At 48.5% G+C, this 143801-nt stretch overlaps 1 protein-coding gene across 3 annotated transcripts; it reads left to right on the forward strand.

The window, feature by feature from the left end:
• The first annotated feature begins 69827 nt into the window (after positions 1–69827).
• Positions 69828–116602, forward strand: TUNAR (transmembrane neural differentiation associated intracellular calcium regulator). Of its 3 annotated transcripts, XM_070592865.1 has the most exons (4): positions 69828–70302; positions 70578–70895; positions 81927–82045; positions 114181–116602. In XM_070592865.1, the coding sequence occupies exons 2-4, from the start codon at positions 70757–70759 to the stop codon at positions 114364–114366; spliced, it is 444 nt and encodes a 147-aa protein (XP_070448966.1). In that variant the 5' UTR covers positions 69828–70302; positions 70578–70756; the 3' UTR covers positions 114367–116602. The 3 variants fall into 3 exon arrangements, with proteins under 3 accessions (XP_070448966.1, XP_070448968.1, XP_070448967.1); XM_070592867.1 differs by lacking the exon at positions 81927–82045; XM_070592866.1 differs by lacking the exons at positions 69828–70302; positions 70578–70895; positions 81927–82045 and adding an exon at positions 113042–113335.
• The last annotated feature ends 27199 nt before the right edge of the window (positions 116603–143801 follow it).

Consider the following 143801-nt stretch of genomic DNA (forward strand, 5'->3'; position numbering starts at 1 on the left):
AGGAATGGTTTCTGTAGGGGAAGGGAGATGGATGCAAGAGTTCTGTTTTAGACACATTAAATTTGAGAAACCTCGTAAACATCCATGTGGAGACAAAAAGCAGGCAACTGATACATGGGTCTGGCATTCAGAAGAAGTTTACACTAAAACTCATAGGGTTTAGAGTTATTAGCATAGTTCAGAGGTTCACAAACTGCGACCAACGGGCCAAATCTAGCTGCTGCCTGATTTTTGTAAATAAAGTTTTATTGGAACACGGCCATGCTCACCCATTTGCATACTGTCTGTGGCTGCTTCTGCACAATGGCAGGAGTTGCGGCAGATACTGCCTGGCCCAGAAACCCTAAAATATTTGCTATCTGCACCTTTAAGGAAAGTTTGCCAACTCCTGGCAAAAAATAAAGCCGTGTAAGGACTCAGAGGGAGAGTGACAGTTCTAGCAAAGTATTTTGGAGAGATTGGCCAGGAAAGATATCTCTGTAGAGGTGACTTTTGAGCTGAGACAAAGTAATGGAGTGAGTCATAGGAAGAGCAGGCAGAGTGAGGAACAGGTGCAAAGGTCCTGGGGTGGGAATTAGCATGCTGTATTCAAGGAACAGAAAGAAGAGCAACGTGACTAGAGTGGAGGGAATAAGAGGAAAGTCTTGATATTTGATATTTAAAGCCACAGAAGTGGATAATAGTACCTAAGCAGTAAGAGCAGAGAGAAGAAAAAAGGGCAAAGGATTGAGCACTGGAGCATTTCAACACTTAGAGGAGTGGAAGAAAGCAGGGACCATCAAACGAGATCAGAAGGAATGGCCAGCGGGACAGGAAGAAACAAGGAGAGTATGGTGTCCTGGAGTGACTGGCTCTGTCAGATGCTGCTGATCAGCAGAGTGAGCTGAGGTCTGAGATTCAGCCATTGGACTTGGCAAGATGGTAGACATCAGTGACCTTACAAAGGACTATTGCCATGGAGGGGTGGGAATAAAAGTGCAACTCGGATAACATCAGGGAAAAAGAGGGAGGTGAAGGCGTGGAGATAGTGGAAGCAGATTGCTCTTGAGTAATTTTACTATAAATGGGAGCAGAGAAATGGGGATGTGGCTGGAAGGGGTTGTGGGGTCTAGAGCGCTGTCCTTACTTTGGGAGATATTCCAGCATGACAGGGTGCTGATGGGAACGGTCCAGCAGAGGGAGAAAGTGGTGACATAGGAGAGATATGAATGTCGGAAAAAACCAAATCGCCCAGTAGGAAAGTGTTTGGACCCCAGGTGTGGGCTGGAAAAGACAGCCGTAGGTGGGAACCGGGAACAATTCTTTTCTTGTAACAGGATAAATGCACATAGGTTGGTAGATTTTTGAGGTGGGAAGATTTCGTAGTTTTTTCTCATTGCTTCTGTTATTTTCTTGGGGAAAGAGTGGTTGACACTCACGTCCACATATATACCCAAGAGAAATGAAAACATATGTCTACTCAACAATTTGTATGTGAATGTTCAAGTATTATGCATAAGAGCCAAAAAGTGGAAACAACGCCAATGGCCATCAACTGGTGAAAGGAAAAATAATGTGGTATATCCATACAAGGGACTAACATTCTCCAATAAAAAGGAATGAAGTCCTGATACACGCCACGACGTGAAGTAACCTTGAAAACATTGTGCTCGATAAAGGAAGCCGGCCACACCCAAGACCACGTATTGCATGATTCCGCTTACATGAAATGTCCAGCATGGGCAGATCTATACAGACTGAAAGTAGATTTGCAGTTGCCTAAATCTGGGATGGGGTTGTGGGGGTGGAAATGGGAAGTGACTATGAACGGACATGAGGTTTCTTTTGGGGGTGATGAAAATGTTCTAAAATTGATTATGGTGAAGATGGCACAACTCTGTGAATAAACTGAAAGACATTGCATTTTAGACTTTAAATGGGTGGATTATATGGTATGTGAATACATCTCAATAAAGCTGTTAAAAACTAAGAGGAGAAAGCATCAGTTGTTGTCCTAGTCTGCTAGGGCTGTGATAACGAAACGCCATAGACTGGATGACCTGAACAACGGAAACTCATTCTCACAGTTTGGGAGGCTGGGAAGTCCGTCGTCAGGGTGCTGGCTACTTTGGTTCCCGGTGAGGCTCACTTCCTGGCTTGCAGACGGCCACCTCCATGCTACGTCTTCACACAGCCTTTCCTCTGTGCTCACAGAGAGAGAGAGAGAGCAAGCAAGCAAGCTCTCTGGTATCTTCTTAAAGGGTATTAATCCCAACATGAAGACCCCACACTCATGACTTCATCCAGCCCCAATTACTTCCCAAAGGCCCCATCTCCAACTACCATCACGTTGGAGGTCGGGCTTCAACGTGTGGGTTTGGTGGGGAACACGCACATTCAGTCTGTAACAGCAGGACAGGGGTAGGGTGTTAGAGAAGCAGAAGAAGACATGAAATGGTCATCCTGGAAGGGGACCATAAGTAGACACATAGTAGGATTGCTGGACAGTACTGAAGGCAGCCTTGGGGTTTATGATCGAAATTTAAAGAGAGACTGCTCAGCACAGTTAGTGTTTGTTGGGTTATTTTCAGCTACGTTTTCTGAGAGTGTGCCGGTCAGGGGTAGGGAGAGAGGTGAGTTGAAGCAGGGTTGAAGTTTCAGCAGGAGAGTAACAGTGGAGGGAACTGAGTGTATCCAAGGGAATCATTATAGTGAGGAATCTTGGAATCTAAGGTGGGGAAGAAAGAATGGGAGGACAGGAGGAGCACGGACAGTAAAAGATGGCGGGGGCAATGGAATGGGGTCCTAGCGAGGTCAGCGAGGCCCTGGAGTGATGGTAGCACAAGTGAGCTGGAAGAAGGGAGCAGGTGGGTGGTCCAAGCATGGTATGTATTCTCGGTCCTCCAGAGAAACAGAATCAATAGTTTGTATATATTTTTTATAATATAACACATATAAGACATACACCATATCACATCATATGATATTATAGCAAATTAGCTCATCCAAAAAGTCTTAAGGTCAGCAAGCTGGAGACCTAAGAGAGCCGATGGTGTGGTTCTAGTCCAAGTCTGAGTGTGAAGGCAGGAGAAGACTGACACCCCAGCTTGAAGGCAGTCGGGCAGTGAGTGTTCCCACTTACTCTCAGAAGGACCAGCCTTGTGTTCTGTTCAAGCCTTCAGTGGTTGGGTGAGGCCCATCCACGTTGCAGAGGGCCGTCTGCTTTCCTCAATCCACCAGTTCAAACACTCATCTCATCTAAAAACACCCTCGCAGACACACCCAGAGTAATGTTTGACCAAACGTCTAGGCTCTCTGTGGCCCAGTCAAGTTGACGCGTAAAATGAACCATCACACATGGTATGCTCGAAGATGAGATTTGAGAAGTGGAGCATTTATTGGTGCTGACAAGTATGAGTTGGATTTTGTTTCTGTCTCCTGGGAGAGCGCCGTCTGACAGAGAGAGAAGAGATAAGCATGCAGATGGCGCTAACTTGAGGCTGAGGGCTCCAAGAATCACAAATCCATAAAGCGTTATGTTATGGTCTGAACTGTGTTCCCCCAAAATTCATATGTTGCAGCCCAATCCAGGACCTCAGGATGTGACTGCATTTGGAGACAGGCCCTTCAAAGAGGTGACTGAGTTCAAATGAGGCCCTCAGCATGAGCCCTGATCCAATATGAATGGTGTCCTTATAAGAAGAGGGAATTTGGACACCCAAAGAGACACCAGGGACGTGTGTCCGCAGGGGAAGTCCATGTGAGGACACAGGGAGAAGACGGCCGTCTGCAAGTCAAGGGGAGAGGCCCCAGGAGAAGCCAGCCCTGCCCACACCTGGATCTTTGGCTTCCAGCCTCCAGAACGGCGAGAAAGTAAATTCCTGTTGTTTAAGCCCTGCAGTCTGTGGCATTTTACTATGGCAGCCTGAGCTAGCGAACATAAGTTACAAGGAGAAAGCCATTTCACCTGGCTCGGGGCGGGGGAAACAAATTCTTCCTAAGTCTTTCAAAAACTTGGAGCCATGGGAACAGGTGACTATAAATGATGTGACCTCTTCAGTCCTCAAATGATTTGCGACCACTGTGCTGGTTGAGGGCCACGGGCACCAGAAGAGCCTCTGAAACAGAAGTCGGGGATTTCACGGGTGTGTGTGTGTGTGTGTGTGTGTGTGTGTGTGCAAGCATTCGTGGAGCAGTGCATTGTGAGGACAAAGCATGGAGACAGGAGAGCGCGGGGTGGGTTTGGGGGCCGAGGGACGTTGAGTTTGGGAGCAGCACAGGGATGAATGACAGGATTAGGTTGGGGAGGTGAGCCGGGGCCCACTGTGATGAAGATAAGGGGGGGTGAGCGTCACTGTTTCCCCAGAAGTTACTGGGAAGGGAGGATGAGCTGACAGTTGGTCATCTTAGAAGTGACAGTGAGCCTAGAGCCCACGTGTGAGGTACAGACAGGAAAAGTCACTGAAAGCAATTAGGAATGTCAACAAGGCAGGAGCCTGGCACCTCCAAAGAGCCTGGGAAATTTCCGGGAGTTTGGCTCCATGCAAAGAGGACTCGAGTTTGGGGTGGTTCCTTAGGAAAGAGCAGAATGGGGGCGATCAGCTGATGGAACTAATATCTGCTGAGCAGCCTTTGGGTCCTAAACACTCCACTGGGCCCTTGATCTCAGCTTCTTCTCACAATGACCCTGTGAAAAGGGTGCCATTACCCTACCTTGCAGATGAGGAAAGAGGCCCAGAGAGGGGTAGTCCCACACCCAGATGTCACAGGCTGAGCTCTGCACCCAGCTCTCCCTGCCTCGTGCCTCCACCCAGCCCCGCCGCTTGCAGACATTTCTGCAAGGACAGATTGCCCGGCCAGATGGGCCATCTGCACAGATCTGCTTGACAAGCTTCCACTCACCCCTTGGCGTGAACATGCGTTGTTCCCCCAACCAGAGGCGTTCAGATGCCATCGAGGCCTCCCTGGTTTCTTAAAGGCCACAGGACTAGCAATCCAAGATTGCACGGGGGCACTTTGGTCCAGGGAAGACCTCGGTGGGCCCTATAGTGAGATGTGACAAGTGTGCTTATTGTCCTTTTTGGACTCTCAGCAGAGGCTGACCTTCCAGAGCACCACTGATAAACTGGGGGACAATTCTTTTCAGCCAAGACCCTTCCAAGCAGAGATGGACAACAAACTTCTCGTGCCCTTCAGCCTGGAACATTTCACTGCATCCTTCAGCTGCAGAAGGCCTGGGAGAAATGATAACGGCTTTCCTTTAGTGACACCTACTAGGCGCCATGTGCTCTTCACATATAATCTAGAGCTTAGAAAAACAGCATGACCCATTGCCAGTCACTGAGGGCAGCTCAGCAGGAGGGCGAGAGCCCTTGTCGTGTGGGCGAGCACCAGAGCTGTCGTCCCCAGAGGCCAGCGGGCGGACAGAATGGATGGTGGTTCACCCGTGTGCCCCCCATGGCCGTGCTGAGCGTGTCGCCAGGACAGTTTGCAGTCCGAACACCTGGCGAGGGGCAGAACATCTGAGCTTCCCACGTCATCACTGCCCCTGCCAAGCCTCTCGGATAGTTTCTGCTTTTCTGGCAACTTCAAGGCTTCTCCCCAAGGGATCAGCGGCTGCCTGTCTCCATTTGGAGTGCCTTTTGACTGTGAATTCAGCACAACATCAAAGGCTCTTCCTCTCCATGTTCCTCTTTCCTTCGCTGGGGAATTTTCTGTTTCATTAGAGCAGATTTGAGCAATTGGTACTCCTCCCCGGGAAAGATTTTGTGTGCACAATGATGCCACTGCGCCAACCCTCCAGATAGCCCTTATTTTCCGAGCTAGTGGTTCATTGAGTGTAGATTCAAGGAAATTGATTAGCGTGTAACCACATGTATTAGGGTCCCTGTCTCTCAAATCACTTGGCTCCTGTCCTGCTAGTCGAGATCCAGCCCTGTTCACTTCCCTGGACATGGCGACTAATGCTCCCTTCCTGTCACTCACCTGGGAAAGCTCGGTGAGCCCACAGCAGGCAGGACAGGAAAGGCCAGCAGAAATCAGGAGTAAATGTAAGAAGGGGCGGGGGTGCCAGGGAAAAGGGAAGGACAAGCTGGGGACTAAGGGGAGGGGCTGGAAGGTGGCAGACAGACTGATTTTCTGAGAATCTGCTACATGACAGACACTGCCCTGAGCCTGTTAAGCTCAACACCACAGGCAGGGCAATCCTCCTAAAACATAACTCTGATCTCACCACTTGTCTGCCCAAAACCCTTCAAGGGCACTTTGGAACTCACACAATAAAGATCCAAACTGCTTCTTCTGCCATTGAAGATGCCCCAGCTCTGGCTCTGCCTAATCTTGCAGCCTCTTCCTTTCTCACAGCCACGGTCATCCCTGATGGCACATTCAGATGACACTCACAGTTTCCCAAAGATCCTCTCACGCCTCTGAGCCTCTGCACATGCTGATCCCTCTAGCCAGGATGCCCTTCCACATCTTCATCTGTTAGATAACGCCTATTTGTTCTGTAAGTGTCTCCTCCACTGGATGCATCGTCTCTTCTCCCTCAGGCTGGGACAATTATTCTTTGTCTGGGTTCTCACACACTCCATTGAAAGTCTCAGCCTAGACCCATTCCTCCTTATGTTGATCATTTGTCTCCTTCACTGGGAGGTGAGCTCCTTGAGGGCCAGGCCCAGGTCTTTATCCCTGAACCCCCGGCACCCTACATGGTGTTGAGCATGTGGTTGGCCCACGGAAAACGCCTGTTGGGTGAATGAATGTCCCAGCCCATTTGCAGATAGGCTGGCAGGTACCAAACTCCTTTCAAAAGCAAACAGTCTCAGGCAGCTCCTGGTAGCCAGTCTCTTTTCGGTACCCACAGAGGCATCTGGAGCATCTTGGGTCATATGAAGCCAAGAGAGTCATCAGAAGTCTTTAATGGGTGCAGACATGGAGGGCCCCACATCTCCAGCAAATGCAGAAGAGAAAAAAACATCACTGGCAGATCTGGCTTCCGAGCCATTCGTGCCTGGGCAATTCAGAAGGCAGCAGAATGCTCCAGGCCAAGCCAGGACTTTATTTATTTTGCCTCTCTCAAGCCAGCATTTAGACTATAATGGCTTCAGAATGGCCAGCTTGGCCTTCCTCACTCGTGCAAACCCAGGATGTCCAGGACCCCAGCGTATAGACTTTCATTCATTCACTTACCAGCTCATTCATTCATTCAACACATAACTTATTAAGCTCTTTGCTATTGCCTGGAAATTTGCAGGAGGTCAGAGACAATGGACTCTCTGAAGGACGGGGAAAGCAGGTGTCCATCTCGTATGTTGAGTCCCACGGAGGATTTAAATACAGAGGAGAGCTCCTTGGCTGGTCAGGGGTTCAAGGCAGGCTCAGTTCAGTCTCTCCATCTCGACGTGGGGGCTTGAGGTCATTCATCTCTGGGATTCTATGGAATTCAAAGAAAACAAGGGCCTGAAACAGGCCTGGAAAGCCCCAGTTAGGGCCTTCTCGGGGCTCAGAGGGAGAGATGGAGCTGGTCTGGCCAGGGCAGGCCATGTCCCCTCCGCAGAGCACCAGCCTTGCTCATCAGCACCAGCCTGGCCCTTTCTGCCTTGGCTGGTAGAGGCAGCTGCTGGCCTCTGCCTAGCTTCTGGTAAGAGGGTGAAGCAGAAGGAGCCAGGGCTGGGAGGAGCTGTGGCCTTCCTCAGCGGGGCCTTCCTCACACTCACAGCCTGGGCATTGCAAGGTGGCCTTGTCTCTGTCTTATTCCAAACACGGCCAAGGACTGGTTTACCTCTGGAGAGCACTGTGTACTCAGCTGCCATCAGGGCCATTTGTCGCTTTGACACTCTCACTTCCCACCCCCCAAGCCTTTTGCTGTGTGAGTCCACTCTTGCCATTGCTACAGGTCCTGCTCTTCAGATCAGGGACCACCATCTGCAGGGGAAAGCCAGTCCCTCCAGGTTGCTGCATCTCCTGCCTCTGACCCAGGTAAGATCCCTCCATTGGCCTTTCCCTGTGGGAAGGATGCAAGAGTGGTCTTTCCTCACCATAACTAGCACCAGTTGGTGCCAGCTGGACTTTCGAGGTGGGTGAACTCCACCCTGATCCCCACTCAACTCTCCCCCGCCTTCGTTTGGGTTGTCCTGTCTCCTCTTTTCTTTCAGCCAGTCCTCCAGAGCAGGGGGCTGCATTTTCTCCTTCTTTTGCTTTCCTTCCAAATGGGGTGCAAACCAGCAGACATCCAGGCAATACAATGTCACCTCACTGGCCGATGTCAGAAGAGCTGAGAGACCTGAAATCAGAGATGATGGAAACATCTTCAACTTTCCCTTCCAGTGAGGGCTGGAACTTGCCCTACTGCGGTGAGCTTGGGACGAGCCAGGGATAAGCTGTGCAGCCTGGAGGCAGCTGCCTGCAGCATCAGAGAGAGAGGGCATTCGTCAGAGTTCTCCAGAGAAACAGCACCAATAGAAGATAGAAAGATACATAGATAGATAGATAAATAGATTGATAGATATTAGATAGATTGATTGATATTAGATAGGTAGATAGATTAGATAGATGGATAAGTGATAGATGATAGATAGATACATAGATAGGTGATAGATTAGATAGATAGATAGAGAGGTGATAGATTAGATAGGTAGATAGATAGGTGATAAATTAGATAAGTAGATAAGATAGATAATAGATTAGATAGAAAGATAGATGATAGCTAGATAGATAAATAGACTGATAGATATTAGATAGACAGATATTAGATATATAGGTAGATAGATAATAGATTAGATAGATGGATAGGTGATAGATGATAAATAATGGATTAGATAGGTGATAGATGATAGATCAGATAGGTGATAGATGATAGATAGATACATAGATAGGTGATAGATTAGATAGATAGATAGATAGATAGATGGATGATGGATGGATGGATGGATGGATGGATAGATAGATAGATAGATAAATAGATAGATAGATAAATAGATAGATAGATAGACAGATTTGTTATAAGGAATTGGCTTACATGATTATGGAGGCTGACGAGCCCCGAGACTTGCAGCACAAACTGGAGCCCCAGGAGAGCCGACGGTGAAGCTCCGGTCCGAAGGCCAGCAGGCTCAAGCCCCAGGAAGAGCCCATGTTTCAGTTTGAGTCAGAAGGCAGGAAAACCAGTGTCCCAGCTGGAAAGCTGTCAGGAAGGGACACTTCCCTCTACTCAGCCTTCTGTTCTATTCAGGCCCTTAACTGATTGTGTGAGGCCCACCCACATTAGGGAGAGCCATCTGCTTTCCTCAGTCTACTGATTCAAACACCAATCTCATCATAAACACCCTCACAGACACACCCAGAATCAAGTTTGCCCAAATATCTGGGCACCCGTGGCCAAGCTGACACATGAAATTAGCCTTCAGAAGGAGGTTCTCGTGCTGGACTTCTCTGTACCGAGTCTCACCCCCCTGCAGGGCAGGTCGCCGCCTGACTCTGACGGGGAAAGTGTAGCAGAGGGCAGTACTGTCCGCACGCATGCCCCGGATTTGTCACTTCCTCTCTGAGCCAACTTGGACACTTTGTTTAACCTTCTGTGTCTAAGTGATCTCCTCAGTAAAATGGAGCTATTAATAGAAACCACACTGTGAATATTAGAAGAAAGTAACCACGTGAAGCACTTAGCACAGTGTCGGGTGCATAATAAATGCTCAAAAATTGTGGGTTATTATCACTGACGTTATTACAAACCTCTCTCCCTCCCCCGCCCCTCCAGACTGCACGCTCACTCAGTACAGAGAAGAGGGCACGGGGTTAGCTCCAGAGAGACCAAAGCTGGCTCCATCCCTTAGCAGCTGCAAGTGTAGAGCAAGCCGCCTATGTTCTCGGGGCTCGTGCCCCTCATCTGTAGATGGGGATTATGTGACCTCAGTAGATTGGTTCGAGGATGAGAGAAAACGTCCATAGAGTGTCCAGCCCACATGAGCCACTCAACAGCCTCTGGTTCCTTCTCCTCCCCTAATGGCAGAGACCACCTCTGTCTTTCTGTAGCATCCCCAGTGAGCGCCTAGCACACAGTAAGAGCCCATAAGAAAGGCTGAATGCATGGCTTTGCCTTATGAGAAAACATGGCCCTGCTTATCCCCATAAGCCATTTCTAGAGCTTTGGCCCAAAAGACACTGAGTGTCGCATCATATCCACACCGTCTCGGGGGTGGGGGGTCAATGCCATGAGCACTTGTTAAGCTCTCGCTGGTGCCAAGTCTACGTGAGCTGATGGAAAGCAAGAGAGATGGCTGGCGGGAGTAGGGCAAGGCCATCTCTCAACTCCAGGGCAGTTGGGAGTAGACGGAGAACATCAATTGTATTTGGGAGGGATTCAGAACAAAGTGGCAGAACATTCCAGACCCTTGAGCCTCCCTATCTCCTGCTCTGGAGGAGACCGGGTCCTGGGTGGTGGAGAGATGCGTCTGTGCAGTGGGTCTACTGGACTCCATGAGCCATCGGTCCCCTGACCAAGGGCCTTCTTTAGGTCAGCTTGGTGTTTTCAGTCCATAAAGGACCTTGTCACATCCCCGAGAGGCAGGCCAGGCCAATGACTTCCATTTTTCAGAAGAGGAAACTGAGGCTCAGAGAAGTACATGGATTTGTCCAAGGTCACACAGCTAGCAAGGAGCAGCTCTTCTCATTCTCAGGTTAGTGTTTTTCTCTGTGAAGACAACACTCGAGTCCTTTTGGAGCATCCCTGGTGGCTGGCCAGGCGGAAAGTCCAGTCCCACAGCTGCGTCTTGGGCTGGCAAACATCCCCAAGTGACTGGAGACGGAGGATTTCTTCAACAGCAAATTGAACCTAAGTCAATGTGACAGGAGCTGCGCTTCTGACTCCTAAGTCAGCCCGACTTGTCAGGACGCATGTCTTGCTCTCCACGTCGTGTCTTCCCAACACTCGTCAGTGTGTGCCAAAGCCTCTTTCTTTCCTCTCTCCTCTTCTTTCTCCTCCTCCTCTTCTCCCTTATTACCTGCTCCTTCTCGTGCTGCTTCTTCCATAATCCCTTTTCTCAATCAGATTGCAACACGAAGCTTCACATTTTAATGGACTGCCCTTGAGATAAGGTCATCAATATTCTTAAAAACCATTTAAGGGATTTTTTGGTCCCTTTTTAAGTCAGTGGTTCTTAACCTGGTGCCATGGACAGTGATTGGCTCTGAAACATAGAGAATACTTGAAACTGTGTTAAGTAGTTTCATGGTTATGATTTTATGTGAATTGGGGATGGAAGGCATATCACCCATCAAATTCTCCTAATGATATAAACCCAGAAAGGCTAAGGTCTTTATTAAAAACTTACTGACTCTTACTTAACACACAATGATAGCAAAGTGGTATGATGTGGCTTTCTGGTCCGTAGCAAAATGGCAGTAACCAAGCAAGGAGGCAACTGAGCACAGGAGGGTCAAGAGCCAGGTAGGCTGATGTCCTTGAAACATGACAGGTGAAAAGAGTTTTTAAAAAAGATTTTTTAAAGTCATTTGGTTCAAGATGAGTGACTCTTTCCCATTATGGAGAAGCAACATTAAGGAAGAGTCCATCGGCGCACTCAGTCATTTTGCCAGGAGAAGGTTCTAGAGGCTGGAAGTCCAAGATCGAGGTGCCAGCAGGGTTGGTTCCTTCTGAGGCTGTGAGGGAAGGGTCTCATCTAGCTTCTGGCGGTCTGTTAGCAATCTTTGGAGTTTCTTGGCTATAGGAGCGTCACCCTGATCTCTGCCTTGATTTCCCCATGGCCCCTCCCTGTGTGTGTCTGTCTCCAAACTTCGTCCTTTTTGTAAGAAGACAGTCCTAGAGGATGAGGGGCTCTCCCTCCTCCAGCACGACCTTATCTTAACTTCTTACCTCTGTCATGACCCTTTTTCCAAATAAGGTCACATTCTGAGGTCCTTGGGGTTAGAACTTCAGATTATGAATTTGGAGATACTGAGGGTTAGGAAATTTGGGGAGAAAAATTCAACCGTAACAGCCAGAAATCTGGAGTTATTTGTTTTAGGGGCAAACAGCATCTACTTCCTGAAACAAGTACTAGATTCGACCCCAAAACAATAAGTGACACTCGGAATGACTATTTCTTGATGGTTAAGAAGAGATAATTTTGTTCAGTATATGATGCATTTTAGGAAAATTTCTATTAAAAATGACTAATGTGAAAGAAGCTGGGGCTCAAAGCCCAGTCATGTGGACCCACCTCTCACCAGGCATGGGAGGAGCAGAACAAATGCATGCTGCAAACTGCATCCCCGGGGGGATTCCAACCTAAGCAGACAGTGGCCCAGCATGGCAGCGGATCAGCTGTGTGGTGCTAACCTGGTGCTTTAGGAACACCTAGACCGTGTGCCTGAGACCCTGAGGCCCACCGGGTGTCTGCTGAGCCGACTTGCAGGCATTCAGACAGGAGACACGGCAAGCTCTGCTGCTGGGTACAGGTCACCTGGACTAACGGGGGATGCGGACCAGGCTCCAATCAGATGCTGGAAGGAGGATTCTGCCAGGGCACTGGCTTTCAGGAATCGCTCCTCTCCGGGGAGCCTGTTAACATCGCTGGCTAGGAATTGTTGATACTGTGCGGCAGGACTGGAAACAAACAGCACTTGTTGTCTGCATCACCTGATCTGGCATTTACATCTGGGTCAGAGGCAGTCGTGGGCAGAGCACTTGGAGAATCGGCAGGAAAACCTGGGTGTGAGGCCCAGCTCTCCAACTTCCTAGCAGATTGAGCTGGCAAGCACCTCAACTCTGTGTCAGTGTTCTAATCTGCAAAACAGTGATGACTTCCATACGGGATGATTGTAAATATCAGATGGGACAATGGTGCCAAAGTACCTTCAACACTTTAAGGTGTGAAATAGACATGCTGTGTAGAGTTGGTGACCCTACAACCCAGATTTCTTTAAGGCTCTGATGCACCCGTTGCCAGCTGTTGTAGGTGTTGACTGCTAACAGCTCACCCTTGCATCCTGTCCGGGGGATGGCCTTGCCTGGCAGTAGCTGCTTTGCCCAGAAATGCCTGGAAAGTGTGGCCAAACTCCCCAGAAGTGACCCACGGCCAATGACTGACCCACGTGGGGTGTAACCGCCCCGCCCCCTGCCTCTGCCAGGACAGCCTCCCTGGGGCGACTCAAGCTCCAGACCTCCCTGTGGGATGCCGCGGAGGCTAGACTCCTCCAAACCACTTCTTTGTCTAGCTTCTCCCCCTTCCACATGCCACATTCCTCACTGCCTGACAGGTTTCTCCTGAGAATAGCCCCTCTTTAAATTACTCACACAAGGGTCTCCCTCAGGCTCCATTTCTGGGGAACCTGACCTAAGACAAGGTCCTGAGCAAGAGTTTCTGGTTGGTGTTTCCATTTGGCATTATTTTCTCTTTCAGGGACGACATCATATCTGATTTGGCTCCCAGACCTCTGCTCTAATTGTTTACTCTGCCCTGAAAGTTCTTCCCGCAGATCAGCAGCTGGCTGGCTCCTTCTTGTCATTCAGATCTCAGCTTAAATGTCACCTGCGTAGAGAAGCCTTCAGAGCTACACGATGTAAAGTGGCCATTTAAATTCCCTGCACAGCTCTGAGCACACTCTGCTTCTTGTGCATCTCTGGGTTTATTATCTCACTCCTCTCCCTTCCCCCCCCCCATAAGTGAGCTTCAGTTTTCATCTCTGCGACAGCACATTTGGGCTGAACAGTCTCCGAGGGCCCTTCTTGCTTTGGCATTCCACTTTCTACGCAGTGGGATCAAATACGAGGCAGTTAACATTCCAGTAAAAACAGCAGACAAGTGATAGCATGACAACTCCATGGTTACCTGACCACATGACCCAGCAGAGACGCCTTCCCTCTTCGGGTCTGTTTCCTCACCTGTGACCCAGAGGAAGGGCAAGGGGACCCCCTGCTCTCAGTCCCATATTCCTGATGACGTTTAACATCTATTGTTTCTGGTACCCGAGAACGCACCGCTCCTGCAGAATTGCTTGTGTCAAATCTTCTTTGTTTTCTGTGCTCTCTTTAAAGCAGTTGCAGTGGCCTGACACAAGGACACAGAAATGCCTTTTTATTATTTTGGTGAGTACGCCTGGCTTCGTTTTATTACCGTTAGCCTTGCGTCCCTCAAACCTCAGCCCTTCCAGTCACAGATGCTGAAAAGGAACCTGTTTCTCCCTGCCACCCACAGGCTCAGAAGAGACATGTTCCCCATAGCAAGGAGCTCAGTCCACACAGAGACTCAAGTGACTATAACTATAGCGCATTGCACTCATTCACTCACTGCTGCATTAATTTATACATTTATTCTGCAAATATTTAGTGAGTGCCTATTATCTAAACTCTGAGGACACAACAGTCAACAAAAGTGCCTGTCTTCATGGAGCACACATTCTTGTGTCACCTGCTATCACGGGTGCATTTCATGGTGCTCTCAAGCACTGAAGAGAGAGCGAACAGCTCTCTGTCCAGACAGATCTTGGAAGCCTTTCCTGAGGAGGGAACATTTGGGCTGGGTTTTGAGGAATGAATAGGAGTTACCCAGGCAAGGAAGGGGTGGTACGGGATTGTGGTGGCTGGGCTGGAAAGCCAGTGGCAGGGAGGGCTAGGGGAAGTGGCTAGAGAGGTGGGCAGGGCAGACCAGATCTCAAAGGCCTTGTGAATCAGGTCAAATAGTTGCAGTTGATCTGGAAGGTTATGGGGAGCCACTGAAGGGTTTTGTGCAAGAGAGAGAGACATGATTCAAGCTGTGTGTTAGCAGTCTGGCAGCGTGGCTAAGTGTGTTAGTTCCCTAGAGCAGCCGTAACAAATCTCCAGAAACTGGGTGACTTATGACAACAGAAATGCATTCTCTCACAGTTGCGGAGGCTGGAAGTCTGAGATGAAGACGTCAGCAAGGTCGGCTCCTCCTGGAGGGTCTGCTCCCCACTCCTCTCCCAGCTTCTGGAGGCGACGGCGATCATGCACGTTCTGAGGCTCGCGGACCATCACTCCCGGCTCCACCTCAGCTGTCACACGGCCTTCTCCCTGTGCGTCTGTCTTCATGCGCCGTTCCCCTCTACACGCACCTCCTCCTTTCTTATAAGGACACCAGTCACATTGGATTAGGGTCCGCCCAGCGTGACTTCATCTTAACTAATTTCCTCTGCAGGGACCCTATTTCCAAATAAGGTCACACTCGGAGGTCCTGGGGGTTAAGACTTCAGCGTATCTTTCGAGGGACACAGTTCAACCCATAACACTAAACTGCTTGCCTAAGATCACACAGCCAGCACGAGTGTACGCTGCAGGGGGTGGGTGGGACACGGAGACCGAGGCCCCACTTATAACTGCTCCGGAGCGTGAGCCGGTGAGGGGCTGGCCGGCAGGGACGGGGGTTTGGGGTGTTTCCGTCGCGCTTCGTATGGGATTGAAAACCATCAACTGTTCATGACAAGGAATGGAGGAAATGGCTGATGGAGCTATGGGAGGCTAAATCCCACCTTCTGGTCAGCCCTGGGGACCATGCCGCCTCCCCAGTGGACGGCTCCTCCCCTTGGGTAAAGCTTGTCGCCACTGGGAGCAACTAGAAGAGCATCTCTGCACTTTTAGGTTCTAAACTGTTCGGAACGCAGGCGAGGACGGCCACGCCCGCTCGGATGAGCCACGCCGATGGCCACGCCCACTTGGATGGCATCCAGTGGGGCTGCCCGTACCTCATGAACCGCTCCCCCAGCAGAACCCATGCAAACAGCCCTGGGCTCGACTTGAAGATTCTCCTCCGACAACAGAGTGGGGCAACTCAGAGCCTAGGGGCCGCTAGCTACATCTCCAGCGTCCTGAAGATCTGGGTCCACAGCCAGCTCGGTAACTTCAATCCTGCTTGCTCCTCTGTGGATGGAGATGATGCTACTAGACCAACCTCTGGAAGGCTGGTGTGGAGAGGCTAGCAGGAAGGCACAGCTCCTGGTTAGGAAGGCCTAGCCTCCCACTTCGGGAGGGCCTCCCACAGCGCCCCCTGTGAGGGAGGAAGGCCCCCCTGGCCTGCCAGCCAGATTCAACAGATCCAGAGGGCCCTTGCCGCCAAGTGCCTCTGTCCGGCTCCTTGTAGGGAGTGAACAAAACATCAGATACAGGACAGTGTTCTGTAAACCCGAAAGCACTCGCTGGATGTCTGTACTCACGGTGATTGTAGACAGCGCTCAGGTTCTCCCACAGGGAGGGGCCAGCCCAGCAGCCTCAGTGCCCAGGCCAGCTCCTGGAAGCCGCAGCCTTCTGGCTTTGTCGCATCCACAGGGACTCCTGGCACTGGAAAAGAATATTAAACTGGCTTCAGAGTGGCAGGCTTTTAAGAGGCTTTTGCCTTCCTTTTCCAATCTCCTTTTTCATTACCGAGTGCCTCTTCGGCAATGAAATTGCAACCTGCAAATGGTTGTATCAGGAGGTGGCCTGTGGAGAGATGAGATGCTGCCTGAGGCTGAGCCATCCTTGGACCTGGGAAGGAAGGGCTTGTTTAGAGCACAAATATTCTGGTGCCCAGTAGCTCCCAGTTCTGGTAAGCAATCTCTTTCCAGCACCTTCCGTGGCCAGGACTCTGCACCGACATGTCTGCTTGTCTCCCTGTCACTCTGCCTCTTTGAATGGGGGTTTCGTAGAATAGGCTTTCCTTCGAGGGCCTTCTTTGAGGTCCCTAGATCATTCTCTGGGGCCGCTCGCAGCCAACCTTCAGCCATGTGGTTGGGACAATCTTCCCCCAGATGCAACAACCCTGGGAGACAAACAGGGCAAAGTAGGGACCCCCCCTTTAAGGAGGAAGAACTCAAGGGTCTATCTGGGGAAAACTTCGGTCCCAAGGCAGGTTTCCAAGGAGAAAAATTTTCTGAGTCTCTGTGCTCCATGTCGGAAAGCAGAGGGGTCTGGGTCGCCCCCCTCCTCCTGCTCCTCCGTGGGGGACATGGCATCTCCTGTGGTCTGGGCTGGTGCTCTGTGACTTCTGCCTTCCCTCCTCACCCTGGAATATACCGTGGAGCCTGTCTGGAGTTGGTAGGGATTTTTACTGCCAGTATCAGAGGGAACTGTTGTAGATTCTTCTCTTTTCTTCCACCAGTCCCAAATTGGGAGAAAAAATCCTTTCCTCCTCTGAACTCTCACAGCTCGTGATTCTCGTATTCATTCATGCCTTCATTCATTCATGCACTCATTCATTCCATACAGTCAACAAATATGAATGAGCACCTACTCAGCGCCAGGCATGTTCTAGACACTGAAGAGCCTGCTGTAAGCAGAAGAGAGTGAAATTTCTGGCTCACAGAGCTAACAGTTCACAAGTATGTGGTGAGCATCCTCCACATGCTGGGCACGAGGTAGACGCCGGCCCCTTCCTTCTGGCAAGAAGCTTGGCCTGTGGAAGCCAACAGCCAGGTTTCAAATCTACACTCAACTCCTTATAAGCCGGGTGAGCTCTGACCACATGTCAGAACCCCTCAGAGCCTCCGTTTCTCTGAATAAACTGAGGGCAATATCCTCCCTCAGAGGGTTATTATGAGATCAAAAGAAATGAAGCATGAAAAGCACACCAGAGTCATGGGCGCAGAACAAATTCCAACGAACATTCGTCATTATTTCAGTTGCTACTGCTATTGTTAAACATTATAGCTATGAGAGGATGTGGATGCCCTCCCTCCGCCTGATCGGGTGGGCCCATCACTTCATAAATGCGCATCTCCAGAGTCAAGGGAGTTTGCAACAAAAACGTGGGTAAAATAATATGGAAACAATTCAAACAAGGAAAAGAAGAAAAGACACAACTTTAAAAAAACACAATGACATTGTGGGAGAGGAGAGAGGAAAATAATGGAAAGGCTGTTTCTGTAACTGATTATCAACTGGCCTCACCATGACCAGGGTAGAAAGAGACCAGGCAAAGAGCAGGCCAGGCTCTGATGTTCTAAAAGGAAGGAGATGCAGTCTCATGGGTGATAGATGCTACTGACTTTGGGATCAGAGAGGGATGGGTCTCACAACTCTTTCTATGAGACCCGCCCATAACATATGGGATGATGTCTTTCAAAGCATTTGCACCAAAAAAACTCCCTTGGAAAGTTGAGGGAACCCGTTTAACCACCTCTGCTCCCCTGGGTGTGTAACTGATGGAGAATCCACACACAAGGGGCCAGGTGAGGTTCCGACTCACTGTCGTCATTGATGAAGCCATATTGAGAAGGTCCCCCAAGCTACTCTTACCATCATAGATAGTCTGGAGCAAGACAGATCTCTCCCACTCAGGGAATATGGACCTGGGGGTCATCTCAGAGAGGCAGCCTGGGCCTCAAAGACCCCACAGCAGGCAGGACTTGGGCCAGAGTGGCCAGTAGGTTATTGATCCTAGGCCTTACACTCACTGTGACGCTCAAATTTGTACCCTCAAGGTTATACAGTGACAAGGTGTATTAATCAGCTCAGGCTGCCAGGACAAAGTACCACAGTCTAGGGGGCTTGAACAGCAGGAATTTATCTTCTCACAGTCACAGAGGCTGCAAGTTTGAGATCAAGGCGTTGGCAAGGTTGGTTTCTTCCGAGGCCTCGCTCCTTGGCTTGCAGACGGCCGTCTTCCCCCTGTGTCCTCACGTGGTCGTCCCTCTGTGCCTGTTTGTGTCCTCATCGCCTCTTCTTATAAGAACCCCGGTCAGATTGGATTCGGGCCCATCCTGGGGACCTCATTTTGACTTAATTTCCTCTCTAGAGGCCCTCTCTCCAAACACAGTCACATTATGAGGTCCTGAGGTTTGAAGCTTCAAGATACAAATTTGGGGGAGCGTAATTCAGCCCATAACACAGAGATAAGCAGATGGTCACAGAGATATTCTCAGAGAATGTGAAAGATGTTCGTCGTGATGCATCCTTTTTTAAACTAATTGATTTATCCTTTTGAATAGGTGGCACATGCATATGGCACAAATTTTAAGTGGTACAAAAGAATATGGAGAGAAGCATAATTCTCCTTCCTGATCCCAGGGCCCACGGTAACCATGTTATCCGTGTTTTGTGGGTGGCCATCCAGAGATGGTCTGTGTAGACACACACACACACACACACACACACACTTGAACTCTGCTCTGCCTTAGCTCTTTCCAATAAAAATAGATCTTCAGGGGCACCTTCATTTTTGAGAAGAAGGAGCAGACATGCTTTTCCCTATTCATCCTGCTAGGTACAGCTAAAAACCCTAGACATTGTAGATAAAACAAACAGATGAAGACTCTGCAAGGTGGAAAGAAGCAGCCAACTGGCCAGGGAACTTAGGACCCAAGGAATGACATGGCGGTGAGTTCCCTGGTTTTTCATATATCTCAGACTTGGATCAGAAGAAGCTAGCACACTGCCATTGTATCTTTGGCTTTCGAGGCATTGGTTTCTTAAATGTATACATTTAGGACATAGCCTATGTTTGGTGACTATGTGGTTTTTGACTACGTGATTAATTTTTTGAAGTATCTCAATAAATCTAGAGAAGTTTCCCATCCCCGTTATCCTCTGAGATGCCCTGCTGGAAAATGGTATAAGGAGAGAACAGAAAACACAAGGGGCTGAGGCTTAAGAATCGGCCCCTAAATACAAGTCCTGTGCAACTGGAAAAGGTCGTCCAACGAATGGAAGTTCCAACTAACCTCCTGATAGAAGGGACGGCTCCGGACAGCTGGAACTTCCTGTTCTGCGTTAGTCCCTTCTCGGCACCTAGAACTGAATGTGGCACGTGGTCGGTGCTCAGTAAATCTGTGCAGATGAATATGATGCCTCCGGGGGAGAACTGACTCCGGGCTGGGAGACTAAGCGGAGCGCCCCCCAGCACTTCCACAGAGAGGGGACTGCGGGCTGAACTCCCTCCTTGTCTGTGGGAGGCCCTCGTGATAAGTCCTGGTGGGTTCAGGGCAGTTTTCTAGTGTCAAAGGTCAAAGCCAGGATTGGAATAGGTCTGATTACATGGCTGGTTGATGATCTCACTGAGGGGAGATTAAGCTTGGAGGTCACAGGTTTTGGGGAAGTGGTGCATAATGCTGGCAAAAACTCAGCTCTGGACTCAGAGATATCTTCCTAGCTGGGTGACCTTTGCCTCTGTCACTTAACCTCTCTGTGTCTGCATCTGCTCTTTTGGAAAAGAAAAAGAAAGATATCAATTCAATCTGCCTTCTCAGGTTATGGTGAAAATTAATCTCCTTTATGTAAACTTAGTAGTCACTCAATAAATGCTTGTCCAATAATTTAATGAAACAGATGAGGAATATTTTTCATTTAGGTACTGATCTGAAAGGGCGTGGCTGTGGAATCAGATTGACCTCAGTTGATATCATATCTGCCATTTCTTCACTGATCCATTGGGATGATTCGAATGGCATGAAACTGGACTGAAAAATGAGAAAATCGATTAGCTGACCAGACAGAAAGTCCAGAAGGAAGGCAGGCTCAGGGGTGGTTGGCTCAGCAGCCCAACAACGTCACGGGAGACCCAGCCTCTTCCGCCTCTCTGCTCAACACTGGCTCCGCTCTAAGGGGTGCTCCTTCATCCTCAAAAGACGGCTGCCAGCTGAGGCTGGGGCCACAAGCTGGGCAACAGCACCAGCTCTGGAGAATCTGACCTCACACAAGCCACGTGCCCACCTGTGGACCAATGGCTTTGTCCTTGAACACCACACGCTGCCTGGCTTAGAGGTAATGGAACTGAACTCTGGATCCAGGGAAGTGGCCACCTTCCCCCGAGACACGTGGGGACAGAGGGTTACCTGGGTAAAATTGTGGTTCTATCAGGAAGGAGGAAGGTGCAAACGGATGCTGAGTAGATGCCTAAAAGTTTAACCAACTGTCACCGTGAGCAACTTTAATTTCACCTCCCTGAGATTCGGTTTCCCCATTTGTAAAACAGAGAGTGAATCGATCCTACAATCTCTCAAGGCGATTTTGTAATGATTGCATGAGGTCATAATAGAAAGCATTTTTGGCCTGGACCTGGGATGTAGAAGGTGGTGAATAAAAGAATAGATATTTTTGTTATTATTTAGAATACTGAATTATAGCTTCCAGAGCTCTTGGACTTCTTAATTTTCCACATGGAGAAATTGAGACTCAGAGAGACTGAGTAAGTGTATGTAGGCTGCACAGCTGGTAGAATGCAACTGACACCAGTCTTGGACTGGTTCTTGGGGCCATGAGTCATGTCCTCCAGCTCCTGTTCCTTTCAAGGACCCCAGGAGGGGTCCGAAGGGTGGGAGAGGGCTGCTGAAGGAGGCAGGGAAGCCACAAGGATGCCATTTCCTGTTAGGTCGCACAGAAGGTCCAGTGAGCTGGAGGCACTGATGGCCTGGCTCAGCAGCTCCTAGCATCTTGGCGCCAGAAGCGCCAGGCTGCCCAGACCTGCTTACTCAGATTGGCATCCCAGCCCTTCCAACGCCAGCCAGGGAAGAAAAACTCCACACAAGGATCTTGCTGCCGCCCTCGCGTCTGCCGGGAAGTGGCCCCTGGGGAGCAGACTCCAATAAGCCACCTTCGGAAAGTACGCGCTGGCAATGGGGGAGAGGCGCCTGTGCCTTGGGAGGACATGCTGACGCCGGGCTTCCTCTGGCAGCAAGAGCGTCACCAGACACCCCTGCCAGAGGGAGCTGAACTCGGCTAATTCGATTCCCTTCTGGCGGCCGGATGCCCGTTTCGGCCGAGCCTGCAGTTTCAAGGATTTGATCCCTCGCTGATACCTGCAACTTTTCCATCATCCGCGGTAATCTCAGCCTGGGTTTGCCATCAGCAAACGCTGAGCTGTGCCCAGGTGAAAGAAGAACATGGGAACTCGAGTCTCAGACTTGGGTCAAATCCTCGTTCTGCTCCATCCTACTGTGTGACCTCCGACACGTCCCTTAACCTTCCTGAGCCTCAGTTTCCTTATCTCTACAATGAGGATAATAACTACCTACTCTAGGTGTTGCTACAGGCTGAATCGTGTGCCCCCCAAATTCCTAACCTCTGTGGAAACCCTAACCTCTAAGGTAACGGTATTTGGAGGTGGGGCCTTTGGGAGACCACTGGGTTTGGGTGAGGTCATGACAGTGGCCCTCATCATGGGATTAGCGCATCGTAAGAACAGACGTCAGAAAGAAGCTTGCTGTCTCTCTCTCCCTCTGTCGCTGCACCATGTGGGGACAGGCAGGCCTTCACCAGAGCCCGACCGTGCCGGCACCTGCTCTCTGCGCTTCCAGCCTCCAGGACCGTGAGAAATAACTTTCAGGTGTCTAGGCCACGCAGCCTGTGGTGTGTTGTTACGGCAGCAGGAGCAGACTAAGACCGATGCATACAGATGCTCCCTGACTTATAATGGCTTGACTTAGGACTTTTTGACTTTACGGTGATGCCAAAGTGATACACATCCAGTATAAGTCGTACCTGGAATTTTTATCTTTTCCCAGGCTGGCAACATGCAGTCCCATCCCCTCTGGGAATGTTGGGCAGCGGCAGCAAGCGCAGCTGCCAGTCCGCCCCGCAACCTTCTTACAGCGATGGCAGAAGTGCCAGAGAGCAAGCAGTAGGCTGAATGGCTGATCAGATGGGCCGCATCACCAGTGGATGCTTCAAAAGCAAAGGAAGCCAGGCTCTGCCCTCTCTCCCAGCTCCGTGGGCCCTGCCTGTCCTCAGGGGAGCTGTGGCTGGTCTCCCTTCCCATCCTGCCCTCAGGGAGTCCCTGGAACAGACCCTGAGAGCTAAGCCTCCGTTCACCCAGTTCCAGCCATGCCACCTGGGACCCACCAGCTCTCTAATCAGGGACACCTGGGCCTCACAGCTGTCTAGTCTTTGCTGTGTCAACACCAACTTCATGGAAGCAAATGGCCAGGCCAGACCACCTTGTCACTAATGAAGAAAAGTGGCAGAGAAATCAAAGCCACACACTTGGGCAGAGATCCCAGAAGAGTCATCCGTCCACCTGTGCAGCCCCAGGAGTCGTCCCACCATTATTATTAAACACCTCCCGCATGAGGTTAGCAGCAGAGACATGTGTGCAAAGGACTCTGTGCCCTGCCCCAGGAGCTCTCGATCAATAGGGCATCATCCAAGCTTTCGCGCAGTCATTCATCAAACATGCCTGGCCCGTCTCCTCTGTGCTGATGACCCAGCCAGCTGAAGCCAAGCGAGGCAGTAGTTAGGGCAGGCTCTGGGGTCACATGGGCGGGGCCACAGCTCAGTTCTGCCATGACGGCCCTCAGTTTCACATCAGTGAAATGAGGACAGTACAGTGCCTGCCGCTGGAGGTCCTGGTTGGGGTTGGTGGCTTGAACTGCCTATTCAGCCCCTTTCCCTCCAAGACTCCTGCCCGTGGAGTTTGCACACAGGGCACTGAGTCAAAGGAGTCCATCTTCACAAGGCACCAGGCTTCTTGGTAAACTTTGGACGAAAGTAGTTCAGTTCTCAGGTCAAAGTGCAAATCTTCCCGGTGAGCTGGAGATGGCAGGGCCTGGAGGTGGCCCTCCTAGTCCTCCTGCCTGGTTGCTGGTAGAGAAGTCGGGACCAAGAGGGCAGAGCCCTGGATTTCTGCGCCTGGAGCAGGAAAGCAGGTGTTCTTATTTTAGGCAGACTGTGTGGCCTTGAACAAGTTACTTAACCTCTCTGAGCCTCAGCTTTCTCATCACCAAAAGGAAGGTAATTATATGGGCCTCGCTGGTGGTTGTGAAGACAAAAACAAGAGATGCTGTTTGTAGTGGTCCTTTGCCCCGTGCCTCCCGCAGCCAGGTGCTCAGCAATTCCTCCAGCCCTCTCTCTGCGGAGGTGAAGTCAGAGCTGCAGACTCTGCCCCAGGCTGGGGAGGAGGGCTGCTCTCGGAGCTCTCCTCCTCCTGGGCCCCTCCACCTCTCCCGCCATGCCCCAGTTCTGACCCTGTTCTTGCCCCTTCGGGCCTGTTCCCCCTCCTCTGCAGGCTCTGGCTGGGGCCCTTCATCTTGCAAACGCTGCAATGAAGCCCTAATGACCCCGCGGGCTCCCTGGAGAGGGAACATTCACCAAATAAGAACGTGTATTAAGGCTGGGCTGCAGCTCTCATCGCTCACTGGCACCGTCTGCATTTAGCGAATGGGCTTGGGCTCTGCTCACAGCCTTAATCAGAGCTGGGCGGGAAATGCAGCAGGCAGGGCCTTTGGGCAGACGGGCTGGGGCAGGGGGCCAGCTCAGGCAGCTCTCCTACCTGCTGGGTATGTGATTTTGGGAACCTCACCTACGACTCTGCATTTCAGTGTCTTCACTGGGGAATAGGGACACTCACCTCCGCTCTGCTGGGTTGATATGAGGTTTCCACCATATGCCTGATAAACCCTTGAGTTATTCCATTGAAAACCCTCAGCATCCAGCAAGATCCTTCGTCCTGACAGTGACTGAGAGGCTGTGCCAGGCCCCTGGGGTCGTGGAAAGGGCCGGGAGCCAGGAAGCCTGGGTTTGGGCCCCAGTCCTGGGTCTGCAGCCTCTGAGTCAGGATTGAGCTTCTGGGACGGCTCGTCCCTGCCCTTTCCTTCGGGCTGTCTAGTTCTCCAGTCCTCGGGGGAGACCTCTCCCAGGTGCTGTATGCTCCCCAGCCCTACGCAGCCCAGGCCCCAGCACAGCCTGCCTCTGTCTCACCTTTTGTGTGGTCCCCCGGTCCCCGCCCTGTGCGGGAGCAGACATGGGGATGGCCTCTCCCATCCTCTCCCTGTGCTACAGCAAACAGCGGCTCCCCTGATGGAGCACCCCGCCGCCCCGGGGCACCTGCCGGGTAGCTCTTATTTACTTCTCAGCCCTCAGCCATCTTCCCTGTGGGACAGTCAGCAAATGTACTGTAAGTCTAGGGTCACTCAAATGTCCCCAAGTCCCCCAGCCTTCAGGGAATTTATTCCTCTCCCTAATGCCACACTTCCTTAGCCTGAGACCGTGCGGGTCAAGATCAAGGGAAGCCGGTCACCAGCCCGGGGCCTGGGGGATGTGGCTGTCCTGCTGGAAGTCCCCACCTCTCACTCTGGCTCTACTCTGACCTTCTCCCACGACCTCCAGCCAGCTTTGAGCTACTTCTCTGGGGAGCCGCCCCTTCAATTTCTGGTCCAAACATGGCCTGGAAGCACCACAAGCACAGTCAGCTTAAGGCTATTGGATTTCAGACTTTTCTGAGGCTTGAGGACATCCCCCGGGAATTGTTAACAGAGGGACATCTAAGGATCAATCTCCAGTCCTGCTGGAGCCCGTGCTCCTTGGCCTCGCCTCCATCTGGAGGGAAGGAGCAGGGGCATCCTGCCCTCGGCCACCAGATGAGGGTTCACCTGCCTCCTGCAGAATTCCCCACTTCTCTCACTAGATCCCACAGAAGGAGACGTGAGTCCATGGCAGCCGCCTCAGAGGAGTTTAGCACACAGGGTGTTATTGAAAAGCACCCCTGGGACCAACTCCCGTGGAAGGGAGAGGAAGGAAGCAGGAGTGGGCAGGGGGAAGAGGCAGGCTGCGATGCAGGCGCACGGAGCATCCGTGCCCCCTGAGCCAGGCGGCTCTCTGCAGCTGATGCATCCCTGAGGGGGGCTCACAGGGGTGGGCTGTCCGCTGACAGCACATCCAACATTTGGGCAACAAGTCTTTCTGTGAAGCGTTCTGGGTGGTCATCTCCTGGCCCATGAGCCCCCTGCCCACGGCAATGACAGTCTTCAACATTTGTACGTGGAGCACATAACATCTCCATGTAAAGCGCCTACTTTGGGATTGTTCAGGGCTACCACAAAAATACCGGATGAAAAGTGTCCTTCCATCTTCGTGACCGAAAGGGCTGTCCAGTGTGGTGCTTTCGGAACAAAACAAGTTTACCCCGAAGATATGTTCCAGTTCCACTCCCAGAGCCTCCAAGAGCTGGGAGATCAGGGGTGTTTCTCTCCAAACCTTTGGTTACTCAGGCTAGGTGGGAGGACGGCTGTATCCACATGGACCCTCTTAACCTGCATTCCTGTGCAGGCTGTCTTCTCAGGCCAGCTTCCCCCTCATCTCGGCAGCTGCAGGCTTACGCTCTATTCTCTCACCAGGGCAAAGAGAGAGGATCTTTTTGCCAGGAGTCTACACACCTGTTAAATTTCAATGACTCTGATTGGTCTGGCCTGGGTCTTGTGCCCACCCTTGAACCAATCCCTATGACTAGAGGAGCATGCAGTGCTCTCATTGGCCAGCCAAGCAGGTGCTATGCCCACCCCTGGCAGAGAGGACAGAGAATGGAGTCAGATCCAGAAAACTCAATTGTGGGTTAAGAATGGGGAGGGGTAGTTTGCCAAAGACATTTGGGGTGCTGTCACCAAAAAGGCGGGAATGGCAGAATGGCTGAACAGGCGGATACAAGAGGCATCCACTCAGTGGTTGAACGTTCACCCCGTGAAGGCAGCTGACATGGGGTGGATCCTCAGAACTAGGCGCTCTCCTGGGCCACCCATTACCCAGGCGGGTCCTCCAGGGCCTCCTCCAGGCCTGTCTCAGGCTGCTGTGGCTTGGTTTGTCATCTCCACAGGCCTCACTGCTCACTCTGGGCTTCTGGAGGCTCATGCTCCTTCCCGTGAAACCCCAAACCTCAAACCACGGCTCAGTGTTTCTACTGCGTCTGCTAGTTTTGGGTGAGGGGATAGGTCCCTGTTTCTGTGGACCTGAGCCACTTCGGGAGCTGGCATCCATCCATAGCTCAGGAGTGGATTCGAGGACCCCAGTCATGCCCTCAGCAGCAAGGCCCTGTCCCATGCTCAAGCAGGTGCCTTCCCCTCTGAGCCTCGGTGTCCTCATTTGCAAGATTAAGTGAATGGCGCTATGTTCCATCAGCTCTGAGATGCCCTGAGTTGATGTGCCTCCCAGCTGGAGGAGGAGGAAGCTCACATTTAATGAACAGCTACTACGTACCAAGGACTGAGGGTGTTAGCTTTATAGACAGTATCATACGTTTTTCACAGTGACCCTGGGAGAAAGGTATTTTGTCTCCCATTTTGCAGCTGAGAAAACTGAGCCTTAGAACAGTCTAAGCAACCCAGGGCAAGTTATAGAGCCAGCCTTGAACTTGGTGTGTCTGACTCCAGCCAAGTGAGCTTGGGTGGCTCAGAGACGGGGCTCTGTCAACCCTTTACTGACTTCTCTCTCCAGTTCCTCCCACTATCTCCACTAGAGAGAGCTCTTGGAAGAGATGCTAAATGGGAGAGATTTGTGCCTCCCATCCTTACAATTGTCCCCTGTCCCTCTTTAGTGACAGCCACATTCTTGGCTTTTCCATCTTCCTCCTTGGAAGCAGCCTCGTCTTGCACGTTCTCTCACACTTGCTCTCTTGTTGCTAGCTCTCTCTTTCACAGCGACGCTAATCCAATTCCTGGGTGTTGAGAGAAGAGCAGTCAATGCGAGTGCTGGGAGGAGCCTGAGAAATCTGAGAAGTCTGCTACTGCCCGGACCTCCTCTTAGTCTCAGGGCCTGACACTGAAGTGCTGGAGGGAGAGACCTTCATTACCGCACAGCAGGCAAGAGGGAAATGTTTGTTGACTGCTCATTGGCTGAGGACTGGATCCAGGGTGCCTTGAACAACCCTCATCTCTCAATTCAGTGTATGGTGACACAGCTTAATCAGGATCGGTAAGTGACCAGGCCAGGGTCCACACAGCTAGCACGGCAGATAAGGGATGGCGGGAGGTCTTCCAGCTCCTAGCACACAGCAGTATGTCAGAGATTGCCCGTGAGTCAGTGTCATAATCTTCCTCCCCGTCCCCCTGGCCTCTTGGCATTTCAGACACAAGAAAGCCAAAGACAGAGGAAACACAGCCGTAGACTCCTGACTCAGAGAAGCAAAAGTCAACCCCAAGAACACTATAGTCCTTCTTCCTAGCATTCACAGTAATGTTCCTGGATGGACTATTCACCAAGGGTCCGTATAACAGAGGTGCAATCAGTGTGCCTCCCACATCCAACTTTCCCTTCGGACCTAACCTGATTCAGTCACTTTCAACGCAAAAAGAAGTCATGGGAAAGCTTCGCTATATGACTCTAGGATGGCTCGTTTGTGGGCTGGGCCAAGCCAATTAGACCCAATAAGAGGAACTGAGTCACAGAGATCAGATGTGGTCACCATTCAACAAGAGGATTGGCGGGGGGTGCTATGCGGGGGGAAAGCTGGGGGCGGCGATCCTAGATGGAGTTAGCATCTTGCCAAGATGGACGAATGAGGAGCCAGGATCATGAGTGATCGAGGAGGGTGATCCATTGAGAGGAGAAGAGAAGTGGGCTGTAAGAGAAACCAAGCTAGGGGACCATGAAGCCCCAGGGAGAGAGAGCTGGAGGAAGCCAGAGGCTCCACTGTGCTTCCTGTAGCCCTGTCCCATAAACGTGGAAGGAGCTGAGTACATTCAATGACCCTTTGTTGAGGCTGGTTGGCTGGTTTTCATTGTAACCAAGCAGACTCTACATGGGACAGCCTACCATGCATCAGGCCAAGCCAGGCCATAGCAAAGGCTGTGTCCTTGGCCAAACTTTAGCTAGCTCCTCTGAGCCCTCTTCTCAACTAGACCTCGACCTTGGGCTCCTGTGTCCATCCTTGCAGATTCCAGTTTTAGCAAGGATCCTGCTAAGTCGGTTTAGAGAGAATCACTTCCACCAGAGACAGCTACCTGCCAGGGAGGGGAGGATTCTGATTTATGAGGGTTACGGGCTGGGGCAGAAACAGGGGGCCCTACCTAAGCAAAACCTCTCCCCTCCTGGAATACCCCGCCCCTCATTTATTCCACTTGGCAGGCTTCCTCTGCTTCTTGAACACTCAGCTCAGATCTCACCTTCTGCACCAGCCTTCCTCATCCCCCGTTTGGTATGGCTGAATCTTCTGCCTCCCAAAGCCCCATTCATTTCCGTTCATCACAGTCATTTACCAAGTTGTCATAAACGAGCTGCTTACGTGTCTATCTTCCCAACTGTCACCAGCATTAGCTCCAAGCAACCATATGCAGAGAACATTTTGCAAGTTAAAATGACATATTTTTTGTAGTATTTATGCACTTGTTGACCATTTAACATGTGTAAAACTGTTCTATGGTTTTTAATGTATTCCTATCTTTTTTTAAATAGCCCTTTAACTTTAGAATAGTTTTAGACTTACAGAAAAGTTGTGACGATAGTACAGAGAGGTCCTATATACACCTTGCCCAGTTTCCCTGATTATTAGCCTCTTACATAAGTATGAAACATTTGCCACAATTAGCTAATAGGGATGTTGTAATACTAACTCAAGCCCATACTTCATTTTCTTACTTTTCGCTTAATATTCTTTTTCTGTTCCAGGATCCCGTTCAGGACATCCCATCACATTTAGTCGTTATGTCTCTTTAGGTTTCCCTGGTCTGTGACAGTTCCTAGACTTTCCTTGTTTGTTATGATCTTGACAGTTTTGAGGAGTACTGCTCAGGGCTTCTGTACAATGTCCCTCCATTTGGGCTTGTCTGATGTCATGATGAACTGGGAAGATTAGTTTTGGGGAAGATGACCACAGAGGTAAAGAGTCATTCTCATCACATGACATTCACGATTCATGCTATTAACATGACTTATCTGTTTGTCCCCCTGTCCAAACTGTCCTCTTTGCAAGGAGGTCACCACGTCCATCCCACGCTTCAGAGGTGGGGGTGAAGTTCTACTTCCTGGAGGGTGGAAGGTGTATATAAATTATTTGGAATTTTCTATGTGGGAAGGTTTCACTATTCTCTCCCATTTGTTCATTCAATCATACGTTTGTATCAGTATGGGCTCATGGATATTCATTTTATCCTTGATGTTGTAATCCAATGCTACATTATTTAGTCTGTTGCTCAGGTTGTTGCAGCTTTGATCATTGGGAGCTCTTTCAGTTGGCTTCTGTGTCCCTTTGACACACCACCATCTTGGCGGATTTTGTGAGCACTTCCTTACTTTCTGGAACTATAAGATGCTCCAGGCTCATCTTGTGTATGTCCTGCCCTCGTCCTAGCAACAGCCGTTTCTCCAAGGAGCCCTTATTACTTTCATTGGAGGATAGCGTTAGAAACCAAGATCTGGGCGCTAGGTGTGCTTATTGCTACTGGAATATCTCTTGCTTCTTAGACTCTTGTAGCTGATAGAGAAAGGAAGTATATGTGTGTATACTAACCTGTGTATATACTCATATCTATAAACATTTCTACGTGTAACCATCTGCATCTATATTAATCTAAACATGAGTTCATACTGATGTCTCCAACTCTAATCCAGTACCACATGGATCATTCTAGCTTTCTCCCCTTTTTTATCTGTAACCTCCCGCTCCGACCATCAGAAACCTGCCTCCCACCATCCACCATTTATTTACTTCATTGTTTAGTTCCAGTATACTTGCATAGTGGTTTCAGAATTGCTAACACATACACCCGTGGGAAACAGCTTTTTCAACTGGAGTACTGTTTCTTATTCATTCATTTTACAAATGTTAATTGAGTACCTGCTCTGTTCCAGAGATGTTCTAGAAAATGAAGAATCCATGGTGATCAAGGCAACAAATTCCCTGCCCGATGGAACTCACGTTATAATTCAGTGCCTATTTACCAAGGGCAGCCAAAGCCAGGCACATTGTGGTGGCTGACCGAGAGCTGCTGAAGGGTTTTTATAGTGAGAGGTGACAGCAACATTAGAAGGGACTGTGGGCAGGAGCAAGATTGGAAGTGAGGGACCAGCTGGGAGGTATGGCAATCATCTTGGCAGGGGGAGCCAAAGACACAGGATAGACATAAGACACAGACGTGACATAAGACACAGGACAGAGGGATCACAAAAGCAGAACTGATGGCATTGTAACTGATTGTATATGGGGTCTGGGGACTGGCGGGAGGCTGTGGTGATGCTGAGAGAGATGCAGGAGTGGGGTTAGGGTGAGATGAGTGAGGCAGCGTCCTGCAAGACAGGGTCAGATCCTGTCTTCATTGACATTTTTTATATTTTGCTCATCTTGTTTTTTTGCATTATTTTTGAATTTTAAAAATATTGTGTTAAAATGGTATTTATCTTGATTACAAGGGTTTTTGGCACTCCTTCATATTTTGTGCTTGGGACAAGTGGCTCACTTGCCTCCCCCTAGTCCGGGCCCAGGGCCAGGGAGAGAATCAATCAAAATAGCCCCCGTTTGAATCACACCTTGGCATTTCAAGCCATCTCCCCCCCAACACACACACACATTCTTGTTTAAGCTTCATAATCACATTTTAAAGGCCTCGTTTTAGGAAACTGAGGCTGTGAGGAGTTACGTGAATGTGTCAAAGTCACAGGGTTTATTAGTGCAAGAACCCTTACTTGAGCACAGATCCTCCAATTTTGAGTTCAAGGTGCTTTCATAAGAAGAGAAAGGACAGCTTGGGGAGGAAGATAGCGAATTCTGTTAGAGTCTTTGTTTCATGTAAAGTCTGGACATGAGGATAAAGAACACCAAACGAAAGTTGAAGATAAAAATCGTGATCTTGGGAGAGAAGTCAAAACTGATGGAGCTTTGGGTTCCTTCTCTTAGAGACAACCTGACGTGGAATGACAGATTCGTAAGAAGGGAAGGGTAGGCGGAAGAGAGCAGGGTCCCACAGCTGACCCCTGGGGGACTCCGACTTTTAGGACACCAGAAATGATCAGAGAGTCTCAGGGGGCTAGGGGAGTAGAGATTCGTGGAAATCAGGGAAGGAGATGATTTCAAGAAGTTAAAATGAACCCCCAGGTCACCACTGTCAACAGACAAAGAGGAAGAAGATGCAGAAAAGATCTTTGCGTTTCACTGTTCCCATAACGCAGGCGACTCACCAGCACTCAGTTGTTGTAAGATGGCGCATAGCCTACTGCTCCTTAATTACACAACTTCACTAAGTACCTTTTCATCCCTCACCAGTTTGGTTTGGCCATCAGGTGTCCTCCAGGACGCTTGGTTGAAACAACGTGGTGTGCTATGGAAATGCACACTTTGCAGAGCTGTTTCCCACTGCGTCCACCCTAGCGTATTCGCAGCTTCAAAGGCGCGTCAATATTCTCAGCTCAGACACATCTCGCCACTTGACCTAAGGCTGTTGCCTACCCCGAAATTCAGATAGATTACACTCCTCCCCATGTTCCTCCTCCAGTCGGTGTGCTGTACTGGAAACAAAAGAACCATTTCAAAATGCAAGAAACACAACATGCAAATTAGTGCCCGAGTAACTTGTGGGTAATCATTTCAGAACCAATGCTGCTTAGAATACCAATGCCCTGTGTAAGGAGGTTCGCATGAGGAAATTCATCTCCGGCGGCCCTGTCCTGGTTTGGCCAAAAGAGGATGGGTGAGTCAAAGGAAGCCACTAACACGGAGATCTGAGCCTTCCCCTAAAGATTCTCCAAGAAAATACCCCTGGTCTACAGATTTATTTTATGAACTGAGTGGAATTCCCACTTCCCAAGGGCACCAATGAGGTCTCGTCCCATCAATGGTTATGGCGGCCATCTGCTAACCCCCCACTACTTTCCAAGCACTACTCTGGGTATCTTCATAATGTCTGCCTCATTTACCCCTGCATGGAAAATGCCATCTTCTCTGTTTCACAGATGAGTAAACTGAGTCTTCATGCTGTCAAGTGGTATAAAGTTTCAATCTCAAATAGCCCTATTCAGAATTCCTTATCCTTATGCGGCCTTTCTCTGAACAGAGCTTTGCTGTATGCTATTTTGTTAATTTCCTAGGTTTAGAGGGGGCAATTGAGGGGGATGGAAAGCAATTAGACAGGGAGTTGGGACAGTTGGGTTCTGGCACCAATGTGGACTTGCTTACTGGCCCTGAGGGAGTCATTTCATCGCCAGGGCCTCGTTTTCTTCCTTTGTGAAAATGAGAGGATTGGTTCATTGCAATGTGACCCCTCCCTACTTACGACCCTCCCAGGGCTGGCACGATAGAGTTTTAAGTTCCTTGGTAGCCTTGCTGGTTCCCACTTTCCGCCACTCCCCAACACACACTCACCCCTGCTGTAGCTGTGACACAGATGCCAGGTCCCTTGATGCCCCTGTGCCTTTGCATGTGCTGCTGCTTCTGTTAGGGGCCTTCCAGATTTTATAACAGTCAGCTCTTCTTCATCCATTGAACCCCAGATCAAATGTCCCTTCCCTCTGCAGCCTTCTCTGATCCCTCAAGGCAGGTCTAAGACTCCTCCACCCTCTTGTATTGTTAAGAATCCGGACCACAGCTCCCTCTATCTTTCGGAAATGTTGGGTCACTTGGCTCTTCTCCGTGACCCAGTCGAGGAGAGGGGCTGTATCTGGGTCACCTTGACATTCCCAGTCTCAGGCACAGTGCCGAGCACATAGTAAGTGCTTGCTGGATGGTGACGTAACGGATGCTTTTCCAAGGTGAACCTTAGCTCTGGCATCCTAGGATGGTACAAATTTAACTGAGTTCCCAACAGGGCAGAGGATGCTAAAATCAGAGATAATTGGACCTTTCCCATCTATTTCTGTCTCTCGGCATCATTAGTGCTCACTGCTGCACTCCAGCTCCCCGTCAGCTGACAAGCCACCTCAGGAGCTTGAACGCACGTTGGTCGTAGCTGGGATTCCTTTCTGCAACTCCAAGCCCCCCTTAGCCTGTGTTGGAACATGGTAGGGCCTGAAGTCTTTGTGGCTAGGAAGATAATTTTAATTTGGAGCCTCCCACCCCTAAATTCCACCCTATTGGGAATCCATGGTGTCTGAAATCACACCAAGAACACCCTGAGGTGAAGGAATTCTCTGTTAAATGGACGTCGCGTGCAAAAACATCAGAGCCATTAGCTATCCTTCAGAAGTGTTTTGACTCATCTAATCATCTATTTGTTTACTTATTTATTCATCTGTTCATTCGCTGAAGAGTTCCCATAAACTGAGTACCAATCCTTTTAACTTCACTCCTGAAAAGATGCAACTGTTTACTTCCTGTACTGATGGTTAGTAATTCACACACACAAAAATAATAATCATAGTAGTAACAAATATTACATAGTTCTTATTATTTACCAGGCACTGGATTATGAACTTTACTTGTATATGTTAATGTATTTGACCTTCACAATAACCTCACTAGATGGGTATCATTTTTTTATCATCTTTATTTTGCAAATGTGAAAACATGGGCGGGGAAGACTGTTAACTTGCTCAGGGCCATACACGTGGCAAGTGGCAGAACTGGGATAAGACCACGACAGTCTGCTAACACCTCCCCTGGACCCTTAGGATGGGGAGGGACCCCAATGGTCAGTCATTTCCCCAGGGATCTGGGCAGAGTGAAAGGAGCATCAGACGGGGAGACAGGACTCTTGGCTTCTCACTCAGAGCTGTACATCAGGCCGGTGTGTCACCTGGACAAAGCACTCAGCCCTTTGGATACCTGTTTGGTTTCTTTTTAAATTTGTTTTATATTTAAAAAGACAGTTGGATTAGGATATGACTAATGAAGCTGGAAGGGCTCTCCAACCTCTACAATTCTGCAAATTAGATATTTTCTCCCAAAATTATTATCAAGGTGACTGAGGTTTAATGGCTGAAATCAACATCAGCAGAGGATAAACTGTGCTCTGGGCGGGCGATTCTCAGGGGACCTGGCATCTTGTTTCTAGGGCTGTAATGAAGATGTCACCTGTGGCTCTGACCCCCAATTAATGCGTTTCCAGGTGGGTGTTGGGAGCAGAGGCTCGAGGCCACATCCTTGCATGAGCCTGCCGAAGCTGCACATGCTCCATTTTGACATGGTGTTTCCTGCATCCTTGGCCCCCACTTCCAACTGGTGGCACTCATACTGGGTAGAATGCAAGGGTGGCTGGAGAGTCTTGCATGGGGCAGAAGTGATGCTGGCCAGTGGAATTCCCAGAAGCTAATAGGTGCACAGAAGGATAATGAACATTTTGTCATTTTTCGGACCGAGTGGCAAGGTGTCAGGAAATTCAGGGTTGAGTACAGGGTCTTCACCCATCCCAGCGCTGCCCCAGAAAGGCTGTGTGTGAGAGGGAGGAAAAATCACAGGCCTTCAAGACAGACACGTGAGTTTTGCTCCCTCTCATTGGCTGTGTATCCACGGGTCAGTTATCAGCCTCCATGGGCCCCACTTTCCTCATCTGTAAAGTGGAGGATTCTCTCTGCCTGTCTGGGTGGCAACAGTTAGAGGCCATGTTAGTCAAACTCTCAGATAAGTGCACAGATGCTCAATAAAGTGCAATTATATGACAACTGCAGCTGCCAAAAGTCATCCTATTTGGCTGACGTAGAGGTCGTGTGAAGGAGAATTGGAAGATGGGGTTGAAAACAAAGTTGGGGGCACTTCATTCATTTATTCACTCATTTAATACTTACTTTTCAGGTCCTGACCACGTGCCAGGTGCTGTATGGACAGGGGACAGGTCCATGTACATAACAGATACAGTCCTTGCCCTCAGCCACTTTTTTTAAAGAAAACTCTTCATATTAAGGACATCCTCTTCTATTTCTATTTTGCTAAGTTTTTTTCTTTAAATCATAAATAGCTATGAAATTTTATTGAATGCTTTTTATCACCGATTAAGATGAATATATGTTTTCTCCTTTAACATTTTAAACTAAATTCTTAGATATGAAATTATTGGGGTAAAGAGATTAAACGTTATAATGTTGAGACATTTTTCTAGATTGTCCTTTAGAAAGGTTTGGCCAACTTTTATCCCCCCACCCCCATGACAGTACATAAGCATGCCACCTTTAAGACGGTATTAGTCACACAGTTAGTTATTGGGGAAATGGGGAGGGGGCTGGGGAAGCTGGGGAGAGCCACCAGATGCTGATTCAGGGCTGATTCTGTGAAGGAGGAGGGGAAGAAAGCAGAGTTAGGTTGGCAGAAGGTAAGACTGTTCTAAGAAAGTTCTAAGCAAGTTTCAGCCAGGCCAACGGGAGTCCTCAAGTCAAAGTCACCCTCAGAGGAGTTTCCTTCGCTCAGGAAGGGGCTGCAGGAGCACCCCTGTCTGCTCTGTCCTGGGCTGTGAGAGCCCGTGGGAAGCGTGGTCTAGGGGCTAATGAGCTGGTGAATTCGGAGCACAGCTGGGGCCGTCCATCACTTACCCCCCAGTGGGAGAGCCGAGTATGCATTCTCCTGGCTGCCACGGGCTGTTTGTTTCATTATAATAATTTGTTGGAGTTCCTATAGATTATGGATAATAATCGTTGTAAGAATTGCAAGTATTTTCCCCAGTTTATTGCCTATCTTATGGCTTGGTGGAGAGAGAACAGAAGATTGTCATAAAGGAAGGAAATTTTAAGTATTTAGACAGAAAAATCCAAGCATTTTCTAAATGGTTATTGGCTTTTTTTTTTTGGTGTGCTTAGGAGTGCTTTTTTTTGCCCCAAAATTTAAAAGATATTCACTTGTAAGCATGGACTAAACCATATTCAACTGAATTGCACTGCCAGTTTGCAGGAAATGCACTGCATGTTCAGTGACACCACAGCATGCAGTTGGCCGAATCCAGACTGTGGCAAACGGCAGGGCCAGCCACCCGGACTCTTCAACAGAGACGCTGCAAGGATGCAGGAAAGGAGTTGAAGGCCAAACCTATGGGCGAGAAGAGACTTGAGAGCCCAGTCAAACAGCCTTAATCGACGGAGCCCTCCCCGCCCCCCACCCCCCCCAAAAGCAGGACAAACAGGAAAGTTTAAAAACTGATTGAATATTTGCTGAGAAATAATCGTTTTTTAAAGTGCTGATGGAACTGTGGTTATGTTTATGGGAAAGATGTTTACGTCTTTTAGAGCACGTATAGAAATAGTTTCACCTGAACTGATGGGAGATCCGGGATCTGTTTTAAAGCTACCTGAGTGGAGAGAAATGGCCAGGGGTGGGGTGTACAAATGAAGCAGGATTGCCCATGGTGGCTGTTTCAGATGAGTGTTTATGTCCTTGGGGATTCATTGTACTATTCTTCCTACTTTTGTATAGATTTAAAGTTTTTCAGTAATACAAAGTTACAAAATATAATCTATCAGAAGCATACATGGGCTTGCACTTGTGCACATGAGCACACACACACACACACACACACAGAGGAAAAGAAAGCAAGTGAGGACTCTGGAGTCAGAAGTTCAGGATTTGAAAGTCCTCTCCACACTTAATGAGTGGCACTTGGGGAGTCATTGAATCTCTTTGTGCCTCTGTTTCTCATCTGTAAAATGTGGCAACTGTTATTTCCCATGTGACAGCCCTGTTGGAAGGATTAAATGAGATAAGACATGTAATGGAGAACCCGGTACTTAACCAGCATTGCGGAAATCGATTTTACAAGTATTTGCTGGGTGCCTCAAATATGCCAGGCACTGTGCCAGTGCTGGAGGAGGTAGTGGTGTTTCATTATCACTGATATCATCACTGTAGCAATTTTGTGATTGTACTTCTTATATTTCCGTCTTTTCCCATCTAGAATTTATTTTGGTATAACGAAGGATGTAGGGAACTTTTTTCAGGTTTTTTTTTCAATTACCCATCATATTCATTACATAGTCCTTTTTCCTCCACTGATATGAATCATTCTCTTTATCACATAATAAATTCACATGTTTATTTCTAGACTCTTCTAATGATATTTTTGTCTAGTAGCCTTTATGAATCTGTTTTTAGTACTTGGCAAGTTTAGGTAAACAAAAATTGTAATTTTTTAAATGTTTGTTTTTTTCTAATCTAAGAAAGCATAATATTTCCATTTCTGTCTTACCTATCAAGACTTTTGCCTTCTGCCCATCAGGTCCCTCCACAAAGGACGGAGCAGATTATAGAACTATCTGCAGAACTCAGGACAATGAGTGAACAGGAGCTCCATCGTGGGGACCGACCAGTGGGCAAGAGGGGAACGACCTGACTCCCATTGGTGACACCCAAATCAGAAGGCAGTTAGAGTCCCGGCCTTCTGCATCTTTGCACAAGGTCTGTCCCACTTTTTTGTTTTTGAGGAAGATTAGCCCTGAGCTAACATCTGCTGCCCATCCTCCTCTTTTTGCTGAGGAAGACTGGCCCTGAGCTAACATCTATGCCCATTTCCCTCTACTTTATATATGTGGGATGCCAGCCACAGTATGGCTTGCCAAGAGGTTCATAGGTCTGCACTTGGGATCCGAACTGGCGAACCCTCGGCCACTGAAGTTGAACGTGAGAACTTAACTGGTGCACCACCGGGCCGGGCCCCCTTCACACTTTTGGATTAGAATAGTGAGGTCCAAATCTCACATTATTTAAACCATGAGAGCAACATCACTGTGCTGTTTGAACCACTGTTTAAAAACATGTGAGTCTGATTTTTGCATTCCTGGCGCAGAGGATGTGCAGCTTCTGTGCATACCCACGACAAGCATTTTTACCTTTGTGGATAAAACTCTAGGAATGGATAAAGTTGACATGTACTGAGTGCCTATTATAAGCAAGATACTTCCATGTGTCTGCCGCCTTTTCCCTCTCTTCTGCCTCCTCCGGGCAGGCTCCACCTTCCTCGGCTCCTGCGAGGGGCAGGAGAGTCATCGAGGCAGAAGACCACTGCAGTTGCTCAAAACCACGACAACCACACGAGCTCACACGCGCCCCTGAGACAACGAGCGCCGCCTCCCAGCCCAGGATCCACCACGGTGACAGAGGCGGCAGTGGGGGTTTGGGGGCGTGTAGCTTTTTTTTTCAATTTGCAACCATCCCATGGGAGAAGGAACAGCCATGCTCAAGGTCCTTTCAAGCATGCAACCCGACTTTCTCTCTTTCTCTGTGTGTGTCTGCGCCTGTCTGTCTTTCTCTCTTTCACTTTTATGATGCACCCAAACCCTTCCCAACCTAATCTCCCTCTTGTATACAATGTCCTTTCTCATCTTCTATCAAACACTGCTGGACCTCCCCTCCAATGCCTGTTCCTAGGAGGAGCTCCTGAGACCACGTGTTGCTCTGTTCCTGTCACTGTTCACTTCATTTGCAAGAGGAGGGACCCCATCTACATGGCAACCAGAATGGGTGCCCACACCCTTGGTCTGAAGCAGACCCTTGGGGACCCTGGGTGGCCATTCCCCTGAGTTCTGGGCTCACCGCGCTCATGAGGCCACGGGAGCGGGAGCCTCCTCCTCTTGCCTGGAGTTTCTTATGTCTCACTGACCACAACATCGCCTCCTCCCCAACTCAGCACTTGCTCTTCCTGCTGCCGTAACACACAGAGTATTTCTAAGCATATGCATCATGTGCTTTTACAACCCTTGACTCAACACTTCCCACAGACATCTAACAGAGCCCAATGCACCTCTCTCTTCCAATGCAGTAGATTTCGTTCCTGCTCAGAAGGACCTAAAATGTGTGTATTGCTTCATTGAACGCTTATAATCAGCAGTCACTTTGCAGCGTACAGAGGGAAAAATAAGAATCAGAGAGATTAAGTCAATGACAGGGGCACACGTGATGAATAGCAAAGCCAGGATTCAAGCTCACGGACCTCTGACTGCATCTGGTCTTCTTCCACACACAGGCTCTGCGTCTACTTCCCACTGCCCCCACTGCTTCTGGAACATTTCACTGTCACAGAAGGGTGTAAAGGGACCAGTCTCAGGGGCTGAGAATTCAAAAACATGGTTTGGGTTTTCTTCTTCCTTTTTTTTTTTCCTGAGGAAGATTGGCCCTGAGCTAACTGCTGCCAATCCTCCTCTTTTTGCTGAGGAAGACTGGCCCTGAGCTAACATCCGTGCCCATCTCTCTCTACTTTATATGTGGGATGCCTACCACAGCATGGCGTGCCAAGTGGTACCATGTCCGCACCCGGGATCTGAACCGGCGAACCCCGGGCTACTGAATCGGAACATGTGAACTTAACCGCTGTGCCACCGGGCCGGCCCTGGGTTTTATTCTTTACACTGGTGTCATCTGGATCAGGTGTTTTGAGACTTCTGAAAAACTCCAGGGATATTTGATCAAGGGAGCTTATTCTAAATATTACTATGCAGAGAAGTCCTTGAAATACCAAACACTAGCCTGTAGTTGAAAAAAAATTCACTCATTAGAAAAGATTCTGAATTATGAACAAAAAAGTCAGATAACAGGTCTTACATGGAGTTCTGTGTATGACAGGATTTCTTCTTATTTGTTAATTCACTTCTTAAAAAACAGAACTAAAATGCACATTGATTTTCTCCTTATACTCTTCTGATAGCTCTAGCCGAGTAGGGGCTGGGCAATGAATGACAAATGGGATGCACTGACCTGTGTTTGGGCTCATGAGACATAGTCAGGTTTACAGTTTTGAGAATATTCTTAGTATGTGGCCGCAATTCATGAGACAGGTAAGAAGAGCACAGTGATTTGAGAGGAAAGAATGCTGTCCTTTTCTAGAGAACCGGGCATCGACCTCAGCAGCCCATCCCTCTCTTCCGCGCCTCCTTCAGTCCGCAGCTGAGTGAAATGCAGCACGAGAGGTGAACACGTGCTTATGTTCCAGCTGGATGAGAGACCATGACGTCAGATCTGGGTCTACGACTGCGGTTGTGAGAAACTAGCTCCAGGACACGAGGCAAGTCACCCCCTCTCACAGTGTCCCCATCCATACTGGTTTCCTCCAGCTGCCATAACAAATGCCCACAAAGTGGGTCTTAAAACAACAGAAAAACATTCTCTCCCAGTTCAGGAGGCCAGAAGTCAGAAATCAGCGTGTCTGCAGGGTCGGTTCCTTCCGGAGGCTCCAAGGAGAATCTGTTCCACACCTTTGTCTTAGCTTCACGGTGTGGCCTGCAATCCTTGGTGTTTCTTGGTGTGTAGATACATCACTCCAATCCCTGCCTTCCCACATCTTCTCCCCGTGTCCAAATTTCCCTCTTCTTATAAGGACGCTCGCCCTAATCCAGTCTGACCTCGTCTTAAACTGATTGCATCTGCAAAGACCCTATGTCCAAATAAGGTCACGTCCATAGGTACTGGGAATTAGGACTTAAGCGTACCTTTTGGGGGATGCAATTCGATCTTCAACACCACTCTTAACTGAAGGAATTGCAGGAAGTTTTTTTGCAACTGATGAATTCTCTCCTGTCCAGTGGCCCATCCATTTGATCTTCATATTATGGCTCCTGTTTTAAGAAAACATGCTTGGGAACTGTCAGAATTGGAGAACGGGTGGTTGTCAAAAATCTAGCAGTGGGCCCGTTTAGGCATACAATGTCACGGTGAGGCATGGATGCTGGAAAGGGCAGACTTGGAGTAATTATATTTTGACTTGGAGTTTGTTTAGCAGGAAATGTCATATTTGTACTTAAAGTTAGAAGTGATATCCTAGCTGGCTAGCTTGAAATAACAAAGGGTTCATCATTTTGGCTCAAGCACTGATGCTGACCTGATTGTTTAAAAGCATTTTTAAATGACGTAAGTAAAGGTCAAATACCTTGTAACTTCTGCCAAATGGGATTGGAAACATCGGTAACTGCAGCACAGCAGTGAATGCCCAGAATGCTCTAGGCAAGCCCCACCCCCACCCCCACAACCTCCTGAGTCTTGGCTCCTTACCTCCCACATCCCACTCCTGACCCAGCAAGATGCCACCTCATTGCTCGGCCCTCCTGGACATGTCCTCATCTTTGGGCTTTGTTCTTTCAAACAGAACTCCATCCTCTCCCAACGTATTCCTTCCTCCACTGACCACCCTCCGCTCCCTGCCTTCGACAGACTAAATCTTTGTGTCCCCCCGCCCCCCAAATTCATGTGTTGAAACCCTAATCCCAATGCGATGGTGTTAGGAGGTGGGGCTGCTGGGAGGTAATTAGGTCTCAAAGGTGGAGCCCTCGCCAACGGGATTGGCGCTCTGCGAGAAGAGGCCACAGAGCTCTCTTGTCCTCTTTTCACCACGTGAAGATAAAAGGAGAAGTCAGCCATCTGCAACTCGGAAGAGGGACTCACCAGAATCGGGACCATGCTGGCACCCCAACCTCAGACTTCCGGCCTCCAGCACTGTGAGAAATAAATTTCTGCCGTTTATAAGCCAGTCAGTGTGGTATTTTGGTGCAGTAGCCAGATGTGACTACTATGTGACCTTGCCCATCTTTCAAGGAAGGCCAAGCTCAAAGGCTACTGTTTCGGGGAAAAGCTGTCCTGACTGTCGCTGACAGTACAATCATGGACACAACGATGATTCGGTCAACGACGGGCCACTTATGCAACAGTGGTCCCATAAGATTAGTACCGTGTAGCCTGCGTGTGTAGTGGGCTATATCATTTGGGTTTGCATAAGTGCATTCTATGATGTTCACACGTTGATGAAATTGCCTAGGGCCGGCCCTGTGGCCGAGTGGTTAAGGTCGCGCTTCACTTCGGTGGCCCAGGGCTTCACCAGTTCGGATCCTGGGCGGGGACATGGCACTGCTCATCAGGCCATGTTGAGGTGGCATACCACATGCCACAACTAGAAGGACCCACAACTAAAGTGTACAACTATGTACTGGGGGGCTTTGGGGAGAAGAAGAAGAAGAAAAAGAAGACGTTTGGTAACAGATGTTAGCTCAGGTGCCAATCTTAAAAAAAAAAGAAAAGAAAAGAAATTGCCTAATGATGAATTTCTCAGAACACGCCCATGTCGTTAAGCAACGCATGTCTGTAGAATTCTGACAATAGTCTGGGGGGTCTCTCTGCAATCAGTCAGGTAAGATGGAGCCTCAGTTCTGTGGCAGACTCCGTGCTGGTGCAGCAGCCGCCTCAGAACCCGCCCGCATCTCTGCCTGCTGGAGCCAGAAGTCTAGCAAGACTGCATGGGCTCTAACAATACCTAAAAGGGTTCTTTCACCTCTGAATGTTAGAAAGAGACAGGGAGAAAAACCATTGAGCTGCACCCATAGTATGAAATTTATTTAATATAGAATTTACTAGAAAATTCACTTTAGTACGTTCCATATGACAGCTGCTACATTGCACTTCCTCAATTCTAAAATCACGACTTTTCAAATGTTGATGGGCCTGAAATCAGGCTGCAGCTTACAAGTGATTTTAAAAAGAACTTGCCTTCTGTGAAAATGTTGCCACTGCCTGTCAGGTATCGTTACCTAATTGAGTTATTTGACTTGGCAGCACCACGTAGAGTTGGGTTTTATCTTAAATTGAATCCCTAATTGTCAGTTGTGATGTCTTCAAAAAGATTACCTTCTAGTTCAATGTTAAAACAAAAGTTTTTATAGGCAGACGAGCTTGCGCCTGGAGCTGCAGGAGGCAAACTTACTAAGGGTGGGGGTTGAGGGGAGCGCATCTCACACTTCACATTGTCTCTAAAACCAACAACAAAGTGTCTAGTAGGATCAGGGCAGGGAACGCAAATCCACAGACTAAATTGCTACTTTGTGTGTGTACATAATTTTGTGGGATTTTTTCAGCTTTATTGAGCTATAAATGATAGACAAAAGCACTGTGCACTATTTAATGTGTACAATTTGATGAGTTTGGACACATGCACCCACCATGATACCATTACCACGATCAAGGTCATAAACATTCGTCACCTCCAAAAGTTTCTTTGTGTCCTTTTGCTCTTTTTTTTTTTTTAATGTGGTAAGAACACTTAACATGAGATCTACCTTCTTTTTTTTTTATTTTTTTTTAAAGATTTTATTTTTTCCTTTTTCTCCCCAAAGCCCCCCAGTACATAGTTGTATATTCTTCGTTGTGGGTCCTTCTAGTTGTGGCATGTGGGACGCCGCCTCAGCGTGGCTTGATGAGCAGTGCCATGTCCGCGCCCAGGATTCGAACCAACGAAACACTGGGCCGCCTGCAGCGGAGCGCGCGAACCCAACCACTCGGCCACAGGGCCAGCCCCGAGATCTACCTTCTTAACACACTTTTCAGCGTACCATGCCGTATTGCCATCCATAGACACTATGCTGTACAGCAGACCTCTTGAACTTGCATAACTGAAACTTTATACCCATTGCACAAGAACTCCCATTTCCCTTCTTCTCACCCCCGGCAGCCATCACTCTAGTTTTCGCTTCTATAAGTTTGGCTATTTTAGATGCCTCATTCAAGTGGAATCCTGCAATATTTGTTCTTCTGTGACTGGCTTATTTCACTTAGTATTATGTCTCCCAACTCCACGCATTTTGTGGCAAATGGTAGGGTTTTCCTCTTTTTTAAGGCTGTGTAACATTGCGTTGTATTATTCATCTGTCTGCCAATGGACATTCGCATTGTTTCCATGTCTTGGCTGTTGTGAATAACACTGCAGTGAATACAAGAGCACAGATATCTCTTCAAGACCCTGATTTCCATCCTTTTGGATTTATACCCAGGAACGGGATTGATGGATCATATTGTACTTCTATTTTTAAGTATTTGGGGGACCTCCATACTGGGTTCCCCCATTTTATACTCCCACTAACAGAGTACAAGTGTTCTAATTTCTCCACATCAAGCCAACACTCATCTTTCACTTTTTGGATAACAGCCATCCTAACAGGTGTGAGGTGATACCTCACTGTGGTTTTGAGTTGCATTTCCCTGCTGATTAGTGATGTTGAGCATCTCCTCATATACCTGTTGGCCATTTGCATGTCTTCTTTGGAGAAACATCTGTATAGAGCTAGTGTTTGTCTTGTTGCGAGACACATGTCAAATGATGGCACAGGTCAGGCAATGCAGCCAGCTGAGGGCAAGCAAAGTTGACCAATCCATTAGAATAGATTAGTGAGTGCTGATGCTGGCAGAGTTCGTGTGACTGATCAATGCTAATGAAGGAGGGTGACTTAGGAGTCATGAGCTGACTCCCACGAGAAGCTTTCTACCTTCCAGCAACAGGAATTCAATTAAGGAAAACACAAAACGTTGAGTTTAACCAAATAGGAAATTCAGACGGCATGCCAATGTTCTTCAGTATCCCTTGAATTATGCTGTCATTCTCTGGGCACTAAAAAGGCAAGATCATGAACACGAGTTATGGAAAACAGCACGTCTCCATTGGGCTCGGCGACAACTATGTCCCACGGTGAATAAGACTGCAGACTCCGACTAGGGGAAGGGGCCTTGGCTTAAACTTGAATCGTGAAACTGAAGAAGAAAGTGGTACAAATGAGAGTTGGTGTCTTCTAGGTTTTCTTAAAAGCACATTTAACATAATGCTACTTTTTTTCTTCTCAAACAAAGCTGTTACTGAGTTTGTAAATATTTCATAATTGTCGAAACTCATAGAAGCAGAAACTAGAATGGTGGTTGGCAGGGGATGGGAGAGGGGTAGTGGGCGTCGTCGTTCAGAGGGTGTAAATTTGCAGTCACACAAGATGCCTAAGTTCTAGAGATCTTCTGTACGATATCATGCCTAGAGTTAACAACAGTGTATGTGCACTTGAAAACATGTTCAGAGGGTACATCTCACGTTGTGTTCTTGCCAAAATAAATTTCTTACAAAGGGGGCACGGAGACTTTTGGAGGTGATGGGTGCTTATTCCCATGATTGTGGGGATGGATTCACAGGTGTTTTCCTATGTCCAGACTCATCAAGTTTTACTTTTTTTTTTTTTTTTTTTGAGGAAGATTAGCCCTGAGCTAACTGCTGCCAATCCTCCTCTTTTTGCTGAGGAAGATTGGCCCTGAGCTAACATCTGTGCCCATCTTCCTCTACTTTATATGTGGGACACCTACCACAGCATGGCGTGCCAAGCGGGGCCATGTCTGCACCCGGGATCCAAACCGGCGAACCCCAGGCCGCTAAAGCAGAACGTGCGCGCTTGACTGCTGCGCTACTGGGCCAGCCCCCATTAAGTTTCATACATCAGATGTGCACCTCAATAAAGCTGTTAAAACAAACAAACAAAAAGTAAAACAAAATTAAGAGGAATACAAGCCTGTCTGGTTGTATTTATAAGCACCAATCCCCCCTGGTTGGGAGCTGGTACAGTTCTTGGCCTGCGGTGGCTGAGAATCTCAGGTTCTATCCTGACCTCCTTCTTTATTGTTTTGCTTCTTCACTGTGTGTCCATCATCTTCAGTGTCCCACACGGATACACAGTCCCTGCACTTTACATTGGAGCTGACACTTTCTATTATTAGTGTTTATCGCTGAGGGATATGCATTTGGGTCATGTAGCAGAAAACCCAAATAACAATGACATAAATAATATGGGTTTATTGTTCTCACAAAAAGATAAGTTCAGAAGTAGAGAGTGGCTGGTATTCGTTTGGGGTCAGGGACACTGTGACATTTTTAGCCTTTTTAACATGGTTGCAACAGAGTTGCAGCAGCTCCAGCCATCACATCTGTGTTGCTGGTTGGAGCAGCACAGAAGAATAAAGACAATTGGTAGAATAATTCACTGTCTTTGAGAAGCTTTCTTGGAACCCAAACCCAAAACTTTGCTTACATCTCATAGGCTGGAACTGTATGAGGGAATAGGAAACGCAGGATTTTTTTTCAAGCTAGGTCCCTTCCTAGGTTCCACAAACACGATTTTTTAAGTACAGAAGTCAGAGAAAGTAGATATTGATGGGCAACCAGCGGTGTCATAGGACCTTCTTCTGACATTTCCTTCTCTCCATCTGTAATTGCTCAAAGAAGGTCACAATTTAGGATGGAATTTCCCTATCTGTCATTGATAGCCCTGGCTGGCCCCGTCCCTAGTCTGATACTGCACAGATCTACTCAATGAGAAAAGTACGGGTTAGTTTGTTTTCCCAACAGGCAGGCTTTTCCACATGGCACACTCTGTTGTGATGGAAAGTAAATTCATGTACCCCTGGGTGTGGCAGGAAGGGCACAACTTTAAAAGTGCTCTAGCTGAGAAAACTCGTTCTCATTGCACAGAAACCAACAATTGGAAAGCTCTTCCTTGGTTGCGTTATCAAGTCTGTCTCCTGGCTGGGAATCCTGAGGATTCCAGCCTTCAGCCCCTCCGTTTCGGCTGTCCCTGGGACTGAACCGGCACCTCCATCAAAGTGGAAGTCATACCATTTGATCATTAATGTTCCCATGGGGTTCACAGTGGTGCGATCCTCACTGTTGGGATTCACTGTTTCCTCTTACGGGCTTCTTTGTCTATTTGTCTCTAAGGATTTCTTTCTTTCTGCCTTGTGTGATAATTTGCAGGTGTCTGCATCCCCATGGACTGTGGACTCCTTGAGGGCAGTGATTTGGGCTCTCTCATCCCAGAATCCCTTCCGTAGGCATCCTGGGATCTTCATGATAGCAGTTGAATAAAATTGGCTCCTTTTGTGGCACAGGTCCTTATCTAAGGATGTCGAGGGCTACTGAAAGCCTTGCCTCTCTCCATCCCTCAGTGTCTGTCACTTGTGCCCAACGTGATGGTTGGTATGACCATGCCAAGAAAATAATGACCACCAGAGCCTGAGCCATAAACTGGACGTCTTGCCTACATTGTATCAAATCCTCCTTCAAACCTGAGAGGCGGTGATGACAAGAGAGGGAGCTGGAAGAGTTAAGTCTCTTGGCCAAGGTCACAAAGTGAGCAATCGGCAGATCTGGCATTTGAAGCCAGATCTGATTCCAAAGTCGTGTTTGGTTGACCCTAGGTTAGCGCATCTTGCATTTTAGTGGGCTAGATATTGCCTTAGAGAGCGTTGTGGCTGTTGTAGAAAAATGGAGATGTTCAACGTGGACCTAGAGTTGGAAATAATGATGACTTGGAATGAGAGGGTTCATATCTGTTTAAATGTATCCTTTAGCTACAACTTCATACTATTTTCTAGAAAGAAATCTCCTGGATGCTATAAAATCTCATGCAAAGGTTTTCACATGTCTGCAAAGCTTAACAACAAATATTACTGTTGTATTTGATCTACTAATATCATGCCATTTTCTGGCCAATAGACATATCCAACAAAGGAAGGCTGGCACACTCTAGCTCTAAGACCTGATTATGGGCATCCACATGGTACCAGGTGAAAAGTCAGAAAAGATGAGATCCAGCCTGGGCAACGCTATGACTTTTCTGTTCAGTCTTGGGCAAGCTGCTTTCCTTTTGGGGACCTCAGTTTCTTCATTTGTAGAATAAGTGTGGTGAGTTAGATGATTGATAAATTCCCTTCCATCTCCACAACATTCTACATTTTATGGCTTATATCTTTATACCACTTGCTGACCCTCTACTTTGGTAGCATAAAAAACGCACATCCTTACTCCAAAGTCGTGGGAGGGAAATTTCTGTTGTTTTTAAAGACATCACTCCCACCCCAGCCCAGCCCACTTTTTTGCGGGGCTGAGAAGCACAGTGAGACCTGTAGAGTATTCCCACAGTCCCTGGCATATTTCACACTCAGTTTAAGGCAGACGCCTATTTCTAGATAAGGCAGGACTTATTTCTAGATCAAAGGCATTGAACTACAGCCTGGCCCTGGGACTGAGCCCCACCCCCTAGAGTGACATATGGGCCAGCTGTCAAGGCCCCCAGTCTCAGTGGAGCATCCCTCAGAGGAGAAGGGATCATTGGAGTGATGACTGTCTTGGCGGAGGCACATCAATGTACAATTCGGAAAGCACCTTGCCCCCAGTATCTCTCCCTATTTGCTCCTCTTGAAAGGCGGAAAGAGCTCGTGGGTAACAGCAAGGCTACTAGTTCAACAGCCCGTCTGTGGGCACAGAGTGGAGCAGGCAGGATTTGGCTGCACTCGGTTCTGGGACTCCCGCTCTTCCACACCACACTGCCTGTGGCTACAGGAAAACACGTGTGGTCCTGCGCAGCCATCTCATTTCCTCAGTGAGCCACAGATGGTGAGAAAGCATAAAAAGGATTTCACCTTTGAACCTGGACCACCTGGAACCCCCAGGTATAGACTGTCCAGGAGGGGGTCCTGGGCACCTACGTCTGTGTGGCTGACCTGGGCTTAGACTGACCAGTCATCTGCACACCAGCAGAGTCGGGGCAGAGCAGAGCCCAGGGGACCAAGCCTGGAGACTAGACAGGTGGCTTTTTGTCCTGTGTCAGTCGCTAACTCACAGTGTGACCTGGAACAAGCCCTCCCGTCTCTGAGCCTCAGTCTCTTTATCTGTGAAACAAAGGGTTTGGAGACAACGCTGGCCAAGCTCCTTTCAGCTCCGACATGGTCTTGTGACCTAACCCTTAGTGGGCTGTTGTTGGGCAGTGTGATCTTGGTCTTCATGTCTCTGGTGTCGTTTTCCCTCTCCGCCACATGCAGACTGCAGTCACGATGTCTGTTTCTGACCGCCTGTTCAGTCTTCATTCTTCTCTCTGCTCATAGCAGAAACTCTCCATTTTCCATTCTATAATTTGGGGGCCAGTAACAGAAACCTTCACTCAAACCAGTTTTAATAATAAAATTGTATTAGTCTGCATTCTCCAGAGATACAGAACCAACGGGAGTTATATAAGGAGATTTACTTAAGGGATGGGCTCACATGGTTATGGACGCTGAGCAGGCCACGATGTGCAACTGGCATGTTGGAGACCCAGGGAAGCAGTGGTGTGAGTTCCAGGCTGAGTCCAAGTCCAGAGGCAGGAGAAGACTGATACTCAACTTGCAGGTTGATGTCCCGGCTGGAAGAAGGCGGGCAGGAAGAGCAAATTCTCCCTTACTCAGCCTTTTTCTTCCATTCAGGCCTCTGGAGAATTGGATGAGGCCCACCCACATCAGGGAGGGCCATCTGCTTTACTCAGTCTGCTGATTCAAATGTTAATCTCATCCAGAAACCCCCTCACAGACACACCCAGAAATCATATTTAACCAGGTATCTGGACACCTGTGGCCTAGTCAAGCTGATGCATAAATGAACCATCACAGAAATGTAATTGGCTCCTGCATCTGAAAAGTCCAAAAGCTCAGGGGACACAGCCAGGACCACGTACGTGTCTCTTGATGTCTCCAGGTTCCACTTGCTTGGAGTTCCTGTCCTTCTCAGCATGATTCTTCATTCTTGGCTCCAAGATGGCCCCAGGCTCTCTCTGGGGCTATGTGCCTCCTCCTTCACCCCAGAGCTGGAGTGTGGTGGGAAAGCAACTCTTTTAACATCTAATTGGATCAATGTGTGTCATGCTCAGCCCTGAGCCAATTACATGGCGTGGGGAATGGATTATGTTAATGATTTGGGCCTAAACGGTGGGCCCAACCTAGAGCTCGGGCTGAGCCAGCCTCACTGCAGCATGGGCTACACCAAGGAGAGGGTTAGTTAAGCAAAAACTGGCTGCAGGGACCAACAGGAGGGAATGGATCTTAGGTGGCCCCAAACATCCAATGTTTGTTAAATTGTCCAGCTAACGTGTCACCCTGGGTGCATACTGGTTTCCGATGGCTGCTGAAACAAATAATCACAAGCTTGAAGGCTTAAAACAATACAAATTCTCTTACAGTCTTGGAACCCACGGGTCTGAAATCAGTTTCACTGGGCTGAAACTAAGGTTCTGGCAGGGCCGCATTCCCTCCAGAAGCTCTTGGGGAGAATTCTTTTCCTTACCTTGACCTGCCTTCCTCGGCTCATGGCCTCTTCCTCCATCTTCAAAGCCAGTAGTATGGCATCTTCAAATCTCTCTGATTCTGTGGTCACATCACCTTCTCCTCTCTCTCTCATCTGACTCTCCTGCCTCCCTCTTATAAGGACTCTTATGATTATCTTGGGCCCACCCAGACAATCCAGGACAATCTCCTGTCCCAAGATCCTTAACTTTACCACATCTGCAGAGTCTTTTACCATACAAGGTACCATTGACAGGTTCCAGGGATCAGGATCTGGATATCTGTGGGGCCATTATTCCACCCACTACAGGTGGCTATCCTGCTGCCCTGGGCAGAATTAAGTGTACTTTTCCCCATGCTTCTCAGGCCTTTCTTCACACCTATGCTGTGGCATTTATCACAGTTTCATCATGGAATCCTGGATGTATTTACGGGTCTGTCCTCCCACTAGACTGTGATCATCTTGATACTAGGAGCACTCTGTTTATCTCCCCAAATCATAGCATCATGGCTGGCCCAGAGCACGTTCTCAATGAATGAATGAATAAATGTCTTCACTGGAGCAAATATAATGCAATTTCAAGGCACAAGGCCTGGGGGAAACTGGAACCCAAGGATGACTCAGAGACAGCATGGGGTTAATGCAAAGACCCTAATATCCAGTCCCAAATCTCCAGGCCCCTTCTGCTGTCTCTGTACTGAGAGTGTTGGCCAAGCACATCTGATTTCCTGAAGCCTATTTTTAAAATCGCTCAGTACTAGCAGGCAACATTGTGGCTATAAATAGAAGCCACGGATTTTATGATGAGAGAAAAGGAGTCCATCATATTTAAAAAAAACACACACACACACTATTTATAGCCCAAGGATTTCCAGAGCTGAGCGTACTCACTGAGAACCCCTGGCTGATTCTCCTCCCAGCCATACAGGGCTCATGGAAATGTAGCAGGCAAGGGGAAAGTATGTCATTCTAAATTGTGTTTATTTTTGAAAACCCACTTTCTAAGGGAAGGGACCATGCAAAATGTAAGAATCTGACAGGAGTCTTTTAGAGGAAAAGAATCACATTGCTGGTTGTGGAGTAACCAGAATTCTGAGGGGACCGACAGTGGGTGAGGATGAAGGAACCGTGCAAAGACATGCAATGTGAAACACACCAGATGGGCAGAAGACCAAGGCCCCGGCGGGCCTCTCCAAAACAGTGACAATAGCCAATCTGCACTGAGCACTTACTGCATACCCAAGAACTGCATTAGGGACCTAAACACATTGTTTCCTCTCATGATCTCAACAGAACATGATGTGTTGGTACTATTTTTACTGAACCCATACTACACATGGGTCAACTGAGGCACAGTCAGGTTGAGCGACTTGCCCAAGGTTTAGGCTAGACCTGCAACTGGAGTGGAAATCAGCACTCTCAACTGCGAAACCAGACTGCCAGCATCGTGGTTTCAGAGAGCAGGGACAAGGTGGGATGGAGCCCACGTGCTCAGGCCTTCTCTTCGGCTTTCAAGGCCTCCACCATCAAGCGCCATCTGACTCCTGTGACATGCCCTCTTCCTTCTCTTATAACTTCTTCTCCCTCCTTCCACTCATCTCGGAGAATACCTCCTAGCGAGGGAGATTGCCACCTTAAGGGCTTACACTCAAGGCTGCTATTCACCATATTTGCCAGCCAGCCTGGGATGCTGGAACCAATCAGGAAAACCATTGACCATAGACAGCCAGGGCCACCCTCCCAGCGCCACTGAGCAGTCTTGTTCTGACCCCACGCAGTGGCTTCTCTTTCTCCTAGCTACATCTCCTCCTCATTTCTGTACGCACCCAGCCCACATCCTCCTCAGATGGCTTCTCTGATTATTCCAGTGCTTGTCACTCTCTGTCAGCTGGCCACCTGTCTCCCTAGAGGGCCAGGCTTCTAAAATTGCCCAAGTCCTAAGACTCTAACCATCCTTGGTTAAAGCAGACGCTGTAAGTGTCCGTTGTCAGCACCCACAGTGTAGACATAGACAGTCACGGTCATAGACAGAAGCCAGAAGAACCTCAGCTCAAGTCTCAGGTGTGACTGATGAAGAAACTGAGGCCCAGCACAAGGGAACATGCTTCTCTGGCCAGTCACGGAGCCAACACAGGGTCCAGCTTCCCTGAGACTGAACATCAGGGCTCGTGTAGGACAATTCTGAGCAAGGTCATGACCGTGGGCAAGATGTGTTCTCTCTTAACTTTCTCTTTTGTACCATGGGCATATAAAATAAGACTTTCTGATTCCTGCTCAGTAATATTCCCTCGATCACTTCTGCCCTTGCCCTTGTCCCAGTCACCACAACGACTCACCTGATCTCAGAAACATTCTCCTAATGTGTCCCCTTTGCTCTGCTCCTTCCTTCCCCACTCCCATTCATTCTTCACTCTTCAACCAGAGAGATCTTCCAAAAGTTCGGGTTGGGTGATGCCACCCTCTGCTCTTCCTTCCATGAACCCTCCTTCTGGTCCTCCAGGTAAACCACAAATGTCTTATGATGGTTCCTAAAGCCTCTTGTGATGTATAAGGCCCTGCCCACTTCTCCAGGCTCTCCTCTTGCTTCTCCTTCACAGGGGCTTCCACTGCAGCCAGAGCAAGTTACCTGCTGTTCCCTGAAGCCAAAGGCTCTTCTGTGGCCCTGGAGTCTTTACTCAAGCTTGTGGGAGTTCCCAAGACCATGTTTTATCATCTCCTTATTCCTTGATCTGTAGGGGATGTTTAACACCTGTTAATGAAATGAATGGATGGACAAATGGAGGAATGGATCGATGGATGAATGAATGAATGAATAAATACTATTTTCTACCTCTGGAATCCACCTGTTACCTAATATTCCTTCAGTGCTTCCTTACCTTCAACCTCTCCTCTTTTTATAAAGTCTTCTCTGAACCTCATCCCTAGTCTAAGTCAGGTGCAATTTTATCAAGCCTCTGTGAGCCCAGGTTCTGCAGCCCAGTATATATTTTCTGTATGTCTGCCCCCTTCTCTGTACCACCTAAGGACAGAGACCATGTTTTATATGTAAGTGTCTCCCTAGCACCTAACAGGAAGCCCTAAACTTTCGTGACTGAATGAACTGAATAAGTGTCTGACCAGATGAGTGACATTTGCCCATGGTCATGTGGGGAGTTAGGGGGAGGAGCTGGGGCCAGACCCTGGTGTTCAGGCTTCCAGGTCTCTGTTCTTTCTCACACTTCCCAATGCAGATGAGAAGCCAAGGATTTCGCTAGTTTTAGAATTTTTTCCAGGGCTCTGGAATGTTGGAGTTGACCCAAAATAACCAAGCCAGAATGGGTTTGCCTCTGATGCCGAACTCAATCTCTCATCAGTAGTGTGCTCTCTGGAAGAAAGGTTCCCGGGCATGGCTGGCTTAACCTCATATCCTGAATGGTTACTTTGCCAAACAGGCAATGGCGACTTGAGAAGAATGCTGTCGGCAGCGCAGAAGACGAGGACACATTGCAGAGCTGGGAGCAATGCGGAGTGGTGGGAAGAGCCCTGGAGGGGAGCCTGGCTATGTTCCCAACCCTGTTACTAATCTACTGTGTGACCTTGAACAAGTTGTCACGTCCATCTGGGTCTTCGCTCACGTCTCTGTAAAATGAGGGAACTAGAATGTATTTTCTCCAAGGCCCTTTCCCAGCTCTCAAGCTCTATGAGTTTGTGCCTGTAGAGCTCATATGGAAAGACACGGAGGACTCCGAGGTTACAAACGAAGACAGAACTTTGCCAGTAAAGTAGTAAGTAGTAGGTTTATTTTCCAAGTGTTCAACAACCAACAGCCAACATAGTGAAAATAATAAGAAAAATAAAATTTGGAAGGTTTTCTGGAAACAAACCTATCAGATTCAACATAGAATTAATTCACTTACAAGTCATATCCTAGCCATAGTTCACCCCGTTACCTACAAATCCCCTGGAAGCCCTCTGCTTCTACTGATGACTGTCCCTTTCTCTACCGAAAACACGCTTCCACCCATTTTTCGTGGGGGAGGAGGAGATGAAGGCCTGGCTCACTCTATCTCTAGGGTCCAGCCACAAATCCAGGCAATAGTAGATGTGCAATAAATATAGGCTGAAGAAATAGAAGTGGAACTCATATTCCTAACCATCAGTTTCATTAATGATGAAATTCGGTGACAGCCCATCCCAGCTACCTGGACATAAAATGATGTTCAGCCACTGCACTGATATTCCACAGTCTCGCACAATTAAGATAAAAGGACTGATTTAATAATATTCCCTTTTGAGTGTAGGATTCAAAACTTCCAAGTGCTCTTACATTCACTCCTAACTAACAATAAAATAATTGCTGGTACTTTTGTAGAGTTTTATGGTTTATAGATCCACTGTCTCATGTGCTATCAGGCAGCAGTCACTGTCCCCGTCTTGCAGGTGAGGAAGCCAAGGCTCAGAGAGGAGAAGTGACTCATCCAAGGTCTCACCGATGGTCAGTAGCTGAGCCAGGGCTGCAATATGGGTGAAGTCTGCCTATGCCCCCTTCTCTGACTCCTCCAAAACCTATTCTAGTGCTGCCAACAAAAGCAAACTGAGAAGGTTTGCAAACTCATGCATTTATTTCAGTCTTGCTTGACTTTTTTTTCCTCCTCTTTTATTCCTTCTTTCCCCTTGAATAAGGGTATATCTTGCTGAAACATTGAAAATGATTTTAAGGTAGAGAGAAAGGGAAGGAATGAAGTAAGAAAGGAGGGAAGAAAGGGAGGAAGGAAGGAAGACCCTTAGCAGACTGCAACATGCTTCCACTCAGCTTTAATTCTCATAGGAAGCCTCTGAGCCAAGCCCATGTTCCCCATTTTACAGGTGGAAGGACTGAAACTTCGATAAATCTCTTGCCCAAGGTCACACTGCTAGTAAAAGACACAGCCAACAAATCTCACAGTCTTCTTGAGATTCCACTCTACAGAGCTGACAAGAGGATGGGAAAGAGAAAGAATTAAAACCCAGCATAAGCCACATGCAGACCATTTCTCCCCCAGCCAGACAAAGTGAGGCAGGACCTGTCTTATTGGGTAGCAGCAATATCACTCAACAATTCAATATACTGAGATACAATGAAAACAGCCAGCAGTAGCTCTCTGCTTTTGAAAGATGTGGTTCCATTAAAGCCACTTAACCTGGTGCTCCATGGCACAGGAAAATAACTGTCCATTTCTCAAGTTCCCTTTTAATATTTCATCTCCACTGCTGCTATTTTAAAGAATTTTCTCTGTGAGTTACACTAACTTCTAATTAGCATCCCTTGGAAGTTTTACAACTTCTGATACTCTAAAAAAAGCTGAAAGAAAAAGGAAAGGAAGACACAAGATGCAATTTGGTGGAGAAAGCAAATTCAGTCCTTATACAACACACATAACTGCTTAGTTTGAGTGATTTGGCTTAGGAAGGCACGCATTTCAAAGCAAGGAACATGTGCCGAGAGTCTAGTACTTGGCATGGGGAAAGGGCTGACAGAAAGATGAATAGCACAGTTCTTGACTTCAAGGAGTTCAACATCTGCTGGAGGAGATGGACCCAACCACTGCTAAGTCGAGTGTGAGCCCCAAAGAGCGAGATCTGTAAAGTCCTCTCCAAGCTTCTTGTACTGAAGTCCAAATTTTTTACCATCTTTGCGGCAACCTCTTGTATGTGTGTCAAATAGAAAAGGTATCTATTCCCCCTACAACTCTTAATAATATATTCCACCACAGTAATGCTATTGTTTCTAACAAGGCAACGAGCATTTGTATGGTGCCTTAAAGTTTACAAAGCACTTTCCCACTCAAAGTGCCTTAAAACCACAGAATCAGAGAGGTTTAAGTCAGGCAATATTTTTCAGTTGAAAGTACTTGCGTTCAATTTTCTACAACTAGTAAATTTGAAAGATTACTGTTTTCAAATACTATCAAGAGAACCTCTTGCGGGCCGTTTCTGACTATGCCAAAATGCATGCTGACACCCTTCGAGTATTAAAAAGAGCAAGCAAAACATTTCAACTCTTTTGACTATGTGAACCAAACCAGTGGGAAATGCATATGACTCTGCAGAAACAAAGAACATTATTCAGCAAAAAAAGACATGCATTCTGCATAAAGCTATAAAATAATCTTTTTCCTAAAGCATATTTTTAGATCATTGAACTGCAAGAATGCTGATTTCTTTCTGAAACAAATTGGTTCTCAAGAATTACTGAAACTCTGTTAAAAAATAGCTACTAATCTAAATTCCTTGTCTGACAGCATTAAGGAAAATTAGGTACTCAGAGCCACAAGAGGGATGGGCTATATGGTTCTCATATATATTAAAACTGTAAATCACATCAAAACTAATAATGACACCCAGCTACGTTCTTACTTAGTACACCAGATATTTTTATTTCAATCCTTAATTCGTGGGTTCAGGAAACTACCGGCCAGACGAGGCTGAAATGCACAGAGGGGCCCACGTATGTGGACCGCTGTCCATGGTCCTGAAACAGCCATCTTCTCACCTTAGGGTCTGGTGGTGGTTCTCCTCACCCTGGGAGGGCCAGACTCAGAGTCAGGATTTATAAGCCTATTCTGGCTTTATCACTATATGAATAGTTGTGCGGTCAGGGACAAATTACTCTCTTGTCCTCTCAACCTTGATTTCTTTAGAATGTAAAATGAACAAGTTGCACAAGAGGACTCCAAGCTCCAATGTTGTATAATTCGGTAACTTAAAATTGCCAAAATATTGGAACAAGTGGCAGAGATCTCAGTATGATTGAACAAAACATTACTAAAGGTCATGTCTCATGTTCCATATATGTTTTAGGCACTAAAAATACAGTGTTATATTAGTTAGAACCTGTGGTTGAAATGGACACAAAACACATTGGCTTACATGAAGGACGGATAATAATGATGGGGTAACTTGTAGGATTACAGCCGGGACTAAGATACAACTGGAATGAGGATCTGTGACACCTTCAGATCTTCTTTCTTTATTCTTTATGTTTTATTCCAAAATGAGTTCTTCTACTCTGAAGGCGTGTGGCAGTCAGAGTCTAAGATGACCTTCAATTATCCCAACCTCCTAACACTCACAAGCTTGTGTAATTTCCTCCCTTTGGATGTGGGCAGGACCTATGACTTTCTTCTAACCAGCAGAATATGGCAAAAGTGATAGGATGTCACTTCTTTGATTACATTGCATAAGACTGTAACACCTTTCTCACTAGCGTATTTTCCCTTGCTGGCTTGGAGGAAGTCTGTGGACATGTTGGGGAGACTCATGTGGCAAGGAATCGAGGACAGTCTCCAGCCAACAACCAGGTAGGAACTGAAGGTGGCCTCTGGCCACAAACAGCCAAAGAACTAAGACTCTCTATCCCATGGGCTGCAAGGGCCTGAGTTCTGCCAACAACCATACAAAACTGGAAAGGAATACTTCCCCATTTGAAATGAGATGAGACTGGGGCACCTGTGGACACCTTGACTATAGCTTTCAGATGTGATCCAGCAAAGTTGTGCCCAGGTTCCTGACCCACAGGAACTGTGAGATAATAAATGCATGTTGTTTTAAGCCACCAAGTTTGTGCTAATTTGTTATGCAATAGGTAAATAATACAAGGGATATGGCCCCTAAAATTCCCAGACCCGCATCTCAAACTTTGGAGCCTGGATAGATCTGAAGACCACTTTTCCTCCTTTCACATTCAAAAATCCTCATGAAGGGCTGTGATTGGCCCAGCTTGTGTCAGGTTCCCATCCTACTAATCACTGTAGCTAGGAAGGTTGGAATCAGCAAGAAGACTGCAGCCTCATTCTAACCAGCTGAATTAGAGAGACTATTTTCTGGAATAAGAGAAAGTACAATTATGAGGAGCAGAACAGTAGCTGTCCACTGCAAAGGGTGAACAATGTAAACATATTCTTTGCCCAAAATCTAGAGGGCAATGTAGATGAGTTAATGCCTATGAAAACCCAATAGTTTGTGTGCTGCAGTACAGGAAGTACAGGTCAAAGATGGACCTTACATGGACTTGAGAGTGAGGAAAGAATTTCCAGGGAAAGTGACACAAGATAGAACCTGAAAACTGAATAGGAGTAATCCAGGTAAATAAAGGATGGATAAGAATGTCTTAGACACAGGGAATATCAAATGGAATAGCCCAGGAGCTAGAGAAAGCATGAAGTATTTGCTGGACTCCAAATATTTTTAATGCAGTCAGATCATAGCATGGAGGGTGTGGGGGAAGTGCCAAGAGGGAAGCTGAAGAAACCGGTCAGAGCTTGGACGTAAAAGGCCTTGTCTTGTCCATAGGATTATTATTGACAAATCACAGACTTCACTCCATTAGTCAGCTCACAGGGTTAAGGCACCTTGCAGTCAGAAACTATGCAGCCGTGACTAATAAGGAGCATGCCAGAATGCCATGCTTGTCAACACCCACCACTTGGCATCAATCATCCTGGACTGGATGCCAGAAGCTACCCCAGAGGAATCAGATGCCACCACTGTTGTGCCTGACAAAGACCATCTCCTGGGTTATGATTGGGCCCGTTGACTCATGTAACACTTCCACATGCAACTTCCATGGGAGAGATCTGATTGGAAAAGCGCAGGTCACATGCCTGCATTCTAGCTGCAAGGAGACTGGGAAATGTTGCTGTTGAGGGTGTTTTTCATTCAGTCATGGGATTGCGGGAACAGTCAAGGTGTAGACAGGTTGTCCAAAAGATATTAAACGTCCATGAATGACAGGATCCATCCATGACAGACTTCATGAGCCAATCAAGGAGTTTTGCTGTTGTCCTGGGGAATGTCAATGAAGGGGTTTAAATAGGTGAATGGCATGGTTACTTTGATAGTTTAGGGGGTTCACTTGACCTACAGAGTAGTGGATGGATTGGAGGCAAGGAGGCCAGGTGGGAGCTATTGTAGCCATTCAGGTGAGGAAGTCTCAGCACCTGAAATAAAGTTGGTGCAATGCTAAAGGAGAGGACATCTCTGGATGGGTTCTAGAAGGTTCTTAAAGAAGTGCTTTCTCTTACATAGATGAAAATACTCTGCCCTCCCTTTCTTCCCTAGAACATCAGCCCTGGAGAAGTTCTGCAGACCCCTGTGATTGCAAGTGCATGGTTTAAGAATATATGCCCCTTGAAAGTATGCCTTAAGAGTCCACCAAACAGCTTACACACAAAAATAGTTTGCAACAGAACTAGTTCACGGTTACTGTGTCTGCTGCTATGGATGCTAGGGAAATTCACTGGGGAGAAAGAGGAAAAGGAAGGCTGGAGTTGCCAGAGAATGTTTCTTGGAGGAAGATACAGCTGAAGAACAGCCTCCTTATCCTCCTTATCCTGAAGAACAGGATGAGAAAGATCTGATGAGGAGAAGAAAGCAACAGGAGGAAAAACCTGGAGATGGGATGCCAGCGAAGGCACTTACCAGAACTAGATGGGTGGGTGTGGTGGGCAGACTCAAAGATGTTCCCAATAACTGTGCCTCCTGGCATTCACACCCTTGATGTTCCCCTCTTCTTAGTGTGGGAAAGACCCATGACTTGCTTTCCAAATAGAATACAGTGAAGGTAACGGGATGTCACTTCTGTGACTAGGTTACTTAAGACTGTGGTTTCCATCTTTCTAGCAGACTCTGTCTATTGCCTTCTCCACTTGCCCACATTGATGAAGCAAGCTGCAATGTTGGAAAGGCCCATGTGGCAAGAAACTGAGGGTGGCCTCTGGCCAATAGTCAGCTAAGATTTGAGGCTGTCCAGCTCCTCTCGAGGAACTGAATTCAACCAACAACTATGTGCGAAAAAGCCTGGAGTGGCTACCTCACCAGTTGAGCCTTCAGACAAGACCCCAGCCCTGCTTGACACATGGATCCTGCTTGATCGCAGGTTTGCGAGAGACCTTGAAGCAGAGGACCTAGATAAGCCATGTCCATAATTCCAACCCACAATAACTGTTAAATAATAATTGTGTGCTGTTTTAAGTCATTGAGTATTGTGGTAATTTGTTACACAGCAATAGATAACTAATACAGTGGCTTTAGGGATGTTCTTACTGTCTCTGACCCTTGGTTTGCTTCTCTATAAGGGAGAGTAATACATGAACCACTTTTTAGGTTTGGTAGAAAAATTAAATAAAAAAAGATGTAGGGGCCGGCCCGGGGGCCCAGCGGTTAAGTGCACATATTCTGCTTCAGCGGCCTGGGGTTTCCTGGTTCAGATCCCGGGTGCGGACATGGCACTGCTTGGCACGCCATGCTGTGGCAGGCGTCCCACGTACAAAGTAGAGGAAGATGGGTATGAATGTTAGCTCAGGCCAGTCTTCCTCAGCAAAAAGAGGAGGATTGGCGGCAGATGTTATCTCAGGGCTAATATTCTTCAAAAAAAAGAAAAGAAAAAAAAATAAGATGTGGAATGCCAGCATTCTGCAAGGCTAGTGGTAGGTATTCAATAAATGATAGCCATTGCTGCTGCCCTAAACACCACCATTAACCATGCATAACGGAGAAATGACCCTCAATAAATTTTTACAACCTGTGCATTTTTCCCACTTAGTGGAAGAATCAATATGGCCCCATGAACTGTTCCCAGAAATTTATCTTAAGAATAAGAGCAAAAAAATAGACAAAAAAACTCTAGGTGCCTCAAACCTCTCAGTTCCTCAGGTTAGCCCTGACTGTACATGCTTCCCTAGAACACTGCACCAAGAAATTCCTGGATCTGGTACAGCGGTTGAATTTGTGATACATATTAATTAGCCTATCTTACGTCAGGGGGAGAAGTGCAACATTGTGCTAGCTTTTCAAGGCAGCCTTTTCCCAAGTTATGGTAAAAAAATATGCTTTCATTTTCTTTATCACTCCTCCATCATACTTAACCCCCAATGAAGATTATAACCTTTAGATATTAGTCACTCTCCAGTTGTGATACTTAAAATCAAGAGGGTAAACATATATTCTGTACCACTTGGCCAGAAAAGCTTGGCTGATCCAACAGATTTTAACTCTGTAGGACAGATTTTGCTGTATTTGTGCTTTCTTTTTTTTGTTCCATCTTCCCCAGAGGAGTATTAACTCAAAGTCATCATGAGAGACCCATCGCTGCCTGCCGCTTTCTATACTATCACTTTCATCTCTCCTCTTTGGTAACTTCTCCAGCCGTTTGATGAAGCACGTACACACTCTCTTACACACACACAAACAGAGGATGCCCTCCACTTCTAAAGGGGCAACAATTTGATTGGGAAATGGAGAAGTCATAAACACATTTTCATTTTACCGATCACACATCCATCCACCTTGTGCATCCTACTCAAGGCAGCAGCAGGACTTGCTCTTTTAACGTAAAAGCTGCTATGAAATGCAGCTGGCGAGCGATCTTTGAAAGGACTTAAGAAGATGACGTGGGTTGGAAGCTAACCGAGTGATACCCTCTGGACTTGTATATTCAATGATCTCTAAAAACGTAGTGGATTACAATGACATTTTAACCAGGTTGCTGATGCTTAAAGCTTAACGGTTTAGAAAAAACAGGTAAGAGATGGAAGGACATTTTTCCTTTGTTCAAAAGTACGTTCAGTGACCAAGGGTTTTGAGTGGATAAGCTCTGAGGACGGTAGTTTAAAATATTATCTGTTTAGAAAGCAAAGAGGTAAAGTCTTCCAGCCACTGCTTGTTTTGTGACTTTGAAAAGAGAGAAAATATTTCTTGAAAGTTCTGCATTTATGTTCATTGATGTGACAGACGTGATGTGTTGCATCGTATTAGCTACAGCCTTTGGCTGGTCAGATATAAATATATTTGACTATTTCTATTAATTTAATAACATCTAACAATTTGAAATATTCATCAGCTAAGTTTAGATTTTTGAAGATTAAAAATAGCTTTGAGTTTTTGGGACCGTCGCTGCTTCACCTGTAAAAGGGGGTTAATGGTATGTATTTGTAGTGTTTCTGTGAATTTCAGGTTGAAATAACGTATGTGGAAGTGCCTGGCACAGAATAGAGGTCCAACAAATGCTGGAAGTGATGATGATGATGAAGAAACTACAGCAGAGATTTGTGTATCTTTATTATTCCTACTGAAAGTTTTCTTAACTCAATGAAATGTCTTTGGAAATTTTCCTAGGTGGGTTGTCAACATAATCACTCTAGCAGTTCAACGCTCGTGTGCTTGATGAGATGTTACCTTCTCATAAGCAATCCAAATCTTTGTTTATTAATTTAGAGGAGTCTAGTGCAAGGAAACCGGCTTCCTTGAACTGGACTTGGTTTTATGCAGAGCCTCAAAAAGGTCAAATCAGCCTCCGGCTGATTTGTTAGAACAAATAAAAATCTTAGCAAGGATCTTGATTGGAAAGACAAGGTGGGGAAACTTTTGCCTTCTTTGCAGTCAAGAACTCATCCCTTACATATGACTGAGGTGACAGTGTGAGGGTTTCTTCAACGTTAGCTGACGACATCGTTAACCGGGTGTGTGCAGTGGAGGGGGGCAGTTTCGAGAAACGGTCTCTGATCACAGATCAGCTCTGTGGCGTGTTATCTCTTAATGACTGTGGCTCCCCCATCACTGCAGAATATTTGTCAGCTTTTAGAGTAATTAACATTATACGTCGTGAGGCTAAGGAAGAATGAGTGACTTCAGCAACCTTCACACTTTTAGTTATTTTATGGAAATGTCCATTTTATGGGAAGATCTCCCCAGTAGAACTGAATTACTACGTTAATATTAACCCTTGGAATAAGGTAATGTGTGCTGGAACGTATAGAGAGCAATTCAACAACACTTTCCAATTTTACCTTGGGAGCTAAAACCAAGCATGCTGACACCACGTAATTATCAATAAAATACCCAGGAATCATTTTATTTGCAATTATCTGCAGAACAGGCTATTACTACCATGCCCCCTGCATTGTAAGTTGTAAAACACACACACACGCCCACAAGAATCAACTTTCATTTGAGAATTCGACCCCGTCCAACCTACGGCTGAAGGAGATGTGAAAATAAGTTGAGACAGGTGCCCTGTGGCCTGGAACAGAGATGAGGGTGGACACGAGGCCTCGGCATTGAGATTAGACAATCCGGTCACAGACAACAAACGGGAAGAGAAGACAAAGGAGGAACCGGCTCAGGGGATCCCCTGAAGGCCTGGACCATTTACAGCTTTCAGCAAGGTGCTGCTTCTGTTTACGGCCGAGTGGAAGTCCCCGGCATTCTCTGTGGTCTTTTTAAATTCTATGTAAACACACAGCAACAGATTTCCTCTAGCTGGAGAGCTAGCAGCAATTCCGTTCACATAGGTTTTGAGTATGATTAAGTGTCTGAGGATGGATGTGCCAGGGCCTGGCCTAATATCTGAAGGCTTCTCGGGAGAAGAGCTCTTAGGGGCACCCGTCTCTCTGCTGGGGAATCCTGCCCGTGGCCACCTGCAACCAAAACCTTGACTATCTAATTGTCACCTGAAAACAAAAGCAGCAGTAAGAAAAATACGAAATGTCAAAATGTAACCTAAGTTTGTTGCTGCTGTCTTTTCACTTTGATAGGGGAAAGGGATGAAAACTCAAAGCAACGATGGCTTTAGGAAAATCGGTACCTGGACAGGCCCCTTAGGATCTGGGACGCAGGCCTTTGTGCAGACACTAGGTACAATATTTAATCAATTTAGCCTTAGCCGATGCTATTCACAAGGGGACATTCTCCTTTTCTTGTTGGAAAATCTGTGCTTCTGCACGCAGGCTGTGACTACTGCATGAGAAAATTTTCTTTTGTTTCCATCACGGTGCTTGCAAGACAGTCTGAGATGGGGAAATTGAACCTGTTTGTATCCAATCTGGCTGAGAAAAAGATAGTGAAATGGCCAGATATGTTTTTTCTTTAAAGAGAGCATTTTGCTTTTCTTTGTGATCCCACTTGGAAGGCAAATTTCTGCTAAGGAGGCTGTGCAGCGATGTTGCATTGCTGGATAAATGCACCCGGCTGAGTAAGTCTCTCCCCGCCTTTGGGATCTACCAGATAGTCATCACATTCTGGCCAGGTAGCTGGGGCCTAGGTGACCGGTTCTCCAAGGGCAGGTGGTCTGCCCAGTTCGAGATCTGGCACTGACTTTGTTGAATGACACCCCCAGAGACCCTAACAGGAGCCTAAGGAAAATAAATTCGCTTATACCGTAGCTGACCCCTTTTAAACACACAGTAACATGTGAGCCTCATGGGAATATTGGTGGCCCAGAAATGATCTGTGTGTTCATTTCTCAGTGAGCTTACACGTGGAGGCTTGGGTGTAGAGAGTTCCAGCAGATGTTCACCCTTGGGATTGCCTGAATTTGTACTCCATCTATCTCCTATAACACAGGCAGAGAACGCCGTTGCTCTCTTTGATGGACTTCAGGTCCGATGATGAAAAACTATAGACCTGAGAGCCTACTGAGGCTGCTCTGTGGGTGGATTATTCATCGATAGTTGTGGCTATTGTGACTAGCAGGCCGTGAAGAAATTTGAATAATTGTCCTTAACTGCTGGACTCTTACAATCTCAAAGGGACCTTAAAGGTTACTCAGGCACTTTGCAGCAACACTGGTTAACAGGCCTTCCGCTTTTGCTTGAATTCCACAGATGATGGAGAACTCACTACCTCACGAGGCAGCCCATTTGGTATTTGGATTGCTCTCATTCAGGGGTCAGCAAACTGTTTAGTATCTGCAAAGAGCCAGATACTAAATATTATAGGCTTAGTGGCCCACGCAGTCTCTGTAGCAAAAATTCAACTCTGCTCAGGCAGCAGGAAAGCACCACAGGCAATACATAAATGAATGGGCAGCCTGTGGTCCAACAAAACTTTATTTACAGAAGTAGTCAGCGGGCCAGATTTGGCCCATGAATTGTAATTCACCAATCATTGCTCTAAGTGTCACTCTTCCAAATCCTGAAGAAAACCACCGTCTCCCTGGTGGCCTAGTTTACCCTTTGGGGCCACACATCAAAGCTCGTCAAACCCTCTCCTGTCAGAAAACCCTCCAGATGTTTGAAGTTGATGACCCCCTCTTTCAGGGACCTGTTTTCTTTTCTCATCTCTCCTCAGTTGTCTTGAGTCCAAGTCTCTTCCTGCTTCCTGAGCTTGGTTGGTTGGGTCATTTTATTCTGATAACCACTTTAATATGGGTGTCACAAAGGAAGATTTCAGACCCTAAAGCCCCCTTTCCCACAGAAAGCAGTGTTTGAGTCCTCTTCCTTTTACCTGTCCTTTATGTCACCCCCACACAAGCCCTCTCCTTACCCGGGCCGTCCTGTTAGCACGAACACACCTGGTTCAAACTGCTGCTCACCCCAGAGGCCCAGCCTGTCTGGATGAGCCCCATGAGCCACCCTCCAGGCCCCCTGCAGACCAGAGGCTCTGCCGGGTAGGTGTTGCCCCTTCCTGGCCTGGCATTTTCTTTCTTTGAAGCTGGAGATGCTGACACAGTCAGGAGAAGTGGACTCAGGGAGGTGGACGTCCTTGGCAAACCATAAAGAGCCATACAAAATTATCCAGACTTATCAGGACGAGACGACCCAGGAGGAAGCCCCAGGTTCAAGTCGTGGGGTCTGCCAGCTATCAGCTTTGAGGCTGAGGAATCATCCCGACCAAACTCTCATGTATGTGACAAGGGCCAGTGAAATATGGGGTGCCAAAGGCTTGGAAAACTGCAAAACACTGTAAAAAAAACGGGGGAAGTCATTAGCAAATAGAGATACTGACTTTTAAAAGGATACTTCAAGCTGATTTGAAGTATTTTTTAAAAATACTTCAAACTTTTCCTGAACTATTTCTAAAGAATTCTTTCCTTCCTCCCTCCGGGACCCCCCTCCCCACCCCGACATCATACACTTATCTGGCCGAACTACACAGAGTTGTTCTCTGAAAGTTACAGCTAGGTTGGGCTTTTCTCAATGGGTTATATTTTTTAGGACTTGAAGTTCCCCACAATTCACCTCTGGGTTCTTGCAAGCACTACCCCTGCACATGGAACCTTCTCCCCTCCCCCCCCGCCCCCAATTCCCTTCCATCTGGCTGCCTCCCACTCATCTTAGAAAGCTTATCCACCAGGAAGTCTTCATCAACCGCCTAAACCTGGAGAGGGGCCTCTCTTTTGTGCAACCACACGGCCTGCAGACACCACAGCACTGATGCCAGCCCTTGCCACACCATCCTGCTGACTGGTCTCTCTCCTCTACTAGATGGTGAGTGATGGGAGGGCAGGGGCTGTGGTGTGTTCACTGCCGACTGCTGACAGCCATCAGAGTGCTGGGTACATCACAGGGCTCAACAAACATTTATTAAATGAATGAATGAGTTGTGGAGAAAACCTGAGAATGAGCGAACTAGCCATGCCTCGTAATGCACCCATTACAGGTTGCCAAGACCTCTCTCCCACACAGTGACCCGGAGGATAGCCTATGTCCCTCTCAGTGGCCCTGCAAAGTGCTGAGGTTGGCAGGGATCATGACCCCTTGCCCCTGCAAGTGATGGAAGGTTCTCCAGTCAAGCATGGCCAGAAAGTCTCTGCCTGGGTGGCTGCCTGGAGGCTGGGTCCTCTCTTCCAGCTCTCTGTCCCCCTGTGTCTCCCCACTCCCCTCCACATAGGCCTGGCTCAGCAGATGCCTCAGGGAGGGGACCAGCACTAACAGAGGCAGTGGCCTCCCCCAGCTCCTGTCCACCATCTTGCTTTCCTATCACGAGTCTCTCTCAGCTTCTACCCAAATGAGTGCTTGTTCACAGCTCTGTGCATTTCCCCTACGTTTTCCTCCTGATCTGCCTGCTCTTGCTTCTGCTTCTCCAACTACCCAACACCTACTCATGCCTGGAGACCCAACTCAAATGCCATCTCCTCTGTGTAGCCAGCTGCAGTCCCTGCAGACAGATGTAGTCGCTTTCCTTATGCTTCCAAGAGTAGCACTTGGTAATGCCTATAAGGTAGAGCTTATCAGTTCAAAACAAAATTGAGTATCTAGTGATGATAATAATGGCTCTATCATTGAGAGCTCACTCTGTTCCAGGAACCCTCCTGGGAATGCATACATCTCATTTGTAATCCTAAAGGTCATTAGGTATTTTCCGTATTATTATTGTCTCAATTTTCTCTTAACCTGGCAGATGAAATAGGGTCATGGCTAGCAACATGGATTTGGAGGCAGGGAGACCAGGCTGTAACTCTCCAGTCCATCATTTGCCAGATGGGTGACTTTAGGGAAGTTACATAACCTTTCTGAGCTTCCCTCTAAGAAGGGACAATGGACCTACCTTACAGGCTTTGGTGACGTTAAAACAAGCTCCCGCAGATGAAGCCCTTAGTAACTGGAGTACCTGGCCTGGGCTAGGCCCTCTATAAATGCAGGAGGACCCAGAGGACAGAGGGCTTATCAAATCCATCTTTGCATCCCTGTGCCCAGCACGGTGCCTGACTTGAGTGAATGCTCCTTAGAAACTTGGGGAGATGCTCCTCCACTGGAAATGGGCACCCTGGAAAGATGTGGCCCTGAGGATCCGTGGGCTGCCTTGATCCCAGCTTGCTGGTGCACTCCCCACCTCTACTGAGGAAAGCTTGAGGGATGGCAATGCAATGGAGGGAAGCCCTACCTGCGGCTTCCTGTCCGGCCCCATACACACACTGTAAAGGTGAACATGCTGGCTTTGGCTACAGCACAGGCCAACATTCTTCAAATCTTTGTGAACCATGAATGAGATGCCTGTGCCATCAACTCATGTTTCCCCAGAGGCTGCCCTGTTTCCTGGAATAGTGGGGCCCAGATACTGGTTATGCATGGATTACAAGCTCGGAGCTTTCCTTTGCTGTAGGCACTGGGTTCCCTGACCAAGTTAGATGTCTGATTACACCTGCGTTTTGGGAAGTCTGGGCTGAAAAAGGGTCGGCTGCCAATACAGCCCCAGGAAACAGGTCTTCTGGAGTTTCTGTGGACCTGCTGCCAATCATAAAAACTGGTGGGGAAATTTAGAGGTGTTTCCCCCAAGTTCACTGGGAAATGCTGCATCTCAACTGTTGCGTATGGTCTGGGACGCGAAGTATTTTTCCCAGTAAAGTGCTGCCTTTGGGCCACCGTGTCTTAAGATACAGGTTTCTGTTTGGGTGGGTTTGCAGGGTTTTTCTACGAGAGTTATTGACATCTCCATCATCATCATCATCATAATAAGAGGAAGTATCCTGAAACTGGGCCAACAAAACCAGCTCAGGCCCTGATGTTGCTCAAAGCCCCTTAGGGAGGGGATCCGCCCTGTGGAGAGTGAGGGGCATTCCTGGGCAGGCAGGATCCCCCCTCTGCAGGGTCCGTCTTCTGCCTCTCCTCCCTACACCATTCCAGAGAGGAAGAGGGCAGAAGCATCAGGAAGGGGCGTGGGCTGGGTCCTGTGGGTGAGGCAGCAGGTGGTTCCTATCCTGTAGCAAGAATGGGAGGGCCTCTGAGGAGTGGGGAAGCGAGACTCCCTGCACCCAGCTGTGGAAGAGGGGGCCACAGTGGGGTGTGGGAGCCTGGGAACCAGGGTGCCTGGGTTCTGGGCCCAGCTCTGCTTTGAGGCACCCAGTGGACTCCAGCAAGTCACCTCCCTCATCTTGAAAAGCAATGTTCCCTGTCTGCTACGAGGGCATTTCACGACCCTTTCCCCACTTTCCTGGGCTTTGGGGTGTCTATTGGTGAGGTCTCAGAGGAGCAGGAGACAGGCTGCACACCTTATAGCAAGTACACATTCACACTGATAGAGCACCTTATGTACCAGGACTTAGCCACAAGCCTTAGGGGACAAACACTCCATTTTACTGGAGATGGGTACCTTAGGGAACATACTGCAGGAAACTGGAGGGGCCCAGATTTGAACCCCGGTCTGAGAAGTCCCAAATCCAGAAACAGGAAGGCGCCCAAGGCAGGTGATAGGGTCCCCAAGGTGGGCAACCGGACAAAGGGGTGGCGCGGGGAGGCGCTGCCACGGGGGCGTGGGGGGGGGGGGGTTGGTTTGATCACGAGGACACAGCTGCCCCCCAACCACCTGGCCATCCTTCAGTTCTGGAGAAGGTAGGAGGAGCTCAGAGCAGGGAGTCTAGCGACCTTTTCTTCCATGATGAAGAGACAACGCAGGAGCAAAATGTCCAGGAAGGAGGGAGGGAGACCAGAGGAAGGAGGTGGCTTCTCCTTCACCCGCGTCCTCAGGTCCCCCTGTACACCAGGTGGGTGGGAGCGTGTCTTACACATCCACGCGCCCACAGCCACCTTCACCGCGCTCCTGCCTGGACCGGGTCCATCTCCGCGCCTGTGGGCGCCAGGCCTCCACGGGCCACGTCGCCGCCACCTGCTGCTGCATCCCCAGTGAGAGGGAAGGAGCATCTCCGTGCTTCCCCTCATCCGCCCCCACCCAGCCCAAGCCCTCTCATCCTCCGGGGTAAGGCTGAAGCCACGTCTTCCCCGGGCCCCTTCCCCAGCGCAGAGTGGAAGGGAGAGGGAGGAGCTCCGGCCGCAGCCGCCCGCCCTCCTCGCTCCGGAGCTCCCCCTGCCCTCCCCTCCCCTCCCCTCCCCTCCCCTCCCCTCGGCTGCCGCAGCCCCGCTAGTCGCGCGCGTCAGCGTGGGCTCCCCGGAGCGAGTCGCTAGGTAACGGGGCTGGCTCCGCAGACCCGGGGCCGGGGAAGCCCGCGCGCGTCGTCAGCAGCGGCGCAGCGGGGCGGGGGCAGAGGGCGCACGGACCCTCTTCATCCGGGCTTGCGGACCCTGGCTCGCACGCAGCCCCCTCCCAGGATGCCTTAACCAGCGCCGATCGCAGTCATCCAGGTGCCCCTCCCTTGCAGGGACCCCAACGCCGCCAGCCCCTTCCTCTTTCCTAGCCGGTGCGCACTGCTCTGCGCGCAGCAGGGTGGGAGCCCCGCTGCCGCGGTCGCCTTCGCCGCCGGTAAGCTGTGCACTGGGGCCGCGGCTGGGCCGGGGAGTGAGTAGGGGCGCGCGACAAGCGAGGCAGCTCCCGCCACCGCGGCCGCCGGACCAGCCATGTGCTAAAGTTTGTGGGCCTCGGCGCCCCACCAGGCGCGCAGCGCGGGGCGCAGCGGCGCGGTGGGTGGGGCGGCGCGGTCCTGCCGGTCGCCCGCCGCCCCCAGCCCCCGCGGGGCGCAGCTCTGCGCGCTCTCACGCTCTCTCTTTCTCTCTTTCCCTCCGCGCTGCCTCCCCGAGGTCCTCCCGCCGAGCCCGGGCTCGGGGCATGAGGAGCCCCGGGGCGCCGCCCGGAGACGAGCCGGCTGCGCGTACACTTCTCCAGCGGCGGACGGGGACATGAGCCGCGCGTACGGGGTCCGGCGCCCGGCGGCCAGCCCCAGCCGGCGGCAGCCAGCGGGTCGGCGCTGCCCGGGAGAATGAGGCAGGAGCTGGCGGCAGCCTATTTCTCTTCCTCCTCCTCGCCTTTCTCCGGCTCAGGCGCCCCGGGTCCGGGCCAGGCTGTGGTTCTGCTGCGTGCCCCGCGCGCCCCCCGCCCGCCTCCGGATGCGCTGCTCGGTAAGCCAGGCCCTCCGCTTCGGGAACAAAGCCCCTTCGCAAGGCCTGGAGGCCGCCTCCGAGCCCCCTGCCCGGCCCCCACCCCGAATCTGGAAGCCTATGAGGCTTCCAATGGAACCCTTCGGTTCCCCCATTCCCCAAACCCTGCCTGGAGGCTGAACTGCCCCGGCGCCTTGGAGACCTGGTGCTTTCCTCCGCCATAGGGGAGGCAGATGCCGGCTGGACACGCAGGCAGAGGAGACCTGTTTGGTCCAGATGAGGATATATGCGTCTTGGGTTCAAACTCATCATTTGCGGGGAGGAGAGAGCTCACATATAGTGACCACGTAGTAGGTGTCCAGGCTCTCCTGGGTAGGTGCCTCAAAACCACCCGAGGAAGTAGATCCCCCTTCTTCCATGGCTCAGATTTGGAAACTGAGGCCCAGAGAGGTTGAATGGTTGAATTAATCAAGGTCACAAGGCCAGGAAGTGGGAGACCAGATTGGAACCCAGGGTGCTCTTTCTACTTCTCTGCCAAGCTGATCCCTTTGTAGGAAACACACCTTCCCATTTCTTCTACTAACTGCTTCCGTCTCCAGGCGTTGCGTGTGGTGAAAATACTTGTGCCAATGAGTGTCTGCTCAGATGAAATAAATTGCTGGCCGCGTATGGTTTTTGTCCATCCCTCCGTCATGCTGCTTACCCATTATGTGAACTGTGAGTGTAAGGCTACTTCTGTTAAGGTGGGAGGATGATATGTCCCCCTGGGCACCCTCTTTCCTGGGACCCTGTTTCTCCCAGGCCTCTTAAAGGATGGAAAAGGCAGTGTTTGCTTTCTCGGATGTGCCCCTTCTGTGCCTGCCTGCCCTGCACATGCTCAGGCTCAGAACCTTGTCCTAAACCTTTCTGTGGGGTGAGGGGCAGTCAAGTCTACCTGCCCCTGGTTGTGTAAGCCTTGGGGATGGTTACTTAACAGGCCCTGGGGCTGATCCCAGAGGGCCACGGGGCAGGAGCCGACCCTCTCGGAGATTTTGTCTTGGCTCACGTTTGTCATCCTTCCGTGTCAGCAGCACTTCACACTTGTCAGCCCAGAAGAAAAGGGGAGGGGGTTTTAATGTAGACATCAGGCCTTAAGCTTTCCCCTACTTCTCAGGTTTGCAGCATTTAACTGTTTGCCTCAGAGCATTTAGGTCCATCCTGAAGGGAGAAGCCACGAGGAATCATCTGGTCCTGGTCTGAGCAGCTCGTTTAATCAGTTGAGTCACCAAATGTTGGGCTTGCTGTCTATACGACTCATGCAGTGTTGGTGTCAGTGCAGGAAGCTTCTCCTGGCAATAAGGGGCCTCAGTTTCCCTGTTAGTGAAAGGAACACGTCAGACTGGATAACCTCTCAGATCCCTTCCATCTAAACGATTCTACGAAGAGTGGGTTCCGGGCCTGAGCTGGGGTGGTGTGAGCTGATCAGACCCGGGCATTGGGACTAACAGCTCCACACTGAATAGCTTGTTTTTTCCAAGAAGAAGATGTGGTGGGGAGGGGCCTACAAGATTCATGGTCCACCCAAAGGAGGGGAAGCCTGAGCTGTGCTTTGGTGGGTTGTCTTTTGGGCTAAAGCATGGTGGTAGTAAAGTGCCCCAAGGTACCAGATGGGGCTTATGGGATAGGTTAGGCTTTCATTCAGAGAGATGACATTGGCCCCTAAGAACCGATGAAATGCAATGCATCAATTAGATGTCCAGCCGGCTAGAAAGCAGCAAGCTGGTGAGCTTGCCTGTCCCTTCCAGAAAGAATCCATCATAGTTGAATCGTAAAGCCTTCTCCGGCTAAACAATTAGTGCATGCAAATAAAGTGACTTTTAGACTCTCCCCACCCAGTTATTTGCTGCTTCTGTCAGTGATCGGTGGAGCCTGCCTGAGCAGGGACACAGAGGGATGGTGACAGGAAAGGTGGGCCACCAGGATGTCTAGACCTGACTTAGTCTTTACCTGTTGATTACAGCTAAATTCATCAACTTGACCTATGAGCCCTTAATGGGGTTGTCATAGGTCTTTTAAGATGTGGATTAATGAACCTTTTAAAGTGTTACTGAATCCCAGATGACATGGGCATGTCTCGCTTTTTCCCAGAAACTAAACTCCTAGTGGGTTTTGTGACTATTTGAAATTCACACAACCAGAGCAAAGCTTTCATTCTTGACAGGCTCATAGGGTCTGCGAATGGCAAGCAATGCATCTTGTGTGAGCATATTAATCTCCCAGCATTGTGTATTTTAGCTCCTCATGACTAACTGGTAAGGTTTGGAATAAAAATGAGTTCAGAGAAACCATCTTCATTAAGTTACTTTTGAAAATGTTGATGTAATTATGATAGAATGATTTTTAGGTCATGTATCATACTGCTGTTGCCCAAAGCCAGATTACGTAGTAAAACGTTACTCCCATCCCTGATGTTTAGTTTTTAGTTCACAGTTCTCTCTCACTTTTGTTTTTGCTTTTTTTCCCCCTCTGGCATGAAAATATGCAGTCAAGAATGAATTCTCCCTTTTCAATTTTATCTTGTCTTAAACCACTTCTTTTCTGGAAGATCTCTAAAGCTGAGCTCTTCCTCACCATACATATAATAGCTTCCTGTTAATATATATTTTAGGTGCCTTAGATTTGGTGTGGAGAACAGGAGGGGTATGTATCACCAATGAGAAACCACAGTGAGACGTTTCCCTTGTCGGCATCCCATTTCTAACTCGGGAGTCCAGACCATGAGCTCTTTTGATCATAGCTGACATGCCCAGTAATGTGAGAACCCAGTTCGAGGGCTGTGACATCTGTGCAACAGTGAGGATGTACGCAGGTACCTAGGGGAGTGTAGAGGAAAAGAATGTCCTCCAGAGGCCAGGATACCTGGGACTTATTCCTGACTCTGTTGTTAGTTGGCTTTCTGACCTTAGATAAGTGATTCCCATTCTCTGGGTTTCAATTTACATATATGCAAGGAGTGTGTGTGTCTGCGTGCGTGTGTGTATATTAGTACCAGATGACCCCCTCTGACTCTAAGCTCCATGAGTCCTCAGCGTTTGCATGCAGCTGGTTATTAATAGCTCCGGAATGCTCCGTACTTTAAGTTACATAACATTTTCAATTAGACATCCATAGAAACAGTAAGGAACCAGTCATTATAAAAGATGCTACTTATTACCCAAAGCGGGGACCCTACCCTGAATGTGTGACGATAGGACTTTCATCTTAAAGGCCGTTGTGCCAGCTTCCCCATCAGAGCTCCTTGCATGTGGAGTCTCAGCGCACATCTGAGAGGGCTAGAATGAGCCAGGACCCTCTCTGGGGTCCGTGTGGCAGGAGCTGCAGGAGACGTTATATAATCTGGGTCAATGGGGTAGGAAGAGCATGACGTCCGATCTGCATCGCTCGAGGTCCAGGGGCCTGGGAGGTTTCGCCTCAGTCTCAGGCTGTTCCTGGAAGGTTAGGAGGGAAAGTATGTAATTACTGCTTGCAGTTGTTTTGAAAATGGAAAGTACTTTAATTAGAACCTTGAACTCAGCGGAAGCTGAAATCTGGTGAGAAGTTCGTGGATTTGGCAGTGGTGTTTTTGCCGGCTTCTCTGGGCAGGCTTCCTCCTAACGCTTTAAGTAGTGTGTTGTGTGGGGTAGGTTTCCTAGCGAAGCTGCAGTCGCTGTCAGATAAAGAGACTGGCGAGGGGGTGGTGGGAGGAAGGAACCACCAGCCCTTACACATTTTGTCCTCAGGACTCTGCAGAGTAGATGTCATTCACCCCCTGTTCTAGATGAGGCACGCGGGCTCAGAGAGCTGAGGTGTGTCACTCAGACTCACACAATTATTGAATGGCAGAACCAAGCGTAATTTCAAATACGCTCTGCTAGAGTTTATTGCCCCGCGCCACTTCCTTTCTACTGTTGCTGTAGTGTGCCTGGCAACCAAATTGTGTCCTTCATCCCGAATTTCTAAATAACACCATAGCGCCGAGAAAGCAGGCAGAAGATTTGATGTGGGTAACGTATCGGGGTGATGTGGCTACTGAGGGACTTCAGAATTCACCAGGATTTTTGTCAGCACGTTGTAGTTCTTTTAACTCTCTGTCAAATGTGTTAGATTCCAGAGATGCTCAGAAACAACCCCAAAATGGCTAGTGTTGGTAGTTCTTCGAGGGAAGCTGAAATAACTTCTCTTGGTCCCATGGCACCCTGGGGTTCAGTGGGAAGTGAGCACAAGCTGGCACGTGGGGTGTTTTGCAAGGCGTGCTAGCCTCCACCTTTGGAAATGGACCTCACATCAAAGTTATGTAACAGAAGCTGTTGGAAGGAGCATGACTCCTCCTCCAGGAGGCCATACGGGTTAATCCTCCCCAAAACAACACACTAGAGAGGGAAGTAGGAGGAACATATTCAGGAACTTAAAGGTTCACGTGGAGCTCTTAAGAATCTCCAGGACTCAGAAGGAAATGCAGGTTTTGAAGAACGTTTCAAGCCACTGAATGCGGATACTGTTACATCAGATATTTTGTGTGGCCTGAGGAAGTCCACCCACGTTAGTGTAGCTGCTGCTCGTCTTTGCTGATAGGCCCGTAGATCTAGATGGAATCATCCACACCTGGGACAGGAGATTCCAGAATCCCATCTGTAACATACAACACTGAAATCACCATTCTTACATTTTAGTAATGATACTCCAGCTGGTTCTCTTGGCTGGCAGTTTAAAACCATTCCAGGCCTGATGCTGGCCTTGCCATGTCATGTGAGCGATGATGTCTTAACAAACAGGACCCTCCCTCCAACCCGCTTGGGTTGCTGAACCACTTATGTGCCAAGAGCTTCAAGTTTTGTGATAGGTTATTAATGAGAAAAAGGAGACAGAATGAGTTGGAAAACTCAATTGTGATTCATCTGTCGGCTGTAGGATACCAAAACATCCTAGGAGCCCGCACGGTTTTTTCATTTGGTAAATTAGAAATAACATTGCATATCCCCAGTGAGACCGACAGAGTCTGTACCTTTTGCCTCCAAATTTTGAGAGAACAGACGCCAGGGAGCTTCAGCTCTGGGCCCGATTTCTAGTACACGTGGCTATTAAAGAGCAGAAAATGCGCAAGTAGCTCTCCAGAGCTGTCAGATGGTAAGCGAGAAGGCAGTGAAGTCCGTGGCCTCTGATTCGTGAATGTTCTGAACAGTTATTTGGGACACAATTAGGAGAAATGGTTTAATGTCCGTTTCCAGCATTGAGAATCACAGAATCAATTCACTAAATAATTTTAGATGTTTTTGTGCTTTCTTCATGTGTGGCTTGTGACAACTATAGGTGAGACTTCACACGGGGTTAAAAAGCTATACCTTCACCAGCCCTCCTGGTGGACTGAGTGGTGTGTCTTATTTGCTGGGCTCAATGCTTTGGCGGATCGAGCATTGCTGAAGCCTGAATCACAAGGTCAGATGGCAGTGTTGGGGAGGGTCGATGTGTTCCCAGCTGGTTCAGTTTCTTGATAATCTGCGACGAGCTGTTGCCTGTACCTCATTTAGCATCCCAAAGCAAAAGAGCAAGTAAGGAACGCCCAGGGTCTGGTGTTTTTCCATCATCCCGGGTTTCTCAGCCTGTATCTGCTAATACAGTCTGGAATCCTGACCGACACACAGCTACATTCTGCCACAGATAAACCTTTCAAGTTTATATTGGCCTTGACATGACCCCCCGAAGGAGTCTTGATTCCTTTTAATTCAGAAAATGGATGATAATGATCATCATCTTCTTTTAAATATCAATATTGACAAGTCTTACATTGTTAAATAAAGTGAATGTGTCCTGGGAGCATAACGCGCAATCTTAAAATGATTTATGAATGCCTACAGTTCCCGTTAACTTGCTGAGAGGGCTCTATTGAATACTTCTAGAAGAGTAAGCCCAGCTTTGCAACACTAAAATCTGAAGGTGGCAATGGAAGCGCGCACCCTGTGTTCTCCATACGTCAAGCAGGAGTGGAAAAGTACACTTGGTTTCTAACAGGGAAGACTGAGACTTTCTTTAATCAGTTGTACCATCGAGATCAACATTGCCTCAGTCTGAAACTTCCCTGTAGATGCTGAGGCTGCATCTGCGCGAGGGCTGGTTGTCCTCAGGCCTGCTCTGGGACCTCCCTGTGGAGTATGATGGCACTCAGGCATGGTGCCATCTCCTCCATCAGGGATGTGCCTCCCTGTGGTCCTGCCTGATTGCTGGGATCCGCCTCCATCATTCTCCCATCAGGCAGGTGTTGATTGTCAACAGTTTAACAAAAATGTATTGACCGCCAGCTCTGTTCTCGACACTGCCTAGCACTGGGGCTACAGTGGTGGACAGAAGACAGCTGTGGTGTGTCCATGCATGGCTCCTGTTCCCTAGACCTGCGCACCCTTCCCTGCCCTTTAGGGACCCATCCAACATCTGGAGGACTTGGCTACTGCCGCGGGACAAGGTCAGTTGGGGCAGCCCAGCTGTAGTCAGGGGGTCTGCTTGTCAGCCCTGCATTCTCTTTTGCTCACCTGGGTGCCTGGGGACAAGCCACTGCCCTACTCTGGCCCTCCACTGGTTTCCCTGGTTGTAATGCAGGGATTAGGGCACTGCAGGGTTTTTTCCAAGTGTAATCTGAGGACTCCTTCCATGAAGGCACCCAGTGAACTTACTAAAATGCAGATTCCTGGGCCCTGTTGCAGAATCAGAACCTCTGAGGGTGGGGGCCCAGAATCTGCATTTTTAACACCCTCCCAGGTAATTCTCATCTCAGGCACAATGAAGTTGGAGAAGCACTGATTCTCACTGTAGCCTATTGCTAATACCCCTTCCTGCTCCAAAGTACTCAGAATGTGGCCCCTCCCACGCTGGCCACTCCACCTCCCCCCACTGCCATGTCCCTCCAGCCCTCCTGTCTCTCCTAACCACCATTTCTGCTTCCCCTCTGCCCTCTACAGTTTGTTTTCCAGCAGGCACCCAGAGGGAACCTTCTAAAGGATCGTGACTCTCCTCTGCTTAGAGCTCTCTGGTGCTCCCTGTATGCTCCTGGAGCGGTGAGCAGTGACTCTCAGAAGACCTCCAGGTCCTGCACAGTCTGGCCCTGGGCCTGACTTTCTCTCCTACTACGCGCTGTCTGCTTCTCACCTTCTAGCCACACTGGCTTCCATGCCGCTGCCAAAACCCACACAGCTGCCAGGTGTTCGCTCCCTGAGGGCCCACAGGACCCGGGGACTGAGGAGACAGGGTGCTTGGGGAGTGGGGAAGAGCCCTGAGGAGTTGCTTCTTTCTGTCGCACCACCGCTTTGGAAACCCGTTCAGATGGATGCTCTGAGCTCACTGAGGCCAATGTGTTTCCAGGCTCTCCGCTGTAGTACAAGTTGATTTAGAAGTGGCCATTTAATTCTGGGCACCGTATTATAGGGTGACTCATCGCTGGTCTGGATTGTCAAAGTGGGTCTAGAAATCTCTTTCAGAGGAAGTTTCTAGAACTAGGCTGCACCGCCCCCCGCCCCCCCACCCCAGGCTGGGCTGTTCCTTCAGCCTCCTCTAATCCCAGTGGCCCTGCCTCCTTTTCTTCCTTCCACAAACATTCACAGAGCACTGGCGGCATCCAGGCGCCATCCTGGGCCCCGCCCCACGTGGAGGCTCGGCAGCTCGGGAGGAGCAGAATCCGCTTGGTTTCATCTTTGACTCCCGCTCTTGCTTTCATGCAGATGGAACGCTGACGTTTGGACACTATTCCTCTGGCCTTTTTTATCTTCTCTTGCCAAGGAAGAGGAGCTCTGGCCTGTTTATCAGGAGTAGCTCCCGGAGCCTGGCTTAAGCAAACCACACTCAGAAATATCGACTGCCCAGTGAGAAGGAGGGAGAGGTGGACCAGCTCGTAAGATTTACCTTCAGGGCGAGCTGAGTGCATAACTGGGTACAGATATATAAGACGTGACGAGTCTTGTGGACGGGGGCTAGTTTGCGTCTCCTTGAAGCCAGCCTGCCTGGCAGTGTACCAACACGAGAAAGGCCTTGAAAACTTTAGACCTTTCCGGGCTCAGTCTGCTGTAGACACTTCTTGGACCTTAGGGAAGGAAGCATTTCACTCTTAGCATTGCTCGTCTTGCGGATTTCTGCGGTGCACATGTTGACCGAGCCTTTCTGGAGAGGCCCTTGGGCAGGGTGGTGTGGGAGATGAAGGTGAACAGGATGTTCCCTGTCTTTAACAGACTCAGAGACCACTGGGGAAACGTGTTCTGTAACTACCTGTAGCTAATTAGAGCGGTCAGCGTGCCCTGAGAAGGCAGAGGCGGGGAAGATGGGTTTGGATGGAGGAGGTTGGGAGCGTTTGACATGAGCCTTGAGAGATGAGTAGGAGTCTCTCAGGCAGAGACGAGGAGAAAGGCGTTCCAGGTGGGAAGGAAAGGATGAGCGGAGGCCGGACTGTCGGGAACAGGTGAGCAGGTGGCGGTGTATGGCTGTAGCGTTGGGCCACGGAAGTGCAGTGTGTCAGCCCTGTCCTGATGGGAGTGGGTCTTGAATGCCAGGTTAAGGAGTATTCCATGTCTTATAAGTGATGGGGAGCCATGGGAGGTGTATGAGTGAGGGTGTGGGTTTTAAAAAGATAGCTGGTGGTCCTTTGTCATGCTCCCCTTGTAACTTCTCTATTATAGAGAAGATGTGCAAAATGTTCTAGACGTACTGTGCGGGAATGAGGATGCTTGAGGTGTGACCTCCAGGCCCTGTTTCTGTGATTGTGCTGTCTTCACTTGTCTGTATTTGTTGAGTGATCCTCCAGGCACGGCTGCCCTGACCCCAGCTCCACCCACCCAGCTGGGGCTTGGAGGGAAAGCGAGGTAGCCGCTGGCTCCAGCACTTGCTGCCCAGCCATTGTGGACTCCGGCCAACAGGAAATGGAGTGGGCAGTGTCCCAGCCTGATTCACCGAGCCGTGGGTCTCCCTGCGCCTCTGCAAACGCATTCAGGCTGCTCCTGTCCTAAAAACAATGCTCCCAGACCTAAATCCACAGCTGAGAGAATCCAGGGCATGCATTCGCCGGCCAGCTTCCCTGAGCTTCCCCCAGCAGCGGGCTTAATGGGCGGGAAAGGGGGCCGCTGTCGGGAACCGAAGTGCGTGCCACTCTGTGATCATTTGCTTTGCAGTCAACATGCTCAGCAGGGTGGACAACCTAAGGAAGAATGTCCCACAGGTCACTAGTGGTTATGTCACCTCTGTCTTCCACCTCCACCTTCTCATTGCTAAGGGGAAGAGAGGAGGGGGAAAAAAAAAGCACGTTGCACAGGCCAGTGGGCAATTCTTAGCTGTTTCTGGGGAGTCTGGCCCTGGCAAAGAGCCTTCTTCAGGGCAGGCTGGCTGCCAAATTATGCCAAGGGCAAAGCGTCCCAGGCTGTTTGAAGAGCTGCTGCCTGCTGGAGAGTTCGCCGCACCAGGACATGGGCCTGGGAAAGGAATGCTGCTCTCCTCTCTCATTGGCCCCATTTTTAGGTCAACAAACCAAGGCCCAGAGAGCTGAAGCGCCTGGCCCAAGGTTGCACAGTGGGCTTGTAGCCGAGCGGGGCATCAAGTCATTCTGGAATCAGTCATGATCGTTGAGGCTGGCCCATGCCCAGTGTTGGCAGAAGTCCATGTGGAAATGGACAGTTTGTACTCACACTGCCTTGCCACCAACCAGGCGTAGAGGCTGTGGCTTTCTCCTTGTTCCTTTGGTTTTCCTCTTGGAAGCCAGGCTAAGAGCCAGGGTCCTGAACAACCGGAGTTGGAGAAGGCTGGGCATGATCTCTACATCTCTGGTCCTTTTGTCACTCCTTCGGTTTCTGAAGCTTGTGTGGATGTTTAATGCAGGGAGAGAGCAATATCAGAGCAAATTAGAATGGTTCTCAGAATCTAGGCATGGAAAGAAATGAGGCTGAGGGCTCTGGAGCTCTGGATTTCACAAAAAGCCCCATCAGCTGTCCAGGAAAGCCTGTCATCCCAGCTCTCAAAGATCCTTGTATGTACCCGAGTTTAGCCCATGTCCACCGACTGCATCATCATCGGTGTCTCTGCCTCTTTCTCTCAACTGTCTGTTCCCTGGATCTCAGCACCAAGGACAGAGCTTGCTTAGCACCTGGAGTTTCTCCGGGCTTGTAAGTGGCTGAGTGAGGGGCACAGTGTAGAAGGGACTTGGTCCACGGTAACCCAGTCGAGCTTCTGGAGCGACCTGGCTTTCCTGCCTGTTTTTCACCTTATCAAGTGGCTTCTCCCAAATGCATGAGAGGCTGATGGCAGTTCTGCTGGCTGACTTCAAAAACAGTAAAACCTTCAAGGCTTTATTAGGCAGATATATAAATACAGTTCCCCTTCATAAAATGCATCTGTCACAGCCCTGCCGAACGAGAAGGAATTGTTTGCAAACTTTCCCGTGTTATTACCCCCAAACTTGGTAAATATATGTACTAGATAAATAATCTCGGGTGCCCCATACGTCATTGCAGTTTGGGACAGGAGTAATCTACCTGCTGGCAAATTTCATGTGTCACCACCTTATTGACTCATTTGAATGAAAGAGGAGAGCAGAGCTATAAAACCATCCTCGTGAAGTAGGAGACTAAGTGTTTTGGAAACCGTGTGGGTGTCCCACGGGTAGGCAGGGTGATTATTATGATGACGCTTTGAGCCTCTGACCTCAGTCCCCCTTGTTTTTCTGGTCAAGGACCTAGCATCTCCCAGACTGGAATGGCAGTTCTTCAAGCTTTTGGGTACCGTTCCAGCTGCTTCCAGGGGGTGTCCGTGTTTTATTTGAAGCCGTTCTCAGAGTCAGACCATGGAGCGTCTAACTCACTGTGTGACTCTTGGACAATTTGCTTTAGCCGTGCGAGCCCTGTTTTCTCTCTCCACAATGGCTATAATCAAAACAATTAATGATAATCGTAGCTTTTATATACTGGGTGCTTACTCTGGGTGGAAACTCTGTGCTAAATATATTCCATGGACTAGGGCATGTAATCTGAGCAGCAGCTCGATAAAGTAGTTACTTTTATTATTCCCATTTTACAGATGAGGAAACTAAGGCTTCGAGAGTATTTATTGCTGCATATAAAACACCTCCAGATAGTGGCTTTGAACACCAATCATCCTTTATTTTGCTCACGAGTCCAGGGGCTGCCGGGGCTCAGGTAGGTGGTTCATGCTGGAGGTCTCATGTGAGATCACAGTCAGACGGTGGCTGGGTTGGAATCATCTGGAAGGCTTCCTCACTCACGTCTGGCACAGCCTGGGGATGTGGGGAGGCTGGCACAGCTGGGGTTTGTCAGATCTCTGTGGGCCTCCCCATGTGGCCTCTCTGGCATGGCGGGCCAGGCTGGTGACTTCCTACCTTGGGGCTCAGGGATCCAGGGTGCATGTCCCAAGAAAGAGCGAGCCAGTGGGAGTCTGCCTGTATCTCCTTCTATGGCCAAGCCTCAGAAATCACACAGTGTCAATTCTGGCATATTCTGTGTCTCCGAAGCAAGTCATTAAGGCCACCCACGTTTGAGGGGAGGGCATTGACACTCCATCTTTGGATGGGAGGAGCATTGAAGTGTTTGCAGTGCATTTTAAGCCACCACGTAGAGCTTAGGTGCCTTGCACAGGTGGACGTTTCGAGGCAGTAGAGTGGGATATGGCACAGGCGATCGGTTGGTGCAGACCTGCTTCAGCCACCTCTCCCACCTGCCCTTTCCTCCTCGCGCTTCCCTTCCCTGCACCCAGGGCCATGTGCCCACTGTCTTGGGCCCTGAGCCCTTTGGCTTCCATGGGCCCTTCCTCTGCAAAAAAAGTATCAAAAATTACATCTTACGACTGAGTTGATATAAAGATGAATATTTTCATATTATGTATTAAAACATTTTCTTCTAAGTAAAAGTTCATTTTTTTTCTTCTGACTTTAAAAAAAATGGAACCGTTTTCCTGGGCCCTGGGCCCTGGGCCTGCTGCATCTGATGGAGAAGTCAGGCCTGCCAGCACCTCCCCTCAGCTCCCTCCCCTCTCTGCACTGCTTCACCCTTTATTCTGGTCCCGACTTTGCAGGCCAGTCTCCTCTGCTGGACTGTGAACCCCCAGGTCCCTGTCTGTACCCCTGGGCTAGTACGGAAACTGGGAACAGAACGTTCCCGGTGACTCTGGGCGTCCTCTCTCTCCAGGCCTCACCATCTGCTACCTCCCTCTCCATCTCTCGACTTTGGCTTCTCTTCCTGCTCTTCTGAGCACAGTCACACCCCAGAATGGCAACCTCAGCCCTACATCTGCGTGACCTCACTACTCACTCTGTCTTCTTAGGGGCCTAGATTCCCAGGGGAGAAGCCGAGTGGCCTGGATCGGGTGAGGGCCCTCTGGTCTAAACAGCTGTGGCTGGGCCCTGGGGTCTCGTGGTAGGGAGAGCTGCCTCCCCCCGACGGTAGCGGGGACGGTTCCCTGGGGCCAGCGTGCAGGGGAGAAAGACCTGGCACCCTCGCTGCACCTGGCCTCAAACCCGTTCCTGATTCCGGGTTGTGGTTGCCAGCCTTTCGATGGACATGGGTGAGAAAGCTGTTTAATCGAGGACTTGGCATGAGATTGCCACATTTTAATCTGCCCTCTTTTATCACCATCATAGGATAAATAATAAGAAAAATAGGAAGACCTTAATATTAGAATTTTTAAAAATTATTCTTAATTTATTTAATTAAGTTTAATTAAGTAACCTATCAACGTGTATTGTTCTTAGATTTTCTAATTTTTCCGAAGGCACCTAAGACCATGGTCAGAGACCTGATCTGGTCTGTGGACCCTTATTGGGGACCCACGGGCGTTAAGGATGCCCCAGAGGTCTCTTAACAATGATAAAGGACACGGACAGCAGCAGGAAGAGCTGGCACGTGCTGGCACTAGGCCCAGGGTCCGAGGTGCACTGTTGAATCCTAGGTCTCCTAAAGGCCACCGTTACTGCTTCTGCCTTAGAAGGTGGAGATGACGAGGCTCCGGGAGGTCACGTGCCTTGTCCAAGGGGCCACGGATAGCAGGAGAAGTGGGATTTGATTCCAGGTTGTTGACTCCTAAAAAACGGTCCTTTTTGGTGAGGGAGATGGTGGGGACCCGTCTACAGCAGAGGCAAGCCTGTGGGATGGGTGTGCTAATGGCAGAATGCACAAGCTGGTCAGAGACTAACGGAGGGATTCGGGAAATTTCCCCGAAGAAGTGTTGACTCAGGCCTTGAAGAGCAGGAAGGAGGCATTGGTGGGGGAGGGAGGAGGCACTCTCAGGGGGATGGACACAGGCGTGGACAGAGGTCTTGGAGAGCCTGGAGGGCCCAGGCCAGACTTTGCTGTTGGAGCCAGCCAAGGGTGGGGTGCAAGAAGGGACATGATCCAGTCTGTGGTTTAGGAATAGAGTTCTACTGGCGACGTGGAGGTTGAACCAACATGTGCAGATTAGAAATCTGTGCTGGCAAATGTTTGGCTGTACAGATACACTCAGTTGACTGATTTCTGAGAACACCTTCCTGTTTGGATGGCCCCACCCCAGAGGAGTTTGTAGCCCTACCATTATGCAGGCCGCCAGCAAGTGAGTGGGTTTTCCTGATCATGGCTCTCTGTTGTCACGTGTCCTTGCTGAGTCTTAGTTCCATGGACTGAGTGGGCTGGCATAACAGTACCACAAGCTAAGTGGCTTAAAACAACAAAAATGTATTATCTCATAGTTCTGGAAGCTGGAAGTCCAAAATCAAGGTGCTGGCAGGGCCATGCTCCCTCCGAAGGTTCTAGAGAACCTGTTCCGTGCCTCTTCCTAGTTTCTGGTGGCTGCCAGCAATCCTTGGTGTTCCTGGGCTTGTTGCTGCATTACTCCCATCTCTGCCTCCATCTTCACACGGCCTTCTCCTCGCGTCTCTCTGTACCCAAATCTCTGTCTCTTTTCTCTTATAAAGACGGCAGTCATCGGATTTAGGGCCCACCCTAGTCCTGTATGACCGCATCTTACCTTGATTACATCTGCAGGGACCCAAGTAAGGTCACAGGTACCAGTGGTTAGGATTTGATCGTATCTTTCAGGGATGTCACAATTCAACCCAGTACACTGAGAGACTGGGACTGGGGTCCCTTGTGGCCATGTTCTCACCCCGGAGGTTCTGTGAGTAATCAGTGCTGACTGGCCTGTGGGGGTCTCACCTGTCCCCTGCACATGCCCCCAGTGGGCCCCTGTGTCCTCTGGCCCCTCTGCCAGGATGGGTGTGAAGTCAGCTGCTGCCAGCCTGGAGCTCGTGGGGACAGGTTGTACCGCTTTGCATCTGTTTGGGATGCTGCCAGTGCCTGGATGCAGAGAGTGGGTGGCAGCTTGGGCACATCGCGTGTTCTGGGGAGCAGGGTGGCCCCCGGCTGGCTGTGGCATCCTTCCTCAGGGCTCCAGGCAGCACCTGGTGCATTGCTCAGTCAGGGTGTCATTCCGACATCCAGGTGGCCAAGGGGTGGCTGTGTTTGGGGAGGTAGCACAGAGCTCAGACATTCAGGCTAATCTGGTTCTTTCCCCCGCCAGATCGCAGACATCTCTAGGGCAGGGACGTCTGACCATCTCTGTTTTGCCTCTGGCACAGTTTCGGGTGCCTGGGAGCTGCCACGTGTTTGCAGATTCAGTCACCACGTGGCTGGTGCTTGGGGACTCTGAGATTCCCCTGGGCACGTCTCTTCACTCTCTACGCACACTGCAGGGCTGCGGTGGGAATCGATGAGATCATGTGTGTTAATTAAAATCACGCACTCGAGAAATGCCAGCTCTGGTTATAATCTGGGAGATGTTTAAGGAGGAAGTGGCAAGACTTGATTGAAGCACAGAGTCAAAGATGGCGCCTTGCTGCCTGGCCACAGGGATGGGTGGTAACGCAGCCCCAGTGGAAATAGCTCAGAGGAAAGGGCGGTGGCTTGGACCAGGAGGGTGGCCTCCTATAAGAACTTGTTGCTGTTGCGAGTGAATGTGTGAAGCTGAGTTAGGTTCTAGATCTGTCAAGTCTGCAGTGACTGTGGCCCATGGGGTGGGTAAATTTTCTCACTAGAGGAGACCAGAGAGAGAGGAAGAGTGACCTCTAGAGGGTTTTGTTAAGGGTCTTCTGCCAAGGGCGGGAGGAGACCCAAGAGGAGAAGGCGGGACAGTGGAAGGGGCAGGAGGTGGCAGGGGAGCTTGGGCAGGGACGGTCTGTCCTATCGGTAGCACAGAAGGCAGCCTGAGAAAGTCAGGTTTGGAGGAGGCAAATTCAAGGTCTTAGGACAGGAGCCTGGAGCAACCTGGGTGGGCATGGGATCAGCAAACCTGGAAATATTGGCTGCCTGGCCCTTTAAGGAAAAGTTTGCAGCAAAGAAGAATCTCGAGTGGCCAGGGCCCACAGCGAAGGGGCCATCCTTAGCTAGCTCTTTATAAGTTCGGATCTGTCCTCTGCCCCTGCGTGTAGCCCTGCTTCTGAAGCCACATGAATGCTTCCTGAGGGCAGGGGCTGCTTCTGCAAGACCACAGGTTCCCCCAGCATCCAGCAGAGCGCCAGGTGCGTAGTAGGAGCTCAGTTAAGAAGACAAGACCCTCTGCCTGACACAGCTTGCTCGAGTACTGGGGTTCTCAACTGCAGCTGCATATGAGAATATTCTCCCCAGAGCATTTGAAAGATGCTGATGGCTGGGCCCCCGCACTTTACATTGTGACTCACGCTGCATCCAGGGCTAATAAGATGCCTTCCAGGGCTGCATCGCGGCTCCACTGCTGGGCACGTGCCCTGCCGTTCCATCATTTGTAAACCACCCGAGGCGCAGCCCTGCAAATGCGATGTGTGTGGCGGGTCTCACACAGTGCCTGGCATACTGACACCCTTGCTCCTGTTGACTCAAGGCAGAGAGAGGATTTTGCCACACTTTGGCGCAAGGCCTCCTTGTGTTGAGGCGACTCAGCTCAGGGAAATGGTAGATTTGGGGAAGAGGGAGGAGGGGGAGCAGGTGCCTGGGGGTCTGGAGCTGGGGTAGTGGCCGTGAGCGCTGGGGAAAGGGCCAGGGGGACGGAGGGTATTTGAGGCAAAAGAGCTCATCTCCTTGGACGAGGGCTCCTTTTGGTGAAACAAATGTGGTTCTGTCAGGACTCCTCTCCTTGGAGACGAGGCAGTGCAGTTCCTGTTAACAAGCTCTCATTGAACCCCCGCTACGTGCCGCATCTGGGCGAGGGGTTGGGGTCCCTAAATGAATTAGATAGGTTAGACAGAGTCACGCCCTGGTGGAGCCCAGCGTGCTTTGGGCGGCCTCCTCTTGCTCGCCTTTTAATCCAGGGCAGGAGGAGAGCAGGGGGAGAGAGGGCCGCACTCCAGCTTCGGGAGGGTCGGGGGTGAGACGTGGAGCAGGACAGGGTTGGCGGGCCACCGACAGCAGCAGTCATGCACGACAAAATGTCTTTCCCTGGCGTGAACTGTTACCAGTCGACCGAGGAAGGAGAGTTGGAATCGGGCCCATGACCTCCTGCAGGTGCCAAGCTTTGGGTCTATAGATTGTTAGGTTTTACATTAAAAAAAAAAAAAAATCCCTAAGGCCATGCCTGAAAGAGCCAACTCCTGCACAAGTTGACCTGCTTCTCTTGGCCCCACTGCAGAGCTTTAAGAGATCTTAGAAGAGGAGGCTGCCGGCCCCTCGGCAAGCCTCAGATGCGCCTGGGATGATGTGCGGCGAAGCTGCAGGTGTAGGTAGGCGTAGGACGGTGGGAGGACGCAGAGGCGGGAGGGAGCCTGGCTCAGCGGGTTCTCCTGGAGTGGCATGCGGTGCTGTGTGGAGACCCCGTGAGGTGGACTATCGAGCACCTCCTCTCTCCTGGCGCCTGTCGGAGCTGAGGGCAGAGGCGGGTCAGGCTGACTAACTGAGCTGGGAGGGAGGTCAGACAGCAGCGCCTCTAAGGATGGTGACAAATGCTGTCAGCCGGGTGGTGGGTGCAGGGAGCGCAGACCAGCACTGAGATCAGACGAGTCAGTGAGGGCTTCCTGGGGAGGGCCCTTTGAGCTGTGTCTTAAAGGAGGAGCACAGCCAGCCATGTGAAGAGGACAGTCCAGGCAGGGAGAACAGATCTGGGTCTCACCCGGGAGGGGAGCTCTAGGCAAGGCGCAATGGGTCTTAGTTAGCATGAGCCAGTGGGAGGGGCAGGAGAGACAGGTTTGCACTCAGGCTTGATTTGGTGGGGGGAGTGCTGGGATCCCAGTCTCGCTCAGTGTCCGGAGAGCTTGGTTCCAGCCAGGCACGTGTGTGTGCCTATATTTGGTGTATGTGTGTGCGTGTGCATGTGTGTCGGGGTCAGCAGGGTGGAGCATTGTAAAATGAGGCAAGGCAAAATCCAGGCAGTGGGATGGTCGAGTCAACTAGTCAACTATGCTTTTACAGGGTGATCATACAGTCCATAATAATACTGGTCCCAGGGGTCAGCCCCTCGCCCCAGGGTCATGGTTCCCTAAACCTAGCATTTCTACAAAGTGGAAATCATCTTCTGCATTTTACCAATGATTTAAAACCCTTACAAGGTACAACAGAGACTTACAGAGCCTCTGATCTTCCTAGCAGAGTTTTCTGGAATCTTCCCTCACCACTACCACTCTGTGCCCTAAACCGTTGGATGTTCTTTCGAGTCTGTCTTTCCTTCCTTTGAGCCACTGCACATGCTGTGTGCTCTTCTGGAACACTTCCCTGCTTCTGCTGCTCCTTCAGATATTGCCTTCTCACCCTCACGGAGCCCCTTCTCCCTGACCCCGGCTCCTCCCTCCGCAGGCTGTTGCTCCTGTACCTCTGGGCTCCTCTAGCGCACAGAGCTTGTCCATCACAGCGTCCACCACCAGGCGGCCTCTTCCTCGTTAAGTTCCTTGCAAGCGTACAAGGTGCCTTGAGCACCTAGCACGGCACCTGGCCCCAGGTAGGTGCTTAGTGAAGTATTTGTTAAATAAATCAATGAATCGTTGGGAAAGCCAGAGCTCAGTGAGGTTAAGAATTGTTTCCAAGCTCACACTGCCAGTGAGGGGCAGGGTTGGCATTTAAACCCGGTCTTCTCTCTGTCTCCCCGCCTGTGCGAGTCCCGCTGCACCACCCAGCCTCTCCTTCTCAGGCCAACCTGAGCAGCTCCGCGGCCAGCAGTGGGAGAAATGGGGCCCTGGAGGGAGCCAGGCAGAGTGCCAGGACCTCAGTATTCGGGCTCGATGGGGAGACTGAGGTAGAGCCCAGAGATGGGGCTGATCCTCCTAAGTAGGGGAAGTGTGCAGGCCTCACACTTCTGGGCCTGCTGGAGACGGAGTCTTTGTCAACAAGGTTCGTTCCAGCCCCACCTCCTGGGACGAGGTCCCTCCTGCCCTGTTTGGCTCAGAATAAGGGCCTGGGGTGGACTAGAGTCAAGCTGCTGGCTGCTCCATGCCCTCCCGCACCTTGGAGACTGTTCTGACCCTCCGTTGTTTCTCTTTTCGTGAAAACAGAAAGAAAGCCTCTGCAGCCTTTGCCTTACTCTGCAAATAACCTGAGCAGTAGAGTTACAGCCTGAATCCCACTTGTAAGGCGTTTTTAGGAAATGCCCTGGCTCCCCGAAAAGTGTATAGACTTCTGTTTGGAAAAAAAATAGTACTTTGTTATGTGGATGTAAGGCAGCGGTAGAGAGCTCTACAGTTTGCAAACAGTGTGGGAGTGCCGAGAGCAGAATCTCCTTCCAGGCTTCTCCCTGGGCAGCCTTCCTCACCAAAGCCCCCGGTCCCCTATTTTCTTGCCGCTCATTAGCTCCCAGGGCAAGCTGCCTGCCCTGCTTAGCAGTCTCTAAATAGAACTTTACAGTTTGTGCCCTGATCCGAGTCCACTTTCCCACTTGTTCCTTCAAATAGCTCTACTTGGCGTATCTTTTTATTTAACATTAAACATTCTTTTTTCATCGACACACGCACATTGTAATAAATCAAATTGTCTGGGCAGACGGATAACGAAATACTAGGTGTATTCAGAGTGCTTGCTGTGTGCCAGGCACTGTCTTGGGGCTGTTACTCGTACAAACCCGTTTAATCCTCACCTCAACCCTTTCTATTTTCTGCATGAGCCAGGATTCGCATCCAGGCAGTGTTATCACCTTTAGGCCATAGCTGTGGACATTCTAAAGTGAAAAGGGAAGAGTTGGCTCCTCCTCCTCCCATTCTTACCTATTTTTATTAAAATGTTTCTGTCAGTTACTTTTTAATCTTTGTCATGTCTTTCTCCATCATCCTTTCACGGTGCTTCCGTCTCCTCATTTGGTAAGATGAGGTATGAGTGACCTGCCATTTTTCCTGCCTTAATCTCGCCTTCAGCATCATGCACCTCTACATTAGGATTGATATTACTTTGAGGTCATTTATATTTACATCCTGTCCTGTACTCTCCACCATGTGCAAAACAGTAGGCAACACTGATACAATTATTGCTCTTTCAGAAGTGTCTAATGCTGGGTTAAACCATGTGCTGGGGTTACGTTTCCTTCTCCTGAGATCAGCTTCCCAGCCCCCTGGGTTGCTCAAGGCAGAATGTCCCATAAAAGAATCGAGTGGATTCTCTTTGCTGCACTCCATCAGTTACTTAAAATCATGCCATAGTTTAGTTTGCTTCAGGTTTGGATCATGACTTTATTGTGCAGGATTTTTTTTTTCCTGGAGCTTATAATTGCCTTTCTTTTTTCCTTCTTGCATTATCTGCCTTTATCACATCTTCCCTTTCTTGACACCACCTGTTCAGTTGCGCCCCTCTCCATTTGGTTTTGGTTTTGGTTTGTTGTCCCCTCGGGATCCTCTCTGTTCCCATACCAAGATGTACCCCTTCTCCGTACAGCTGGTCCCCAGACATTGTCCTGCGCTCCCCTTCATTGCTTGCCTGGCTTGGAGCCTCCGAAGAAAAGATCCATGGGAAGTAACCTGTCTGAAAATGTCTGTATTTTATACTCGCACTGAGGGTAGATTTCCAAGTTTAAAATCATTTTCCTTCAGAATTTTGAAGACTTCAGAGCTTTCCATGTTGCCGATGAGAAGTCTGATTCTAGGTCCTTTGTACATTTTCTTTTTACTATTTTTCTTTCCTGGAAGATTTTAGGAATTTTTCTTCATCCTTGGCATTCATATATCCTATGAGGAAACCCTTCCTTCCTTCATGCTTCCAGACACTTAGTGGACCCCTGTAATCTGAAGACTCGTGTCCTTCAGCTTTGGGAGAACCTAATGTATTTGATTTTTTTTTTAAATCTCCATTGTGTTTTCCATTCTGCATTTCTGAACTTATTTGTTGGCTCTTAGACCCTCCAGAATGGGTTTTTCTTCTCTATTCTTCTATTTTTCTAATTTCATTGCCTTTTGCTATTTATTCTAGACTTGGTTGACTTCATTTTCTAGTCCATCTTTTTTTTTTTTTACTTTTAAAAACATTTAGACACTAATATTTTTCATTTCTAAGAGCTTTTTCTTATCTCTGATTGCTCCTCTTCCTAGAATCTATTGTATCCTAGCTGTTAATACATCGAGTGGGAGAATATTAAACTAGAGCTTTGTGTGTCTGTTTGCTTTGGTCCATGAATTATTTCTCTCTCCTCCAAGGTCAGTTTCTGTGTTTGTTTATCTTGATCTTTCTCTTCCTATTGCTCATTTCCTCCTGTGCCTGCTCATCCAGAGTTGAGATAAGTCTAGTGGCTGCTGTGAGTTTCCTCCTTGGCTAGTAAGTGAATAAGTAATCAGACTCAGAAAGATTGAGTCATTGGCCAAGGTTACACAGGTGGAATGGCACAGCTGGTATTCAGAGCCCAAACTTCTGCGTTCTGATGGGCTCGCCTTCCCCAGACACAACTCTGCTTCTCAATAGCACGTGTTCACACCTCCCCTGAGTGAGCTCTGAGCACCTAGAGGGCAGGCCTGCATCTTCCAGGTCTGGATGTCCTTCCCTGTGACGTCCATGCATCTGGGAGGTCATGGGGACTCTCTCAGCGTCACTTACTCTTTCCTGCTGCCTCTGTGCTGGTTCTTCTTGTGCTTCTCAGGCCATGTGGCCTGATTTAGGGTTTGGAAAAACATAACATACAGCAAATGCAGGGCATCCATCCCAGTGCTTTATACATAATAGGCCCTCAGTACCTGTTTTCCAGAAGACTTGATTGATTTTAGGTAGATTTTAGGCCCAGATTCATCTGTTCGAGGGCTGGAATTTTCTGCTAATAGCCAGTTGTGAAAGAAATGTGGTGCTGTTGTGTCAGTAAGAGGACAAGCAATCTGATCCTCAATGCCCTGGAAACGCCAGTTCCAAAGGAAAACCTGCAAATGCATTCAGCTTTTCTGCCACCTTCCCCTTTCACAATTCAACAGTTTTCTTTTTCATTTTTTAAAGGGCAAAGATGATTTATTAGTCAGGGCAAGCAAAATGACTGTAACAAATGACCCAAAAAGGTACTGGCTCAGACACCATAGAAATTTATTTCTCACTCATGAATAGTCCCAGTGGGTGTCCCTGGTCGGTAGACGACTCTCCATGCAGTGATGCAGGGACCCAGGCTCCCCCTTCCTGTGGCTCCCCCATCCTCCGGGACCTTGTCATCCTCTGTACCTGGCTGGAGGAAGGGCAAAGAGAGCAGCTCAACCATTCACCCTCCAAAGGCCTCGCACATCACTTGCTCATATTCCTTTGGCAAGACCTCAGGCACGTTGGCCACATCTAACTACAGGACAGATGGGAAATGTCGCCTGGCTGCACGCCAAGGAAAAGCGGAGTGTGGACGTGGTGGGACTCCACCCGAGTGAGTGTTGTGAGCCCTCCTAGAAAGACCTGCCAGAGTCCCACCCATCCATCCAGCAAGCGTTTCTTGTGTGCTCATGGAGTGCCAAGCACCGTGCTAAGTGCTGGGAATACAGAAAGGAGTAGGACACATTTCTCATTCTGCAAAGTGTGGCAGGAGAGGCGAGGTAGTCAGAGCGCGTCACTGAGATGCAGCGTGCTCCGCACAGCACCAAGTGAAAACATTTGGCCCAATATCTCTGCAAAGGAGGGAGAGTTATCGCTGCTGGAGCGTCCTGGTGGCTTCAATAGATACCTGGCTTTCTGATCCCGTTCCACTCTCATATATTTTTCAACTTAGGCTATTGAATAATGGGATGTAGAAGCTGGAAGCAATCCCAGAGCTTGTCTGGTCTCATCTATCCCAACCCAGTTCAAAGATGGGGACGGTGAGAGGCACAAAGAGGGAGTGGCCTGTCTGAAGCCGCACAGCTGGCCAGTGACCAGACCCCAGGTGCAGGCAGCACGCCCCACGCCCCACGCAGGTGCAGACCCTCGTTCTTTTCTGTTTCTCTGTTTTCCCTTCCGACTGGCATCACGTTTCCCGTGCACTGGCCTTTGCTGCGCCAGTAGGAGGTCTCTGAAATGCCTTCCTTCCGAGTTCAGGATTGTCAGGGGGTATGCAGCCCAATCCTGGGAGGGTTGCTTCTCCCTGGCCCGGTGTTCTTTGCCAAAGGCAGGGCCTGGAGAATCCACTCCTAGGCTCCCACAGCCCCGAGTGTAGACTCGGGCTCCTCCCTCCCAGGACGGGAGACCCTCCACTTGGGGATGCCACCTGGGGAGCCCAGTGTACCCCCCTGTTGCCTTGGAGCAGCACCCCCTACAGGGACTCCTGGGTCCCCCCGGCTTCCACCTGCATACGGAAGGATTCCAGGGGGTTTATGACTCCAGACAGGGTGCCAAATTCGGACAATGTGGACTAAATGTTAACCATAGGGTCTTCAGCTAATTTCCCCCTCATCTTTTGATGCTCAGAACTCTCCTTTGAGCCTTCTGACTCGCAGAGAAGAAACAATAAAATCCCTTAAAGGAAGTTCTTCACAGCCCTCCAGCTTCAGGAAGCCACTCACTCACGCAGGATGGAGACCCAGGCATTTAGCAGGAGCTTTCATTCATGCTTTTCTTTGTTTCATTTATTCAGCAAGTGTATATGAAATCTTTCTGTAAGCATAAAACTGTGCTACTTTCAAGGGGTGGGGAGGATGCCGTCCCTGCCCCCAGCTGGGTCTCGGTCTCCGCAGGCAGCGTGAGCTGGATGTCGTTCGATGGAGCCTGTGAGAAGGGCAGGGATGGCTGAGGACAGAGCCAGGGCCCAGAGGTGCAGAGGTGCAAGGCCCATTCCAGGGCTGTGGGGCCCCCATGGGCTGGAGCCTAGGGAAGCAGAGGACTTGGCCACTTGGAGGTTTGGGTTTCTTGTCTGACGAGGGGCACAGTACCTACCTCGCGCACAGGGCCGTGCTGGGGAGTGAAGGAGCCGGCCTGGACAGGTGGTGGGCACAGTGCCGGGTGTGCAGTACCACTTGCCCGTGTTAGCTGTTACCGTGTATGACAAGGTGGCTGAGGACCCCAGGCAGTGAGTAGTTCGGAGGACGAGTGGTGCTGGATTTCCGAGTACCATCGGCGTTGACAAATAGTTAATAGCAAAAGGGAGGGAGCGACACAGCCTTAGAAGGGGTGACCCCACCTGCCCCCAATCCCCATTTTATAGACAGGCAAATGGGCTCGTGGAGTGAAAGGCTGGCCCGTTGATGTGTAGTGAGACGACTAGGGGCAGGTGGCTTGTAAGTGCTTTTTGATTCCTTTTTTTTCAGCCTTTTTAACCTATCTTTTAAGAGCATCCTTTTCCCTGCTTTTTATTTTCAGTGATCATTTATTGATTCTCTCTTTTATCTTCTAACATAACGTTTGAGATGGGTGGGAGGCCATCCAAGAAACGGCTCCAGAAGGCGTGCGCTTAGCAGAGAAATGAGCAAGTGCTGTGTTGTCTGGCTCGGCTTGAGGACTTTCCGAGGGTCGGCGCTGACAAGAGACATTGCTCAGGGACTGCTTAAGGGAGGTGGCGAGTCCCGCAGCCCTGAGATGCTCCACCCGAAGTCTGGGCAGCCGTGCGGCGAAACTGTTAGAGAAGAGATTGAGTGTGCCCTGCGTGGCCAGACGGGAAGAGCCTGGGGAGTCGGGGCAGGGGGTTCTGCTTGTGCTCTCAGACCTCCTCCTGCAAGCATTTTCTGGGCGCCAGGCCCCATGTAGATGGTGGCGGTAAAGTTGTCAAAGGAGCTAGTCTGTTTTGATTAAGTCAGAAATGCCAATTAGGCAAATGTAGAATGTTGCGATTAATCGGATGGATTTGCGCTCATGATAACCTGTGGGTTGACGCCCCTGGCTCCTCACAGTGCCATTGTGGACAAATCACTTACCCCCACTGAGCCACAACTTTCTCTTCCGGAAAATGGGCACTTATGCCTTCATTCACAAACAGCTTGTCTCTGCAGTACGCTTGGTGTTGTTCTTGGCACTGGGGCTGCAGCAGAGGAAAAGGTTGCCGTCGTGTGGCTTATCTTCAAAGTGGGGAGGAGCAATGAAAAAATAATATACTTTTAAGTAGTGATTAGTACTTTGAGGAAAATGAATAGGACACGTGGATGGAGAGTGACAAGCATGGGGACCTTTATAGACAGCTTGGCAGGAAGATTTCTCCGATGTTATGATCTGAGCAGAGCCTGAATGCTATGAGAGAGCAAGTCATTGCAAAAGTTTGGGCAGAGTGTGTTCTGATAGAGGAAACAGCAAGTGCAAAGGCCCTGGGGTAGTATTTTCAAGAAAGATCAAGAGTGCTAGTAGGTAGAGGAATGACGGAGAGGAAGGGAGAGTAGGAGGAATTTGGACAGGTGGGCAGGAGCTGTGTCATGTATATTTTTTCAGTGACTGCACCTCATAGCAAAATCAATTTTTCCCCCATTAGCTTTAGAAAAGTATTAGATCAAAATTATAACCCTGAATTTCTCTGCATGTCAGTGGCAGTTTCTTCAAAAAGCCATCATCCAGACGGATGCTCTTTCCAGCCTGGACACAAACCCACTTGGAGAGGTCCATATGCAGAGATGAGATTTTTGTATCTCTGAGGACGGTAAAACCCACCCAGCTGTCTGGTCCTGTCGAAAAAATCACATTAAAATGCAAATGCTCCTGAGTAACTGAAATGTTGATGGGTACAGCCCTCCAAAGAAAAATATTCATGAAATACAGGCTGTCGATCCACAGCTAGCCGGCCGAGCTGTTTGCTCAGCAAGACCTGAGCGCTGAAAAGTCTCAGTTACAGGTGCTGTTCTGCTCTGTGCCCTCCGGAAACCCTGGGATCTCCCCAGGGGCGTTGAGAGATGGGGATGCACAGGTGCCCGGGAATCCTGAGATGCAGTGGGGGAGCCCACTTCTTAAAAGCACCTTCTGGCCACATCCCTTTCATATTCTAGCGGGAGCTCTCAGCATGGACCCTGGGGGTGAAGAATAGAGACTCGTGCCTCACTGTGGCCGATGGGGAGGGGTCCACGTTCCTTCCTACTCCTTCCGTTTCTTCTATTTCTGACCTGATCAAGGTCTTCAAGCTGGATTTCCTTAAAAAGGATTATCCTTTTTCCTTGTGGGACTTAGAGCGGGAGAGGGCAGCATGCATTTCTCGTAAATATCCTTTATTTGCAACTTCGAGCCATAAAGAATCGTGGTGGAGAGAGAGGGAGAAACATCTGCTGGGCGCGGGGTTGCGTTCTCATTTAGTCCATATGACAATCATAGGGAGGTGTGGTCATCCCATTTTGTAGGTGGGGCAACTGAGGCTCAGAGATGAAAGAAGGAAGGGAGGTTTGTGGCTGCTTGCCAGGAAGCCATGTAATGGGGACTCCAGAGGGTGGGCTTGGGGCCAGCTGTGGGACCTGCCGTGGGATGTCCCCTCCCCTTGCTGGGCCCACTTTGCTCATTTATAAAATGTGATGATAGAGGTCGGCCCAGCGGTGTAGTGGTTAGGTTCAGGCACTCTGCTTCGGTGGCCAGGGGTTCGCAGGTTCAGATCCCAGGCTCAGACCTAGCACTGCTCATCAAGCCGTGCTATGGCAGCATCCCACATAAAATAGAGGAAGATTGACATAGATGTTAGCTCAGGGCCAATCTTCCTCACAAAATAAAATAAAATGAAATAATAGTAAAATAAAGTAAAATGTGATGGTAGCACCTCGCCCTCTTCAGTTGTTGGGAGATTAAACCTATCAGTGGATACGAAGTGCTCAGACACTGCCTGGCCTCCAGGAAGCGCTCGGTAACCCCGGGGGCCCCGCTGACTGCTCCAAGTGTGGCTGAGATCACTGGCTGGCAGGAAGTGAGAGATGATATCATAGCCAGGCGGGATCGTCCTGGTGAGGGACAACCAGACTCATACCCGGAGACCCTGCTGGATTCTCGGGATCTGCGAGAACTTGGAACTGAGGGAGAAGGATTCCAGAACACCCCCTCCCCACACACAGTGCACACAGTGGACGTGAACCACAGACGTGGCACTTGGTCCACTCTCCTGGCCACTCAGGTCTCCTCTGCTTCCCTGGGGAATTATGACCCCACCTCACAGAGGAGAAAATTGATGCTCCTAACCTTTGCTGCTCCCCCAGAAGGCTCGGTCTGCCCATTTATCTCTCAGATTCTGCGGGAAGCACTTGCTGTGGCCTGTAGAAGAAGAACCTTTTCCTTAAGGACTGCGGACAAAAGTCTGTTGGGCCAGTGTTAATCTATGGCTTCCTAACGAGCCAACTGAGAACTTCATGGCTTAAAACACAAGTTCTGTGATCTCTTGCGGTTCTGTGGGGGGACGGGCTCTGCTGGGCGGTTCTCCTTGGGGCTCCCCTGCACCGGAGTCAGGGGGTAGTTTTGAAGTCCCCTCCGTCTGCTGTCTGGTGTCTGGGCTGGGCGGCTGGCACAGCCGGGGGCCATTGGGCATCTCTCTCCACGTTCCTCTCCAGGGGGCCAGCTTGGGCTTCTTCACGGCAGGTGGTCTCAGGGTAGTCGGACTCCTTACAGGGTACCTGGCTCCCCCCAGAGTTGGGTGTTCCAAGAGACAGGAAGTGGAAGCTGCCAATCTCTTAAGGTGGGACCCAGAAGTGGCACAGGGTCACCGCCACTGAGTGCTGTCGCCCAAGGGACGGGGACATAGGCACCCTCCTCTCGATGGGAGAGTGTCAGCAGATTTGTGGTCATCCTTAATCCTCTGCAGCTGGAGAAGGAGGGTTAGCCAGATGCTGTGGAGTCTGAGTGTGTTTGACGGCTCGCTCCCACGTAACCGGAGTTCTGCTGGTTCCGTTAGAACAGATCGGGGGCCTTACCTGAGAGACACCTGGAGACAGGCCGCTTGGCCTGGTGAGTGGCTTAGGCCAGAACGTGTCTCTTTTGGGAGCTGGGAAAAAGTCCGTCTGGCGGACAGACTGAGGCCAGGCAGGCAGTCGACACTCAGGGTCCCTGGGGCACGGGGCAGTGGGATGTGTGCCACAAGATGTGCAGAGCTAAGGGGCAGGGGGTGGGAGAGGTGGGGTGGACACAGGCAGCCTGACCCCCAGCCTCAGGAGCAGAGCTCCAGCCACCAGGCAGGTTCTGGAGCAGGACCCTTGTCCTTGGAGAGCGAGGGGCAGGCACAAAAGTCAATGGCCTGGGCCCAGGGTCTCCAAGCCAGCTCCTCAGCCAGGAACTCAGCCAGGCCTGGTCCTGGGAAGTACGTGCGGTGTGCGCTGGCAAGGCCCAGGTGGCAGCCCTGAAAAGAGAATCTGAGGGGGCTGGAAGCAAAGGCCTTTGAGACTCGGCCCCTGAGAGATGGTGGTCTTGTGTCCTGATTGCTTCTGAGAACCAGAGTGGGCAGGGTCTGCAGAGGGGTGGCAGTGGAGGGCCTGCCCAGGCTGGGTACCCTGAAGGGGCTGACTATACACTCCTTCCCCTCAGGACTCCAGCCCTGCTGAGGACGTTGGATAGATTGTTCCCTAAGTTCCCCTCAATTCTGAGGCTCCTCATGACCCAACACTCGCCTAGAGCCTGTAACCAAAGGTCCCTGGAGGGTCTGGTTCAAATCCAAGACCCCACCCCTTAGCCTCTGTCCCCCTCCAACCCTCACAGAGTGATTGACGCTTAAGCAATCCCTTAAGTAGAGCCTTGCAAAGTCCTGGTGGGCTGGCATAGGTGTTTGTGGAATAACTGAATGATGAATCTAAGCTTTACCTCTTTTAATAATAATAATAATAATAATAATTTAGACTTATAGAAAAGCTGTCAAAATAGTAGAGTTTCTGTGCCCTGTTCACCCAGCTTCCCTCCAGTCGCCACGTTGCATGACCACAGATCTTGCACGACCTCAGTGCAGTCAGCAAACCCAGGAAGTTAACACCATCCAGTACCACCAGCTAACCCACAGGCCACATTCAGATGTCTCCAGATCTTCCATCAATGTCCTTTTTCCCTTCCAGGATGCCATCTGGGACCCCACGTTGCTTTAGTCGTCGTAGCTCCCTGGTCTCCTCCAATCTCTACCACTTCCTCCATCTTTCCTTGTCTTTCGTGACCCTGGCACTTCTTTTGTCAGTTATTTTGTCTGATGTTTTGTCAGGATTGGAGCAAAGCTGTGCATTTTTGGCAAGAATCCCACAGAGGTGATGTTGCGTCCTGCTCGGTGCCTCGTACGGGGCTTCATGGTGTCCATGTCTTATCACAGTGATGTCGACCTTGGTCACTCGCTTAAGGTGGTCTGCCAGACATCTCCACCGTGAAGTTCCTGTCTTTCCTTTGTTAAAATGATAAATGTCTTGGCCTAGATACTTTGAGACCATGGAAATCCTGTTTCTCCTTAAACGTCCACCTGTTAGTTTTAGCATCCCTCGGCAGCTCTTGTCTACAACAGTTACTAATGTGATGTTTACCTACTGGAGAGTTTCTATTTCCCTCTTTCTTTCTACATTTATTACTTGGAGTTCTACTGTGGGGAAGAACTGTCCCTTCTCCCCTGTTTATTTATTTCTGTGATTATTGATTTATATCACTGTGGACTCCTGGATATTCATTCTGTGAGTTATGATTTCATACTGTGGTTATTCTCCTCTCAGGTTGTTCCAGTTTTGATCTAATATTAGGAACTCCTTCAGTTTCGCGCTTGTGTTTTTGACAAACCCTCTCCCCTTTCATCTTTTTTTTGGGCACTTCCTTCCTTTCTCGACTCACAAGATGTTCAAGGCTCATCTCGTATTTTCCCTTCCCCAACCCTGCAACCAGACGCTCTTCCAAGGAGCGCTGGTTCCTGTCCTTGGAGAATGGTGTATAGAAACCAAGATCTGGGTGCTATGTGTGCTCACTGCTACTGGAGCACCTTGCTTCTAGACCCTCTCAGGGGACACAACTCGCAATTACACGGATATGCGCTAACCCACGTGTGCACGCTCATCTGTATTTCTGCATCTACCTACCTATATGTTTATTAGAAACCAGCAGTTTATACTGATATCCCTAATTCTAGTCCAACAGGACAAGGTCCACTTAGCCTTCTCCCCTTTGTAATTTCTTTTCCTTTCTTTTTTTTTTTTTTTGAGGAAGATTAGCCCTGAGCTAACATCTGCCACCAATCCTCCTCTTTTTGCTGAGGAAGACTGGCCCTGAGCTAACATCCGTGCCCATCTTTCCTCTACTTTATATGTGGGACGCCTACCACAGCATGGCTTGCCAAGTGGTGCCATGTCCGCACCTGGGATCCAAACCGGTGGACCCTGGGCCACTGAAGCGGAACGTGCGAACTTAACTCTTACTCTGCCACCGGGCCAGCCCCTCCCCTTTGTAACTTCTTTCTCCAACGGTGAGAAACCCAGCTCTCATTAGCTAAAATATATTTCTTTAATTCAAGAATACACTAGAGTAGTTTCAGAATTGCTCACCCATACCCTGTGAGAAGCACATTTGCTAAGTAGATGCCAGCTTTTGTGCACAGTCCTTCTGTCTTCAGCCTTACACTATCCAGTCAAAAGACTATTTTCCAAAGTCACTTAGGTTAGTTCTTTTCTTTCCCACCCACTCCAGTGTAGTTATGTTATTTATTTGTAATAGTTTGATCCGTTTGTAGTGTTTATATTCCATTCATGTTTCCCTCACATCTTGGTTGGTTTCATCACCTTTTTGTGGGTATATGAAAGGCATGCAAAACATTACAAAGCGTCTGAATCAGATCTCTACCGAAAGATGCACTCAGAGAAGTGCCACCTCCTCCTCATTCCTGCCAGCCCAGTCCCGTCCCCCCTTCTCTCCACCCCTTTCTCACTCACCTCCTCTGAGTAATCAGTCTCATTCATTTCTGATTTACTCTTCCTGTATTTCTTTTGTACAAATGAGCAGATTATATGTTTTATGGCCCCTTTCTTGCGTGCATTATAGCATACCATAAGTACTCTTCACTTCTTACTTCTCTAGTCTAACGGTATGTTCTGGAATTCTCTCCAAATCAGTTCACATCACTCTCCCCCATCCTTCTTCACAGCTGCATAGTACTCCATTGTGTGGCTGTACCAAGTTTATTCAGCCCCTCTCCTGTATCTGGGCATTTAGGTTGCCCCCATATTTTTGCATTTGCAAATGATGCTGCAGTGAATAAACTTGCAGGTGCATTTGTACAGAGCTGCAGGTTATGTTCAGGATAGAGTCTAAGGAGTGGGGTTGCCACATTGGCGAGTAAGTGCATAGGGAGTTTTGTTAGATGTTGCCCACTTTCCCCCAGCTAAGCTTTACCTTCATCCGTTGGAAATACCTGTTTGTTGTTGAAAGTCAACAATTTGAGTCCATCCCAAGTCAATTACAGATGAGGGCTGGAGCGGGAGGATGTATTTAAGGTGACACAGCTGACTGGGGGCCACGCTGAACCCCAGTCCAGCTCCCCAACTCCCAGGCTCCTTCCTGCTGCTCCTGGGAACTGGGGGTGAGGTCTGCTGGCAAGTGGGGTCCACGGCCATGTGGGGTGCATGGCCCAGCGGAAGCAGCAGGCAGGTGGGTGTGACGTTGCTGATGGGGGTGCAGGACGATGTCTCGTTTCCACTGCTCGGCCTAAGCAGCCTTGCCACAGAGCTGTCTGACGACTCTGCTCCTCGGGGAAGCCTAGGCTAACGTAATTAATTCTTCCCACAACTGAAAACCTTACTTGCATCTGAGCAAGGGAAATCCTGATTAATTTGCCCTAAAGGGTTAGTACAGGGAGCTGTTTCGTCCCCCTCCATCAGTGTTTAAACTTCCCTTTCTCCACACACAGTAAACAAAGCCTCTTTCTCATCAGACTTCAAGGTGGGAATGAGAACAAGCAACCCTCCCGAGGGCCCTGTCCCTTTTCATCTGGGTGCTCGCTCTTCTCGGTGACATGGACGAGCTGAGCCCAGGGCCATTGCCTGGGCTCTTCCCCAGGTAGGAGCAGAGCCGGGAGGTGAGGCTCAGGCTGTCCAGCTCTCTGAGTGCGACGCTTGTAGCTGTCGCCATTTGTGGACGGCGGACAAGAGAAAGAAGAAGCCGGGAGCTGGTGGAGCAGGAGAGCACTCTGTTCACCGCAGCCTCGGGGCTGCTGACCCCTCGCCCTGCCCCCCACGCAGTCCCCTCCCCGTACCCCTTCCCCCCACACTGATCAGCCCAGCCAGCCTGCCCACTCCAGCTGACCCTGCTTGGAGAGTCAGGGAAGATGGCACTCTCATTTGCCGCAGTTTCTCCTCACTGCCTGTCCCTTTATAGTGAGGTCCAGCTGGGTGGGCTGAGCTGGACCATCCGTGTCACCCATTCAGGTGACTTTGCCTCCCCTGACCTGGAAGCTGGGCCTCCCCAGGCTAGCTTGCACTCCTTCTTTTCATTCATTCATTCATTCACTCTCTCGCTCAGTGCCCTGAGCACCATTGGTGCTCCAGGCCAGGTGTAGAGGCTGGGGGACCTGAAATGAATCAGACTCAGACCCATCCCTCCCAAGAGCTCACAGTTTAGCAGGAAAGGACCCAGAGAAAGGACTGGTTATGGAATAGGGCAGGAGGTGTTCAGATGCAGTCTGCAGCAGGCCTTGACATAAGAAGGGGGCTCCGGAGATGCTGCCAAGCAAGCTTAGCCTGGAAGGATGAGCGGCAGTTGTCCAAGCCAAGAAGAGAGCATGAGCAAATGCACTGTGGTTAGAGAGCACAGAGAGCGGCATGCGAGGGCGGGCAGGAGGTAAGCAGTGTCAGGCAGTAGAATCAGCTGCTAGGTTCAATTTTGACCCAGTTTGGGATGAGTTCTGTGTTTTACTCATGGCTAGGTCCTTAGGCTCAATTTTAAATCTCAGTTCCTTTTTTCTAAAATGGGAATAACACTTTCGTCTGTGCCACTGCTACTGTATCCTAGTAGCCCAGAAAGGGGCCTGGCATATCGTAGGTGCTCGGTAAATATGTGTCGAATGGCTGGATGACAATACAGGGCTTGGCCTCTACCTTGTACTTGCTCATTAGCAGCTATGATGGCTGTCATCGTGTGTAGCTGGAGAAACAGTTACTGGCCACGTCATGTGCAAAGCCAGATCCAGCAACGTCTTGGCAATTAATGACAAACTGCACTCTACTTGTTAATCATATCATAGTCCTAATCAGAATTGTGAACCTTTGTTGAGCAGATTCAATACTTTACAGATGTCCCCTCTCTTCAATGGCTCCTTGGAACTCCTGGGAGTAAATTCCAGTCACCAGGGGTGTCCTGGCTGCCATCTCCCTTGAGTAGCCATTGAGTGCCCCCCCAGGCCATTCTGTGGCCGCCTGGGCTGGGCAGGGGCGCACGTGGAAGAGTCTGTCCTCTGGAGAACTCTTGCCCAGCCCCTGCCGAGAACCGCGCTTGGGTGCAGGGTGTCTGCCACTTGGGGAGAGCTCCCAGCTGACTCCCTGAGGACCTGGAAGGCAGGGAGCGAGGCCTCTCTGTGAGATGTCGGCAGAGCCGGAGGCCACCTGGTCCAAGTGTTTTATCTTGGAAAACAAGTTACCACCTTTTACTTAACTGCGGTCTGATTTTAGGAACTAAAATTTATTGTGACGTGTTTGGTGTGTATAAAAGAGTGTAAATAGTGTATATGTATGGTTGGGAAAATGCGTATGAAATGAACATCCGCATACCCATTGCATCTACTGAATAAATGTGAACAAATTCCGAAATCCTTTGGCATGGTTTGCAAGAGCCCCTGTTCTGGTCTCTTCTTCCCCTGTGGCCTTGGCTCCTACCACGTTCGCCGCGATGCCTCGTCGTCCAGACTTGCTGCGGCCGTCTGCACATTCAGTTTTCTCTGCACCTGTCAGTCTTCTAACTAGGTGCCCTTCCTCTGCCACCATCGCCGAGCTGGTCCTGCTGGGCTTTTACATCTCAGCTTAGACACCCCATCTTCCGGGGAGAATTCCCTGCGTGCCCTCCCAGCAGGTTGGGACTCCCCATTTTGTGCTCCCACAATGCCCCGGGCTCACGTCCCCATGGTGATCTGTTTGTGTCTTCCCCTCACTGGGCCAGGAGGACCTTGATGACCAAAGGCCTTGTCTTTTATTTGCGTGTGCCCACTGCTTAGTGTGGGGCTCGGCTCGACGTGGGCACTCAGGGGAATTCGATGGAAGCCTGGGCCTCATGGTCCCCAGGGGGTGCTGTGTTTAGGCAACCACGGCACTCTCTTCTCCTGGAAGAAGTTGAGGCTTCCTTGACGCTCCAGTGGCATCCACTCCATTTGTCACCTGCATTTCTGCGTTTCTAGGCAGGAGCTCGTCGTTGTGAATAGGATCGGAACAAACCTTCCTCATCCCAAAGTATAGAAGTGTTCTTGAGATGGAGAAACACTTGGAATTTCAGCTGAGGCTGACCCACTCCAGAGAAGCCCGTCAGCGAGCCATGGGGAGAATTTGGAGGAAAGTCTCTCCCCTCCTTGTCTTGAATGTGTGATACCTTTCAGCACATTGGGGAGCACAGATTTAGTTCCAAGACTGGCATTATTTCGAAAAACAGGAATGAAATGTTTCCAAAGCAGACCCCATGCAGCCTGAACACCTCTGCTATGTTATGGAAAGGCTGTCGCGACCTTTATCATTTGTCATTCTCATGGCAGCAACGCCCCCTTTCCAGCTCAAATTCTAGCCTCCCAAGCAGAGAGATGCTGACACACAGATGTCTCCTTGCTCAGTGGCATTGAACACTTTCTTCTTATCACTTGGGGGGTGAGGTTCTTCCAGGATTGTAGGAAAACAGAAGCCCTCGGAGTTTTATCGTTTTACTTACATACACATGTGCTTTGAACATGAAAACAGTAAAATAACACAATCAACCACATTACAGAAAATTTCTGAATAGTCTCCCCCAGGCATTTTTTCCTGTACCAGGGAGGTTTTAAAAATATTATTTGCAGGGCCAGCCCAGTGGCATAGTGGTTAAGTTTGGCACACTCCACTTCAGCAGTCTGGATTCCTGGGTTTGGATCCCCAGCAAAGACCTACACCACACATCCAGCCATGCTGTGGTGGGGTCCCACATGCAAAGTAGAGGAAGATCGGCACAGACGTTAGCTCAGGGCTAATCTTCTTCACAAAAAAAAAAAAAATTTTGTTCAATTCTAAGTGGGCCTGAATTTTAGTATTCTGTGGTTTTTTCCCTGTAGCATAGCATGAGCATCCTTCTTTATGCCTTTTAACTGCTGTGTGATGTTTCAGTGGGTCATGATCCTGTAGTATTTTCATTCCCTGTTTGCTGTTGACCACCAAGTGGTTGAAGGGACATCTCTGACTTTTAGTAAGTGGCCCTGAGAAATTGGTGTAGAGAAGGAGACTCTGCAAGCGAGCAGAGGGACAAACTGCCAGGACGCAGCATGGTCCCTAAGACTGGACATCTCTCAACCGTGTCTTTCTACTAGGCTGGTAGACCTAGATATCCTAGCTGGAATTTGGGGCACCTTGTAGAAAAGATGGACAAATGGGGGCAGGAGGAGAAGGCAAACAACAGGATGATGGCATCCGGAGAGTGGTAATCAAGCAGCTAGTAGTAACCTGAGACCTGGTCAAAAATTGGGAAGTGAGTCATTTAGACATCTGCGTGGAGGGCATACACAGCCAGTTTGTGGATTTTCTGAAGCTGGGAGGAGAGCGACTGTGTAGGAAGACGGAATCATCCAGGAACCAAGGTGATCTCAACAAGGTGGCACCGTGGGCGCAAGTCAGCCAGCTGAAACGTAATGAGATCCAAATGCACGGTCCTGTCGTGGGGTTCACACACTCCCTCCCTCTAACAGGGAGGAGGCGGGGCGGCTGTGCTGCATCGTGAATCCACAGCACAGTGTGGCCCGAAGCCGATGTGCTTATGAGCAGCATTGATGGGTGTGCTGCGTCCAAATGAGGGAGGGGCGGCCCTGCCCCATGGGGGCTGGGAAGACCTTTCCTGAGTAATGTTCTCCTTATGCGTGCTGTGATTTTAAGATGGGCCTTTCCAGGAGAGACATTATGATTGCGAGGGGCTGTGTGGACATGGGGCAATGAGAACGAGCCTCAATCATCATCATCGGCATCATCACCATCATGATTTAATCATAGGAGCTGCCAATCATTGAGCTAGGCAATTTACATCTGTTATCTTTAATGCTACAAGCTAAGTATTACCCCCCTCTTCACAGATGGGGAAACTGAGTCCAAAGGGGTGAAGCAGCTTGCCCAAGTCACACAGCTGCTAAACGAAGGAGCCATGATTGGATCCCAAATGTATGTGAGGCCAGAGTTGTTGTTTCTTCCCACTGAATATCAATTTTTCAAAACCTGAGCTGTTGCCTTGCAGAAGACGACAAGGCCTTGTTTTTGTTTAGTTCCTAGTAACGGAAGTAGTCCCAGTGGGTGCACGCTACAGGGAGAACATTCTGTTTCAAAGCCAAGAACTTTGCTGACCGAGCCTTCGGCAGGTAGAATGAGCTGTCCGGACAGGGAGTAAGTTCGAACCACGGGAGGTATTCCAGGGGCCCGATGTACACTTCGAGTTCTACCAGGGGATCAAAGCTCAGAGGGGGAAGCAGAGGAAATAAACATGAGTAGCCCTTCTGTGCCGGTAAACGTTCTTTGGTTGCAGGCAGCAGATATTGGTAAGAAATGGGTTCTGACTGCCTTAAGCAAAAACACTCTGTTTTTTGCAGAAAATGAGGTAGTTCATGGCATAGAAGGAAACGGTGAGCCCAGCTTTAAAAAGGGCAGAAGTGAGGCTGGCTCCAGGCATCCGGGTGGCAGCAGCTAATGGATCTCATTCAGGCTTTACAGTTGTCCCATCTTCTGACACCCTGGCTAAGACTGAGCTCCAGAGAGATTGTCGATGGGCTTAGCCTGATCCAGGCCCACCCCTTTGCCACCTTGATTGACAGCATCCATTAGAAAGATAATTTTCCAGAGGAAATCAAGACACTGATACCGAAAGAAGGACGCTGGGCAGGTCTGGTGGGCAGTAACCTCGGTGGCTGCTCGCCCTGACTGGCTGTGACTCCAGCAGCCACACTGAGCCCGGATTTCTGTTCCAGGGTCTCTCCAGCTGCCCTGCAGCCTCCACACCCAGGCCACACCCAACTCTGTATACTCCTGGGGCTTATTTTTCAAGATATACATTCCAATTAGTTAAACTATTAGAAACTCTCGAGTGTGTTTATCAGAAGCAGTCTAGCAGAGGACCCGTTTGCTGAGGACCATACTCAAAACCGAGCTGTCCATCACCTTGACACTCTAGGGGTCTGTGTCTTTCCAGAAAGGATGGCTGCCTCCTTGGTTCCAGGATGCAGGGGTGCTTTTGGCATTTAGCCTAGCTCTCAGTACCCTGAGTCTCTAGTACCTTAGTACTCTAGTACCCTAGGGTACTCTGGTACCCTAGTACTAGTCTCTAGTGTTGTGCTTCTTGTTGTTGTTTTTTATTAGTTACTACTTTGTTTTATTATCAGTATTGCTTTATTATTAATTAATTATTCAATTGTAATAATTATTAATCCATTAATTGATGTATTAATTATTGGATAGATAACAGAAGCCTGTTTAGAGAATGCCAGGTATAGAGAAGCAGCAGCCATATGCTCACAACTCAGCTTAAGAAATACTCCTGGTACTTCAGAGGTTCCCTGAGCACCGTCCCTAAGAACTCCATCCCCTTCCCTCTAACGTAGTAGTAATCACTGCCCTGGCTTTTGGGTTTGTTATTCTTTTGCGTTTCTTTGTAATTTTATCACACTCATAGCTCTAAACAACATAGTGTTAGTTTTCCCTGTTTCTGAACTTCATATAAGTGGACGCCTCCTCTCTGCAGCCTTGGCGGCATGCTTTCTCATGAGTCATGTTGGCGATTCATTCATGCCTGTTGCAGCATCTCGTTCCTTTTCACCGCTGTATAGAATTCCAGTGTATGAAGAAGTGACGGTAGATCCAGGCTACTGTGGATGGACATTTGTGTTGTTTCCAGCACGTCACTGATTCTGACCATGCAATCCATGAACGTTCTTGTCTGCGTGCCGTGGTGCCCAGGTGCAGGTGCATTCAGGGTGTGCCCAGAGGTGGGATGGCCGGTCACCAGGGGGTGAGTATATTCGGCTTTACAAAATGATGTCGTCTCATTTTCCAAAGTGGCAGTAACCAAGTGGTACCCCTGAAACTGATGTTGAAGAGTCGCTGTTCACAGCCTTTGTCAGTGTGTGGTGGTTTTGGAGAATTTTTTAGCTCTTGACAATCTGATGGCCGTTGGGTGGTAGCACATTGTGCTTCTCTGATTACTGAGGTTTAGTTCTTTGTAGTTATTTACTCTGAGAAGTGCCTGGACATGACTTTTGCCCAATTTTCTACTGGACGTTTATCATTATCTTACTGACTTGATACTAACATGATATGACACATATGGTATGTCTATCATACATACGATAGACACATACATACCTATACATATATATACCCAGTTTATGGCTTAACTCTTCACTTTTTCATGATATTTTTTGATAAACAGAAGTATTAAATTTATTAATATTTTCCCTTATAGTTGGAGATTTCTGTCTTATTAAGGTATCTTTCCCTACCCCGGGGTCATAAAGATATTCACTTATGTTATTTTATAAAAGTTCTTAACTCTTCTCTTTCACAGTTGTCATAATCCATCTGGAATTGATGAAATACTGGTTCAATTTCCTTCACTTTTCCATATGGATTCTCAGTTACTCCAGCACTGTTTGTCCCAAGGCCCGTTTTCCCCCAGAGATAGCAGTATCCGTGTGTGTGTGTAGCTCTGTTTCTCTTCTTTTGGCCTCTTTGTCTAAGGCTTAATTCCTAAAGCTGTATCACAATTCTTGATGTCTTATGAGGCAAGTCCCCCGACCTCATTCTTCTTTAGTAGATATCTTAGCTATTATTGTCCCTTTGCACTTTGATATACATTTCAGAATCAGGCTGTCAAGTGGCACCCAAACCGTGCAGAAATTTTGACTCTAACTACAGTAAGTCTGTGGATCGCTATAGGAAGAGCTGATGTTTTTAGGATATTGAATCTTGCACCCCAGGATCGGCACAGTCATGCACTGCGTGATGCCATTTTGGTCAATGATGGACCGCATATACGATGGTGGTCCCGTAAGATTAGTACCATACAGCCTAGGTGTGTAGCGGGCTGTACCATCTAGGTTTGTGTAAGTGCACGCTATGATGTCTGCACAATAATGAAGTTGCCTGATGATGCGTTCTCAGCGTCTCCGCATCGTTAAGTGGCACATGGCTGTATGTCTTCTTTTATGTCTGTTAGTAAAGTTTTCTAATCTTCTTTATAAAGATCTTACACATTTTCATTAGATTTATTTCTAGATACTTTATACTTCAGCTACTATTGCAAATGCTAACTTTTTAAAATAAACACCTTTATTGTTTTATTGTGTGTTTATAACAAACCGCAAAACTCACCTATTTAAGGTGTACAATTTAATAGTTCTAGTACATTCACAGAGCCATGCAACCATCACCAAAATCTAAGTTTAGAATGTTTTTATCACCCCAAAAGAAACGCCGTCCCCATTAACAGTCACCCCCCCACCCACCCAACTCCTGGCAGGAAGGAATGAGCGAATGATGAGTGAATGAATGAATTCATGCCCGTGCAGCAGGCTTGGAAGGCCTGGCCCAGCCTTTGCTTTCTGTGTTATTTCCCCTCTCATCTCCTTTACTGCTCTGGTCTCCAGGCTGATCGCCCGCCTCTTTCCTTCTCCTGCACCGTCCTTCACCCTTCACACCCTCCACCAAGAAGACAGTGTTCCACCCACTTCTTTCCTAGGAAGCCCTCGGTAGCTCCCTTGGGAATCCGGCTGCACTCCCAGCATGGTTTCCAGGGGGAAGTGCAGGCTGATGACTCCAGCACCTGAGAAACAGACTTTTGGGGTTCAACTCTTCTGTGAGTCGGAGGCGGGCTCCTCTGGGCCCTTCGTTCGTGCAGCGTCCTCAGAAAGTAAACATGGTCGACCTGATTCTTCCCCTCCACTTCCTCCTGAGTCAGAGTCCTCTTGGGTTAACTCAGGGAAGAGGCTAAGCTAAATTAAGCCCTGAAACCCGGCACCTCTGTGACAGGCGCTTGGTTTTGCCTGAGTGACTGCGGTGATGGGTCTTTGGTTTTAAGGGCAGCACTAATTGTGTCTCTTTAGACGGACCTTGGCAATCTATTCCCTGCCCTGCAAAGATGGGCGGATGCCAGATCCCTCGGCAGCACCCACCCCTTCGTCCAGCACACTTTTCCTAGGGACCTGGTCCCTGCCAGGCGCTGTGCCTGGAGGCGGAGATTCAACAGCTTGCCCCCAAGGCTGGAAGTCTAGCTATGGAGACTACCAGACACAAGAGACCTGTTAAAGAGATACCTGGTGTCTGTCCAGAGCAGAGAAGAGAGTGGGTGTCTATAGTACCTTCTCGTGCAAAGGCCGGGCCATGGGGTCACCAAAATAAAAGAAGGGATTGGTCTAGCACTCACAAACAAGCAAGCGGACACAACCGCTCTGAAAAACTGTTCAGCAATATCTGCTGAAGCCGAACACAGGCATACCCTATACCCCAGCAATTCCTCTCCTGGGTGTGTGCAGCCATTAGGAAATTGCACTCGTATAAATTTTTCATCAAAAGAAACTATTGCAAGCAAATATAGAACTCTAGTTAATACATGCATGCTGCAGTATTTAAGGGGAAGTGTAATAATATTTGCGGTTTACTTTGAAATGTGCCCAAAAAAGAAGATGGACGGATAGACCCATGGATAGATATCCAATAAAGTAAGTATAGTAACGTGTTGGTGAAATTTCGATGGTGAGGGTGTGGGTACTCACCATAAAGTTTTTTTCAACTTTGCTATATGTTGAAAAATTTCATGTAAATCATTGGGGAAAATGCATATGTATGTTTGCCAACAGACATGTACGAGAATGTTCAGAGCAGCATAATGGCCTCAAACTGGAAGCAACCCAAATGCCCATCAGCAGTAACATAGAGGCATAAATTGTGGGTCTGTTTCTATAAAGGGATACTATTCACAATGAGCGTGAATGAGCCACAGCTACACGCAGCAATGTGGGTGAATGTCTCCAACATAATTTTGGGGGAAACAGCTAGACTCGAAAGAGGACTTGCTGTATGATTCTAGTTAAATAAAATTCACAAATGGGCAAAACTAACCCGGGGTGTTAGAAGTCAGGATAGTGGTCTTCGGGGAGAGGAGAGAAAGGGGTAGTGAGAGGCATGGGGCACCATGGGGGCCTTTTGAGGGGCTGGAAGATTCTGTTTCTTGATCTTTGTGCTAGCTAAACAGAGGTGAGCATGTATCAAGCTGTACACTTCAAGTGTGCACTTTTCTGTGTGTGTATATACATCGTCAAAGGTTGAACTAGGGAAAAAAGAAACAAAACCAATCAGATCTACCTAGAAGCTCTATCTGGTGAGCTGTGGGGGTAGAGACCTGCTCTAAGCCTGTCTAGTGAACCAAATTTGTGAAGGAAATCAAGCTTCGCTCGAAGATACTCATTCGTTCCTTTGTGCACCCGTTCATGTTGCATTAATTCCCCCAGTCTTCAGCGATTGTCTGTCTCTCCTTCACACAGACAGCTATTTGCATGTACTGTTTTCGAAGTCTGGACTCGATCCACAGTGTCTGACCCAGCCCTTTCAGGGTTCCTGTGCCCACAGAGGGAGGCGTGCAGACACTTCACTCTGCAGCCACACTCCCCACCTTCCTGGATTCCTGTTTATGATCCTTCCTGGAGAGCTTCCTTGAGAAATCCTTTGACCGTGTGTAGTCAGAGTTCTCCAGAGAAACAGAACCAATAAGAGATAGATCGGTAGACAGGTAGATGGATAGATAGATGAGTAGATGGACAGATGGATAGATGGATGGATGGATGGATAGCTGGATAGATAGGTAGATAGATAGGTAGATAGATAGATAGATAGATAGATAGATAGGTAGATGGATGGATGGATAGATAGATAGAAGGGTGGGTGGGTGGATAGATGAATGGATGGATAGATAGGTAGGTAGGTACATAGATAGATAGATAGATGGATGGATGGACAGATGGCTGGATGGATAGATAGATAGGTAGGTAGGTACATAGATAGATAGGTAGGTAGGTAGGTAGGTAGGCAGATAGATAATAGATGGACAGACAAAGAGATTTATTATGAGAAATTGGCTCATGTCATCGTGGAGGCTGGCAAGTCTCAAGATCTGCAGGGTGAGTCAGCAACTAGCAGGCTCCAGAGAGCCGATGGTTTAGTTTCAGTATGGAGGCCAGCAGGCTCAAGACCCAGGAAGAGCTGATGTTTCAGTTTAAATCCGAGGGACAGGAGAAAGCTCATGTCCCAGCTCAAAGGACGTCAGGCCAGAGAAACTTCCCTTTACTCAGACCTTTTTCACTATTCAGGCCTTCCACTGATTAGACAAGGCCCACCCACATTAGGGAAGGGCCATCTGCCTTACTCAGTCTACCAATTCAGATGTTCATCTCATCCAGCAGCACCCTCATAGACACACCCGGGATCATGTTTGACCAAACGTCTGGGCACCTCATAACTCAATTAACCATCACAGCTCTGGTGCATGAAAAGCCTTCTGGCTCTAAAGTGCAACTCTCTACTGGAAGAAATGCGGCTGGGGGCCCTGGTCTGGCCCACAGCACATCCCGTCAAGTTGACAGGCTGCCGCCATCACCGCATATCGGTCATTTTTTGCATATGGTTTGGATTAGTAATCAGTGGAAAGCAAGGCTTCAGCTGCCCGCTGGGCCCCTGGATGGCCATGTGCATTGTCGTAGAGAATAAGAAATGATCTTGGTTATTGCAGAATGTATCATACATGCAAAAGAACTGCTGAAACAACCGCGTACTGCTTAAAGGATGAGGAGAAAAATGGGCACCCAGGTACCCCCCCCACCCCGCTTGACACATGCAAAATGAGCCGACGTTGAAGGCCTCTAGTGCCCCTCCCAGATGGCCTCCCTCTCTGCCCTCGCCTGGAGGGAGCCACTCTGCTGAATTCTGTGCTGATCACTCTCTTGCTTTTTATGAAAACCAAAGTATGTCTCTCCAGTGGACTCACCCTGGACCCACTGTGCACGTGCTTTGTCACTCCACGGTAAGTATTGGGGCTTCAACCACGGTGTCAGGTGGAGCCTCATTTCGTTCATTCCACTGTCATATGAAATTCCATCGTAAGGACGTGTCCATCTGCCCCACCTCGGGCACGTGTTCTGCTGGCTCCCAGTCCTCTGCTGCCACACGCGAAGCTCGTGGGAGCGTTCCTGCCCGCATCTCCAGGTGCCCGGGTGTGGGGATTTCTCTAGGATGTACAGCTCAGAGAGCAGGTGTCCAGCCCAGCTCTGGAACATGTGTCTCTTCACTTTTCTAGGTGATGCCAGGGAACTTTCCAGAATGATTACCAATTTATATCCTGCTAGAGGTTATGCGAGTTTCTCGTGCTGTTCCCCTCATCCCCTTGCCATCCTCTCTGGTCTCAGTAAATCGCCTTTCCCACACCCCGTCTGTCCGCCCCTGCGCACATCACAGCCGGCGCTCAGAACGGGGCAACGGCCACTCCCTCCCGCATGCTCCGGGCAAGCGCAGGGCAGCACGTTTCTTGGGTGTGACTCAGGACTTGAATGTGTGTAACATTCCCGCCGCGGGGGGAAAGCGCACATGTTTTAGTTGGATTGCTCTAAAGCAGCCTGCATTTCTGCTTCTAGGAAAAGGGATAAAACATGCTTAATAGAGTGAGTGGTGCCCAGGCCAGTGTCAGGACAGTCATGCTCTGCCATTTCCCCACGGCCAAGAGCCGTGTGTCCCATTGGATCCGTGGGTGGATTTTTTCTCCCACCTGATCTAGTCCCCAGGCAGGAAGTCACCTGGCCCTCCAGATCTCCCTGGCTGGGGAGACAGCACTTCCAAACAGTCATCTTCTGTGCTGTCTCTTTCTAATTACAGGTTAGCCTGGGGAGGAAGATAAAGACATTTGCAACCAAGATGGTAATCACGAGTGGAAATGACGAAGACAGAGGAGGCCAAGAAAAAGAGAGCAAAGAGGAGAGTGTCTTGGCGATGCTGGGCATCATCGGGACCATCCTGAACCTAATCGTGATCATATTTGTGTACATATACACCACTCTGTGAACGGCCCAGCGGGTCCGCAGAGGCCTCGGGATGGCCAAGACGGGAGTCCTGTGTGTCGACAGATCGGTAAGCAGACACTGTGTGAACAAGCGAGCTTGACCTACCCACGCTGCTCGATCAAAGGCACCTTTGAACTTTATCAAAGGTCACAAAAATCAACCGATCCTGCTACAAGGAGCCGACACTAAAGCACAATGAACCCAACAGAACTCATCCACGCAACGAGGAGCTCAGCGTCTTCGGCAGAGGGCCCGAGAGAACGCTCGGAAGACCAGCCTTGGCTGCCGTCGGAGAGCGCATGGGTGCAGACGTTCAAGATGCCTGGTCGCTGACGACATCACGTATTCAAAGAGAGGAACAGGGCAGACTCCGCTCGTCGATGTGTCTCCCAGGACGCGCGTTTCATCTTGACTCGATGAGCTGTCCAGGACGAGAAACCGCAGGGGCAGTCCTTTGACAGACATCCCATTCATCAAAAGTGTCTAACTATTTGATACCGGGGAGATAACTTATTTTTCTTTTTTCATTGGCTTGACATGTGTATCTGTTCATATCAAGGTTTATAAATATATATTTTTAATAAATGTGCTCTATTTTTTAGCATGAACCAAATATTTGGAGAGGCGCTCCCAGATACATAGAGCTTCCTTGCTTTCACTGCTCTGCCCTCTAGACTGCCGATGTTCTGTTGTGTCGTCATTCTAATCCTGTTTCTCTCATCTTTAGCCTTTGGCCTTCTCTCCCCCTCTCTTTGGTCTGGAGGACATTTTTCCATAATACCAGCCATGCTCTTGGTTGGTGCATGTTTTAAGATTGTCCGTCGAGCGGCTTTTTGTTGTAATATCGGAGATATAAAACGATCGTGGGCATGTGGACCTTAGATGCACCGTACCCTTACTGAGATTTATGCATGAACAAGGTCTGAGTGACAGATCAGCTTTAAAATAATCTAAAAAGGACTGTCATTGAGGAGGAGCGCAGCTAAGTTTGCAGATCCGCTACGGGATGGAATATTCCGCTTCTTCTCCGCAGCATATTACTTCATTCTTGTGACCATTTGGCGATCAGATTTTGATTTTAATGGCCTTGTATGGGGGGGAAGCTCAGCGCTAGATGCATAATTCCTTCCTGAGCGAGCCGCCTGGGCTCCCTGGGGGGGTGTAAATGACACGGACTCCCCACTGTTTGAGCTCACCTGGGCGTTTCAAGCTGCAAGGACACCCCCGTGACGGGTGACTTTTCAGGGGCACTGGAAGGGGACGGGGTGATGGCCCTAAGGGATCGCTGCACTTCCTAAAGTTCCTGGTTTACACCCACATGCAGCTGCTTCCTCCCGGGCTGGGATGGTGGAATAAATCTGAGTTTGCCCTGTTCTCCTGGCTTCCGGAGACAGGCCTTTGCTGGCTGCAGCAGCAAGGCCTTAAAAAGAGGGTCAGAATTCCTTCTGCCAGCACCAGCCTTGCCTGTGGGCAACAGAAGCAGTGACCTGCCTGGTTGGATTCGAATGATGTCCAGGAGGTCTCTGCCCCTTGATCTCTCCCTCCTCATGTTGTGGTGTCTGAAATTTCACCATTAGAGAGTCATTTCATGGGCTCTTCTATGGTTTCCAGCCTCTTTTATAAAGCAAATGCCCCTGAGCACCTGGCTCTGACATTGATTCATCAGATGCGTTCTCTTCCCCACCCAAAGGAAGGAGGTTGGTGTCCATTTAGGGCATCCTGTGTGCCAGGCGCTGTGCCACACACTGTATTCCTAAAGTCATTAAATTCTTGCAGTAACCTTGTGGGATAGGGATTCTGTTCCCCACGTTGTAGAAGAAGAAAGTAGGACTCAGTGAGATCAGGAATCTTCCCTGGGATCACGTGGTGAGTCGGGACTCTAACCCCTCATCTGCCTGATTTCCTCGCCCATTGAGGGCCTGGAGGCTGCTGGGAAGAGAAGGGGTGACTTCACAGGAAACGGTCCTGGGGGTCAGGACAGAAACCCAATGGCTTTGCTGAGGGCCAGCTCAGTATCCCTCCCTCTGCACCCCCATAATAATAAGCACCCCCTGGGAACTCCTTGACCGCTGGCAGAATAGCATACAGATAAGGACCAGGGACGAGAGGAGGCGGTTAGAGAGAAAATGGAATGTCGGGGGAGGCAGCTGTCTCACAGGCTCTGTGTGGTTCTAGAAAGACTGTATGAAAATTCTGAACAGTAAACAGAGTAAACAATAAAGGTGCAATGAAAAACACTATTGTTGTCCTTTTTTTTTAACCCCAACATTGCAGTATTTAAAATTTTCAGTGTCATTCCTTTGCCTATCCGTATGGCCGAGGGGTTAATCGGCGAGCTCTGCTTTGGCAGCCCGGGTTCGCGGGTTGGGATCCCAGGTACAGACCTCTATCACGCATCAGCCATGCTGTGGCAGGCGTCCCACGCATAACGTGGAGAAAGATGGGCGCAGGTGTTAGCTCAGGGCCAATCTTCCTCAACAACAAAAATCATCAAACTGAGTGTGATTCTGTTAAACCCAAACCATTTTGTTTAGACTGTAGAAGCCCCAGTGATTTTTCAAGTATACTAATTTGAAATTTATCGAAGGGAAAAACGGCCTTTCCAACCCTTGAACGGCTCCCCGATGGTTCTTCTAGATTGTCCTAATCCACAGCCTGGAAATCAAGCTGCCCATTCAGTGACTGCCACCCAGAGCGGCAGCCCTCTGTCCCGTGACTCTGAGACGCCTTGTCTTATTTCCCTCCTAATTTAGCAGCACCCAAGCACGCACACTGGGCAACTCACGGCTTCCCCCAGGATCTGAAGGCGTCTTGTGGGGATGTGGAGGGGAGAGGCTGCCGGTGGCCCTGGGTCTTCAGAGTCTCAGTGTACTGAGCCGAGCCCGGCCAACAGCAGCAATAACCGAAACAATGCCAGGCCTCTATACTTTACCCAGCATGTCCCACCCTTCCTACAGACCCTCACAACGACCCCAGGAGATGTGTGTGCTTATCCCCATTTTGCAAGATGAAGGAAAAGGCTCATTGACTTTCCCAAGGTCGCACAGCCTGAAACCAGCAGAATCAGACCTTCTGGCTCCACATGCACGTGCCGTCAGCATCTTGCGGGGCCCAGGCTATGGGTTTGAGCTCCGCTGGCGCCATCTGGCTAGTTCTGTCTCGCAGCACACAGCTTCCTACCAACCCTGCCTCTCCCTGATCACAGTACAGGTGGCCCGAGAGCATGGCTGAATGGATGCCTTCACCTCTACCCTGGGAAAAAACTCAGAGAGCCTGGGTCCTGGCAGGGGAGGGCCAGGCATGCATGGCAGTGTGGCCTGGAGGTCGGGAGCTGCAAGGTGCTTGCTGATGGTGAGAAATTGGCTGGGCCTGGATCCCATTTCTGCCTCTTATGATTTGGGTGACCATGGGCTGTTCACACCAGCTCTGTCAGCCTCTCTTTTCCCCCCTGTAAATGGGGGGTAATAATAGCCCCCAAACCCCATCAGGTAGGTATTTCTACCTCATTGAACTGACGCAGAAAGTGCAACCTGGCAAGCTGAGTGGTGTTAACAGAGGCCCCAGGACCGTGAAGTCATTGGTGAGGAGTCAGACCTGGGTTCCAGGCAGGCTGCCTTCCCCTTTGCAGCCAAAGAGTGACATTTAAGCTCCCATATAGAGCCCCGGGGGCCTGAGGTTCCATGGCGGGGGAGAATGCCTCAAAGACTTTCGAGTGCAGTGTGAGGGACCCGGACCCTGTGATGGGAGAGGAGGGGCTTCGGGTCTCACGGATTCTGCAAGATTGGGGAGGGGCAGGGCAGAGTGACCCTCTCCCTAAGATTTTTTTCTTTTTTTAACCCATAAGCAAACTGAGGCCCAGACGGGATCAAGTCCCAGAGTCACACAGCTCGGGTGTGCTGACGTCTCAAGGGAAGCCTGGGAAAAGAAGGTTTATGGAGATTTTTTTATTTTAAAGGTTTTTGGTTATTGGGAGCTGGCCCACAAGCCTTTCTCATTGCCTATTTCTGTGATTTCTAAGCAAAGCAAATGACTTCTCAGAGAATCCTGAGCTCTGCCCCTGTGTTATCCTCAGGAAGGTGGCAGCCTACCCCCAGAGCGCAGCTTTGCACAGAAGCAGAGAGAGGCCTTTTTACGCCCACAGCAAAAGGGGACCGATTGGCACAGCCACTCAGGCCTATTCTTTTATTCTGACTTATCTTTTCATAAATCACACATGCCTTGTCACAGTTGAAAAGAATTACAATTTTTCAAAATTCAGTACAACTAAAGAAAAATCTCCGAATATCATCACAAGCTGCAACCACTGTTAACATTTAGTGTATAAATTATGGACCAGGTGCCCTGCCTATCTGTTTGCTCAGACCATTCTCCTTCAAATTGTAAAATTCTGTTGCCTTCAGACAGAGCATATTCTTTATAGATCATAGTCCCCACGTCCCCCGTTACAGTGGACAGCTTCCCTCGTTTCTGTTACTTGCTGGGCCCAAAGACATTCTAGACGGCCATCCATGACTGGCCATCCAGACATTTCCCTGTGAACAGTAGATTGAATATTATAATTTGCACAAATGATGCCATGCGGTGAACATTGCTTCCAGACATTTTTTTCATTAACAGTCGTGAATGTGCTTCCATATCAATGACTCTATTTTGCAAACCGCTTGTAATGTCTGTTGTGTAGACATCACGTGTTTCCCCATTCTCTTACTGCTGGACCTTCAGGTTACTGTCAGCGTCTGCCGTGAACCACTCAGCTTTGCTCTTTAAAGCATCGCAAGCCTTGCCCTTACCTTCCCCATGACCCCTTAGAATGGTCTGAGGCGGTAGCCCTTACAACAAGCTTCAAGGACGGCATGCTGGTGAGTCACTGTTTCCCTGACTACACTGATGGTAGGAATCGCCTGGATGCTTATTAAAAACACACGTTCTCAGGCCTCTCCCCACCAGGCTTCTGCTGAATAGCTCTGCAGCAGAGCCTGGCCTGGGGTCTTTTTACTGCCTCCCAGATGATCAGGCATATATGGAGGTGTTGATACGGTTGGAGCCCAGGATGACCCCCTGAGCTGGGAGCCTGATTCTGAGGCCCCCCGGGACTCTGGCAGTTGTGCTGGTCTTGGACAGATCACTTCATTTCTTTTTACCCAGGTTCCCTCACCTATAAAAAACTGCTAGTAGCAGCTGGATCGCAGGTCATTATGAAAGTCAGACGAGAAAGCAGATACAGCTCCCAGCAGAATGCCTGGGAGGACAGGTGGGCTCTCTCAGGTGCCGCTGTGTACATCGCTGGATGGCAAAATCACAGGCATCCTTTAGTTAGAGTAAGTCTCCCCTCCCCCATCTCTCCCTACTCTCCCTCCTTCGCTGTCTCCCTTCCTCCCTCTCTCCCTTCTTCCCTCCCTCCACCTTCTCCCCTGCTCTCTCCCCTAAGCACCAGGGCTTCAGCTCACTTTCCTGTCCTTTGAATGTTCCCCTCACCACTTAGGCTCAGGGCTCCCTTTGCCCACCAGCTGCCTGCAGACCATCCCACCCAAGACTAAGCCCGCCTGCCTCCTTGTTTCATTGTTCTCCACAGAGACAATCCCATTGGCCATTTAAGCACTTTGCTAATGGCTACTTCAGGAGCCCAGACTGGCTATGATAATGCCACGCACTGGGAAGAGAAAGTTCCAGAGGCCACATTCCTGACTCCTCTCCTGCGAGAGCTCTCCTAGAAGACCCTGTGGCCTCCACCTCCCTGTATGGCGGGACTTCTATTACGAGCCACCCCCAGAAAGATCCCCCTGCGGGCTGGGAGGCCCTGTGACATCACTATGTGGTGATTCTTCCCTCTCAAGGGAAGCAGATGGGACGAACAGATTGTTAATACTCTCTGTTGTTCGTAAACAGGTTACACAAAACTCTCTACTTTTCACAGAAGAAGGGCTACGTATTGCCCTGAGAAATAAGATCACATAATATCTGTAAATTTTCCCCTATGAGCCTCTTCCTTAAGTGGGATGAGTTATTTACCATCTCCATTTCTGCTAAAGCATAATGGGGACGCTTTGGCAGAATAAGATAAGAGTCATGGTTGGATGTCTCCACGGCAAGGCGATGAAGGGTCGGCACACTTCCCTACCCAGGCAGCAGCTTGCCAAGTATGTAGAGACTTCAAAGCCTGAACATTCAGCTCTGTCACCTGTCCCTAATCACTGAGAGGACAGCACAACTCAACGTCCTGTCCAGACAGTGGCAGCCGTGGGCAGAAAGCCATGGAGTAACAGCTGAATCGCCCTAAGCATTGTGGTTAGTAAAAAATAAAAGGAACATCTTTGTTTAACTAGTGTCTGCCTCATTGGAACTAAAGGAATAAAAGTTAGAACAAGCAGAGGTGAGTCAGCCTTAATTCCGGCAAGATCCAAAGATTGCTCCTCAAACCCCCTACCTGTAAGCTGACATCTTTCTCTTAATCAGGAAGAAGCCACTTCTATCATAAAAGGCCAAACGCACAGACTGATGGTCCATCGGTGTGGACCAGATGCGAATCAAAGCTGCTGAGATGCCTACAGGCCCCTGAATCTCTGGGACCTCCAGCCCAGGAAAGGTCAACTTCAGGCACTTCCACACAAACCTGCATATTCCAGAATAAACGTGTAGGTTCCACTGGAGTGCACACATCGTTAGCTCTCCTAATCCTTTGGTCAGTTCCCAAAGAGACTGAGAATTTGTAGTTGCTAGAACAGGAATCAGGCAACACACCACAATGTGGTTGTCCCTCCTGTCGTCATCATCCACCCACCCCACATCTCACCGACTAAGTCCCTATTGTCCCAACCTCTGAGGTCATTACCTGACCAAGGTTGGCTACACTTTTTGCTTGGTAACTTTGTCTTCAGTTCTAAAGAATCCATTTTAGTGTCTTTAGTTCCAAAGACTCTGCTGTAGAACTTTGGCTTCTGAAGCTGTGAGACTCTGCCTCAGTACAAAAGAGACGTGTGAACTCAACTTCAATGGGGTCTTCTGGTTTGATGTTGGCTCAGCCGCCCAAGCTGGGCAATCATTCTTTGCTATCACATTTTCCTTCAGAAAACTCAGTAGATAATTCCATTGTCTGTGGGTATTTGAGCAATAAACATATGAAGAAAGCCTGTCACTCACTCCTCACCAATGACCACCCCCTCGTTTTTTCTGACAACCAGGAAGTCATCCAGAAATGAGGATGGGGTCGGAACCAGAAAATCAGCATTCAAGTACCAACTCTGCCACTGACTGACCATCGATCTTGGACCAGACTCTCAATATCTCTGAGCCTTCATTTTCTTGTCATGAATTTAATAAATCTGGTCTCAGTGTAGCTGTGTAGATTATATCTTTATGTAATATTTTGGGAACTAAGGAATCTCTGCTTCTATTAGCTGTTAATAACAGCAATTAAAAATATGTGTTTAAAAAATTTTTTTTCCACTAAGGCATAATGATAAAGATAAAAGGATCAGATTCAATAATGTTTCCAAGTCCTTTTACCAACAAAATTCAATGTGTAGCTTTGCTTGGAATGGTGGCAGAGGTCTATTTAACTGAAAAACTAAATATCGGGCACTTGGAAGTAGCTACATATTAAAATGTGAGCACATTGAGCTCTTCATCTGTCATTTGAGATTTTGGCCCTGTCTTCTACCCACAAAGGAAATGAACAGAGAAATACTTATTAGGAAGACAAAGGTGTTTGTGTGTCGTGAAAAATCGGCAGATGGGAAATTTTAAAAGTCCTCTGTGTAGATAGAACTTACTGTGGACTTTAACCCCCCATGTTCCAGACGGTCTTCAGAAGGGTATTTGTGAAGTGGATGGAGCAGAAGGAGCCAACCATCCGTCTCGATCAGGAATTAGCACATCCTTCCTGAACTCTCAGGCCAGTGTTCATGTGCCCTCCGCTGCCTCTTTCCTTTCCCAGGAGAAGACAGAACCATAGCCGTGGCTGCTGGAAGAGGTCGCCATAGCTCTCTTGGTTCTCCGCTCCTCTCCTACAGTAGATAGCGTTTATCTTTCCGAGGTATATCATTTCTGTGAGCCGCAGCTTTCCTATCTGTAAAATAGGATGCTCCTTTGCAAAGATTTGATGAGGATTTACAGATCATGCATATCCAGTGCCTAGCATGGTACCTGGTGCATAGAAAATGCTTACTGAGTGGGAGTTATTGTTATTATTTCCCTAAGATACAGGAGTAAAGGGCTGCATTCTGCTCCTTTGAAGTCAGTCTTAGTAACCACCTCTTCCAGCATGGCATTCTAGACCCCTCTTGCTAAATGATCTCACATCGGAAAGTGTAAGGAGTTGAAGCTGCTTACTAGCTGTGTGGTCTTGAGACAAACGACTTGTCTGAGCACTCTTTCCTTAGAGGAGGCTGTGATATCTGCATAGAATCTCCAGGGATGGATAAGAACACACCAATATTTATTGTTCCTCCTTAAAGTACAAATACTTCAGTTATGCTTCCTGTAATTCTAACTATGCCTCCAATAATTTGGATGCAAAATGATTTGAGACTATCGTCCTAGATCCTCCCTCTTGTTTCCTGCCCTCCTTCCAGAGCTGGTCTTCAGCGGGTCGGCACCTGTGTGGATGTGTGTCTGTTAGGGCTGTCACCCATTCTGACTGGTCGGTAGCACCTTCTCATTACCTAGTTCCCATGCCATACAGATGAGTAGATATTTTAAATATCCCTTTGCCTCCATCTGTTACCTTATCCCCAGGCTTCCTAGAAGGGGTCAATATGCTCCATCCTTAGCTGTATCCTCCACCTCTACGCCCCAACCTCCATCACCCCCCACCACCTCTCATGCTTCCTCTCATTGACAGGCCAAGGACCCTTGCTGTATGTAGCCTGGCTCAGAAAGACGGACTGGGTCAATTCAATTTGCAAGAGATATAAATAGGAGTTTCTGGGAAGGATCCAGCTCGGAAAGATAAATATATTGAGAGTTTCCATGATATACAGAGGGATGAGAAAATCTCGGGGGCCATGCACAGCCTGAAGTGTTGAGTACAGTGATCAGAGAGGGAAAGAAACATACAGACCGTGTGGTAGGCTGAATTAATGGTTCTAATTCTTCACTCCCATATGGTAGAGTCATATATTTTTCTCCCTGTCCCCACTTCCCATGATTAATTCCCCAGCTTATTACTTTGGGTTTGGCTACATAGCTTGCTTTGGCTAAAGAAATGCTAGTGGATATGAGGCAAGCAGAGCTTTGGGATGGGATTTTGCATTTAATTTTCCCCTCTTGAGCATCTGACATAATCGTGAGGGAATACGTTCTGGGTATCTGTTGGCACTACAACCCGAATCTGAAAATGAGCCCCCAGGATCAGTTCCCATAGCCAACCCACACCTGCAGCCTGAGCCAGCCCCATCAGCCTGAAGACGTGTGCATGAGAAATAGTTACTGTTGTCTTCCACTGAGCCTCTATGGCTGTTTTTCAGCAATAGCTGATTGACACAGGCAGAGCGAGGGGGATGTACCATGACAGGGAGGAGCGTCTGTTCCTGACTTTTCCAAGTTTGAGTTTTCCCGAACCCAGCAGTGCCCTCGTTCCTCCCCTTGGGTTTCTGTGGAACTCTTTTTTGTGTTTGTGCAATAAACTCTTATTTTCACTCAAGAAAATAGTCTTATAAGAGACAGATTCAGTTTTGTGGGGTCTACAGTGTCTACAATTTGGGGCCCTCCTTAAGAAAAAGAATACAAAATTACAAATGCAAAATTAGGCACTAAAGTAAACCCTTATTTATCATAACAGAAAATATCACAAAAAATTACTGGATTTTAAAAATATGAGCAGTGTTCTATTTCTGGCCAAGGAAATACCAGATACCAGACCAGCCTTCTTGCCATAAACAACTAAAAACTAGGAGGCCGGCCCCGTGGCCGAGTGATGAAGTTCATGCACTCTGCTTTGGTAGCCCGGGTTTCACTGGTTCTGATCCTGGGTGATGATCTAGCAGCGCTCATCAGGCCATGCTGAGGTGGCATCCCACACGCCACAGCTAGAAGGACCTACAGCTAGGATATACAACTATGTACTGGGGGGCTTTGGGGAGAAGAAGAAAATAAAGAAGAAAATTGGCAACAGATGTTAGCTCAGGTGCCAATTTTAAAAAAGACAAAACTAAAAACTAGACAAAATATATGAAGCTACTGTTTTCCACATCGTTAGGCAATATGCAGCACAGGAATTTGATCCCCGAGAGAAGAGAAACACATGAGATGCGCGCCAAGATCCCCCTGGCTTTCTGACTGTAGGAATTATCTGGATCACCGTGTAGGAGGAAGAGCTGAAGCAGAGTACAGCAGTCTCACTGAGTTGATGAGGCAGAAATCAGAATTTGGGAGTGCTGAGGTACCTGGAATCTGCAGTGCAGAATTTGAGGAAAAGGGAATTGCCCTGTGAAAGAGATCCAGAAATCGACATAGCTATCCCCTTAAGTCTTTGCCAGATAATATGTCAGCGAAAGAAAAGTGAGACTCTCTGATGCCTGACAGAGAGTAGCCATTGGGAATTTATGACCCGAACAGAGACCCTGGATGTCAACAGAGCTGGAACCTATAGGAGTTCCAATTAGAGTTCTAGAGCAGAGAGACTTTTCTAAATGCTCCAGGCATTCAATTGAGGCCCCTTGAAAGTCATATCATTGAATTAGGGCTGCTCTAACCCCCAAACAACTTAAAAATAAGTCTATAAAAACAAATCATGCAGGTCTGTCTGGAAATTAATGGCCAGATAGAATAAAACACCTTGTAAAGGAAGACAATAAAATCCAGACTCACAACAATGTAGCATTCACAATTTCTGACATACAATTGAAGATTGCTGCAAATGCAAAGCAAGAAAATATGACCCCCAAAATAAAGAAAAAAGGCCCAGAGATAACAGAGAGTTTGGAATTAGCAGGAAAAGACTTCAAAGCAGATGTTGTAAATATGTTTAAGAATTTAAAGAAAAAGATGGACATCATGAGTGAACAGATAAGGACATCACAGTAGAGCAGTAGAAGTTATATAAAAGAACCAACTGAAAAATACAATATTGGAAATAAAAAATTTATTAGAGAGAATTAACAGCAGTTTGGACACTATATAAGAAAAGATCACTAAACTTGAAAACAGGGCAATAGAAAGTATCCAAACTGGAATATAAAGAGAAAAGTGGCTAGGAAATAATGGCAGAGCCTCGCTGTCAACATCAATGCAAAATCAAGCATTCTAACTACAGGTAATTGGGGTAACAGAAGGAGAGGAAAGAGAGATTGTTACAGAGGAAAATTTCTTAAAAATAATGCCAAAAATATTTCCCATTTATAAAACATGTCCGACTCAGAGATCCAAAAACCTCAACAAATCCCAAGCAGATTAAGCACAAAGAAAACCACACAAGAGTCATCATAATCAAATTGCTGAAAACCAGTGATACAAAGAAAAATCTTAAAAGCAACTAGGGTTTGGGTTGGAGAACACATACATTCCTACAAAGAAACAGTAATAAAAAATACCATGAACTTCTCATGATAAAGAATAAAAGATAGGGGCTGGCCCCATGGCCCAGTGGTTAAGTTTGGTGCACTCTGCTTCGGCAGCCTGGGTTCGGTTCCTGGTGTGGACCTACACCACTTGTCAGTGGCCATGCTGTGGGGGCAATCCACACACAAAATAGATGAAGATTGGACAGTTGTTGGCTCAGGACAAATCTTCCTCAAGTAAAAAAAGAGGAAGATTGGCAACAGATATTAGCTCAGGGTGAATCTTCCTCAGGGGAAAAAAAAGAATAAAAGATAGAAGACAATGAATTATATCCTTAAAATGCTGAAAGAGGAAAAAAACCCAACAACCTAGTATTCTATGTAAAGCAAAAACATCCTTCAAAAAGGAAGACAAAATCAAGACTTTTATAAGATCAAAAGCTGAGAGAATTCACCAGAATTCTATCAGAAGAATTACATGACACAAAAAAATGTTAAGCAAACCCTTCAGGCTGAAGGAAAATTATACCAATTTGAAACTGACCCACATGAAGGGACAAAGAATTCTAGAAATAGTAAGTATGGAGTAAGTTCAAAAACATCTTTTCCTTTCCTAATTTGTTCAAAATATAATGGACTATTTAAATCAAATATAATAACAATATAGTAAGATGATTATAACACAGGTAGAAATAAAATGCATGAAAATTATTGCGTAAAGAATGGGAGGGGGGGCCAGCCCTGTGATTGAAGTTCCGTGCACTCTGCTTTGGTGGCCTGGCGTTTGCAGGTTCAGATCCCAGGTGTGGACCTACTCCACTCATCATCATCAGCCACACTGTGGAGGCATCCCACATACAAAGTAGAGGAAGACTGGCACAGATGTTAGCTCAGGGATAATCTTCCTCAAGCAAAAAAAGAGGATGGTTGGCAATGGCTGTTAGCTCAGGGCAAATCTTCCTCACAAAAAAAAGAAAGTGGGGGTTAAATGGAAGTATATTATCATAGGGTTCTTGCATTATATGTAAAGTGATATAATAACAATACATGGTTGCCTGTGATAAGTTAAAGACACAAGATTGTAATTCCTAGAATAACCACAAAAATTTTTCTCTGAAGGCAATATAGATTAGAAAGCCAATAAGTGAAATGTAATAAAATACCATAAAAATACTCATTTCAAAAGAAGGCATTAAAAAAGTCCTATTTCTATTTTATTAAAATAGAGACAAAGGGAAATTCATTAACCTAAGAGGACATCTAATAAAAACCATCCTTTAATGGTAAAAGATGGACTGTGTTTCCACTACGATTGGAAGTCGTCCAAGGACATCTGCTCTCACCACTTGTATTCCTCATTGTGCTGGAGGTCCCAGCCAGTGCAGTAAGGGAAGGAAAATAAATATAAATTATAAAGATTGGATTGGAAAAAGTAAAGCCATCTTTATTCACAGATAATACTATTGTGTACATAGAAAATCCTAAGGAATCTTCAAAATGACTACTAAAACTAATGACTGAATTTAACAAGGTTGTGGAATATAAAGTCAATATACAAAAATAAATTTTATTTTATATGCTAGACATAAACACATGGAAATGATATTAAATATAACCTTATCATTTGCATCAGAAAATACAAAATAAGCTTCTATAGAAAATCTAAGCTCTCACATTATCTAAGCTTCCACATTAAGAAACTAGAAAGAGAAGAGCAAATTAAAAATTCAGGTAAGTAGAAAGAAGGAAATAATAAGATAAGAGCAAAAGTCAATGAAATGGAGAACAGAAAAAATAGGAGACAAAGTCAGCGAAACTAAAAGCTGGTTCTACAAAAATAATTATACATCTCTAGTTAGACTGATCGAGAAGAAAAAGAGAAGACAATTTACCGTATCAGGAATGAAAGATGGGTTATCACTATCCTGGAGACATTAACATGGTAATAACAGTGTGTTATGAAGGTGTCAAGAACATGTCAAGAAATTTAACAACTCAGATGAAATGGATAAATTCCCCAAGAGACCCAGGTTATCATACCTGACTCAAGAAGGAATTTAAAAGCCTAAAAGTCTTATATCTACTAAAGAAATTTAATTTGAAATTAGAAACCTCCCCACTAAGAAAACTCCTGGCCTGGATAGCTTCTCTGATAAATTCTGTCAAAGATATAAAGAAATAAAAACAACAAAACTATGCAAAAACTTTCAGAACGTAAGGTAGGTGGGAACATTTCCCAACTCATTATATGAAGCCAACCTTTCCCTGATACCAAAATCAGATGAAGACATTTAAAAAAACAACAACCCTACACATTATTATTTCTCATGGACATAGACACGAAAATCCTTTTAAAATTAGCAACTCACATTTGGCAATATATAAAAAGAATAATATGCTATGACAAAGTGAGGTTCATCCCAGAAATGCAAGGTTGGTTTAACATTTGAAAGGTAATCAATGTAGGTCACCGTATTAACAGAGTAAGGGAAGAAAAACGTAAGATTATCTCATCTCAAGAGATGTAGGAAAAGCATTTGACAAAATTCAACACCCACTGATTAAAAAAAATTATTGGCAAACTAGGAATATAAGGGAACTTTCTCAGTGTGCTAAAAAATATCTAAAAGGTAAAATCATGCCTAATGGTGAAAAATTGAATGCTTTCCCCCTAAAATTGGGAGCAAAATACCAATGCAAAAAATATGAAGTGATTAAGAATAAATTCAAAGTTATGTGCAAGATCTGTGCATCAGAACTATGGATATTTGTTAGGAGACATTTTAAAGATCTCAATAAATGGAGAAATATTGCATGCTCATGGATTCAAAAACTAATATTGTTAAGATTTCAGTTTTTCCTAAGTTTGACTTATGCATTCAATACAATCCCTATCAAATTTCAACAGCCTTTCTGGGTGGTAACTGACAAGCTGATCCCAAAATTTATATGGAAATTCAAAGGACATATAAAAGCCAAAATAATTTTTTAAAAGAAGAAGAGATTTTGAGGATTTACACCACTTAATTTCAAGACTCACTCTGAACCTGTAATTAACAAGATGCTGTGATATGTCAAAGTTACCGATGGAACAGAATAGAAAATCCAGAAATAAACTCACCCCTAAGAAGCCAAGTGGTTATTGACAAAAGTACCAGTGCAATTTAATGGGGAAATTAAAATTTTTTCAACAAATAGTGTTTGATCAATTGAACATCCGTATGGGGAAAAAACGGAACTTTTATTCTCTCACTTAGATAAATTATACAAAATTAATTTGACATGAGTCAAAGACCAATGTAAAAGCTAAATCTATAAAGCTTCTGTAAGAAAACACAAGGAAATATCTACTCAACCTCGGGATAAGCAAAGATTTCCCAGATGGGACACAGAAAGCACTCATTAGAAAATAATAAATTGATAAATTAGACTTCGTAAAATTTAAAATTTTTATTCATCAAAAGACGCCATTAGAAAATGAATAGTCAAGACACAGACTGGAAGAAAATATTCATGATACATTTATCTGACAAAGGATTTAGACTATATAAAGACCTTAGGCAGCTCAATAATAAAAAGAAAGTCAATCCAATTTTTTAAAAATGAGCAAAAGACTTGAACAGACATTTCACAAAGGAAGATGTACAGATGACCAATGACTGTATGAAACTTTATTAATCATCAGGGAAATGTGAATGTAAAGTGCAAACTACAAATCCACATTTTTAATAAGGTTTTTGCATCTCGTTTGTGTCTTCTGAGTCTTTGAGAATATTTTCTAGGCTCTTTAAGCCGCCACCCACAGTGCAAGCCTTCCGCAGTTTATAATGGCAGGTCTTCTCATTTACTCCCAGACTAAAATCTGAGGTGCCGTGTGTGCTTAAAACCGTCCAACTAAGAGACTCTGAGAGCTTGAAAGAATTTTCCAGAAAAGCTTTCTTCTTGTATATTTCAAAACAAACAAACAAAAATTTCTCCTCCATTAACCACATACTTCTGATGCCGGGTGCCACAGATCATATTGTTATTAAGAATCCATCTCTGCCTTGGGCTTTTGGTCATAATGCCAGTTAAGTCAGTTAAATTCTCCTGGCAATTCTCCTGAAAGCTCTTCCTGCGCTGGGGGAGCTAGTAATAGCTTAACTATCTATGAAAGTAACTGCAAATGACATAAATTTATTTCTCAAAACCAAAAATAAATGTGTCCCTAACTCAACATCCCTTTAGCCAAATACCAAAAATGCTCACAGCCAAGCCAGCATCTCCTGACACAAAGGAAGGTGTGACAGGCGAAATCAGATTGGAAAGAGACAGCAGTATCAGCCAATTATGGTTAAAATATTCTATTTTTACAAAATCTTCTGACCCTGCGAACACATTGCTGGCAGCCTGCCCAGAGCCTTGTAACAAGCCTGTTTCGGGTCTAAGAGGTCCCGAAGTGTTGGCTTTGTTGGTTCACGGGGAATCTGCTACTGGATCTTATAGTGGACATCTACAGTCTTGTTTGCAAAAACACAGCTTGTTTTTCTGCCTGATGCTCTTCTCTTATTTGACGTGATTCTAGCGGGAGCTTCCATCTTCTTCCAGATCCCACCTCTCTGTACCCCCCCCCCTTAATCTTGATTGGCTCATAAGTAAGTCAATCAGAGTAACCTCCCACATGGCCAGCATTGAATGGTCCAGGGGTAGTCACCTGACCCAAGCTGGGACAATTAGAACTAAAGATTAGGAAGAGTATGAGTCCTTTTAATGGCACAGCTGTGAGATGCCAGCGGACAAAATCATCATCATCATCATCATATCTAGAATTTACTAAACACAGTAATAGCTTTTGCAACACTTTCTGAAGTAGTTCCAATATCACCCACATTTTACAGACGGGAACACTGAGGCTTGGAGAGGTTAACACAGCTGCTAAAGGGACAGATATAATAAAGTGGAGAGCTGCAATCTGAGCCCGGGCAGAGGACATGAGGGCCCCTCTGCTTCACCACTACTCTGCATTGCTCGAGTGATTTCTGCCTGTGGGGGGAAGCTGGTCCCAGAGAGTGAAGCCCACATGCAGTGAGACACAAAGATGAGTAGGAGTCACTCAGGCCCAGGTGCATCACTTCCCTTCCTGGGCTGTCCTGGGAACTTAAAGTTTATGTTCCCTGTCACTAGGAATCAAAAGGGCCAACGCAAGACGGCAGCACAGAATCTCTTCTACACTCTGTCAGGGTCTGTGTGTAATAGAATGGGAGGAAGAAAAGATAAGAACCTATTCTGAGACCCTGGGAGCCCAAACATTACCTTCCCTCCCCAACCATCCTTTACTTAACACCTTTAATTACAAAATGCTGAATTCCATTTTGCTTGGTGTCTTACGGACCTTCCTCAGCATGGACCCCTCACTGTCTGGCACGCATGGACCCATGAATTAACAATCATATATAGGCAGGGGGACCTTCGGCATCCTCTGGTCTACCCCTGCTCTTTTCCAGTTAGGGAGACAGGCTCAGGCAGGGGAAGTGACTGGCCCAAAGTCACACTCTGAGTTGGTGGCATGACCAGATGAGAACTACCTACCTCCCTGATGACACCAGGTAGACGGGCCAGGCCTGGCACGGCTCTTAACTTACAGGCTGCTGTGGGCTACAGACTGGCTACTTTTGCAGAGGATGTGGCTGCCAGCTGGTGGGAAGAAGACACATCCCGTTTTCCCGATGTCACTTGGATGTGTGGCGCTCTTTCCTGCCAAGTAATTTGTTTTCCTTGTTAACAGTTTTACGCTCTAAGAATCCTTGTCCAAGTGGAGAATATATATTGGCTTCCTAAGTCTGGCACACAGACTGTCAGGTATATAAAGAACCGAATTTGTTCCAAAACCCAGATTTGTGCAAACTCCTCGAAATGTCCATCCTCAGGCTATAACTCCAAATTTTGGGCACAATCAACCCCACAGGGCTCTGTAACTTGTCAAACTACAATGAAGATGGAACAGGGTGTAGACTTCACGGCACGGAGGGCTGGGGCAAAGGCAGCCGAATTCAATTCAAGGGGCAGAAAGATCTAACTTAGCAGAGGATGGTCTGCACAGTGATTAAGACCAAGGTCCCAAAGTTCAACTCGCCAGCTTCAAATCAACCTGCACTACTTACCAGCCAGAAGACCTTGGCAAGTCGCTCAGGCTTTGTGCTTTATGATCTTCCTTGTGAGGTGGGTGTGTTAACCATAGAGCCTGCTACATGGCCTTGTTGTGAGAATTAAATGTTTCCATATGAGTGAATAACCAGGGATGGTGATTTGCTGTTATGATCAAGGACCTGCTGTGGCTTCGTGCAATTCACTGCCTCGTTGAATTGCAATCACACAGCCGGGAAGTGCTTCTGAAGTCCTATTGATGAGAAAACAGGGAGCTGGGGATGAAGTACCCTTGCCCTCAATCCCATGGGTAGATCTTTCAAATCTCCATCATTCGCTCTGATCCTTTCTAAGCTACAAGGCTTCCATTTCCAGCTTTCGCCTATAGCTGCACAGAAATGACATCATGGGATGTCTAATAGCTTTGCCTGAGGCACCAAGATATAGCAGATACTAGATGTCAAAGTGGGTGTTGAGATAGCCCCTTGCTCACACTGAGGGTATAAAAGGGTCAAGCATGGAGCTTGGGGGAGGGTTTGCAGGGAGTGTTTCTTTGGAAAGAACTTTGGTGGGGGGGGGGGTGAGCCCCACTCTCCTGGAGGGCAGAGATTGTCTCCCTTGTCACTTCTAAAGAGGGGCTTCAAGAGACGCCTCAGAGTAACGCGGGTCTCCTGGAGGCTGGAAGCTGGTGTCTCGAGGGCAAGGGTTGAGCAGACCGACAGTTGGCACAAGCCAAAGGAGTGGGCTGTGTTGAGATGGCTGCACTCAGAGTGTCAGGACCAGCAAGCATGTTTCCCCCAGGACTGCGTGAGCGGCCCTGGAGTGAGAAAGCTGGGGGAGCCCATTTCTGATCATGCCCAAGAAGACGACCTGGAGGGGCAATGGACCCCTACAAAGGGAGCCCTGTGGAGTTGACTGCCAAAACCAGAGGCTGGGGACAGCCAGAGGAAGATGCATGCGCTCTGGTCCAGGGAACTGGAGTTAAGAGGTTCTTCACATTGGGGTGGGATGGGGTGTCTGAAGAACCCACAAAAACGCCCTCTAGGAGGAAGAATCAGTTTTAGATAACTTCCAGGCTCAGGGAGCATAAGCCAGCTAACCACAGCACCAGCTGGGTGTGGAAGAAACTGGTTCAAAGGCCAGGGCCAGTTTAGGGACAAAACAGAACGGTGCAGTAGCCCCAGGTTAGTAACAGGGCAGAGCTGTTACCCTCCAGCCTGAAGGCACGGGGGGACGGAGCAGTCCCCAGAACACAGAAGGAGTGGCTGCAGGATTGGGCTGCCCCCCAGGAGCTGGGGGGACGCAGCCAACCCAGGCAGTACAGCAGGGAGGGGCGGGCTGAAGGCGGAGACGCCCCCTCCCTCTCCCTGGTCTGTTGGAGCTTCCCATTGGGTGGGCCAAGTAGAAGCCAGAGGACAAGGACACCTACTGATGGTCTATGCAGGTCAGCAAGGGAGATGGCTGGACAGTGGATCTGGGGCCCACTGGAAGATTCCAGCACACAGGACATGCTGCGTGGGCCTGTGGAGCTGCCACCTCTAATGCCAGCAGAGTTTTGAAGTTCCTGTGACTGAAATAGAAGCTCCAGAAGGGGAGAGACTTTGAGCGTCTGGCGCACACTGTAGCTCAGCACCAGAAACGGTGTCTGGCACATAGTAGGCATGCAGTAACCATTGAATGAAGGAATGAATGAACGAATGAGTGAGTGAGTGAATGAGTATGCCCCCTCTCTGCCAGCTCCTAGTCCAGCTGTCTGGCCGGGGAGGAAGCCCTGGGATACTCTCAGCTCTGTGATAGTCTTACTTAACCTGACAGCAGCCCAGCTAGGTGGGGATCACCATCCCTACTTTTCAGATGAGGAAACAGAAACTCTGAAGGGTTGATAGCTTGTGGAGGTCACGTGCTTTGTAATCAATAGAATTGCACTCCATTAATAGTGGCCTGGACTCTTCTTGCTCCTCAGCTGTGACTTGGTTTAGGGGATGAGGGGCTGGTGGACCGGTGCCTGAGGACACTTCCTGTCCCTCCCCTTCAGCACAGATCGGTCTCAGGGGAATACTGGCAGGCTTCTGTGGGAGCCAAGAATGGTACCAAATGCAGTATACACATTCATCTCTTTATTGAACCTCACAACACCCTACACCAGGCGGTTGTTCTTGCCATTTTATAATGGGAAATCTAGAGGTTTTGAGCATCAGAGGGACTTGTCCAGGGCACACAGCCTGCAGATCCAGGATCCCAAACGCAGGCCAACCTGACGTGACAGCCAGCTCTTTCTCCTGCCCCAGGCTCCCCAGCTGCCCATCAGAAATGCCCTGGGAGCTGGAAGCATCAACTGTTCTTTTAGCCTGCCCAGTATCTACTTCCTTTTCTTCTGGAAATGGAACTCATTTCCCATCCCATGAAGTCTGTGTAGAATGACCTCCTGCCCCGACCCCAGGGTAGGAGGCACAAGAACCAAACCTGTCCCATCAGGGCATTACATTCTCCTCCTACTCCACATGCCTGCCATGGTGTTTGACTCAGGACCTCCTAAGTCTATAGTGGAAGGGTCACCACACGGAGGAAGCCTGCTAGAAAATGACCTCATGCCAGCGCCTTGATCCAGCCACACCTGATGGCAATTTGCTTCTGATTTTCAGTTGCAGGAACTGATAAATTCCTTTCTTTAATTAAGCCCATTTTCAATGGATTTCTGTTCTTTGTGTTTTTGTTTTTGTTTTTTTTTTTGCTTGAGGAAGATTCGCCCTGAGCTGACATCTGTGCCAATCTTCCTCTATTTTGTATGTGGGTTGCTGTGACAGAATGGCTGCTGATGAGTGGTGTAGGTCCACGCCCAGGAACCAAACCCAGGCCACTGAAACGGAGCACACGGAACTTAACCACTAGGCCACGGGGCCGGCCCCTGTTTTTTAACCTAGATTCACAACTGTGCTCCTAGAAGTGACAATATCTGCAATTCTGAGACGGGACCTGAGAACTTTTCAAAACTTCTCCAGATCCTGTGCTGTCGTTCCTGGGGACAGGAATGAAGGAATGCTGAGAAAACGAAGCCAGTCCCCCACAATGACTTCGTGGTCAGGACTGCCATGACCCAGGTTGTCTATGAGTCAGCGTGAAGCCTCAGTGTGATGCAAAGTGACCCAGAAGGGATTCCAGCCGTCCTTTCATCTGATTCTAGGCAGCGAGCATTTGTTCAGTGCTGACCGAATGCAGGACATCGTGTGACACAGCGCAGAGTCAAGTAGGAGTCATAGTGACAAATAAGACACAGCCCCCGACTCCCAAGGTTTTCTCTACGGTGGGGGAATAATTCTATGCTGAGGCAGCCGGGCATTCAGGCCACAAGAGGGAAATGCAGACTGCAGGTCAGGGTGGGGAGGGCGGGGGCAGAGGCATGGGGTGGGGGAGGGGTTCTGGTTCCATCCGGGAGAGTGACAGTCGCAGGTGCTGCCAGACGCAGGCAGCTGAGCGTTCTCATTCCTGGTCTTTATGGGACGCTGGAAAGGAATGCTTCCCTATTTCGATCCCGGCAGAATTTACTGCTGCGGAGGGAGGTGGAGAGTGCTCATTCGCTCTGCACAGGAAGGGCCTCCGGAAGCCTGGGCTCTGGGCTTCACCTCTACCCACGGAGGAGCCTCCAGCCCTGGGTGCAGGGTCTCCCCTCCTCAGGGCCTTTGCATATGCCCCTCCTTCACCTGAAGCACGTCTTCCTCTCCTCCTCCGCCTGCACCCTCACCTGTTAATCCTGTATTTCTAGGCTGCAGTATTTTATGTGTCTCTAAGAAAGGAAAAGATGCTGTCCATTATTTATGGCATGCCATCATTGTAGAGGCACTCCCAGCTTCAAGAAGTTATAATGTAGAGAAACGAGACACTCAGAATGGGTCAAATTTGGGCAAGTTAACACCCACTTAGCCTCTGGCCCACACTAAGACATCACATCCTCCGAGAACCGACCCCTGCCCCCCAACTCCTTAGCGGGGTCCCTCTTTGATGCTACCATAGCCCTCTGTGCTTATGCAATGGTTACGAGTTCCCTCATCTCTGTTACACAGATAACAGTACCCAACTCACAGGATGCTGAGACAAAGCATGCTGGAAGTTTCGAATAGTGAGTGGTAAGCCATCGATCGACGTTAGTCGGACAGGGTTAGGGACCTGTGTCTCCCAGGAACCTCAAGAGGCCGTGACCGTGTTCATCTTTTCACAGTTTTACCGGAGTCCTGGAACAGTGCCTGTCACACTGCGGGCGCTCCATAGATGAGCACACTGAGAGCTAAAGTTTGCCTCGTGAACGTATGTGCCAGCTGCTTTCAGGAGCGCGGCCCCCGTTGGTCCTCAGAACAACCTTATGAGACAGGTTGTGCTATTATCCTCATGTTACAAATGGAGAAACTGAGGCACAGAAAGGTTAAAGGACTCGTCAAAGGTCACGCTGCTCATTCTTGGTGGAACTTGGATTTGAAGCCGAGCCATTAGACCCTGGAGCTCATGCTTGTTAACCACTCTGCTGCCCGCGCTGCAGACTGGCCTCGCCGTTTGCAGTCTCTCCCACACTTGTCCCATCTTGGCCTCCACCCCAAGCTGTCCTCCCTGACACCCAGCTCTGATCAGGTTGTTTTCCTGCTTCTAAAGTTTCAGTGATTCTAAAAGCTTTGGTCTGGCATTCAAAGTTCTCTGACCTGGTGCCGCCCATCTTCCTGCCCCTCCTCTTCCTCCATGGAGCCCTCAGGGCTTTCTCTATGCCTCAGGGGGTGGGGGGCAGTAACCCCTGCCTTGGTCTGTCAGGACTTGAGTAGTCACTCTGGTCTTCATGAGACTGAGGTCCCCTACTCCCCTCTGAGGCCCTCAATACCCAGCACACATATGCCTGCCACATAATAGCTGCTCTGTAAACGTTTCTTGAACAGAATTTCTCTGAAACAATGCCTGAGAGAAACCTACCGCAACCACCAGGCTTCAATGGATTTCCTTTCCCCGCTCATAAATTAGCCTTTTGCAAAAGGAGAGTTCTTTCTGGGAGGCAGGAGGGGAAACACCCAGCTACATACGTGTCTGAAGCTGTCTGGGATCCCCTGCTAAGGGCTCATGCAAAGATGCAACTCTAGGATTGCATTAGCTAATTTCCTACCCTGATGAACTTTATTTCATTTAGGGAGTGTATCCCCTTGCTCCAAGCACCTGAGGAACAGTAGTCAGGTTTTCAGCATGTTAAATCTTGGTGCTTACAAGGCTTCAATGGGAAATAGTTTGGGGAACCCCTCTTCCTCTAAAGGAAAGCTACTTCTGTCTTCTCTACTATTAGATATTATGTTGTTTAACTATGTCAGTTATCAAAAATGGCAGGATGGGGGGCTTATAAGATATATCATAACCAGGGATCTGGGGAATCCTCAGAATCTGCACCAAACTGCAGCCTTCCCACTCCACGAGATTTGTAAAGGAGATCTAACAGGAGGATCAGTGCCAGGTGGGAAGCAGAAGTAGCAATTTTGAGGCCCAAAACCCCACGCAGAGGACACCATTAATGATCACAGACACCGACATGTACTTGCTTTGTGCCGGGCACCGTGTAAAGTGCTTTATGCTCATGATCTCACTCGAAATTACAAGCTCCCTGTGAGCAGATGCTTTCTCTCCAGAAAAAGAGAGTTAGGGTATGCACCTGGCCAAGGTCATGTGATTCGTAAGTAACAGAGCCAGAATTCAAACTTTGCCGTCTGACCCAAACTCTGGTACACTATGCAGGGTCACTGATGCTATCTTCCAACCAAACCCAAATTCTTGTTGGCTGAACACAATAAATTTTATTTCTTTTTCCCATCATAGTCCACAATGGCTGCTTCTGGTTCCACATGACCATTCCAGCATCCAGACTCCTTCTGTCTTCTGGCTGTGTCCTTCTCTTGGTCCTGAAGGCAGTAGCAGAAAGAGAAAGAGTAAGGATTGTGTGTGAGAATGACTTTGTAAGCTGGGCCTGGAGAAGGCCAGCATGCAGCAGGTTGCTGGTACACGGTTTAACAACAGGCTCTCCTCAAAAAAAACTCTGATTTGTAGTATTCTCCAATTTTCATAGTATAAATCCTCCACCATGGTTGATTTCAGGCTGCTAATTTCACAGCCAGCTCACAAATTTCCTGAGAATTTAACAATCAGCAGTTGGGCCCGTGGGAGCCAGCTCTGCCACGTCAGGGCACGACACCCACCCGTGTTCCATGGGCTAAAAGGCAGCCACAAGGTCACACCCGGCTGCAAGGGAGTCTGGGAAGTGTGACCTGGAGGGAAAAGATACAGGTTCAGGTGAACAGGTGGTAACCTCTGCCACATCTGGAAGGGAGGGCTGGGCCTCCTGGCCCTCAGAGGCTTCAGCAGCCTCGGGTCTAAAGCCACCACTGCAGACTTGTTGGAGCCGAGAGACTAACCAGAGAGAGTGCATTCACGCAAGCTGGCCTGGGCATCCAGGACAGTGATCCTGTTCAACTGCCGCCTGGGAAGAAGAGAGAGATTCCAGAGAGAAAGCAAAGATGCTGACCACTTGGGCCCCAGGGAAGCAAGGCCTTCCCCCAGGACCGCATCAGCCCACGGGATGGAGGGGAGCCACACCCATGTGCTGGTTTATCCGCTGAGTGTCTCCAGCTAAAAACAGCTACATCAGTGTTATGGAACCTGAACAATCAAACTGGTGAGAGCGCAAGGACGGGGCACAGAAAGGACAAAACACAGGGCTTCACTTGCTTGTGGGCCTCAGTTACCAAAACTCCCAGACCGGGCTACTGCATGGGGTCGGATACAAAGACCACACAGATGTTAGCCCTGCCCTCGAGGTGCTCTCAGTTTAGAATGACAGAGAAGAAATTATTAAATAATAGTGGTAAGAGGTAGAGAGGGAGAGGAGGTGGAGCAGGAGGGTGGCAGTGGTTGTGGTGGTGGTCTAAATTCGTCTGAGCTGCTGTAACAGAATACCACAGACTCGGTGGCTTGAACAATAGACACTATTTCTCAGGGTTCTAGAGGTTGGGAAGTCCCAGATCAAGGCACCGACAGACTCCATGTCTGGGGAGGGCCCTCTTCCTGGTGTATAGACAGTATCTTCTCCCTGTGTCCTCACGGGGCAGAAGAGGCGAGGGACCTCTCTAGAGTCTCTTTTATAAGGGCACTAATCTCCACCCTCATGACCTAATCACCCCCAAAGCCCTACCTTCTAAGACCATCACATCGGGGTTAGGATTTCAACATACGAGTTTAGGGCCAGGGGGGCGCAAGATTCAGTCTACAGCAGCGGTGGTGGTGGTATGCGTCTCATAGAGAGTAACATAGAACCAGTTTTAAGGGTCAGAAAAGGGAAAGATGGCCTCTACTTCCGGTTATTATAGAATTGATTCTTGCAGGTCAAGTTGCTCTTGAGGATGTGAAGATGAGACCAAGGGCACCCCTGGTGAAAAGAGCAACACAAGGACAATCTCAAATATAAGGTAGGCAGAATTACACAGAGAACAGAGAAATTCGATCCTCAGAGCACTGGGCGAGTGGAGAAAGCAGTGCAGAGTAAGGAAAGTTGGAGCCAGATGTCAGCGAGCATTGATGCTATCTTAGTGCGCCTGGGCTCAGCTCAGTTGGGAAGGGGGAGCTATTGGTAGATGTGAAGTTGGATAGGGCTTGGTCTGAGCTGGACTCTAGGAACATAACTCTGGCTGGAGTGTGGGGGATGGGCTGAAGTGGTAGAAATCAGGCCCAGGGAGGTACACCAGTTCAGGGCTGAGATTGAGATGAGAGGCCCTGGGGACATAGACCAGTACCAGTGCAATGAGAAGGGAAAACGCTGAGGGAAGTGTGAGAAACACGTAGTGACCTGTTGACTGATACTCTGGTAATCTGCTAGAGATCCCTCTACGCAGCGTCTGAGTGACCATGCAGAGTCCTGCACTTGGAGTTACTGATTTTAGACAAAACAGCCTAAAGAGGGAGAAAGGAAATGCTATTCATTGTTGAATATGTGCCCAACAATTTGCATGTATCATCTCACTTAGAGGTTACAGCAGCCCCCAGGGCTAGGTGTGAGTATCCTCATGCTATAGACAAGGAAACTGAGGCACGTAGAGGGTAAGTCATTTACCAAGTGAGTGACAAAGCTGGAACGTGAACCAGGATTGTCTGACCCCAAAGGCTTTGCACTTTGGCTTCTTGTTACTAAAGAATTCCTCTAGTTGTTCCCCGGAATGAAAAATAGGGCTAGATGGACCTCATGGGACTAGAATCACACGTGCATTCTGGAAAGGAACCCAGTATCCCAGGGCACATATCTCCTGCATGGCTTTTTACCGTTCTCAGGCACTCAGAGTTCCAGCTGATGCCCCCTGCTGCCCCCGCAGAACAGACGCGGCAGCTTCCAGTGGAATTGCTTGCTGAACTTCACTGAGCCCTTCCTCCAACCCTGAAGACAGCTTCCTCTGCAACTGTGAGATCTATTGACTCATTCATCTGTGCATCCAACATGTGTAGAGTACCTACTATGTTCCAGTCACCATGGTAGGCTAGCGGCTCCAGAAATAATTATGACATGGTCTTTGGCCACGAGGAGAAGTTAATTCATAGTCTGCTGTAGGAGACAGATAACTATCCTATTACCCGAGATGCTTCACTCTGCCTGGGGCAAAATGGAAAATCATGGGTGCCTTCCTAGAAAGGGCAACACTTGAATAATAAGTAGGATTTGGTCATGTGATTAAGGGTGAAGGATGTTGTAGCAGAGAAAACATCAAGTGCAAAGGTACCAAAGGGAGAGAGAACGGGGCTGCCTCTAGCTCCGGGGCGACCTCTTGGCACATACTCCAGGACACATACTCTCATCTCTTTCTGCCACTGTCTAGCAAAACTGGGTTGTTCCAGAACCTAATGTTTTGGCATTTTTAATCGCAAAATGTCCTCAAAGAATGGGCTTTTAAATTCCAGGCTCATATGATTCTTCCCAGAGTCAATATTTTGTGGTCTTAGCGAGCTGCTTTCCATTGGTTGGGTGCCATCAATGTTCATAAACGTACCATCATGTTGACAGCCAGTTTTAACTTGTAAAATATTCATGAAATGTGGCATAGGTGCCCTTATGCACCCTCTGAAATATTTAACTTGCCAAAGGTGAACCAGAGCTACCAAGAGTGGGTTGCAGCCCTGGGCTCAGATGGGCTCCATTCTGCACCAAAGCACTCTTAAAACCAGCTCTTTTGTTAGAAATCAAATATTAGCATGAAGGGTGAATAATTCATCAGTGAAGCTGAGTGCCTAAGAAGCTCAGTGGAAATCCCCGAGAGGCGGTTTTGATGGACCAGGGACTCTCTAGGCTCAGCTCTTCCCGCCAAGTTCAAAGTGAGGGGTGCTGCTTCCCAGCACGGGCTCTGGAGCCAGGCTGCCTGCAGGTGCCTGCCAGCTCCATCACTTATGAGCTCTGCTGAAGGTCTTCTGTTTCCCTCTTCAGATAACTCTCTACCCTTCCCCACTCTGCTCTGTGCTCCAAGAGGCTGAACTCTATGGACTGCAGCGACAGGCACCCTAGACCTCTGACTTCCAGTTGGTTTCAGCCAATGGGAAGCCCAGTAGAGACTGGAGGAATGAGAAGAGGCAGGTTGAAGAATTTGCTCCCCCAGCTCCCTCCCTGGTGGATCACTACAGCCTCATCCAAAGGCCAAATCTCCTTTCAGGTGGTATCTCCACACATCTCTCTCTCTGGGTTCTGGTAACCACTCCTTCCTCTCACTCCTTCAGACCTAGTGGTTGTCATAGTTAACCCTGAGTACTAGCCCCAGGACACTGCATCATCATTTATTGCTTTCCCTAAACTCTGTCCTTACATTTGTATTAGGTTTAATCTTATAAAACTCCCATTTTGAAGGTCAAAAATTATCAAATATTGGCAATTTCATGTGCTTCAGCCTAAGTGATTATTATTTTATTAAGCCTGCCTCAATTTACAGTTTGGGGGTGCTATCTATTTCCTACCACAACCTTGACTGATATAGAAGATGTATGACCTTGTACTAGTTACTTAACTTTTCTGTGCCTCAGTTTCCTCATCTGTAAGATGAATATGGTGCGAATAATAGTACATACTTCAGAGAGTTGTTCTGAGGATCAAATAACCTAACGTACACAAGGGGGTAAAACAGTACCTGGCAAGTAATATGTGCTCAGCAGGTGTTGGGGAAATGGCTATCCATTCAGTTGATGTAGAAAAGTCAGGAGAATGGACTCATGACTTGAGGGTCAACTGTCTGAGTAGGAAGGAGAGATCCTCTGCAGTCCTCAATGGAGAAGAATGGAAATAACTTATGTTTATGTAGTTCTCTATTGCTTAGGACATTCATTCATACGTTCTATTTTGTCTATTCAATTAAAAGTCTATTGAGTGCCGGGGCTGGCCCTGTGGCTGAGTGGTTAAGTTCGCACGCTCCGCTGCAGGTGGCCCAGTGTTTCGTCAGTTCGAATCCTGGGCGCGGACATGGCACTGCTCATCAAACCACGCTGAGGCAGTGTCCCACATGCCACAACTAGAAGAACCCACAACGAAGAATACACAACTATGTACCGGGGGGCTTTGGGGAGAAAAAGGAAAACATAAAATTTAGAAAAAATAATAATAATAATCATGAAAATATTTCATTGCAAAAAAGAAAAAAGTCTATTGAGTACCAACTCTGTGGCTTCCAGACACAATGGAAATACAACAGGGAGCACATCAGGGACTGTCATCCTCCCCACCCCATCTCCTGGGAGAATACAGACAAGGAAGCTGAAAATTACATTGCAGAATACTAAGAAATGCAATGATGAGGGAAGTCAAGGGTGATATGGGATCCTAGCAAGAACTGACTCCATATTCAGGAAGTTAGAGGATGACTTCCCACAGAAGGAACTCTCTCATCTCTGACTTGAAGGAGGAAGAGGAATCATCCAGGCAAAGGGTCTAGATGATGGAGGGAACAGTATTCCCATAGAGGGAGCAGGACATCAGAAAGCTACGGAATGAGAGAGTATGGCATATAGAGAGAAGTAAAGAAGTTGAGTGTGGCTGGAGCATCTCCTTGGTACTTGATAGGTGCTGAACAATTAATGAAGGGATGCAAGTTACAGCCTCATCTCTAATATGCATACACAAGGAGGAGAATATTCTCTAAGTGGAATACTTTGTCTCCCCACAGGTTTATTGGACACTGTTGCTCATCTCAGTGAAGGACAGTTCCCCATACCCCTTGGGTAACCACCTTCCTTCCTGTCCACTCACTCACCCTGACTTTATCTGACTTTGTCAGAAACAAAGAGGCAAGATCTCTAAAGCTCAGAATGCAGGAGCAGGAGGATAGAAAGAGGCTGGAGGCCAAGACTTTGGGGAAGAGCCTTCAAAGGTAATTACTCATTCATCCATTCACTCACTCATTTGTTCCTCCAACAAAGACTTGACTGCCTGCTATACACTGGTGCCTGTCTGGAGCTACACCAGTAAAGAGTATAGATGCATAGTCCACTCTCACAGATGGCCACGCCCATGAGGAGAAGCCAGGTTAGTGGGCAGATGGGGACATCAGGAGAACCAGTGCAAATTTCTGTTTGGCTCAAACAGCTAAGGGCAGGTTCCTGTGGGGGTGGCATTGGCCAGGAGCCAGGGTGAAACCTATAACTGGCTTCGCAGAACAATTTGAAGCAAGGACTTTAAAGGCAAAAGACCTGATTTAGGTTCCGGAACCCTGGTTCCTCTAGTTACTAGCTGTGTGACCAAGAACAGGTTGCTTCACTCTGAGATTCAGTCTTCTCAAGAGCAAAACAGGAA

This window comes from Equus przewalskii, chromosome 25, assembly GCF_037783145.1.
Source record: "Equus przewalskii isolate Varuska chromosome 25, EquPr2, whole genome shotgun sequence".
NCBI lineage: Eukaryota > Metazoa > Chordata > Mammalia > Perissodactyla > Equidae > Equus > Equus przewalskii.

What these genes read in the sequence shown, in the direction of transcription:
- TUNAR (XM_070592865.1), top strand. Translation starts at nt 70,757, where the DNA reads ATGAGGCAGGAGCTGGCGGCAGCCTATTTCTCTTCCTCCTCCTCGCCT. An exon ending in GCCTCCGGATGCGCTGCTCG is followed by an intron (nt 70,896 to 81,926) that starts GTAAGCCAGGCC and finishes CCCATTTTACAG; the next exon opens with ATGAGGAAACTAAGGCTTCG. An exon ending in CAGGGGCTGCCGGGGCTCAG is followed by an intron (nt 82,046 to 114,180) that starts GTAGGTGGTTCA and finishes TTCTAATTACAG; the next exon opens with GTTAGCCTGGGGAGGAAGAT.